The sequence below is a fragment of the Sceloporus occidentalis genome, unplaced genomic scaffold (assembly GCF_023333645.1).
Source record: "Sceloporus occidentalis isolate IW3139 unplaced genomic scaffold, rSceOcc1.0.p SCAF_1, whole genome shotgun sequence".
Taxonomy (NCBI): domain Eukaryota; kingdom Metazoa; phylum Chordata; class Lepidosauria; order Squamata; family Phrynosomatidae; genus Sceloporus; species Sceloporus occidentalis.
In genome coordinates, this window is record NW_028316981.1 from 160,711,626 (window position 1) to 160,855,804 (window position 144,179).

General features: G+C 42.9%; 3 protein-coding genes across 5 annotated transcripts in view; 1 reads left to right on the forward strand and 2 right to left on the reverse strand.

Moving 5' to 3' along the window:
• Positions 1-4,212: 4,212 nt before the first annotated feature.
• Positions 4,213-86,026, reverse strand: ANKRD52 (ankyrin repeat domain 52). The gene is made up of 28 exons (XM_089479330.1): positions 85,956-86,026; positions 79,501-79,584; positions 65,374-65,452; positions 64,850-64,920; positions 62,277-62,477; positions 61,761-61,848; positions 57,937-58,079; positions 54,809-55,021; positions 54,585-54,663; positions 53,746-53,860; positions 53,338-53,420; positions 52,959-53,076; positions 50,124-50,192; positions 48,171-48,311; positions 47,099-47,176; positions 46,171-46,282; positions 42,452-42,523; positions 42,060-42,261; positions 41,809-41,896; positions 37,340-37,457; positions 30,429-30,648; positions 29,495-29,582; positions 25,482-25,565; positions 21,844-21,989; positions 19,329-19,411; positions 18,238-18,320; positions 12,243-12,334; positions 4,213-10,797 (listed from the first exon to the last, which is right to left on the reverse strand). Exons 1-28 carry the CDS (start codon positions 85,980-85,982, stop codon positions 10,553-10,555), a joined length of 3,222 nt encoding a protein of 1,073 aa, XP_089335456.1. The 5' UTR covers positions 85,983-86,026; the 3' UTR covers positions 4,213-10,552.
• A 21,731-nt stretch (positions 86,027-107,757) lies between these two features.
• On the forward strand, positions 107,758-126,732 carry COQ10A (coenzyme Q10A). Of its 2 annotated transcripts, none has more exons than XM_089479343.1 (5): positions 107,758-107,954; positions 118,965-119,126; positions 121,967-122,159; positions 122,553-122,654; positions 125,945-126,732. In XM_089479343.1, exons 1-5 carry the CDS (start codon positions 107,875-107,877, stop codon positions 126,110-126,112), a joined length of 705 nt encoding a protein of 234 aa, XP_089335469.1. In that variant the 5' UTR covers positions 107,758-107,874; the 3' UTR covers positions 126,113-126,732. The 2 variants fall into 2 exon arrangements, with proteins under 2 accessions (XP_089335469.1, XP_089335478.1); XM_089479352.1 differs by lacking the exon at positions 107,758-107,954 and adding an exon at positions 108,591-109,290.
• A 7,869-nt stretch (positions 126,733-134,601) lies between these two features.
• CS (citrate synthase) overlaps positions 134,602-144,179 on the reverse strand; it is a 47,839-nt gene continuing 38,261 nt past the window's right edge. For both annotated transcript variants that reach the window (XM_089479365.1, XM_089479374.1), the window contains 4 exons: positions 140,466-140,595; positions 140,251-140,352; positions 138,514-138,723; positions 134,602-136,056 (listed from right to left, as the gene is read on the reverse strand). In XM_089479365.1, coding sequence (XP_089335491.1) covers positions 135,886-136,056; positions 138,514-138,723; positions 140,251-140,352; positions 140,466-140,595 — 613 coding nt within the window. In that variant the 3' untranslated portion in view covers positions 134,602-135,885. The remainder of the gene's footprint in view (positions 136,057-138,513; positions 138,724-140,250; positions 140,353-140,465; positions 140,596-144,179) is intronic.

Consider the following 144,179-nt stretch of genomic DNA (forward strand, 5'->3'; position numbering starts at 1 on the left):
AACACCACTGAAGTCACTGGAAATACCTACATATTCACTGACCATTCAGTAATTGATTCCATGAACCTACTCTAGTCAGGACTAACCAACAGGACTCCAGCCTCTGAAGGATCATACCTAGGTCGTCAGACACCTGCAAATATTAGCAATGCAAACAGATTACCACCATTCACACTGAGATGACGAAATTTTATTACAGTGAAAGATGGGCACAGGTTCTGCAACTAAAAAGGTCTATTACTTTGCTAGTACTATTTTCTGTGTAAAAGGAGGGGAGAAATTAAATGTTAGAGAACAGAAAAAACAATCACTATACTTATTCCATCCTCCAGGAACAAAAGAATTGTTTTTGGTGTGAAAAAGGAGGACAAAGACCAAACAAAGAAAATACCACTAACTGACACCTAACCAAACTGTTAGTCTGAGTCTGAGTCTACAAAACACAACCATGGCATCATCTTACTGCAGGGTGAGAATAGGGACAGAAGAGCCACACTAGCTAAAAATTAGCAGACTTTTTTTGAAGCACAGACAATGTAGAAGACCCCCCCTCCTGCTCTTCTTCTTCCAAAAGATGTGAAAATTCAGAGTTTGCAAGGCAGGAAGGTTACAGAGTTCCTCAGGTAACGAATAAAGGAAATAGAATGACTTGGGAAAGGAGGTCCTTAAAACATCTACAACTAGCACAAATAAACTATTAACTCAGTGCAAAGCATACAGCATACTCTTTCTATTGCCTGGGGGGGGGGGGGGGAGATGGGCCAAACCTTGGGTTTCCATCATAATTTCAGAAGGAAAAATTCCTGTGCTGCAGGCACTCCTGATTTCAATGTTATTTAAATCCACATGAAAAACAGCTAACCACAAATTCTACTCACAATGCTCCCTAAACAGCAGAAGAAGCAAATTTTTTCTGCCCTGAAGACAGCAGGGCAGGTAAGAGACAAGGGTGGTGTCAAGAACCAGTGAAAATAAGCATCACTGTTCTACATCCTTGAGCTAGCACAGAAGAGGAAGATAAACTAAAAGCATTAAGAACGAGAAGCCTTTATGACCATAGTGTTTTCTAAATATTGGGATAGTATGTACAGGTTCTGGGGTCAGAACCGAAGTTTAGAACATAAGAAACCAGATTGTTAGCCGTATCTCTCCATTACACCTGAGATGCAATACACTCAAATCGTTATGTTGATTCCAATCATACATACTTTATAAGGCTTTACAAATAAGGGTAGTTCACTTTAGGAAGGGCACATCAGTCAGTTACCTTCTGTGCAAGATAAAGAACTTTGCATGTCCTGCAAGTATGTGTTTGGGCAGGAGATGAAATAATAATTTAAAACAGGAGGAGGGAATAAGGAAGGTCAATTTATTTTGGCCTACAGCTAGGTAGGGGAGTTATACATCTGCTCTGAGATGGTAGGCAGAATATGTGAGGAAATGTTGGTAATATATTCCTTTTCTTGAATACCTCACCTAACAAGGACACACCTGCCACCTATCCTTGGGCAAAGGTCATCATTCATTTTTTAGCCTTTTTTGGCTACAGGATGAACAATCTGTACAATTTGTTTTATCTCCCCACAAGATGCTCCTTGTAAATAAAGAAGCTACATGCACTCTATATCTCTCAAGCTTCTGGAATGTTTAATATGCTTTGTTTTTAAAAAGAGTAAACCTGCAACACAATATTCATGTTTGATCTGAAGCCTGTATTTTCGCATGGCACTGCAAAATTCTGAAGGAAGCAGAAATCAATGGGAGCAATAAGGTATACACTCCTGGGTGAAGCTATGGGGGAGGAGATAAATAAAAGCACCTTGGAGACATACCAACAAAATTCCTTTAAACACATTTTCACTTGTCAACTACATAAATTTTGACAAGCAGCAGATGCCAACACCACCTGGACCACTGCAACACATCCAAGACATCACAGGAAGCTTCTCTCAACTACAATTTTCAAGAAAGCTCAGTTCAACATACAAATACTGAAATATGAGCAGCCATTTTGGAAAGCACCTTCAAGTGGACCCATGAAACAGACCTTTCAAAATACTAACAGTTGGCAGCTAACACTGGTTGCCATTATGCCCTATTCTCTTTTCAGTCTTTCTAGCTTCCCTTCCTTTCATTGCTTTCACACAGGCCAAAGTTTTTGGATTTCTGCACATTGAAAACTAGCTCCAAGCAGGGATGTCACTGAATTTGCTTCTGCTAGCAGTGGGAAAGGTTTTTAATTTTGCATCTTAACCACTAGAGTTTTCTAAAAGGTGCACCAAGACCTTTGTGTTTCAAATATACAAACATGCTGCTCACTCAACAGAGCAAAGGGGTACTGTCTCCACCTGTCACCTGACGTTGGGTACAAGGCTACATGTGTTCATTCTACCACATACAGAAAGACTGGTTTTGGTCACTTGACAACACTTGTCTCCTTCCCTCCCACATCAAAGTATGCATGATTCATCCCTTCATTTCCCCCTCCCCACACCCACTCCCATTTGCTTAAGAAATCCCCCAACTGGCCAGACAACACATCAGTGCAAAATTCAGGAATTAAGGCAATGCCCAGAGAATGAGAGCCCAAACTTCTTTCCTGACACAAGTAACAAATGCTGCAAAATCAACTTTTCAGAGGAGATCTCCTTACATCTACTCCATTTTCTCTTGGCATACTGGTTCTGTGTTAATCAAAAGGGAACCATTGGGGAGGATTGTTTTAATGCATTTAACAAAAGCAAGTATGGTTCAAGGTGATAGCCAGGCAGATACTGGCAGACGTACAAAATACATGTGTGTTTGCATCTGTGTGTTACAACACACACACATCTATCTGGAAGGGCACATTATGGAACTAGTTTTCCTAACCCCTATAATCAATCTGACCAATCCAGTGTGGATGTACTGGGCTGTGACGATGATTGGGGCCAAATACAAATCCTCCTATATCCATAGAGAAAAACAACACATACACATGCTGGTCCAAGACCCACACCAAAAGACGAAGTCACAAGCCATTTCCAGAGCTCAGGACAATTCATGCTTTCTCCTGAGGTAGTTGCCACTGCTGACAAAGCACTTATATAAGGGGGTGCAATTTGCAAGTCTATCCAATATGCAGCCAATGACTTATGCAGATCAGATAACATTAAACACTCAAATATCTTGAGATAACAGAATAGCTAATCTGAACTAAAAGACACTATCGCCTGATGTTTTGCAAAATGTTTGGTCTTCGGTAACTTCACAACTCCTGTGAGCAAAGGATATTCTTCTCATTTCCAGTTATTCCTACAAGCAGCAGTGCTTTTTTTCTCTCTACCAATTTGAAAACTAGCTCTGATCACAAACATCTGTGACTTTTTTGCTACAGCTTTTATATTAACATTTGCACCCTTTAGAGCTCTATAAGGGTGGCAATGTCTTCAATATATTATCCCTCTACACCATCTGTTCAGGTGATGTTTAAACAAAATTTTAAAGTCTCACTTTCCGAAAATGCTGGTCTTATTTTAAAAAATACAATTAGAGGTTACTCATGCAGTGCTAAACAGGTCTTTCTTATTGTCAATATATGTGGGGGAAACCACTTCCCAAGGTTTTGAGAAGGGAAGGCAGGCACAAGCTGGCATAGTCAACCCACCCTGCATCATTCTTTAAAGAAAACAAAGCAGGAATTTTGGAAAGAACCAAGTGCAGCTGAAATTGCATACTAATTTTTTGTTTAGAAAAAAGTTTACTGCCATCCACCTTGCATACAAGGCTCAGCTAGTTTCAAAGACTTTCATGCAACTTTGCTTTATTATATTCAAGTTGACAAATTAATAAGACAAGGTTGGAGTTAAAAGTAAGGCTATTTTTCTTTTCCTTTTTTAAAATCCCTTTTATTTTTGCACCGAAAGTGAATTTGAAAAGATGCTCATCGCACAGATAACACATACGCACATGTGTGCGCACACACACACACACACATACGCACACACACAAACTGGAAAACTGACACACAGAAGAGGAAGAATAGTTTATACCTGACTGGTGATGAGGTCTGTCCTATCTTATTCAGAAGAAATGTTTTATGTGCATAATATACATAGGTGCAGCATTTACACATAGGATATTGAAGGAAAGACACCAAGAACTTGCTACAGATGCCTTAAAAGAGTCCTTAAAGATTCAACCCCCTCCCGCCCCACCCTGATATATCTTCTATATAATGTTACCTCAAGGACTTTTCTTTGACCCAATGTTAATTATTCAAATGAAGCCACCATTCCGTAGTTCACTATCATCATCTATGTCCTTTCTTCCGGTAGGAAATTTCTATGCATATCTTAATTTCTCTTTCTTTTTCCACCAACACTGATAGTTTTTTAAGGAATTAAATGGCACTGAAGCCAAATTTGCTTTTACAACACTCCACGTTCACCAGTAAATCCCCCAGAACTGAGCCCAGAGAAGAGACTTTAAATAAATCCAACTGCAGAGGTTTTCTCCCCTGCTATTTTCCTGTATTTCAAAACAAAAGTCAACCCCAGGTTAAGGTAAATTGGGCTTGCAGTGTGAATGCACTGCAAATGAAGTTCGCATTTGCAACTAACAGATTGCCCCCCCCCCTTTTTCTTTTCTTTTACTTTGTGGTCCCTTTGGCACTAATGGATGCGGGGGGGGGGGATATGTGATCAGATTTGAGTTACACAAAATGTCTGTATGGAAGTATTTTATTTGGGAAAAACAAGGGGCAAGGAGAGACAAAGGTGGAAATTGTGGAAATACACTTTCTATTAATAGGTGCAGAGGGGAAAGGGGAAGTGAGTATTTGGCTGCTTCTGTTAAATGCTGAACAGAACCACATACGCACACACCAAGGCCTTCAGATGCTCTGGTGCATCTTAAACCAATTGGGACTTCAACATTCCTACCCACAAGAGGAATCTTTCCACATCAGTTTGTCTGCCAAGTATCCCTTGCCTCATTGGCCATAGAACCACTGCATGAGACAAGGGACTCTGGGCTAGGTCCTTGGATTTACTCTCAGTTACATCAAGAGCCAGCCAGGTATGTTGTCCTGCATAAACTGAGGGTTGGCCCCAAGGGGCACCCAAGCTTTCTCTGTAACTAAGCAACACATAAGTTTGACAGTGGTAGCCCATGCAACTTTGTACACCATCTTGGCAACCACTACAGAACTTTTCCTCCAGGAGCCTTGATAAATGTCCCCACAGGCTCCACAGAATCCAGTTTGAAAACTACTGCCACCAACAAACAAAGAGGCTATAATGGACAGCATGCAGGTATTCTGGAGTCTAATTTACATAATACTTTTCTAGGACTCTGGTACTCATCCACTCATAATTCATCTCTTACCTTAGAGCTGTGTGTGTAAAGCAGAGGAGAGGAAGGTATTTCATGATTTTCCCACTCCAGGGGGGCAAAAGAAGTTTTAAAATGATAGTAGTAGTAGTAGTAGTAGCAGTAATAAAAAATAATGAAAATTTTCTTATTCTCCAGAAACTTGGGAACAAAAAAAAAAGCAAAATAAAGAAAGAAAAGAGAGAACAGCATCATCTTAACAGGACTGGTTATTTCAAAATTGCTGAAGTGCCCATTTAGGAATATAAGATCAATTTATAGCTTCCCAGTACTTGTCCTCTACAAGGACATTTACATTCAGTGTTTGTCAATAGTTATATGGCTCAGCTGGGCTCCCAGTGGGTGGCCCATTTATCTAACAATGGCAGTGCAAATACACTTGTCAAGCTGAAATGTATTTGTGCTGTTTTTTTCCCAAACACAACTTCCCTTTGTTCATTAATTCTCTAAAGACATGAAGTTAATTAAAAGAATTGCCCACATCCCACCCCACTAAAAACAAACAAATGAAAATAAAGCAAAACCAAACACCTCCTGATCCCATTTCCCCTTGCTGGCCTTTCTCCTATGGGTTGCTATAAAAAGGGGGAACTAGACCCTCATGCTTTTAAACAAAAGTGCTTATTTTACTTGTAAAGCAAGTGCTTTGAAGAAAGGTGGCTAGAGAGAAACTTCCTTATTTGGTTAAGGAGGGAAGCTCAATGATTGCTTTTGAAACAGATTATTTAGGGGAGGGGACTGAAAGATCTGAAAGTGTTTATTGAGGTCAAAAAGATGTTATGTTCAAAATCCTGTTCCTAAAGAGGGTGGCAATAGGAACAAACAGTAAGTGAGATATCTGCAAAAAGAAAACAACATTCCACTTTCCCCAACCCTGCAAAAAAATAAAATAAAATACTGCACATCCTTAGGCCAAATGTGCTTTCACAATACTGGGCAGAAGGGCAGAGGAACAGAAGAAAAGACAAGATAGGAAGTAAAAAGGAAGTTTGCCTCCAGCCCTCTTTTACAATGCACTAGGGAAACCAACTCTCATCTTAGCACAAAAATGCAAGTTATTACCACCAGACACTTTGATTATTACTTAAATTGTCAAGCTGTGCTGTCAAAATGTACACATTAACAACATTAAAGGAGAACAAGACTGGAAACTACAACAAAACTGGCCACATTTCTCCACCATCCACCTAATTTATGCCTCCGCCTCTTTATTTTATTGATTTATTTACTGAAATATTTTTAATTCAGGTATGCGTTGCTGTAATTTTCCCCACTCCATTTTCTTCTTCTTCATCATCATCATCATTTTGAAAAAGGGAAAAAAATAAGGGCAAAATTGAGCATAAAAATATTAATGCATGATACTACAGAGCTAAGAACACTGGAGCCCTTAAAGAGATCACATTGATTGTCTTATATTGAATTTTTATGTTGACATATGAGAAGAGGAACACATTACCAGCAAGAATATACTAAAAAAATGATCAAGTGTCAGGTTATTATTTTTCCCTGTTAATAAAAAGAAAACATGTGTAACAATCTGCTACAATCTTAATAAAAGAAAAGGAAATGCAAGCATATCTCAAGGGTTAAGAGATTCCCTTGTTTTGAAATGATCTTGGAAAGCCTATTCCCATTTCACTCACCCACTCACTCACTCACACCACTCCCTCCCCCAATGCCTTTTGGTTTTTAAAACAGAGATAAAAACTGAGAGGGCCATACCTGCTGTTCAAAGAATTGTGCTACTCAGACAGTTAGATCTCCTTGGCTCTCCACCTCTGTTAACACTCCACAACCAACAACTGTAGGTCTCCATCACAGATGACTGATATAAATCATGAGGAGCACTAACCTCAACTCTACACACAGGAGCACAAATGTTTCCATTCTGAAGTAAAGCTATACCTCTGCTATGCTTTTTTTTTTTGGACAGGAATACATATTCCACTGAGTAACAAAAATTGGTTTCTATTAACTGGTACAGGTGAGAGTGCAAAGTCAAGAATGCTCAAGAACATCCAAGGAATGATACGTATTTCCAAATTGTAGCACAACCATTAGCATATAGTATCCCCTCCCTTGCCACTTTTTTCTAAACGTCTCAGTCCAAAGCCTTTCCATAGAGGTTTCTGGCTCTTAGAAAAGGATTAAACTTTAGCCCTTAAAAGGGAAGGGGGGGTTTAAAGGTGTGGCTTCAGACTTAGTTCCCTACAACCTGTCCTCCCCTCCCCTCTTGGGTGGCAGGGCAAGGGAAATGTGCTTAAAAGGCAAAAATAAAATTAGGCAATTTGTTAAGTTGCAAATTGCTAGTACCTTAAAAAAACAATGTAAACAAGGGTTTTAAATTATTTTCAACTCTCCCACTCAACAGTGAGGGAAAGGACCTTTCTGTATTAAAAAGAGGGGGTGGGGGAGGAAAGTGGATGCTTAATTCAAGTTTTGTTCATTTCTATTCCAACGTGAGGTATTTGGTGTAGAAAGGTTAATACTTTCTTTCAAGGTAGAAAACTTGAAGCAACTGAGGGCACAGAAAACTAACCTGATCATAGTGCAGCAAGGAAACTCACAGCCAACTTGCAACAGGCTGTTGCTGTGCTTTTTGGCAAGTGCATTAAAACCTTAATACGTTCATATCTAGTAGCTGCAAAGTGAAAAGATCTCTAAAGATTCCTTGGGCATCAAAGAAAGAAAAACAGCTAAGCTAGTAGCGCCCTAGTCTTTGTGGAAGGCTTATTTGAAGGAAATGGCTGGGTTTGTTAGAAGACTAGAACTTGCTACCTTAAGGCCCCCAGTTTTTGCAAACTATCCAATATACAGCAAACGAACAAAATGTTCAGCTAATGCTTAAACAGCTGATTCAGAATGATATGCAAATGTCTGTGGGGAAGACAGAGTCCATTTGGTCGTGGTGGGGGGTAAATAAAAGGAAAATAAAATGAAAACTGGGAATCTCTCTTTAAAACGCACTGCTTGCCAAATGACAAGATTGTGGCTTCTATATTTGGCTCTAGGAATTTGGCTTTGGTAAATTAAACAGTGCCAAAAGGAGGAGAAACCTTATTTTGTCTTTTGTGTATCTGGATTAAGTTCCTTTTTTAAAAAAAAAGAAAGCTGACTAATTTCTGATTTTCTGAATTTCTTGAGAAGCTAATCAGTGCCCAAGTAAACAAGGCTAAGGAAATGGCAAGTTGTGTCGATGTCATTTCACAAGATCAGTATAAAACTGGGGCAGGGGAAGATTGGCTTTCCATGTAAATTTTTGGTTAAAGAAACTGTAATTAATATTTTTATATATATATTTACATTTTTAAAGTGTAAAAATGCACCATGAAGCAGGATGGTTCAAGCATGAAGCTGGCTCATATTTTCTCCTTAACAGTCTTGCTAATTCCATAAGAGGAAGTGGTTGGGGACTATGAAAACTAGTTGTTTCACGGAGATACTTATCCCTAACAGCTCACTGGTACAGATGTCCAACATTCTCAAACAATTCATTCTGCAAATCTCCTAGACTTTGCCAACCGCTGGTCCAAGAACCAGCACAATACTGCAGAACTGGGAAAGAGGAGGGAAAGATTGTTGGATCAAAAGCATTTGCCCTGGGAACCCTCAACCAATTGCTACATCCCAATCTTTGGCTTTGAATGTACTTGTGATATGATATTTTTTTTGTAAGTTTCTATGCATGATACAATTTACAGTACAAAAAGGGGGGGAAACAGTGCATACACTTAAATGTGTAATAAATACAAATTTTAAAATAGAAAGAAACACACACACTAATCCTATCCATGGAAATATCTACATACATAAAACACAGATAAGCCCCAATGAAACCTGCTGGAGGGCATCCTAGAGGGACAAATTATAAATACAAATGGAGGATTGTTAAGGTTCTGAAGTGCATTGTTTTCCTTGCAAAAGCTCTTTTTGTTGCTTTTAAAAGGATAAATGCCTCTTTTTTCTTTATAAATAATTTCTTTCTTTTAAAAAAAAGCAACACTGACTTGCCTAAAGTGGGAACACTGCACAACACAAAGAAGGGAAGGAGCCATGAAGGAAATTCTCTTTGGGGATCCAACATTTTATAATTCCTCCTTCCCATTCCACCCACAAAAAACAAAGATCAGCCTCCAAAAAGAGAAAATCCCTAAAGTGCCTGATATGGTGGTGGGGATAATTCTGGCAGCGCATACATGAACTATCAGAGAGGACCGCAGTCAGCTGGGCAACAGCACCCATTTTGCATACAAGGGAATACGAGCTGCCTAAGGTATCCTAGTGTCCCAGGTACAGTAGTTCTCAATTCAAGTGTTTTCACTGGAATCAAAAAGGGCAAGCATCACACACATGTGAGCGAACACACACACACACACACACACACACACACACACACACACACACAATTACTAGAAAGGAAGGAGCAGTTATAGTGGCACTTTGCCAGGAGCTGCTGCCCTTCTTGGCGGTCCTTTGTTTACCACAACACTCATGCCAAATAAAAACATGGAGAAATTCAGGCTTCTGTTCCCCACCTAGACCTCACAGCCTAACAAAAAGAATGTTTTCAGCTGTAAAGCATGTAGACATATATTACAAAATGAGTGGGAACTAGTTAAATGGGAAGCCTGGGATGGGTCGATTTTAAAAGGTTCACACTTTCAAATCCCACCAATTAAGAGTTGGGCCTTGCAACTCAGCAAGCACCACATGAAACTAGTTTGGGTTTGCTCTTTAGCTCTTGAACGCGCCAAAGCCAGAGGAACTGGGAATTTAAAAAACTGGCCATTTTGAAGTTAACCAAGTGGCAGACTCAGAACCAACAGACAAAACCATTTGGCTGAAGGATAGGGAACAGCAGATATCAAATAGATTATTTTAGGCTTCATGGGCTGTTTTTTTATACCCGAATTAATAAAGCAGAATTATTTAATAAGATCAAACAACTATCAATTAGTTTATGAGCCACATGGCTATCTTATTAATTTTGACAGTAAGGGATGCTAGTGGTCAAACCAGGAGTCTAGATAGGAAGCAGAAGCTGAGATCCTCCACCACTCTTTTCCAGCCATTTTGGATGGCCTATCCCAGTCTTGTTCTCCTTTAAAGTGTCCTATATTTATATAATTCCTAAATAAATAGAAGATATCAGATCACCCATCATGGTTTTTTTAAGCTACTCGGAGTAACAGCCATCTAAGCCGATGGCATTGTGTCTATCCTTGGTGTAGGGGCAGCTGTTCCCATTGGGCAGGGCACTGCAAGCTGCTGTCTTGGCAGCAATGCCGCAGTTCTTGAGGAGGTTGAAGCTGAAAGGGCTGATGGCGTCTTTAGGTGGAAAAGGCTTCATGGTGGAAAGGATAAGTGCCAGGCAGTCGGCAACGTCTTTGTTAGGGGCGCAAGCCAAGGCTGGGGTATGGCCTGTAAAAACAGACAGACAGGCAAGGTCAACCCTAGCTATACACATACTTAAACCCCGTCCACCCAAAGAGTAGTAGTGCTGTGTTTTCCAAGAGAGGGACCAACTACTGCACACTCTGCAGAACACCTCTGCAGTACCTCATGAACTGCGGTGGTAGTGAACAGTGATAGTCAGCACTGGGAGAAAGGTCTCTCTGGGAGCACTGGAGCAATCATATTATGCCTGGAGAGACTTAGGTTTTCTCCTTTTCCTTGAAGGAAGTAACTAATCAGGTGGCAGTCTGGGTTTCCCATATTAGCCAACCTTTACTAACGCTACTGACATAGTCCTAAACTGGCATACCCTTATTTAGACATAGCAAAAAGCTGTTACACCGTTGGGGTCCATTTGTACCTAAAGAGCAGTATACATGTTTATAATATATATTACCAATGCATCTGCTACAAATTCCATTCTCATTACTGCTCTCTTTCCCAAGCCTGCAAGTATATTTTCAGGCTCTCCTACAGGTTACACATTTCCTGCTTGAGAGATGCCTGCCCAGCCCAGACACCTACACATAAGCACCACCCCTCCTACATTCTAAGGGAAACCAGAGCAGAGAGGACTGCAGAACATCAGCACCCCCAGTAGCTGCCACAACTTGGGGGGGGGGGAGCAGTGCTGTGGCCTCCAGAAGGTTTATTTAGGATCCTGTACAACTGCTGGACAAGCAGGAAAGCACCCTTTCTTACTTGCCTTGTAGCTGTGTCAGTCCTTCCAGGTGTACTGCCCCACCAGGTGAAACCCCCCTCTGGGGTGTCAGCCGGTGTGGTCAGCATACCTCTAGTGACACCACTGCAGCTGATATTCACTGTTCCTATTCCATTACCACTTTCTGCAACAAAGCAGGAATGTCAAGACATTCTTTTGGTCTTAAGAAACAAGAAATTAAGGACAATGAAATCCAGAAGATGTCATGCCTTACCCAGCTGTAACCAACACTGCCTCTTATTCGCTCTTATATCCCTCATACAATTAGAAACTCCTTGGCTCTGCTCTCTCAATTATTCCCCATTCCCCTCTATGCCAGAAATGGAGAATCATCTGATTCTCTAGATGTTATTCAGCTGCAACCATCATTAGCCAGCACAATGGAGAAAAATGATGGGAGTTGCTGTCCAACATCTGGAGGGATTTATGTTCCTCATTCATGTTTCTGCCCACTAGTGCTGGAAGTGTGTAGTGAGAAGCTTCCAGTGCTGTCTCAGGCTGAAGTGGAGGATGAGCCAACAGTCACTAATAATAAACCAAAAAATTACTGGCATGTGATCCCTGCCTTACTACTTAACCGGAGCACCTAAATGCATCCTGTTGGAAGTCCCCTTCCCCCTAGGGAAGAAAATATGCCATTGTACCTGACCCCACTCATCTAGAAGAGTATCCAGGCATGAAAAATACGCACCTTCTTCATCAACAGCAAGTACAGTGGCACCTCTGCTCAGCAGAGCTTGAACAACAGAGGCCAATCCATTTCGGGCTGCAATATGGAGTGGCCTGTGCACAGCAGGAAGAGAAAGGAGTGTTACTGGACAAACCTTGGTAGAGGGGACAGGACCTGTCTCTTGGAATTGAGGGCAGCCATAAGCTATTGGACTCATATTGCAAGACAAGAATATCACATAGTAAAAGAGAACATCATTTTACACAGCTCTTTGAACTATGAGTTAAAAGAGCTGAGTCTTTCCTCCAATGAATTTTGTAAAACTTGGAAAGAATATTTAGCTTTTATTCCACAACAAATGTTTACTATGTGTTTTCAGAAGCAAATGGCAGATCTTCAAAAATTTAAGAGACTGCAATCAGTAATAGGCTGCTGTACAGGAAAAAAGCTGGTATTTTAAGGTAATATTACTAAAGTCAGTCCTTTATATATAAATGTATATATAAATGTATTATATATAAAAGTACTGACATTGGTGTTGTTGTAGCAAATGTTCATTGTTTAATAAACAGATAGCTCTTAGCCAAGAGTATTTCTTCAGACTGTAGCTGAAATAGGTGACTGATTAGAAGAAAACTTAGGAAGCATAACAATAATTCAACAACCTTAAACTTTGGAAATGTAGACTATATGCTTTACATGCAAAAGGTACCAGATTAAAACCCTGGTATGCTAATTAAAAAAAACCTAGAAAAGTTCTTTGCCACTTCAAAGGTCTAAAAGAAGTCAGGGCAGATGATATTGAGATTGAAAGACAAATGGCTAGAGCTGGCAAAAAGTTTCCCATGAAAAGGTACAGATGGGAAAGCAAAATTAAATGAACATTAGATGCTTCTTCAATTATGACTGTAAGAGAGCTTTAAAAAAAAAGATTCTGTTGATTTGAAAACACTGTCTCATAGGACTTAACAAACATCCTTAATTTTATCCATGCTTGGCAGCCACAAGGATGTGCTTTAATTTGCCATACCTGTGTTCCCAATCTTCCTTTGTTCTTTAAATTCTCACTGTTAGTATGTATAATGCTTTTTAACAGCCATAAAACTGAGGAAGGTGAGAAGGGAAGAATGCTACATGGGCACTTAACATAAAAGTGCATTCTGCATTGTTGAGAGGAGAAATCGACACAACCTGGGTTTCTCCCATCATTCCCCATAGACAGACATAAAGAACAAAAAGTTTTGCGACAGCTGATGAAAAAACTAAGTTGACTCCCTCCCTCCCCATCCAGCCATTTTATGGATCAGTTCACTCACTAGCCAAGTCTAAACACAGAGCACTCAAAAGAATAGCAAAACAGGAAAAGATAAACAAATCCATTGCACCCCAGAAATAAAACTTTGAGCAGTTATGACAGAAAGTGGGAAAATTCCTCCTCTCAACAACCCAGAGTGCACCTTCACAGTACGTATTCATTCTCTGGGTTGGTGAGAGGACATACCAAGCCCTCAATCTGAAAAACTATAAGGGAGAGTAGTGACTGCATCCTAGTCCCTAATCAACTCCTGCAGTATCCACGTTCTTGAAGGCGGCATCTGCTGACCTAAACTTGTCAAGCCTGTAACGATGAATGAAAGAAGGAGTACTTCAGGTGGCAGTCCTACCAATTTTGCTAACTGGAGCAATTGAAGAAAAAACTGCAGAAGAGTGAGCCATCAAGTTACCAGGGTAAGGTAGTTCAGTCAAGTTGTATGCTACCAGGATGTATGGTTTGATCTAAGGGGCCATTCAGACTACAGAAAAAAACGGGTTTGAAAGCGATTCTTGCATGTGAAGTTCATATTGGATCCGAATCCGTCACAATCCATGTCGGGGCTTGCACAAGGAAATGCCCCATACACCGAGGTATCCAGATTAGGGCTAAAATCCGTCTTTTCCCAAAAGACTCGGGTTGCACCAAATTAGAACTTGCCCTCGATCATGATCGGGGCAAATTAGGGAAGGATTAGGGGCAGGGGCAGGCAGAGGTCAGAGCATTCCCTCCCATCATCAGAAGGGAGGGGGGAGGAGGAGGAGGAGGAAAGAGCCGAAAAAAGGGGACTCTGGATGCAAAGGGTGACAGGAGGAAAGGGGGAAATCAGGGGTGACTTTTGAGCTGCAGAGGGCTGTCAGAGAGAGGTGGGGGGTGGAGGAGGAGGAGAAAGGGGCCGTGGGAGGAAGGGAGCCATGGAGGGGATTCTAAAACGGAGCAGGAGGAGGAAGAGGATGAAGGAGCTGGGGGAAAGGGTCAATGGGCATCCCTGAGGAAGGAGAAGGTCTGAAGGAAGGAGGAGGAGGAGGAGGATTTCCAGGGGGAATTGGGTTGCAGGGCTACGCTGGGGCATGTAGGGAAATCAGGCTGCTTGTTCTACTTTCACTTCTTCTTGCTCCTGGATTATTATTATTATTATTATTAGTGTCATATGAGGATGCTACAGGAATGCCTGCGCTTCATTTCCATTTTATTCCCAATTGATTCCATGGGTCTACTTTAGTTGGAACTGACAGGTCCTACTCTCTCAGCCTCAGTGGAAGGCAATGGCAAAGCTCCTCTAGCAGGAGGAAATGGGTCAGGTCAGGTCAGGTCAAAGGCAGGGCATGAACGGAGCTCACATCAGGGCCCCCCCCTTTTCATATTTTTTTAATTATTTTTGACCAAATATGATTTGTTTTCTTGAGGCAGATAGAGCAGCACTAGCAGCTTGTGCACTTTCCCTTTCATCTGCTCGCTTCCAGCAAAGGGGAAATGTTACAAATGTTGCAAAGGGCTAGACTTACAATTGGAATGTTACATTTTTTGCTCTTGTCAATTAGACAAAATGATACATGCTTTTGCTACTGAATTCAGAGGCAGCCCTGAATTGCTTTTAAAAGCAAAAAAAAAAGCATGGCAATTGCATCCTTTACTGGCATTTCTGAGGTGAGGAATTTATCATCATCATCATCATCATCATCATCATCATCATCATCATCATTTCATGTGTAAGAGGCATTCTGGGGGGCAAGGAGTGGGAGATGCATTAGCTTGCATGGGATTGAAAATGGGGACAGGGGCAGATCTGACCCAAATGCCCACATTTTGGCGGGATACAAACAGCCATATAGTATGTATAGGATACGTACTAGGGTTAGAAAGGGGCGGTGCTTCCGCACCCCCCTAACCCTAGTACGTATCCTATACGTACAAGATGGCGGCGCCCCTTCCACATAGGCGCCGCCATCTTTACGTACTGGACACATAGCGTCCAGACGTGTCGCAGCGCCTATGACGTCGCGAATGCGCCAGCGGCGCTTCGCGACGTCATCAGTGCGCCGCAAGAAGAAGCTCCGAAATGGAGCTTCTTTTTTGCTCCGCGCGGTTTGGCTGCTGCAGCTCCCGCGCGGAGCAAATGGCAGCGGCGGGGAAGTGCCGCAAAGCGGCGGTTTGTATCCCGCCATACACACAAAAAAGAGGTTTTTAAAAAATTGACACTTTGGGGCATTTTGTGCATGGCTCTTTTAAAAAAAAGGAGGGGGGAGGACACTTCCGATGCCCCTGCATAAATGTCACCATGACGATTGCTTGATTGACAGCAGGCACCTTCACAGCAGGCACAGAATGCATTCGATTTAAAATGCCCCTCTTTTTGTAGTGGGCACTTGCTAACGGAGAGATTCGGGGGAGGGGCATCCGAATCAGCCCAGTTCCTTCCAGATTTTTGATGCCAGTCTGAATGGGGCCAGAGTGGTCATTGTGGAACAAGACATCTTGCATCCCACTGAGTTTGGATTGAAGAACACAAATAAGCAAAATTAGTTGTTTTAATTTTTAGTGCCTCATGCACGTCAAGGTTGTGCATAATGTCTCCTATGAGTGCAAGTGATTAAGATGGAAAGAAGCAAAGATGAGTTCCTCAGACATATGAAAGGGAGAGAGCACCTCAGGTTTAAAGGGAAGATCTGGATATGGAGAAACATAGGGCCAGTACAGACAGGCTTGATGCTGTGGAGGTGCGGCAATTGCATGCCGCAGCCCTGAAGTGTTTTCCTGGCCAAAAAAGCAAAACGCTGCTTCTTTTTGGGGTGGAAAACAGCCAACCATTCCACTGCGGTGGCGGCTTTTCTGCTCTCCTGCAGCATGCAGCGTCTGAATGCCACACAGCCAGAATGCCACAACTCTGCCCACAGTATGGAGTGATGAGTATTACTTGGCCTTTCTCCTTCCTCACCTTCCTGATCACCCTGGCGATGAGAGGAAGGGTAAGGAAAAGATACAGGAGACATAGGGGCAAAATAGACGAACAGAAGAGGAGGCTTGAAGCCACCCCTTCTGAAGCCAGATTGGAGCCACAGCAACCACATGCCACAGCCCCAATCTGTCTTGAAGCCTCTCCTTTTTCTGGTGACAAAAAGCCGGCTTTTCCACCCACACTGCGGCCAGAAGCCAGCTTCATGCTGTTCTGGAAGTGTGCCAGCCTTGTGTAAACAGCTGGGTGGCTTCCCGGTGGCTTGGGAATGTGCGGCATGTAAACACCGTGCTCCCAGGCTGTCCAGAAGGCAGTGCAAAGGAGCAGTCTGTTTTGTCCTACAGAGGCCACCAGCACTGCAGTGCATCTGTTCCCTCCACTTGCAGATGAGAGAACCTGGTGCAAAATCTAGGGAATTTGTGATTTATTAGAGATGCAAACATGTTCATAGTAAAGGTTTTGAACATGTTTTCCAGTTGGAAAAACACCTCAAGGTTTAGGCTCCATTCTCAAGGAAGTAAGGTGTGTCTGTTCAGGAAATTTGTCTGGAGATTGGCGATTGCCTGGACATGCTGGGCTGAAATGGACAGGATTGTCCTCTCTGCCAAATGGCCTTATGCTTTGAAGGGTGGTAGTGGGTGGGAGGAATTAGATAACTATTAAAGGCGTAATAGATTATAACTGAATCACATAATCCCACTGGGGGGGCACTAAGGAAGAATAGTGCTGCTCCTAACAGATAAGGGGACTGCCTAATTCTCTTAGATTTATTTGAGAGTATGCTGTAAGTGCTACTTTCTGCACTTGACTGTTTAATTGAGATTCAGATACACACGAAGGGGTGACTGCTTGGGGGACTCAAAATCACACCCAAAATGACTGCCATTATCACCACTCTGCTCCAAGGCAAAAGGGTAGGGAAACTGAGATGTGCTAAGGGCAGTCAGGATCTGTGGTGTTGTGCATGACCTATAAGTGTATGCATGGGGGGAATTGGAACCCCTTGGAAGTTAGTAAGACCCCCAAGGGGAAGGGAAAGAAACCTGAATTTGTTCATCTTCTTGGAAGAGACACAGCGAGCTACAAGGTGTGGCTGCAGTTGCTGCTTCCCTCTCTGGCACTTCCTCTTCCTCCAATATCACCTCCATGTCCCCCTCGGGTGCTGACGTGGCCATACAAGGTAAGGAGTTGGGTGCAGCTTGCCTCATCATCTGCTGAAGAGGTTTGAGCAGCAGAGGAGCCCTCTCCAAAGCAGAGCCTGATGCCCCATCAGAGTGCTCTAGGCCAGCATGATCAATAGATGTGCCTCCACAATCCATAGTAGTGACATTTGAAACATGCTTCTTCTTCTTTTTGATAACAACATCAACCTTCTTGCTTGATGAAGCCATCACAGAGGGGGAAAGAAGATAAAGTACAGAAGAAAAAGAGAAAAGGTTTCTCTCCCCCCTCCCCCAAGTAAATAAGGGCAAAAAGAAGAGAAGACAGATCTAACCCAAGAGCAATTGAAAACTTAAGTCAAAAAAGAAATGAACAAAAAACAGACAGAGCTCTGGGATGTGAGAAGAACTGGTCTCTAAGGTGGCCAAATGGGGAGGAGTCAACATAGTTTTTTCTTTGGCTATCATAAGATCTTTTGCTCTTCCTGTCTGTCTCTGGGTGGTGATGAGAGAAACTCAAGTTGTGTGGATTTCTCCTCTCACCAGCGTAGAGAAGCATTCCTCATTTCTACCAGCTGTGCAAATACTCACATCTGCAGAGCACTGTTAGTTGCATTGATAAGGCCAAGGTCTTGGGTTTCCCCCAGAATCAACAAGGCACACTTTTCATGACCCTGGAAAGATAAGATAAAATGATTAAAAAGTATGTTTTATTTTGAAAACAGGCTCTTAAGCTGAACCCAGGTTTTCTCTACATAGTGTTTGCAATATTGAGCAACTATGGTTGTCATAATAAACTATAATTAGAGGAAACCTGGGAATGGAGGAGCGAACTGGTCAGGATAAGGATGGAGGAGCACATATATGAACCCCATGTCACAGATCTAATCCTTGAAAGAAGTGGGGCTATGCAAGAAAACATGTTTGACAAGTAAAGTTTCTGTTTCAAATTGTTGCAGTGTCCCCTTGTGGGGGAAACCGAAATTACATTTTCCTAATTCACTAAATATTGCATCAGTGGAAAAACAGAAGAAATGGCAGCTGTCACTAATGCCTTTCAGCTCTTCTGCATCTTGTATCTACTAAGTATTAGCAGTAAAATTTATGAAGCCAGATGCATGTTCTTCAAACAAACTCTAACCTAACCTACCAACAGCAGCAGTGTATGTTTGACTCTGACATTAAGAAAAAAACAGTAATAACTGTGAATTGATTCAGTCCTCTACAACATTAAGGCAAGATGGAAAATCCCAAGGCTAGTGAAAAATATAAAGCGAGATAGAAAAGGTCCATGCTCTCTGAAAAATGTCTGAAATGCATTTTTATTTGGCATAAATAATGGATTCAGAGAGCTTCAACTTTCAGTTTCCTCATGGTTGTGTTTCCTCATGGTTTCTACACCTATTTCATCTCCTATTTATATACATCTACTGTTTGCAAACAAAAAATCCACATTTTGCAGAAATCCAAGTGTTTTTTGAGGGAGAGGGAATTGATCAAACAGCAACTATCTTTATTTGGAAGAAATAATCTTTTGCTTTGGGTACAAGATATGGAAGTCTGCCTAAAGACTGTTTCTTAGTCTGAACAGTAAAGGGGCATTCCCACCAGTAAACCCAGAAGATATACCAAAAGATAGCCAGTGGATTTGTCTCCTGCAGGTCCATCCATAAGTACTATACCTTACTGCAGGCCAGGTGAAGAGCTGTGTTCTTGTTGACATCCAGCACAGTTAGGTCAGCTTTTGCTCTGTACAGCAGAAACTCTGAAAACAGGTGGAAAAGCAAAGTAAGGGGCAGTACAAACTACTACCTATTTTATTTATTTTTAACCATTAAAATCCTGCCTTAAAAGGACCCTTTAAAGAAATTAACAAGCTAAGGAAAAAGTCAAAATGCAGCAGGAAACCCGTCCAAAATGGGAGAAGAGTAAGTGAAAACAGTCTCCCTTCTATACACACACACGGGATATGGTTCTGTCTTCCAAAAGAACATAGCTTCTGTTATTGAAAGATCAAAAGCAAATTGATGGAAATTTCAGAGTTCTAGCACCATAGTAGAACAGGTCTTATTTAGATTGACAGGGTAACCTAAATGTTCTAGGCACTTCTTTTGTGTTTTCATTAAGTGACTTTCTTTCAAGAACACAGAATGCCACTGCCTTCTAGTAAGTCCCTCCTGTCTATATTTTTAAGCAATGGGGATTCACATTTAAATTGGCTTAGACCACCTATGGATGACTTGTACAACCAGGCCACTGATAACTGCTTTGAAAAGAAGCATATTTATAGAGATACAATGATGGGACTGTTTGAATATTGCTCAAGAGATATATTAGGATCAGATTTTTGCATTTCTTCTCTCTCACCAATCTCCTAGATTCATATTATTTATTGATTTTATATGCCACCTTTCTCCCAAATTGGACTCAAGGCAGCTCACAAAAGATGCTTAAACACAACAATAAAACAGTACAATTTTAAAACACAATTAAAACACCCCATTAATATATCAAGTCAAAAATGTGAAATCCTTAAAAATGAATTCTACATTCAAGAAGTCAGAGAGCCTCTCAGTTTGGCCGTTCACTTTACCACAGAGTAAGGTCAGACTAAAACCTACAATAAGGCAAGACAACAGAATCCATGCTGAATGTTTGGGGTACCAATGGAAGCAAAAGAAGTAAAATTATAATTTTGATACTCAGTGGCATCTTTAGGGTTGGTGTCACCAAGTGCAGCAACTCATGGTGTCACCCCCTCATTGACCTCTTCCCATGCCACACCATACAGAATCCTTAGTAATGTTTTCTGTATTAATGTTACTCATAAATCGTAATTCCCATATACACTGAATGTAATGATTATAGTTGTGACATAAACAATTAAAATTATACATTTAAATTACATATACACAACCTAAATGTATTTACGTATACATAGATCCATGTGATTAAAATTAAAATTTGATAAAATGTTTTTAAAGAAAAACGTAAAAAAACTTTTAAAATCTTTTGAAAATTAAAAACATTTTTAATTTAAAATTAAAATTAAAATTTTAATTTTTGCCTCTCCTTTTTCTTCTCACTGAGCCTCACCCTAAAAGTAAAGGTAAAGGTAGTCCCTTGACATGAATGTCTAGTCGTAATTGACATTAGGGGGCGGTGCTAATATCAGTTTCTAAGCCTAAAAGCCAGCGTTGTCCAAGGACTGCTCTGATGGTCATGTGGCCAGCATGACTGCACTGAACGCTGTTACCTTCCCACCGAAGTGGTACCTATTTATCTACTTGCATTTGCATGCTTTCAAACTGCTAGACTGGCAGAAGCTGGGACTAGTGTCAGGAGCTCACCCCATCATGTGGCACTCGGGCCTTGAACTGCCAACCTTCTGATCTTCTGATTATCAGAACTGGCATCTTAACTCACCCTACCCACCCCATTTCAGCCACAGTCCATTTCTGCCCAAACACAGATGTTTGAGGAGTAGTGGTGTCACAACCCCCCCTTTCAGGGTGTCACTTGGTGCAGTCCACACACCCCAGTGATGCCACTGTTGATGCTACAGGGATGGGAGACAGTATTTAGATCTTCTGCCTCAGGTACCATACTACACTGAGTAATTCTTGGATGGGAGGAGAGGACACAGAGTGCATGAGCCAAAGCATTAATCTCAAATTCTTTCTAGGACATATCCCCAGAAGTATTTCTTTTGGGGGTAAAGAAGTAAATATCTCAGCTAGGGAATGGAAACTGTGTCTTTCTAGACATTTTTGGACTGGGACTCCCACAATCCCTCACCATTTTCAGTGACAGCTTGATCTGACTATTGGGGAGGTCACAGTGGCCACTGTTGACTTAAACAGAACCCAAGGACTTATTTCAACATTGTCTTTTATGATATTCTTGCCATGAAATTTTAAACTGCCATTTTAAAATTGGCCATTGATTAAAGATGTATACTTTTGCCATGCAAACAGCCAAATACCAATCAGAAATGAGCTTGGGAGGAAGCTTAGCCAGTTATAAGTCACAGGTTTCTGCCTGACCCTTTGGAAAAATCAGAGTTATGTATGATAGTTCCCAGGTTTCTAAACCTTACGATATTTTTTAAAAATCGTTATTCTGTAAGCAGACCTCAGGAAAGAAGAGAATGGTAGGGGGGCAGGGAGGAAGGTAAATAGAAGATTCATCACATACCAACTGCTGCTGTCTGGCCATTCTCAGCAGCCATCATAAGAGAGGTCCTTCCCAGTTGGTCAGTTGCATCTACCTCAGCCTGGTGGTGCAAAAGCAGTTGTAAACCATGGATGTTGTCTGCAAAGGCAGCAGCGTGAAGGGGGGTCCTGGAGAAAAAAAATAATGGAATACTATAGTCCTTCCACATTTGCTAGGGTTAGGGGTGAAGGAGCCCCATGAATGTGGGAAACTGCAGATTTTACCTAAGTGTAACTCTTGGTCAACATCTGTCAGAAGTTGAGCATAGATGCTGAGGAACCTACAAATACCTAGAGCAGTGTTTTCTCTATGAACATCTAGGTTCTCCATCACAACTCTATGGTTAACTTCTGGCAGAGTTGCGCTGGAGAACCTAGCTATTCCTAGAGAGAATATATTAATCAAATCCACAAATAATCAAATACGCAAAAGTCAAAGAAATAAATATGGAAGGCCAACTGTACTGTCTATGTTTTCAAAAGTGCAGCTGTAAGGGACCCTGACATCTTTCTTCAAGGAAATTCCATCAGAAAGATGTCAAAGTTTTCCAGTTTTCAAATAGTAACTTTCTGACTGTAGGAAGGCATAATTCACACCCCACTCCAAAATAATAAATCTATTAATGCTGCAGAAACCTCATGAAGATGTACAGCAAGATATGTCATATCGTAATTGACCAATAATATAACACTTCCCATCAGCCACTACTTCTGGAAATTTCTAGGCATCTTTTCACTTCTTTACAAGCAGAGTATTTATCACTGTCTAATCATCCAACTAAACAAGTCCTTAAGAGGAATCTTTTTCTTATAAGCATTTTAAAGAAATAAACAAGAAGGGAAAATATTACAGAAAAGGTGTGGGGACAAACCAGCAGAAACAAACCTTTTAGTTTAGGCTTAGTAAGATTTAATGAATACCTAATTTAACACCTTCATTCTCTCAAGTTTCCCCTCTCTCATTCTACTGAAGTAACAATATATACATGGACACCATCCACCATCACTCTAGTAACAACCCTCCCTGAGGTAAAATGCTAGTGACTACTCTAGCAAAGGCCTTCCGTCTCCCTCTGGGGCCACAAAGGACCCAGCCCCCTGCAGCCTGAGTGACTGTTCAGACTGGCAGCATCCTACAAGACTTTACAGCACTTGTTGACTATCTTTTGATGGCACTTCATGTTTAAATGCCTAATCATTATGGCTCACAGTAACCCTGTAATGCCTGGTTACTATTAAAACCCACATTGTACATTTTCCTTGTGACTCTATATCCCGACAGTGACTATTGATTAAAGGGGCTGAAAAATGAGAAGTGTAACAATGGGATATTTTACTAGTATGTTTGGTAAAACAACAGTATGTTGTACTACATGTTATTGGAGTCATTAGGAGGAAATGAAGAGCTACTATTCTCAGGTGTTTTGTGTGTGGTGTGTTTGTGTTGTGGATTGTCTAATTGTAGCTTACATAATTGCTAATAAAACAGGAAATTGAACCCCAAGCCTTGTACACTAAATAGGCTTTGCATTTAGGACCATTTGACACTGTAAGAAAAGCCTGGTGGAATGATGCAAAGGTCCATCTAAACCAGCTTCATCTTTTCTGCAGTGGCCAATCAGATGGCTGATGTAAGTCCAGAAACACCAACTTTCCACTTCCATGACTACCAAGAGGCACATTACTTTTGGGGATTTGGGGTTACACACAGCCAGAGTTAATTAGTAAACATTGTTACCCTAAATGCACAAAACAGCGATATCATTATTGGGAAAACCAAAATGCACAAAATACATGTTGTAAGCTTTGAAGCTCCACTGGCTTCTTCATCAGGCAAAGGTATTAAAAATCGTACAGGAGAAAAAAATTATGACAATTTTAGTCACAGGAATGCATTTTGTCAAGATGTTACAGCTATTCTCAGTTCAGGTGTTATGGAGTGGATATTCAGGCAGCCAGGCCCCTACTACTTCTGACCATGTGGGTAATTCAGAAAATAAAATTTAAATTCCATTAGCAATACAAAAATATATATCTCCTGAAGCTCTCTCTCTTTAGGATTCCCCTGATGTGGCTAAAATGTTGTATGTTACATAAGAAAATAAAACATATCCAGAAGTAGTAGATTTGGACATGTAGCAAAGTATAATAACATCCACTCTGGATCCAGAACAACATTTTGGATGAAAGATACCACATTTTAATCACATCAGATGAATCCCAAAGAAAGGGCCAATGGACTGGGATTTTACCATTTGAGGTTTCTACCTCCAGCAAAGGTAAAACATTTTTCTTAAAAAAAAAAACCGGACTACATTTGGCATGTTTTACCAGAACAGCACCTATATGTTTCCTAAACCAAAAGTATGGAGGTTTCACAAGGCACTTGTAGTTTTACAAAGAATGGAGGCATCTTGGCTCTCAAGAGAAGTATCTTTTTGTTTTGCTAATGGAACTTAAATTTTATTCCCTGGAGTACTCACATCATCAGGAGGAAGGGTTTGCCTGCATGAATATCCTTCCCTAAGATCTGAACCAAGAACAGCTACAACTTAACAAAATACAGGCCTGTGACAAATACTGTTATATTTTTTTCCTCCTGTGTGATTGTTAACACCTTTGCCTGATGAAAAATACAGTGGAGCTTCAAGAGCTTACAGTATGTACCGTATATACTCGACCAGAACTCAAGAAATTTATACCCAAAAACTGACCCTAAAATCTGGGGTCAAATTATTTACAGGTCAATACAGTCACCATGGGTTGAAATCGACTGGAGAACAGTTAACAACAACAGTAATATCACTCATAAAGCTCCTTTAAAAAGCAGCCCTGAAGCCCCAATCTTCATGCCTTGGCAGTAATCGCTGAAACAGCTGCAAGGCACCAGTGTGAGTGTGCGTGTAGTGATTCCCTTCTCAATCCTATCTCCAAACTTTTCCTCCTCCTCTTTGCATTTCCCCATTTCCCCTTCACTTTCAAGCCGATCTCCAGACCTTTCCTCCTCTTTACATTTCCCCATTTCCCCTCCACTTTCAAGCCAATCTCCAGACCTTTGCTTTTCATCCTCCTCCTCTTCACATTTCCTCTAAAACCAAGCTTCTTTTTTCCCCCCTCCACTCCCACTTTGAAGCCAATCTTAAAACTGTCTCCTAAATTCTATCTTTGACCTATCCACGGGCTATAGCAAAACCTATGATTTTGGCCCTAAAACTTTCCCTTGATTCATACATGAAGTCGACTTGTATACGAGTATATACAGTATTTGTGCATTTTGGTTGGCCCAAAAAAGGTATCACTGATACCCCTATTATCCCTTAACTACTTTATTCCCCTCCTACAGCCACCAATATATCTTGTGCTAGCTAATTCCATTGTTTAATTATGCATTCTCTGAATAAGTAAATTTTGCCTTTCCTGAACTTCCCACCATTTGCCTTCTCAAGATTTTTCCAAGTTATAAAGTTAGTGTTCCAACCTCTATTCTGCACTGGTATCCATGTCACTTTTTGAGGTGAAGCTTCCTATCAAATAATGGCCTGGGCAGTGATAGCTGAGGAGCATCTGGAGAGATAGGAATTGTCCATCACAGGCAATCAAGAGGATTGGATCCTCACTCACCTTCCTTTGGCATCTCTGCTATTAACAATCTTGGCACCCAATGCTTCCACAAGCATTTCAGCAGTGCCATCTTGGTTGTTAATTCTGCAAAAGGAAGAAAGTGTGAGAAGCAAATGAGTTATCAAGGCTTAGTTTTATTTTCATTTGTAGGATGTCAAAATGAGGAGAGAGCAGTGAATGAGACATATCATACACATAAGAATATATGGCTCAATGTCAGAGCACATGCTTTGCATGCAGAAGATACAAAGTTCAATCTTTGGCATCCCTACTTAAAAGGAACTCAGGCAACAAGACAATCTTGAGACTGTAGAGCAGGGGTCGGCAACCTCCAGCCCGCGGGCTGGATGCAGCCCGCGGAGGCCTTTGAGCCGGCCACTGGCTCCTCCTGCCGCCGCCGCCGCCGCCACCGGTTGCGGCTTTCCCCCGCTCTGGGCGCCACCATTTTGGGGGGGGGAAATGGCAGCGAAATCTCGCGCAACCTTCCCTGAGGTCACGTGAGATTTCGCCATCATTTTTTTGCCCAAAATGGTGGCAAAATCTCGCGTGACCTTCCAGAGCAAAAAATGGCGGCGAAATCTTGCGCGACCTCAGGGAAGGTCACGCGAGATTTCGCCGCCATTTCCCCCCCTAAATGGTGGCGCCCAGGGCTCTGACGGCGGCAGCCAGCCTCTGGGAGGCCCGTTGCCGTCACTGGGGCCCTCCAGGAGGGCTGCGACGGCGGCAGCAGGCCCCTGGGAGGCCCGCTGCCTTCGCTGGGGCCCTCCAGAAGGGCTGCGACGGCGGCAGCGGGCCCCTGGGAGGCCCATTGCCATCGCTGGGGCCCTCCAGAAGGGCTGCGACGGCGGCAGCGGGCCCCTGGGAGGCCCATTGCCTTCGCTGGGGTCCTCCAGGAGGGCTCCGGTGGCGGCAGCGGGCCCCTGGGAGGCCAGTTGCCGTCGCTGGGGCCCTCCAGGAGGGCTCCGGCGGCGGCAACGGGCCTCTGGCGTCATGGGCCGGCAAAGATGGGGAGGCCTCCAGCGCTGGCGGTCCCTGCCGGCTCTTTCCCGGCCTCTGACAGGGCCTGGGGCCCTGTCAGGGGCCGGCAAAGAGGTGGCCTGGCCCCTGTGGGTGGAAGCTCCGCCCCGGATGGTGGAAGCTCTGCCCCGGCACACGGCCCCGCCCCCGGGGATGGAAGCTCCACCCCCCCAGCTTCGGCCCCCCAGTTGTCTGAGGGACAGAAATCCGGCCCCTGGCTTAAAAAGGTTGCCTACCCCTGCTGTAGAGCAGCTCTACCCAGGCGGCTGCCCTTCAAATGTAAACTCACTCTCCCATCATCCTTAGCCACCATGGCCATCCAGGCTGTGGAATGCTTCCCCAAAAAGCAAAGGCTAGTTAGAACAGATAGAAAAGAGCAGGGATAGGCAACCTTTTTGAGCCGGGGGCCGGGTTGCTGTCCCTCAGACAACTGGGGGGCCCGAAGCCAAAAAATAAATAATTAAATAATTTTGTTTTTTAAATAAATAAATAAATAAATAAATAAATAAATAAGCAAGCAAGCAAGCAAGCAAGCAAGCCGGGACAAATGTAGGACAAAAATTTCAAATGGAGGACACCATTTATTTTTAAAAATGGAGGGCACACTAAAAAATTTGCTGATTTTTAAAAAAATGTTAATATAAATGCATGTTTCGGAGGCTTCTATAGACAATTCCCCCCCTTGCCCGCCGCTTGCCCCCCCTTGCCCGCCTCCTCCTGATAGGCCAAAGGCCCCACGCCCTCACGCGAGAGGCCAAAGGCTCCGGCAGCAATCGGCGGCAGGACCGGGCTGGGGACAGTCCCAAGGCCTTGCCGGGCCGCATCCAGCCCGCGGGCCGCAGGTTGCCTATCTCTGGAAAAGAGTGTGACTAATTCAGGGTAAGGCAGCTTCATAAATTAGCTTACTTGCTGTTCACCGCTATGATCTTTGGAATAGCGGTATATAAATAAAACAAATTATTATTATTATAAAGTCAGCCTTGAAAATTCATGAGACTGAAAGACAAGATAAACTATACCAGTGATGGTGAACCTTTTCGAGGCCGAGTGCCCAAACTGCAACCCAAAACCCACATATTAATTGCAAAGTGCCATGTTCCTCTGGCTTTCTAGTAAAAATCTCTGTGCTGAGGCGACGGCGCATGTGCCCACAGAGAGGGCTCTGAATGCCACCTCTGGCACGCGTGCCATAGGTTCGCCATCACTGAACTATACAAACACACGCACGCGCTCACACACATGCACACACACACACATATATATATTTGGTGATTTCCCCCAGCCATGGACTTTCCTCTCCCTTGAACCTTTTTTAGTCCAAATTTGAAAATCGTTCAAAACTCATCTGTAGGGGCTATTTTTAAAGGGCAAACTTAAGCCAGCAAAGAACAGTACATTAATATAATCAAATGTCATTATTGATTCTTCAGATAAATGCAAGCTAGGAATAAATCCATAGAGACAACACTGCTACCCAAGTGAGGTTCACCCCTACCAAAGTAAGGGATATGACTTTGCTATCATGACCCACTTCAGCCAATACAACCGAAAGTATAAGCTAGGTCACTAGAACAGTCTGCTATTCAGTTCTGCCACCCATATTTTGCAGGAAGAAAACTTAAATCGAGATAAATGACCCACCATGTCAATGAAAAGAGACAAGTGCTTCATAGTTGAAAAGCACCCTTTAATGTAGTCATTTCCAGCTATTGGATTACAACTCCTATCATCTCCTAGTCACTGGCCACACTGATGGCAAGACTGCAAATTTACACCAGGTTGACCTGTAGTGATTTCAAGTTAGCAATTCCTAAGAGCTGCAGTTAGAAAGAACTAAGGATATCTATCAAATGAAATGTTCAGTATGTCATGAAGCTATGATTTTTCATGATCCTATGGGCAGAGGCTACACCAAATGGCAGTTCTATATGTTCATCTGTGGCATAATGTTAATTTATTCAGCATGAATAGTATGATGTATGCTACTATGTGGTTGAGAGGCCATGCTGTAACTAATTTATGAAATATGTAATATAAACAATACAGAATATAACAATTACTTCAAAACTTAATTTAATTTAATTTGCACAAGCAGACGTATGCATGAGTGCTCCCCAGGCTCATACCTACTACTTCCAAAGAGGTCCATGAGGCCTCCTGTGTTCCTGTTCCCCTCCCTCCTTTACCTTAGGAATCACATCAGCAGTATCTAAGGGAGTCCTCTCCTATTTTACCATTTTTTTAAACTTTGGGTATGTAAAAGCAGTGCTACAGAGAGTCCTCTTTTGTTTTCTAGTTGAACTATGCCCACCACTTTCTAGGTCTGTACCTAATGCTCCAAAAGGGACCTATGGGTCCTACTGTTTTCCCACCCACCCTCAGGAATTTTCCCATGTGTACGCGCCTATTTTCCATTCCCTTTTTAATACTCAGGAATCCTAATGGCAATATGTTAGCCCTCTGGTGTCCTTCCAGTTTTTATTTCTGAAATAGCACCTCAGAGATCCCCTTTGTTTTCCAGACTAAAAAAACCAGATGAGTTTTGTTACTAGGAAAATACAGTTGAAATTTCAGCTTGAAATGGGCACTTCAATTAATGTGACAATCAAAACCATACTTCACATGATGTCCCAATTAATTATGGCAGGCCATTGTTTTGCTTATAGGAAATTCCATATTTGGAATATTGACTTGAAAATGGGTGTTGCAAACTGGACAATAAGCAAAAACATACTGTCAGATTTTGAAATGTCTACCACAACTTCCTGATGAGTTAAAGCTGCCCCCAATTTTTCTTCTAGTGAGCACTCTCACATGGAATTTTAACTTGAAATGCAGCACTATAACATGGATAACAACTAAAAACAGTCCAATTCTGAGGCATCCAACATAATATCTCTGTAAGTTATGTCTGGCACAAACATGCAGACATTCTCTTTTATTATTATAGATATGTACATATAGACACCGTATCTTAATGGTCCCAAGGGACTTACACTGCACAGTGCAATGGAGTAAAGGGGTTTCCTTCTAGGTATGCAAATGGATTGTGTTCAAGTAACAATTCAAGACAATCTTCATGCCCTAGAAAAAGGAAGAAAACAGAGAAGAGAAATTATCAGATCACCTTCTACTCCCCAGGAAAATTGTACATCAGAATCAAAAGATCCCTTTGCCTAACCAGACCATTTTTCAAATTCTTCAGGTTCTCTATAAAAACATTAAAAATCTAAGCAACCAATAATCATATATCTTCCAGTTTGCATTAATCAGTCAGGCTACCAGAGAAAGTGTTTTTACATGTCATGAAAAGGTACGAGCCCCATTTTGTCCCCCTCTGTTTGCTGCCTGCAAGCGAGTGAGGGACACAGACTTCAAGTCCGCGAAATCAGAGGGGTGACTGTATATTTGCCTTCTGAATTCTTCAGGGCTAAAGTGCGGGAACAGAAACCAAATTTAAATCCTTTAATGTTATCTTCTTTTAAGTTACGTTTCAGGGATCCCTATAGTTCCTCAGATGAATATCAAGTGATTCTCAATGAGAAATTCAATAATATCAGATGAGCTTTCCTGAAAAGCAACATGTTCATCACAACTGAACTCCCTTTCAATATGGAGTTATAAGAGATAGCTGAGTCTGAGTGAAAATAAACAAGAATAAAGAAGTGCATACATATCAGAAGAGTTCTTAGAACCCTCTGCAAGGTGCTAGGATTCACAGATAGATGAAGCCATGTGAAAAGGATTGCTTGGGCACAAAAACTTTAAAAATTGACATCCGACATGGCAAGTGTCTTATATATTTCTCATACTGTAGCTGTCATCTAACTTTATAGCAAGGTTGTACTGTTAATTGCCTTATTGAATAAACACCTATTTAGATGGCTCTCTTCTGCCAAAGGAATTGTGTAGAAATCGCAGGATTCTTACCACTGTAAGAAGCCCAGTGCATTGGTGAATAGCCACTGTAGTCCACCACAGAGTCCAGAGGGTCAGTAGAGAGCGCTGCCTGCAGCAAGGTCCTCAGGATTTCGGAATGCCCACACACCGAGGCAAAATGGATCGGGGTCCGGCCCTTGAAATCCCGACACAATACAAAGGCATCATGGTCCAGCAGTGCTGCAAGGCAGTCTTCACAGCCAGTCACAGCCTACGACCACAGAACAGGAGGAAGCAAATGGGATAATGTAATATTAAACCCAAGCTCTGTAAAGTAACATGGCAAGCCTAGGATGAGAGTGAAGTATACACCTTTGGTTGCATCTTTAAGTCCACAAAAGAGGTTCAAGTAAGAATTTTTGTTTCAAACATACGGAAAAGACAGAAACAATTGCTGTCAAAGAAATCCCACCTGCAAATATTTATTGGGAGTTGTGGAGAAGATTCTCTACTATTGACCAATAAGCCATATGGACAGGTTGCTTACCTGTAACAGTATTTCTTCGAGTGGTCATCTGCGAATACATACAAATGGGTTTTACTGCGCCTGTGCAGTGCTGTTTGGAAACTTCTGGAATCACTAGGCAAAGTTTACTTTGCAACATATAGAAACTTTTTGGCGGTAACTCCACCCACCCGTTATAAGGCCCCTGCCTTCCCGCTCTTTTTCCCAGTTCCGCAATTTTTCCGCCAAGAAGGCGATGGAAAGAGCCAATAAGAGCAGGACACTGAGGGGAGGACGGGTGGGATTTGTATGTATTTGCAGATGACCACTCGAAGAAATACTGTTACAGGTAAGCAACCTGTCCTTCTTCTTCGTGGTCTCTGCGAATCATACAAATGGGTTTAGACTGACAAGCTTAGGTAAGCAGCGGAGGGAGTGTTCTGAAACCAAAGCTATGGTAAACCAAAGGCATATTTATTGTAACAATAAAACCTTGAACCATAAAAAGAGTCAGTGTTTTGTATGTGCACAAAACTCAACACAGCAATAACATTGCAAAACCTGAGAAGGGGATGTAAGGTCATGCAAGACCAATCCCATCGGAATCGTGCAAACCAACATTCAACAGAATGTAAAAACAGTGGCATTATTTACATAAACCTTGTAAACAATAAACACCAGTAGTGCAATCAATGCAACCCTGAGACCAACACAGCCCTCCCGAAAGCTGCGTCTCGGATGGCCCTGGTGTCCAGCCTATAATGCTTTATGAAAGTCAGAGGTTGAGACCAGACAGCAGCCTTGCAAACATCGTCCAAGGGGATCCCCGACAGGAATGCTGAGGATGCTGAAACAGCCCTTGTGGAATGGGACCGAACCCTGTCAGGGAGAGGTTTACCCAAAAGCTCACAGCAGAGGTGGATGGTACCAGCCACCCATTTGGAGAACCTCTGCGGAGACACAGGCAACCCCTTCTTCGGTCCCAAGTAGCACTGGAAGAGTCTTTCGGACCGACTGGAGGCAGCAGTTCTGTCCAGGTAAAAAGCCAGCGCTCTCCTGACATCGAGCGAGTGCAGGCTTCACTCCGCATCCGAAGTCGGATTGGACGCCAGAGTAGGCAACACAATGTCCTGGCACATGTGGAAAGCAGACACAACCTTGGGCAAGAAAGTAATGTCTGTCCGGAGGACTGACTACCTTGTCCTTGTGAAATCTTAGGAAGGGCTGGTCCCTCCACAAGGCACAGAGTTCGCTCGCACGGCGGGCAGAGGTGATGGCCACAAAAAAGGCGGTTTTCAAAGTCAATAGTCTCAAGTCCGCTGTGGCCATCGGTTCAAAGGGCTTGGATTGGAGGGCGGCCAGCACCGCCTCCAAGCTCCAAGCCAGCGCCGGTACCGACACAGGTGGGTGCAGGTTGGCACATCCCTTAAGGAACTCCTTCACCAAGGGGTCCCTAAAGAAGGAAGCCCTACCCTCAAATTGGTACCTGGAACAAATTGCAGATAAATAGCACTTGATGGATGTGAGGCATAACCCCTCATCCAAAAGCGCCATCAAAAACTCCAGCACCACCTGAGCAGGGGACAAACCCTTTCAATCAAGGAAGAGGCTAAACCTCCTCCACTTCAGGGCATAGGACCGCTGGGTGGAAGGTTTCTGCGCAGCCAGGATCACAGTCCTCACCGCATCCAGCAGTGAGGCTAGGGCTGGATTCTCCAGGCCACCAACAGCAGGTTCTCGATGTCCGGGTGAAGAATCCGGCCGTCCTGGATCGATAGTAGGCCCGGACGGAAGTCGAGGCGGAGGAAGCATCTCTTGGAGAGGTGGAGAAGGGATGCGAACCAGGGCTGCCTCGGCCACCACGGGGTGATCAGGATCGCATCCGATCGGTCCGTTGTCATCTTGGACACCACTCTGATGATGAGGGAAGGGAGGAAAGGCGTAGAGCAGCTCTCCTGTCCAAAGGAAGGCGAACGCGTCTCCGAGGAATCTGTCCATCCACCTTCTGGAGCAGAACTGGGGACAGTGGCTGTTCCATTCGGTTGCGAAGAGGTCAACATGGGGGGTTCCCCACCGATCGAACAGGTCGCTGACTGTCTCCAGATGGAGCCTCCACTCGTGGCACACCAAGGGAGATCTGCTTAGGCGATCCACCAACTCGTTGTCCTCTCCTGGAATGTGAATCGCCTGGAGGAGCACCTGTCTGTGGATGCACCAGTCCCAAATGCGGAGAGTGATCTCGAGCAGAGTCCTGGATCTGGTGCCTTCCTGTTTGTTGATGTAATACAGCACGGTGGTGTTGTCCGTTCTCAGGAGGGCCACCTTGCCTGCGACCGAAGATTCGAATGCCCTCAATGCCTTTTCGACTGCCAGCATCTCCAATGCGTTGATGTGGAAATGCTTGTCCTGGGCGGACCACTTGTCCTTGACAACCAGGTCGAGCAGGTGGGCGCCCCAGCCTTCCAGGGAAGCATCGGTTGTCAAAGTCAATTGAGGCTGAGGTTGGTGGAAGGGCATCCCGATACAGACGATGTGGCAGTCCAGCCACCACCTCAGGGAAGCGGCCACCGGTCTCGGTACCGTGAGCCACTTGGACGGAGGGTCCTCCATCGGAGAGAAGACTGAGAGGAACCAGGACTGCAGGAGTCAGAGGCGAAGCCTTGCCCACGGCGTCACGAACGTTGTGGATACCATGTGGCCCAGGGCTACCTGGACGTCCCTGGCCCTCACCCTCCTGTGGGAGATGCAAGACCTCAGCGATGCTGTCAACGCCTGGAAACGGTCCCAAGGGAGAAAGGCAGAGCATCTTTCGGAGTCGAGGATGGCTCCGATGAACTGGCTGGTCGGTGTAGTGGTACGCGATGGAGCCGACGGCGAAGGCGAGGAATCTCCGGTGGGACTCCCGAATTCCGATGTGGAAGTAGGCATCCTTTAAGTCGACCGTCGCGAACCACAGGTCCTGGTGGAGCAGAGGCAGAATAGAAGCCAAGGTTACCATACGGAACCGGCAGTATTCAAGAAAATAGTTCAGATCTCTCAAGTCCAAGATGGGTCTGATGCCACCATCTGCCTTTGGTACCGTAAAGTACCTGGAAACGAAAGCCCTGGAGTAATGTTCAGGCGATAAAGGGGAAATTGCCCCCTTGTCTAGCAAGGTGCGCACTTCGTCGAGAAGGGTGTCTGAGGGGAGAGTGGACATGAAGGCTCCGGTTGGGGGGAGCTCTTGGAACTCGAGGGCATAACCCCTACGGACGATGTTTAGGACCCACGAGTCCATTGTAATGGAGGCCCAAGTGGTGGCAAAGGGCCTCAGAATGTCCAAAAAGAAAAGGGTGGAAGAGACGAAGCGCGCTGGAACCCTTCAGGCTCTCTTCTTCCCCTGGTCGGTATCCTGCCGGCGGGACTTTCGGTACCGGGGAGGAAAGTTGCGACGGCTAGAGGAGGAGGAAGACTGAGAGGGGTAACGGCGTCTCTGGGAGCCTTGCTGCTGAGACTGCCGGTCCTGCTGGAAGGGCCCCTGTGACTGACTTTAGGGCTGCCACGGACGCTGCCTCTTCCTGAAGGGCGAGATGGAAGCCGACGACATCCCGTGCTTCTTGGCCGCCGCCTTCATCCTCAACTTTCTATTCAGGCATTCATCGGTCTCGGCATGGAAGAGGCCGGTCCCGTCGAGTGGCATGTCCTCAATAGCTGACTTCACGTTGGAGTTGAGGTCCGACTCCCTCAGCCACGCATGTCGGCACAGAGCCATCAATGCCGACATGGCCCATCCCGCACAGTCAGCCACATTCCTGGAGGCAGTGATGAGCCAGCTGCCGATGGAGTGGGCCTCATCACGGATCTCTACCAGGCGCCTCTGGACTTCATCCGGGACGTCCGGTATGAGTGGCGAGATCCCCTCCATTAGGGTCTGGATATAGGCCCCCATGCAGGCGTTATAATTGATGGCCTTGACCGCGAGGGCTGCCGCTGAATAGGCCTTCTTGGCTAGACCATCAACCTTTTTTGCTTCTCAGTCGACTGGCGAAGTAGCCTGCTTGGGGACAAAGCCCTGCTGAGCCCCCTCCACTATCGCCAAGTTCTGTTTGGGGTGGTCGGCCAACCAAGAGCAACTCGACGGGGAGATGCGGTAGAGGGACACGATCCTCTGGGACGATCCTACCAAGGAGGCTGGCGCATCCCACGACCTCCAGATGATGGACTCCAAGGACGGCAGCAGCGGGATGGAGGGCGGTGTGAGCACCCGGCCATGCACCCGACGTTCCACTGGGTCCCGAGCCTCCTCCTCGGGGAAGGAGAGCTCAATGTCCAGGGCCCTTGCCATCTTGATGATGTGGTCGTTGAACGAACGCACATCATCGGTTGGAGAAGATGGCTCAGGATGGTGCATCCGTTGCGGGGACGCCTAGACGGAGGTGTCGTCGTCCGAAGGGTCCCCCGATGGTGACAAGGGCTCCTCCTCCGAGTCGGTGTCCGATGTCAGCGGGCTATCCCGGACCCGGACTCGAGTAGCGGGATGCGTCGGGATCTGTAAGGCCAGTGGCTCCGTCGCAGGATGCTGCGGGGCAGATGTTGAAGCCGTCGGATGCAATGACGGGGGCTTCTCTCCCTGAGGGGCCACAGGACGCAGGTTCAGCCTGGTGAACTCTCGGAAGGCAGCCTCCCTCGGCACTGCCATGTAGTATCTCCCCGTCTCCGAGTCGAAGAACATGTCAGTGTTCTCATCCACTGGTTCGTCGTCATCCGAGTGGAGAGAGAGAGAAGGAGACTGCCTCCGGCCAACTGTCCCTGCATCGGCACGGGCGAAGTCCATCGTCGAAGGCAGCGATGTGTCCAGGACAGGAGCCACATGCAAGGCGGAGGAGTCCTCTGGATGCAATGAGGCTGGCGTGCGAACCTTCTTGGATGGGGAGCGTGGCTTATGGGAAGCGCGCTCGTTCCCCTTGGAGGACATCGCCGACCCACTCTGGTGGGCTTGGACTTCTTGGGCGCGGAGTCCTCAGTCTCCTCCTTGGAGTGCCTCCTCTTTGATGATCGTGGCGTCTCAACCCGATCCTCGGGAAAGAAGGGGTTGTCCGGCAGATCTGAGAGGACAACGGCTCCCACGGACTGCAGCTTAGATGTCTTGCCCCTGTCCTCCGGTGCAGCCTTCCTCGATGTCATCGAGGATGCCCCCGTCTCGGGCAGCTTGGAGGCGTGTCGAGATGCCTTCGACGACGCCTTGGAGGATTGGACCGGCATGGTCAGGACCTCTGCCTCCGCTCGATCCTGCGAGCGCGAGACCTCTGGGGATGGCTTCCTCCCGGACTTCGCCCTGGGCACGGAACCCTCAGTCCCCGATGTTTTGTGGGGGCGCTTGGAGGGCTTGTCGGTGGCACTGGGTTTCTGCGAACCACGGGCCACATCAGTGGTGGTGGACGACTCTGCCATCGGCGGGGCAGACACCATGCTGGACACGCTGGCCCAGGAAGAGAAGGCAGCTGGTGCAGCCGAGGGAGCCGAGGATGGACGCGGATGCCCCTCTTGGACTTTTCCCTGAGTGATGGCCGAAGTCAGCCGGGACTCACGATTCTTCCGAGCCTGGGAAGAGAGGGACTTGCAGAGTGGACAAGCCTTCGGGTCGTGGTCCTTCCCTAGGCGCAGGAGGAGTGCAGATCTTGAATGGGCACCTTGCCTCCGCAAACATCGCACTTCTTGAATGGTGCAGGCATTCTTCTGAAGTCGACAAAGTGAAAGGGAGAGTCCAAAAACGAGGTCAACAAGCCGAAAGTCCGAAGTTACCAGGGGCGGGAGAAAGAGAATGGTCAAGAGACAGTCTGAGGTCAAAAGTGAAAGTGATTCCAATTGCAAGCTAAAGAGAGCGAAGTTCCCTGAAGCAGCTAATGCGGCGGAAAAAAGGAACTGGAGAAAAGAGTGGGAAGGCAGGGGCCTTATAACGGGTGGGCGGAGTTACCGCCAAAAAGTTTCTATATGTTGCAAAGTAAACTTTGCCTAGTGATTCCAGAAGTTTCCGAACAGCACTGCGCAGGCGCAGTAAAACCCATTTGTATGATTCGCAGAGACCACGAAGAAGAAAGTATATGAACCAAAATAGTAAGCTCTGAGACTACAAGCAATTGCAGAGTCTTCCCATAACCTTTTTCTCTTTCCATTTACTGTACGTAATCACTCTCCTCACACAGATTCTGCCTTGGAATGGTCCTGTTTACTGTGTGCAGGTCCCTCACACATTCAAACACAACAATGAAAGTCCATCGTTTGGAATATCTTGGCCAGGGAAGGCAAAGATCTGGAATATACAGTGATTGACCAACTATACCTGAAAATTTGGAATGTTTTAAGCATCTACTTTTTTCCCCAAAAGAAGAGAACTAAAGGACTACTTAAGATATGCCTGACTACCAGAAGGTGTAGCTCTGTATGCCACATGTAAATGTAGAAGCATTTTCCCACTCACCCCCCGGTGCAGTGCAGTCCTGCCTCTCTTATCTGCTGCATCCACCGTGGATCCTTTCTCCAGTAAGAGGTGGACACAATCTACATGGCCGTTCATGATTGCCAACATCAACGGAGTTCTGCAAGGAAAGCAAAAACAGCTCAAGCATCATACAATACAGATGTGATTAAACTCACTCATTCCCATTTTAGAGAGCTTCAGTACATCCAGTGCTATGTTTACTGAAGGAGAGTGTGAAAAGATAGCATCCTGATGATTAGTAAAAGGAGAAGAATGAAAACTAGGACTGAATCTAAGCATTGCTTTAGAAATAAGTTAGAGGTTTTATGGCCAGAATAGGAGTGGCTACACAAGCAGAGTTGAGGTAACAGCCCAGGTTCTAAATATTGTCTAATATATCTGTTGTAACTGAAAGAACAACAGGATTACAGACCCTTACTTGTTATCCTCACTTATATATCATGGCTTTTTATAAAGAACAAATACAATCATCCAAATGTTACTGGATGGCAACTCCCATAATTCCTAACAACTGTCTAGATGTGATCAGTTCAACAGAATGTCTGGGCAGAACGACACAAACCAGGTATAAAGAACAGCAATCCTCTTTATTTTTGTGTGCTTCTTTTCATGTAAAGGAACAAGCTCTCTCTTCTGGGAACCTACATCACAGACTGGCGTTCCACAGCTCAATACATTACAGCACCTAAGTCCAAACTTTGAGTCCAACTAGAGCAGAACCACTAAATCAATTTCTGAATGGTAAGTAAATGCTTATGAAAATCTAACTGATTCAATTAGTCATCTCTATTCTGGGACAAATAAATGGATTTAAACCTGCATATGATGGACCCAATCACCTCTCCTATGGCCATGTAGAAGGCATCAAGCTATTTATGGAAAGTTGTTACAGATTATAAGGATATGTGCTCTGCTCTCCATATTTTATTCAAAAAGGAAGGTATGCTTACATAATCTGAATTGCACAAACTTTACAAACATTCAGATCAAGCAAACGTTGTTGTTAAATGTTATCAACTTCAATTTATGGTGATCCCATGAATGAGAGCCCACCAAATCATCATCAATAGTTCTGCTCAGGTCTTGCAGCCTCAGGGATATGGATTCCTTGATTGTGCCTATCCATCTGGAATGTAGTCTTCTTTTCCTACTACCTTACCAAGCATTGTCTTTTCTAGTTAGTTATATCTTCTCATGTCAAAGTACAACAGTCTCACTTTAGTCCTCTTGGCTTCTAGATAGAATTCAGACTTGATTTGCTCTGCGACACATGTATTTGTCTTTTTTGAAGTGCACAGTATCTGTAGAATTATTATCCAGCAGCACATTTCAAATGAGTTCATTTTCTTCCTATCAGCTTTCTTCACTGTCCAGCTTTCACAACCATTCACAGAAAGTGGAAATACAATGCATTGGACAATCCTAATTTTAGTTTTTGTTGTTGTGCATCTCCAATTCATTTTTGTCTTACGGTGACCCTAAGGCAAACCTATCGTAGGGTTTTCATGGCAAGTTTCTTCAGAGGGAGTTTGCCACTGTCATCTTTTGAGAGTGAGAGAATGTGACTTGCCCAAGGTCATCCAGTAGGTTTTTATGCTTGAGCCACAATTGAACCCTGATCTCCAGAGTCATGGTCAAACTCAATGCTATATCTTTAGACTTCAGGATCTTGTCTAGTTCCTTCATAGCTGCCCTTCCAAGTCCTAGTCTTTTGATTTCTTGATTGCAGTCTCCATTCTGATTAATGACTGAGCCAAGATATGGAAAATCGTGAACTATTTCAGTGTCTTCATTGTCTACTTTAAAGTTACATAACTCATCTGTGGTCATTATTTTTGTTTTGTTTTGTTTTTTAATGTTCAACTATTACCCTATCGTCTTTGAACATTCTGCTTTCACTTCTTCAGTATTCTTTCCAAATGTTTACTGTCTTCTGCTAGTAGCATGCAACAGCAATAGCAGCTTCATTTATATACCACTTCATAGCACACTAAGAAGTCTCTAAGCAGTTTACAACTGTAAGGTAATTGCTCCCGACAAGCTAGGTACTCATTTTAGCGACCTAGGAAAGATGCCAGGGTGAGTTGACCCTGAGCCCCTGGCTGCGATTGAACTCACAGCCTTGTGCCTTGTGAGTGAGTGGCTGCAGTACTGGCTTTTAACCACTGCACCACCAGGGGTCTATAGCATGGTGTTGTCTGCATATCTTAAGTTGTTTTCATGCCTTCTTACTCCAAATCTAATCCTACTTTACATAATCCTGCTTTATGCATGGTGTATTCAGCATACAATTTAAACAGAGTGCTAATAGGCAAGCTTGCCTGACACCCTTGCCAGTTGGAAACCACTCTGCTTGTCTATATGTATTCTGTTCTAACAGTTGCCTTTTCTCCTGAGCACAGATTATGTATTAGAAGAATCAAATGGTGTGGCACATCCATTTCTTTAAGAGTGATCCATAGTTTTTCATGATCTGTACAATCAAGGCTTTGTTGTAATTTATAAATTACAGGCTGATTTTCTTTTGAAATTCTTTGGTGAACTTCATTATCCAACATACATTTGCAATATGTTCCCTGGTGCCTTTTCCTTTCCTGCACCCAGCTTTGTCATCCGGCATTTCTTGCTCCATGTATAGCAGCAGTCCCCAACCTTTGTTGGGCTGCGACCCCCCATTGCGAACGAAAGTCCCGTCCGGTGGCCACCCTGATTGGTTGGGAGGCCAGGAAAGGGCGGGGACTTCTAGCCGCCTACAACCCTTTGCGGCTGGAGGTCCCGCCCCTTCCCGGCCTCCGAACCAATCAGGAAGGCCACTGGCTGGAAGAAGGGGTGGGACTTCCGGCTGCAAAGGCTGATGGAAGCCCCTCCGCCGCCACCTCCTTCTCCTCCTCCATGCCGGCCAGGCCTGCTCTGGCCTGCCATGGCCGCCATCAGAGGAGGTGGGGGAGTCAGCCCCATCCCTGTCCGGCACCCGCAGGAAAAAAGGAAGGAGGCAGCCCCGTCCCTGTGCGGTGCCAGCGCCAGCGCCGGCACCCACAAAAAAAGGAAGAGAAGGCAGCCTCGTCCCCATCTACTTCCCTGTGAGGTTCCTGCACCAGTGCCAGCACCAACAGGGAAGAGGAGGAGGAGGCAGCCCCATCCCCACGTGGTTCCGGTGCCAGCGCCGGCACCCACAGAAAAGAGAAGGAGGATGCAGCCCCGTCCCCTTCCTCGCAGGGTTCCGGCAGCAGTGCCAGCCCCCATGGGAAAAAGGAGGAGGAGGCATCTCCGTCCCCAGTGCCAGCACCCACGGGCACAGGGGGACGCAGGGAGAATCCCAACCTGGCGACCACTGAGAAAGGGTTGATCGACCCCTGAAGGGGTCGCGATGGAACCCCTGATATATAGCAAAAGTCTTTGTTGTAGAACTGTGAGCATCTTTTTACTTGTATGGAAAATTCATGCAATGGTCTTGTAGTTATTGCATTCCTGGTGCCCCCTTTCTTGGGTGATGGAATGTACTCTATATTGAGTGTTTGCAATCTGCTGGCCATTGGTTTGTCTTCCATATTTGCTGACAGAATTTAATTAGAACTACAGTAGATTTTGTATAATGATAGCTATTGTAGCACCTCTGAGACTAACTGAAAGAAAAAAGTTGGCAGCATGAGCTTTTGTAGACTTCAGTCTACTTCCTCAGATTCTGTTTCTGTATACTGAAGCAGTTGTATTGGTAAATTTCTAAAATCAAAGGTTCATCTTCATACGGTTCATCCTCAAATGAATCTGTCACATTTTCATCTTTTATATACAGTAGTTCTTCTGCATATTGTCTCCACCGTCTTTTTAATTCTACTTGGTCATGTAATGTGTTCCCCTGTGAACTGTAGAGCATCCCCACTCTTGGTTTAAATTTCCCTTTGATTTCGCATATCTTGTGGGAGAAGTCTCATTTTTCCTTTTTTTTGTTGTAACCTCCTATTTCTCTGCATTGATTATTATAGTAGTTCGCCTTGTACCTGTGCACAAGTCACTGAATAGCTGCAATCAGGGTTCAGCAAGTGTGCATATTCTTTATCCCTCCTCCCTCCAGTTAGCACACTATATTGTTTTTGCTAGGGTAAGAGGTATAACACCCATCTACCTCAAGCTGAAATCTTGCTCAGTCACTACTTTCTAAGACTTCAGCAAAAGTCTGTGGTTTTTTTAAATCATATTGACTAGAACCATGATCTTCCTTTAAAATGAAAAGAGAGTCTTTGGGGAGCTGAACTCAATACTATAGTATTTACATTCAATAGGGGCTGGGGGTGTTTTTTTATTTGGGCATGTTTGCCCTTCTATTGGTTCATAGCACAAACACAGTCTTGCGTGTGATTATTGGTACTACAATTTAGGATTCCTCCACATAAGGACCTTAGCCCCAAACAAGTTGAAGGATTGGTTTATATAAACCAGTGGAAACTCACTGTCCATGGACATCCATGACATCTGTGATGTCGACTCTCTCCCCACTGTCAATGAGAAGATGTAGGGAATCTGTGTTCCCATAGGCAGCTGAAATAAATTGAAGAGAAACAAAGGGGCAAGTTTAGGCACAAGGTTTCCTCTCAAGCAGTTTCTCAAATAGCTTTTCATATGCAAAAATCCAGTGCATGCACCATATCTGTTTTCAAGAGAAGGAAAGCAAGCATCCCTGAGGAGAGAATGTCATGCTCACCTGCAGCATGTAGGGGTGTCCACTTCTTCTTTTTCTCCTTCACCAGAGCAGAAGCACCATGGCTAGTAAGCACTTCCACACACTCCGTGGAGCCCCTCTCCGTGGCAAGATACAAAGCTGTCCTCCCTTTGTGGTCCCGCACATCCAGGTTCACCAAGGTTTCGGCAAGTGTCTTCAGGGCTTCACAGTGACCGTTATAGGCCTAGAAGCAACACCAACGTTTAGACAGTTTTGCATGTCTTGCTTCCATTTGGCTATAGTGCCAAACATGCTTACTGAAATGTGAAGACCACCAAATTCAATGGGACTTATTTTAGAGTTTTTCCCATCAAACACTACACCAGCACTGCGAAGAAAATAGTTAGATCCAAGTTTATGACAGGTATACTTACAGCTAAGTGCAAAGGGCTGACAGGAATGGTGCTTTCCACATCGTCCAGGCAGTTAAATGACATTTCCAGGAGCTGTAATTAAGAGGAACAACTATACAAAAGCTTCAGCTCTCCTATGTTTCAGATCTCTCAACAGCAAGAAGGCCAGAAAACAATACAGCTTTCCTGTGTAGGAAAGCAATGTTTCACCAAATCACAAATACATTATGGAAGTATCAATCACCTGGTACGTTATGAGTCTGGAAGTGCAGCAGACTATTTCTGACAATCATAACCTTGTGCACATATTCTTGATATGAAATTATCACCTTCCAGGGCATTTTCCCATTATAGCTCAGAGGCACCCTAGAGATGTATTGCTCTGCCATCTCTTTAAAGGCACCTTTAAGCCCAAATGAATTGAAAGACATGATATCATAGAATCATAGAGTTGGAAGAGACCGCACGGGCCATCCAGTCCAACCCCCTGCCATGCTGGAAATCCAATCAAAGCATCCCCAGCAGAGGCCATCTAGCCTCTGCTTAAAGACCTCCAAGGAAGGAGACTCCATTGCACTCCAAGGGAGTTTGTTCCACTGTTGAACAGCGCTTACTGTCAGGAAGTTCTTCCTAATGTTGAGGTGGAATCTCTTTTCCTGTAGCTTGCATCCATTGTTCCGGGTCCTGTTCTCTGGAGCAGCAGAAAACAAGCTTGCTCCCTCCTCAATATGACATCCTTTCAAATATTTAAACAGGGCTATCATATCACCTCTTAACCTTCTCTTCTCCAGGCTAAACATCCCCAGCTCCCTGAGTCGTTCCTCATAGGGCAAGGTTTCCAGACCTTTCACCATTTTAGTCGCCCTCCTTTGGACACGCTCGTTTCTCAATGTCCTGTTTGAATTGTGGTGCCCAGAACTGGACACACTATTCCAGGTGGGGCCTGACCAGAGCAGAATACAGTGGCACTATTACTTCTCTTGATCTAGACACTATACTTTTATTGATGCAGCCTAAAATTGCATTGGCCTTTTTAGCTGCCACATCGCACTGTTGACTCATGTTCAACTTGTGGTCTACTTGGACTCCCAGATCCCTTTCACATATAGTTTCATTCAGCCAGGTGTCCCCCATCCTATATCTGTGTGTGTCATTTTTCTGCCCTAAGTGCAGTACCTTACATTTCTCTGTGTTGAATTTCATTTTGTTAGCTTTGGCCCAGCTTTCTAGTCTATTCAGATCATTTTGAATGTTGATCCTGTCCTCTGGAGTATTAGCTATTCCTCCTAATTTGGTGTCATCTGCAAATTTGATAAGTATGCTCCCAATTCTGTCATCCAGGTCATTGATAAAGATGTTGAATAACACTGGGCCCAGGACAGAGCCCTGTGTGACCCCACTGGTCACTTCTCTCCAGGATGAAAAACAGCCATTGTTGAGTACCCTTTGGGTTCGGCCGGTCAACCAATTACAGATCCATTTAACAGTTACTTTGTCTAGCGCACATTTTACAAGCTTGTTGCAAGAATGTCATGGGAAACCTTGTCAAAGGCCTTACTGAAATCAATATTACCTATTAGAAGTAATGAACCAGTCAATTTTACATATACAGTACCAGATTAATCCCCATGTAGCTTTTAAGACCACTGTTATATCTGTCTCTTCTCCATAGTAAGGCATGTGTTAGTTTCTTGTTTCCTCTATGAACATTTTTGTTACTATGCTATTTGATTGTGTGCTCTGCTCTCCAATTTGTTATTATGTTTACTGTTACTTGTAGTTAGTTTGTTTTAAATATAGTTGTATGTTATTATGGGGAACATTTGCCTTTAAAATGCTCCCAATATTGGAGAAGACTGTTAATTAATATTACTTTGTCTTTTTAAAAGTCCACTTCAGACGTTAAAATGATATACACATACAAAAGTAAACTTCTTTCAAATACAGTTCGAGCCCTTTATGTGTGGGATTGATAACTGTGGTTTCAATTATTCACATCTGTGGGGGGAGTGGGAGGTCTAGGCATCTTGAGGTAATCCATGATGGCTCTATGGTCAACTTCAGTCAGAGATTGACCACAGAGCCAGACTGAAAGACCTCCAGAAGCTTAGAGAAATCTCTCTATGTATCTGGAGGTCCTCCAGGGCGATTCCACGGTCAACCTCTGGCAGAAATACTGCATTTGCCATTATCCATGGTTGTCATTATCCATGGTAAATCTAGGAGGGTATTCCCCACAGATACATTATGGGGGTTGTACTGTATTCAGAAAAAATAACCTTGCAAAGCAAATTTGATATGCACTTAAACATGAAACTGTTTACATGAAACAATGTAAACTTTGTTGACTCATCAGAAAAATGTGAAATGGACCCAAAACATGGGACACACAATTCAGCTAGAACACTGGGAAAAAGCATGGCACAAAAGTCTTAAATTCACAAGTAGCTATAATCTAAAAGGAAAAAAAAACATTATAAGATGTTTACAAGTGGTATTTGGCTCCAGAAAGAATGGCAAAATTCTCAAAAAATACTAATAATCAGTGTTAGAAATGCAAAGAAATTAAAGGTACATTTGATCATATGTAGTGGCTCTGTCCAATAGTTAAAAAAATTGGAGATTGATACATATCTCATAACCCAAACTCTCAGAATTAACTATCACATGACATGATCCCAGGACTATATCTATTAAACATGCTGCATGATTTAGATAAACAAATTAAAAATATATGGGAAAACTATATTATACAGAATAACGGTAGCTTGCTTAGTATTTGCCCAAAAATGGAAAACCGAGGAGACTCTGACAAAAGAGGAATGGCTTATTAAATTATATGAAATGGCATTAATGGATATCTTAACAAATATGATAAATGACAGATTGACCAGCCAATGTATAAAAGAATGGAAAGAATTCAGTCCCTTATGGAAAAACAATATGTAAAAGAATGAGAAGATAGCTTTACTTTTAGTTAGATGAAATAAGAATGCCAGTTCATCATCAGAAAGAAAGGAAGGAAGGAAGGAAGGAAGGAAGGAAGGAAGGGAAGGATAAAAGGTAAGGGAAAAAAGGAGGGGTGTCTCAAAGATTTTGGAAATATGACTATGGATTAACCAAATTGAAAAATAGAAGCAAAATAATTTTTAGAACTAAAAAAAGAAATATTAAGTTACAAGGAAAATAGTACAATTTAATAAGATTTGGAAGGTGGAGAAATCAACTTTATTGATAAAAATTCCCTGAAACCCAAGCATAGAAGTCATATCAATTTTTCTTTTTAAAGAATATAGGAAAATAATTAAAATATAAGGAAGAGAAAGAGAAAGAAACACGAAAAGAGGGATAAAAAAAAGAAGTGTAAGGAAGAAGAAGGAACAGGGGGTGGGATTTTCCCCAAGGATTTAAGTTATATAAGATATTATTAATATTATTATTAGTTAATATTATATAATTATTTTGTAACTGAAATTGGTTTTGATTTTTGTATTTTCAACTTTCCATTACCACAAAAATGGAATATTGTATATATCTGATAAAGAACTTTATATATATATATTGTGCACAATAAAAAGAAGTACCAAAAAATGCTAAAGTATATTCCAAACTAGGAAAAAAAGTGTTTATATGAAAAAATACAACTTTTGTTGACCCATCAGAAAAGTGTTGCATCTTTCACTGCTCAGTTTCCCTTCCAAAACCATGACCCAGTGTTTCCAAAATCAGTTCAAGCTTACCAACTCAAGGTTCTGTCTGTTGCCATAGGCAGCTGCGTAATGGACAGCAGTATATCCCTGCTTGTCCCGGAGAGATGGGTCAGCACCATTATCCAATAAGAACTCTAAACAACTGGAAGAAAGGTGATTAGATTAGACCAGAACCTGAATCCTACATATGCAAGGAGCCTAAAAGCTTCTGCACAAACTCAGTCTTTGCCATGGTTTTGCTATAAAAATGTCCCACAAACATTTGTCGCTGAAAAAAAAAAGCCCTGCCGCTGCCACCACTATGTAACAATACAAAAACACACCACCTGACAGAGTAAGAACAGCTGTAGTCCAAGGCCAGCTCATAATAAAACACTGCTTTCAACCCAAAGAAGACACTACAGCTGGGATAAGAGTAACTCCTGTGTTTTCCCTGCACCAGCCGTGTAAGTCAGTGAAAGGACAACACACATGATATGTAGAAATAGCAATTCTATTTCACTGTCCATGTCAAACTGACATTTGGTCACTTATAAAACGTCCATTCAATAGTCATCAGTCATGAGTAAGAAAAATAAAGAGCAACTCAATTCCAAACACATCATTTAAAGAAAAGGTTTTCTTTTTTATAAAGGTTTTCAAAGTTGAAACAGGAAGAGTAATGAATACCTAATCAGATTAAAGTTCTACAATAGTTTGGCAAAAGCTTGGTGGCTGAATGGTTTCAGGAACAATAACAGGATCCCTGAACCGTGGGTGCTACCCAAGCATAGACATCTACCAGGAAGGTAAAAATTCTTAAAGCATATCCAAACCATGTTAAAAATTCCAAATACTAACTGTGCTATGTTAAATCTAACTTGCCACTAGCTGTTAAAAGTAATTGGGGGGGGGGGGAAGAGGTGACAGATGAGCTCCTGAAGACAGAGGCCAAGCAGAGTTAAGATGAGCTACTCACAAGATTGCCTCCTTCAGTCGTGACTCCTTCAGTGGCTCCTCGTCAGTGTCATGGCTGTTTCCTGAATGAGTCTCAGCTCTGCAAGAGCAGAAACTTAGATCAGTTTTGCCAGGATGCAGAAGGGAGGTTAAAAGCAGATCATGTAACAACCTGCATGCCTTCCAAAGGGTCTTACACTAGGGGACAACAAATTCTATGAAAACAAATTATGAGCGTCTGGAATTCAGAACAAGTTACAACAACATATAGAGCCAAGCCTAATAACACTAATGCATTCTATGCACTTTAGCTACAGATTCACACTAGTGTGATCTGCAAACAAATCCTATATGTCGTGCCAGAAGTCAGGGCTCTCTTTTAGGTTGCATCTGCACTGAAGAATTAATGCAGTTTGACTTCACTTTAACTGCCATGACTCAATGGAATTCTAGGAACTGTAGTTTTGTGAGGCAGTTAAACTTCACTGTCAGGGAGCTCTAGTGCCACAATAAACTACAATTCCCAGAATTTGATAGCACTGATCTATGACAGTTAAACTGGTATGAAACTAGATACAGCCCTAGACTTCATTATTTGTATGCCCTACATCAGTAAGAATAACAAGAAAAAGCCTATAGATATTGAGATTATTTTCTTGACTTGAAAACGTATCATAGTCATACATCAGCTTTAATTTTGGGGAAGTTTCTAGTCTTAGTGAACAAGAAGAAAGTAAAATCATTAGAACCCTGAGCTGATTATAATTTTCAGATCTGTTACAAATTTTTTATTATTATTTTGGCTTCATTTTTAATTTCTAAACATATGAGCTAAGTAGAGCTATAATTCTTACCACTTTATAGTTAGTTTGAGATCATTCTATAGAGGTAAGCGAGAATATGGAAACCAATTACTTCTAACTGCCAATATTCCCAGTTTAGTGCTAAACTGATTCTCTGTCCTAAAATTTAGATGACAGAAAGACTGAGAGTGAGAGAGAAAGAGAGAGAAAATTTCTATTGCAGGTTTTTCTGGTGAGAAAAAGCCCTTACCTGCTGCCGTGCTTGGAAAAATCTGAAAGCCCTTTTCTTACCTCCTGTATGTATCTGAAGCAGCAGCATAATGTAAGGGGGTGCAGCCTTTGCAGTCAGCTTCATTAATACTGGCTCCGGCAGTGACTAGCGTCACCGTACACTGATAGCTGCCATTTGCGGCTGCATAGTGCAAAGGAGTCCTGGTGCAAAAAAGAAGAAAAGGAGGGATAAGGCACTGCTGCTTATTTAACAGATGGTGTACAAAAGACAGCAGCACCAAATTACAAACAACTGTAGCCCATTCAGCAAAGTGGCCAAAAATAAGACTAAAGTAGGGCCAAAAGAAGGCATTCACTCAACAAAAGCCAGTTTGTTAGCAGAATGAAGGAATGGAAGTCTGAACCACACTTATTGTTTATAAAGCAATCCCTATGTAATAAAAATGTTTTTAGTTCTTATGCATTTCATCAGCAAGCAGAAGAAAAAAGTATAATTTATTTCCTTCTTAACTGCACAGCTCCAAAAAGAGCAGCACATGTGTTTGGTAGGGCAAAATAATAATAATAATAAGAAGAAGAAGAAGAAGAAGAAGAAATTTATTTATATCCCGCCTCTCTACAAAATGCAATCGAGGCGGCTTACAAGATTAAAATATACAGTCCAAACCCTCAACACACCCACCCCTTAAAATACAATTAAACAATGTAGAATTTAAAACATAAAACATTTAAAAACAATACAATAACTGTGGTGAAGTCAGAGGTCAGCAATTAGATTTTCCTTCTGATAGCCGGAGAACTATTCAGGAAAGGCTTGCTGGAAAAGTTCCGTCTTTATAGCTTTTTAAAAGCTGTTTAGAGTGGTAATGTGATGGATCTCGTCCAGCAGGCCATTCCACAATCTGGGTGCAATAGCTGAGAAGGTCCTCTGGGAGGTCGTAGACAGCCTTGTTTTACAAGGCTGTAACAAATTTTTTCCCTGAGGAACTAAGTGTGCGGGGTGGATTATATGGAAGGAGGCGGTCCCGAAGATAGGTTGGACCCAAGCCACTGAGGGCTTTAAAGGTGATCACCAACACCTTGTACTGGACCCAGATACTAATGGGCAGCCAGTGGAGTGATCTTAAGATCGGTGTTATATGGTCTCTTCTGGAGACCATATCTGGCTGCCATGTTCTGAACTAACTGAAATTTCCTACCAAGCAGGAGGGTAGCCCCATGTAGAGTGCATTGCAGAAATCAAGGCATGAGGTTACCAGCGCATGTACTACAGTCTCAAGGTCCCTGACTTCCAGAAAAGGGCACAGCTGGCGTATCAGCTGGCGATCCGGAGACCAATCTGGCTGCCATGTTCTGAACTAATTGAAGTTTCCTACCAAGCACAAGGGTAGCCCCATGTAGAGTGGATTGCAGAAATCAAGGCGTGAAGTTACTAACACATGTACTACAGTCTCAAGGTCCCTGAGTTCCAGGAAAGGGCGCAGCTGGCGTATCAGACGAAGCTGATAACAGGCACTCCTGACCATCGCATTCACCTGATTTGTCATGTGAAGTGTCTAATCTAGGAGCACCCCAGACTGTGAACACAGTCCTTTGAGGAGAGTGTGACCCCTTCTAGGACTGGAGGTTGTATCCCGATGCCTGGGTTCGGAGCAGATACCGTAAGTACCTCCGTTTTGTCTGGATTCAGCTTCAATTTGTTTTCCCTCATCCAATCCATTACTGCTTTAAGACAGTCATTGACAGGCAAGATGCCATCTGAAGTCAAAGCTGAAGACCGATACATGGAGAAATATATCTGGGTGTCACCAGCATACTGATAACACCCCGCCCCATGCCTCCAGATACATGTCAATAAGCAACTTAATTTTATCAGCAGCTTCATAATCTTCAATCACAATTCTAATCTGAACTCAAAGTAAAGCCTTCAGCCTTTCCATAACATAACATTCACTAATGTTCACAATTCCCCTCCTCACCCATGGGCGAAAAAATACTGTGTTCTAATTTTACCTTCCAAACTTATCTCTCCTCCTCAAGTCAGCTCCGCTGCTCAACAGCAAATTAAGACATTCAACATTCCTACAGAGAAAACAAAGGAAGCAGAGAATACACTTGAATGATATCAAAGTCACTGAGGAACAATGCCACTGAATTGTTTAATGCAACTGAACAATGTCGCTGAAGAAACGGTGACCAACCAAGAGCACCAGATCTGTCTGAAAGCAGACTGTTTTAGTTGATTGTCATACTCAGAACAAAACAGCTGTAAATGAAACCATTAGCACATTTTCTAGCATAAATTTTCATGGACAATAGCACACTTCTGATGCATCTGAGGCAGTGGACTGAAGTCCACAAAAGATTATGCTAGAAAAATTAAGTCTTCCCAATTAGTCTCTCAAAGGTACTACCACAGTCCTTCTTATAAGCCTGAAGAAAGAGGCTCCTCCCTCCCCAACTGTCATCGTTCGGCCTCTGAAGGACAGAGAAGGCTGGCCCAGTACCATCGGGGGCTAGCCTGAAGAAAGAGGCTCCTCCCTCCCCAACTGTCATCGTTCGGCCTCTGAGGGAGAGAGAAGGCTGGCCCAGTACCATCGGGGGCTAGCCTGAAGAGAGAGGCTCCTCCCTCCCCAACTGTCATCGTTCGGCCTCTGAGGGAGAGAGAAGGCTGGCCCAGTACCATCGGGGGCTAGCCTGAAGAGAGAGGCTCCTCCCTCCCCAACTGTCATCGTTCGGCCTCTGAGGGAGAGAGAAGGCTGGCCCAGTACCATCGGGGGCTAGCCTGAAGAGAGAGGCTCCTCCCTCCCCAACTGTCATCGTCCGGCCTCTGAGGGAGAGAGAAGGCTGGCCCAGTACCATCGGGGGCTAGCCTGAAGAGAGAGGCTCCTCCCTCCCCAACTGTCATCGTCCGGCCTCTGAGGGAGAGAGAAGGCTGGCCCAGTACCATCGGGGGCTAGCCTGAAGAGAGAGGCTCCTCCCTCCCCAACTGTCATTGTCCGGCCTCTGAGGGAGAGAGAAGGCTGGCCCAGTACCATCGGGGGCTAGCCTGAAGAAAGAGGCTCCTCCCTCCCCAACTGTCATCGTTCGGCCTCTGAGGGAGAGAGAAGGCTGGCCCAGTACCATCGGGGGCTAGCCTGAAGAAAGAGGCTCCTCCCTCCCCAACTGTCATCGTTCGGCCTCTGAGGGAGAGAGAAGGCTGGCCCAGTACCATCAGGGGCTAGCCTGAAGAAGAAGTGCCCTCCCTCCGGTCCATCTGCCTTGGTCCAGGCCTCAGAGGGAGAGAAGAATGCTGGACCTGATTCCCTCCCCCCCTCACCATTCCCTTCTCCTTTTGTGTCGTGTCTTTTAGATTGTAAGCCTGTGGGCAGGGAACTGTCTGTTATCCCCTCTATTGTAAACCGCTCAGATTCCCAGTGATTGGGCGGTATATAAATAAAACCTATTATTATTATTATTATTATTATTATTATTATTATTATTATGTTAAGATGGACTATTTTGTCAAGACAATAGCACTGGAGTACACAACAGATGTCATCCTACTGAATTTAGTGTCAAAAGTGATTCTTTGGCTGGCATCCTGTCAGTCCCTAACTAGAGTGAAACTATTCAAACAACTATTGAATGGTGAGTCAACATGTAGGTAAACCCCACTGACTGAATGGGTTTATTTTAGTCAGGACTATGAACAGAATTTATGTTAGCATTATTTGCTCCCTCCAGAATTTATCAACTGTATTTCTGTACAATTTGCAAGCTTCACAAATCCACCTCTGTTGGTAAAAATTTAATGCTACTATTACAGATCCATGTACCCTATAGGAAAGGTGCCTGCCTGAGAGCATATCTGTCAAGAGCACTATGCTCTTATCCATTATCTTCCAAAAGAGAGAGAATTTCTGGCTGGAGTGAATGAGATAGATGACTGCGCAAACAGGAAATCCTATTAGTTGTACTGATATTTGAGGATCAAATTACCCCACTACCATGCCTGTCTGGTCTGAAAAGCAATGAAGAATTATTTTTTACGATATTAAGAAATTCCCAAATACATCTGGTCAGTGTACACTAGGAACAGGTAGAACCTCAAGTTCATTACAACACTGCTTCTGTACTGGAAGCAATGGGTATCCTCTGAACCTTAGGATTCCATTCTAACACAGCTAGCATGGTGTAGTGATCTGAGTGCTGGACTACAACTTCAGAGACCAAGGTTCAAATTCCCACTCAGCCATGTATACCCACTGGGTCACTTGGGCAAGTCACTCTCTCTCAGCCTCAGAAGAAGGCAAAGGCAGACCTCCTCTGAACAAATCTTGCCAAGAAAACACTGTGATAGATTTACCTTAGGGTCATCATAGGTCAAAAATGACTTGATGACACACAATAGCAGCAACAGCAACAACAATGTTTATTTTTAACATTCTTTCCACCAAAGGGCCGAACATCAAACATATATAAGCAAAAACATACAATACACAAACAATAAAAATGCTACAATGCTAAAATAACATGCTAATATACTAAACTCATTATCAGTCACTGTGCATCTTGGCAACCTTAGGCACACTCAGCAATCCAGAGAATTGAAGAAGGTGGTCTTCAACTCTTTGTGAAAGTGGGCAAGATCCTCCTCCAACCAAAGGTTCAAAGGAAGACTGTTCTACAAATGTGGAGCCAGAGCTTGAAAGGCTTGCAGCCTTGACAAAGGTTCCTTGGTGGAACTAACAACACTAACTGAACAGAAATAGCCAACCTCCTAACTTTCCTTCTTCTTTACCTAAAGGAAACAGATCAATCCTGAGCTACACCTTGTAAAAATAACATTCTGTACTTATTACTCACCCTCCAGAAGCAGCAGCATGGAGGCAGGTCCTCCCGAGGTTATCTGGCGTATTGATATCAAAGCCTGCAGACAGCACATGCTCATTGCTGAGTGAAGAGACAATGCTGTACAACTGACCTATGAATCAAGAGACAGCAAGGTAAGTGGAGAGTAGATAGGCTTCCTAGAATATTGTGATCCTGTCCCCAGATTCATGGAAAGTCTGGTTTCTGAAGCAGAATTAGATTCCTTAGAATCACATTAAGCTCTTAAACAAAGATGATTGGTTGGATGCAGGTACAGCAATTCAGGGACAGGAAAGGACTGGCTTATATAATGATCTCACATCAAACAACCGATCTGAGTTGAAGGGAGCATCCAAGTTAAGAGTCTACATACCTGAGGAAAGTAGCTTACGACAACAGTCTGAGAATCCGAAGAGAACAGCTAAGTGCAAGGGGAACATGTCATGGATCCCACGCCTGGCAGAACAAAAGATTGTGTTTTTCCCAAATACACGGAACACACCAGAGTAATAAACATGGCCAAAAACAAACACAAAGTGGATTTCCTGCCACAACTAACAGTGATTCCCATTTACACCTTTTCATGCTAACTTTAACAGTTTCAACCAGTCATACACCTGCACTGTGAATTTGCAATACACAATGAAGATCAGTGGCTTCTCGGATCTATCTACCGCTATTCATCCCAACTGTATGGACAGAGGAGTGGTCCATGCCAACTTAAACAGGCAATCTTTATCAACTTATCTGCCAAAGATGCCACCTAGAGTAAAGTCCTCACCTTGCAGTATCAGCACCATTCGTCATCAAAGTACTAATTAGCAGCTCGTGGCCGTATCTAGCAGCAACATGAAGGGGGGTATTGCCATATTTGTCAGCGCAGTCAATCTCACTGCCTATAAAAGTAAGCATTATTCAGTATTTTCTTCAAAAATACAGCACTGTTAGTCTGTAGAATCAGTATGTAGAGATCTTGTAACACCTTTGAGACTAACTGAAATAAAGAGGTTGGCAGCATGAGCTTTCATAGACTTCAGTCTACTTCCTCAGATGCGTATAGACTACAAGATCTCTCTACATCAGTCTTTCCTTGGCTTGCCATTTACTTCAGACTGACCAGAAGCAATGGGCAACTGTGGCTCAGCAGGATGCAGTGTGGCATGTACTAAATATCATAACTATGAATGATTTTTTGCTAGCAGTTCTTTCAAATAGATCATTTATCTTTGTCTCTAGCATTCAAAAAGTGAGGATATGAACTGACACAGGGCCGATTGAGATTTCTGAATTCAGGTGATTAATACTGTGAAAAGAATTCAGAAGTCCAAATTGTTAAATCTGATACTTACTGAATAAAGCAACTGGTTTATCTGTATATTTTTATTTTAAAAAAAGCTATTCACAGAAAGTGAAGATTTGTGTTTGACTCAAAATAAAAGACTTAATTCGCTTAAAATATAAGTAATTTAACAGATACAAATTGATTAAAATACAAATAGGTTATCAGAACTATTTAAATACAGAAAACTATTAGATGTGCTAAAAGGAAGAGCTGCAAGAAAATAGTCAAATTAACACCATAAAACGTAAGCAAAAGCTAGAGAACAGCTGACAGCTTACCATTCTGTATGAGAATCTGAGAGCGTGTAAACCGTCCATGAATGGCAGCCATGTGCAAAGGACTTTTCCCTTCTTTACTCTGCAAACATTAAAGCAAGTTAGCAAAGAGTTCTATCCCGGTTCCTAGAATACAAAAGTTTTTAATCCTATTAAAACAGTGAGTAGTTTTCACTTCCCACCCATTCCACGCAAAGTCTTGGTGAATCCAACTTGATTAGTAATACCTGGAAGTTTACGTCCGCTCCATTATTGACGAGAAGTTCCAGGCACAGGGCTCCGTTGGTGGAGACGGCAGCAAAGTGCAGGGGGGTGAAGCCCTTCTCATTGGGCTGATTGACATTGGCGCCATAGTTGACCAGTTCATTGGCCACAGCGTCCTGGCCCATGTAACAGGCGATGTGAAGTGCAGTGTTGCCAAAGGAATTTGGTTCATCAATCTAGAAGATCATGCAAATGAAGACAGCATTTGAATACTGTTAAAGCTGTTAATACAGTTAATACTGTGCAGGGGACTTGGTGAGAAAACAACTCCAGTGGCTGTTTTGCTACAAATCTTTTAACTACTGTTATCTGATAGTCCAACTTCAACTTTTATCCAAGCCTCTACTCTCTCCAATAAGTGCTCACATTCACCTATTTTATCTTCATCTCTTCAGTGTTTTTATACTCCACGTTTTCAGATGCAAATCTTTGCAAGGCAGTCTACAAAACAAGCACTAAACACAAAATAACATAAAAATTAAAACAGCAGTAGCTAAAACCTGAAGCCAGTATAAACCAATGAGATTCATTCAAAAAAATGTAGAGAAACCATTTTTCCTGCTTATATCATTAGCTTCGGTAAGAATCTGCAAGGCCTTCAGTGAAAAAAATAATATTTTTACTACTACTATGGGGTTCGAGAACCAGTGCCCCTGATATGTAGCTGGGATTCCAATATCCCTCAACACTGGTCATGGTGTCTGCTGTAGGTTATAAGAGTTGGGGGTGAGAGAGAGAGAGAGAACAGGCATGACTATTTCATGGCTCATGTCCCTACCCACTGTTCCCTCATGCCTCTTTTTCTCCTACTTATTGTGTATGCAACTCTTAGCATTTAGATGGAAAATCTGTTGGGGCAAAGACCTATCTTTTAAAAAAAGACCAAAGTACATAAAAGCTTATTTGTTTGATAAGATTGAGGGCCCATTTGCAAGGTGACCAGCAGGAAACCTGCAGGAACTTAATGTTATCAGCCTTCTCTTGTTCTTGGTTCACAACACCTGGTATTAAGATACATGCTGCTCAAATGCTGGTGTTCCATTTAGTAGTTATAGCCAACAGCTTAAAAACCTATCCTCTCCCATGGATCTACTGCACCTTCTTTTTAAATCCTCCTAAAAGCTTTTAGTAAAGTTACTCTGTCAAGTGCCTTGTACAATAGCAGCTCTATACATGTAAGAACCAGGTCTGGTTCCAAATGCTGTTGAAAGCCCCAATAAATGACAATTACTTCCCTAGATACTTGGGATCTGTCATGTCTGCATGGCTCAGTAGTTAGAAGCATACAATGCACTCCTATACATGGCTACTCAGAAGTAAGAACAACTCAGTTCAATGACATAGGCCCAAAACAAACAGGAAAAAAAGGCTTCTGGCCGCTTCGGAAGTGTGGCATTCAGATGACACGCAGCCTGAAGCTGCTGCAAGGCCTCCAAAGGCGGCCTAAATCCACTGGAAAATGAAGCAGATTTAATCCACTCCTAGCGGCAGTCCATTTGGGATTACAGTAGCGGCCTCCTTTGAGAGCAGGCTGTGCACTCACCACAATCCCAGGGTGATCGCGGCCAGAGGCCACTCCTTCCCACCCATCTGCTTCGAGCCATAGGCTCCCAGGACTGCAGATTCAGATTCCCAATGCAACACAACAGTATCTGTTGCATCTGCCTCTCACAATATCTACCAGATAATATCTAGTTGATCTCTAATGGTTATGCTCATGATTTTTCTGTTTTCATTTTAAGACTAAGCATGTGTATATACATATAGGGGTGTGCACACATACATTCATACACACACAGCTCATGGGAGAGTTCCATTTAATATTTTATACCTCCATCCAGAAACTGATGCCTTCTACTCTAGACATGTACCACAAGAATGAAAGAACTCTCCCCCAGTATTCTTCACCACAGAATCTACTGCTTAGGATGCATGAGAAATATGTGTGTGTTGTGTTAACTGTTCTCAAGTCAGCACTAACTCATGGCGATCCTATGGATAAGACATCTCTAAGACCCACTGTCTTCCACTGCTTTGCTTAGGTCCTATAAATTCAGGCTGGTGACGTCCCTGATTGAGTACAGCCATCTGGCATGCAGTCTTTCTCTCTTTCTATTGCCTCCTACCTTTCCTAGCATTATTGTCTTTTCCAGTGAGTCATGCCTTCGCATGATGTTGCCAAAGTACCACAGGTTCAATTTTGTCATCTTGGCTTTCAGGGAGTATTTAGGCTTGATCTGATCAACGACCAATTTGCTCCCCATTCTAACTGCAATGGACTGCTTTGTAACAGGCCTTTAGTTTGTGGTGGCATTTCTTCCAGAGGATGGCACTTATTTCCAAGCTGTACCTAGGATAATGTAAATCAGTAATTTCTAGTGCAATCTAACATGCCCTCCTTGCTGGAAAAGAACACTCCACTGTATCCACACATGTCTGGTGCATTATTTTGATTCCTCTCACATGTAATCCCATGCTTTAATCAGCAAATAACTTCAAAGACTGAAGGAAATGGGTTTTAAAGTTAATTTGTAACAGGAAAATTGAACCTGAACCCCAGGAATATATGTTTTTGAGCTCAAGATGCCTAATCTTTTAGCAGAGCAAGTTAACTACCACATCCCATTGAAGGGGCCTGCTCAGACCAACAGATATTTCACGACTTCAAGCAATGATTCTTTCAACATAAAAATATCCATTTTCTGCTGGCAAACATTTGTAGCTTTGACACCAGCTGTCAAATAACTGTTCTATATCCATACCACCCTGCCAGCCATGGTTAATACCTGTATGCACTTACTTCCAAAATTTATTTTTAAACATACGCAGCTTATGACTTTTAATATAAGGAGTCTATATAATTAACGGTGTGTGTGTGTTACATGTATGTATTTCCTTATGAAGTTTTGAATGAAAAAGTTGTTCTTATGTTTGTCATAATCCCACAATAAATTTAAATAATCTGAAACTATGTGTGCATGGGCTTCCAGGTACAGGGCTGAATGTGAGCGCTCAAAAAGAAGGTGAACACAGCAAAGAGAAATCCAGCCACACCATATTGCTCACTGAACTAGGGCTTCACAGTACTTGCCTCAACTCCAAGCCTCAGCAGGTGCTTCACCACTTCAATCTGTCCACTGGCTGCTGCTGTGTGCAACAGGGTATAACCCTTCTTGTCTTTGCATGTGACATCAGCACCTCGAGCCACAAGCAGCTTCAAGACTTCCAAATGCCCTGAGAGGAGACAATGTATAAAAAACAGAAAAGTAAGGCAATTTGAAAAGGATTACCATTTCCTATACAACTCTGCATCCTGCTTCCATTGCTATAGCAGATAGGGTATTTCTCACTCACACTGTTCCATACTGAAAAGCCATCTTCGAAAACTGTCCAGGCTACAGCCTCTAAACACCACTCTTGCACTGGAGGCCCATACATGATTTATTCTTGCAACATTTTGATACATGGTGATCATTGAAACATTCTGCTACTTTGTCCTGCCAGGCACTTATTTCAGTCAGTTATCTTCAGCCCTCCTCCTTCTATGTTCAGGATGACCCGACCGGGGGGGAGGGGGTCCAATAGAAGGATACATTCAACATTTGGCTGCCTAGTGCTCTTAGGGCTGGAGTAAAAGTAAATCATTTAACTTGGGCTAGGAGGCACAAGATGGTCCATTTTCCCCAGAGCTTTCGTTTCCGAGTGTGATTTCTTGCACTTCTGTTAATCATAGTGCAACATTGCCTCCCATGCAATATAAACCATGCTGAAGGTCCAATTAGTCTTAACTGCAGCAACATCTATACTATACCAAACAGTTGTGTGTGTGGAGGGTGCGATTCATGCTAAAGAAGGGAGTCAGCATGTTATCTACCAACTCACTTCCATTCTCTTAACCATATCAAACAGGCCAAGCATCACTCAACCTATCTGGGATACAACCCTAAACTATATTTTAGCATTATGTGTAAAAGTCTTAGTTTGTATGCTTCTCTTTTCCTTCTTCTCTACTAGCATAACTGAGAGGAAACAGGAAGCTTTTAATTTCACTTTTAAACTTTCCCCCTTCATATCAGACATAACTGAGAACTCTGGTCCATTTAGAATTGGAAATACACATTTCTAATGTCCTCCTTGACTCCTGACCAAGAAGAGGGGAAGGGAGAGGGAGCATACAAATGGAATGCTCTTACATGTAGTAGTAGTAATAATAATAAGAAGAAGAATAATGTTTATTTATATTTCCCACCTCTCCCAAGGATCGAGGCAGGATTACATCAGTAAAAATAATACAATAATACAAAATACGGTCAATGTAACACTAATACTGGATTAACCGACATTCCTATTAGTGCTCTAAATTAACAATTCATCAATAGCCAAAAATCATAGTCAGCATTAAACCACAATTCAGCATTACATCTAAAACTAGAAAGCCAGTCCCTGTTTGGACTGAAGAACCAGGAAATAGATCTCCCAATGGCAGAGTGGATCACTACTCAAATTGGCTGTATTAAGCAAAAGTCCATTATACCTGCTCCAAAAATATAACCATAGGAGGCAGCAATAGAAAAGGACAATTTTTAATCAAAAGTACTAGCAACTGCAGTAGTAACAGCAATCATTGCTGTCATTTTTAAAATGATGATCATTTTTAAGAACACCCCCCCCCCCACTTAGTGACAGATACAAACTGGTGGCCAGGGTTACTTCACACACTTTTAAAACTGGCACAGAGAAGATACACTACTGAAGCACTCGTAGCTGGGTATAAGTGTTAATTCTTATTGTGTGAGGATAGTCACATGGGGCTTCTGCCCAGGAATAAAGCTCTGATTTCTCTGTGGCTCTGCACTGGGCCTGCTCCTGCCTATTAATGCAAATGCTACCTCCTTTCCTATCTCTGTTCTTCAGACAGGAATTCTAGCATGTTACTTGGCTTTATTTACCCTGATTAGGCCAACCATACTGTGATGCTAGAAGGCCTGAATGGTTTTATACAAAGGTTCTAAGAACTCAATGCATTTACTTATAAACTCTGAAACAGCCACATGAGGCTAGTCAGACAGAAATGAACAGGTTGCTTACTTGTGACTACGGTTCTTCAAGTGATCATCTGTGCAGGTTTTGGTGCCTGCACAGTAATCCCCACAGAACATTCTTGAGTTAAGAAATTTTGCAGGAACCTCACCCCCATTACCTCAAAATACGTCACAGCACACCTATCCCAAATCTCCTCTGTACTGTGTCCCGCGCAAACAGACAGACATAGAAAGAGGGGAGGGGAGAGCAGTTGTGTGAATTCACAGATGAGCACTTCAAGAACCACAGATTCAGGTGTATCTGAGGAAGCAGACTCAAGTCTACAAAAACTCATGCTACCAACTTCTTTCTTTCAGTTAGTGTCAAAGGTGCTACAAGATCCCACTGCACACAATTACAGGTAAGCAACTTCTTCTTGCTTATGGTCTCTATGAAATCATATAATGGGTGACTGGTTAGCTAATACACCAGGACATGGGGATCTATGTCAAGCAAAAATAGAAGATAATAAAGCTTGACCAAAGGAAGCATCAGCTCTTGCTCACACATCAAATCTATAATGAGAAAGCAAAGTGAGAGAGTGTGACCATATAGCTTCTCTGCAGTTCTAGAAGCAGAACCCCTCTAAGGAAGGCTGTAGAGGCATCCACAGCACAAGTTCAATGAGACTCAAAAGCCTATAAAACAGCACCTGTGAAAACCTAAATGGGTGGAGGGACCTCTGGAACTACTTTCTTTTGTAAGAGGATTGTAGTTTCTTCTCTATAGATGGTTTTGTAGTCTGAATGCATTCTGAGGAAGGGAGGGTGTCAAATTCTATGGTGTACTCCAATTCGAGGGTGGTAAGTACTCACTGATTGTTGGTAATGGCACACAAAATGTCATAATGGCATGATAAGCTGATGACATGGGTGGAGACAAAGAGTAGAAATGGCCAAACAGTCAGATAAGTGTTAAGTCAAATATGGCATTAACTTTGTCTTTTTTGAAACCTCGCTTTGAAAACCCAAAGCAAATGGCACAGGATTGAACTTTATGCCCTTCTCTCAGACAGGTAACACAGGTACTCAGTGTGACTGTCTGAAGGGGCCATAGGAAGTATAGAGCTTAAACAATGTTCTCAAGGCCATCCAAGAAGCCTCAGAGAGGAACACCTTGCATGGATTCTGAAGTATGCCTTTTTTCTCCTTTTCTTCTTTTTTCTTTTGGCAGTGGCCAAAATGACAAAGAGAAAGGAAGACAGCAAGAGATAGGTTTAAAGGCAAAGTAAAGCAATTCAAAGAAATCTGAAGCTCAGAGAACATACCTAGAAGTTGCTAATGTAGTGGACAAAAAACAACTGAGGAGATTAGGGGCAGGCACACTGTGACATGCGTTTTGAGATAGTGGGGGTGTGGCCCCCACCAAAGCTCAGCTCAAGAATGTTCCAGGTTGCTTACTGCACAAGTGCAAAAACCCATTGTGTGATTTCATAAGCCAGGAAGAACTACACATTGCTTTAAACATCCCAGTGCAACAAGAATGTTCTTTTCATCCATTTCTTCATCTTGTCCTATTCTCTACTACTTGGCATCACTAGCTTTGCAGCACATCTATATCCACCATCAATGTGCCAGTTGAGAAAGGGGCAGATGACAAAAGCAGAGAAAGGACAGGTAGAATGAGTCACTACATCCCTACTGATCTGTATTTATGAACTAGAGATATCCTGGCTCACCGTTCATTCTCTTGTTCATTACACTACAGCAGTACACTGATATTCCCAGCCCTGTGTAGGAGATGTATCTACAATATTCTGTTCTTTTGCACAACACACATAGAGAACTAGAAAACAAGCCAACCAGAATGACTGCAAAAACAGCAAAGACCTACCAAGGAAGGCCGCCCAGTGTATTGGCTGTCTCTCCTTCTTGTCACATGTGCTCAGATTGGCCCCTTTATTTAAGAGTAGGTTTACCATCTAGAAAAAAGTAGAGAAAAAAGGGCCACAGAAGTTAAAAACCAAATGTTATACAAAATCAAAACACAAAGTAATTTATTTGGTGCTCCCTGACCTCATAAGTGTTGTGGAATTGACAGTTCTACGTTTGCAACATAGCAGCTTGTGTTATACAGCACAGTGGGCACGCATGAGCAGAAAGAGATTTCTGACTATTCAACCCTTTGGCCGTGGAGGGCAAGAGAACAGAATAGCAGTGTGAGGAGGTTAAGAGTAGCAGAAAAAAAGGAGGAAAGGATTAAGCATTGTCTTTTCCCTATCCTTTACCTGTTTCGTATACCTCCTCTACAAGCTGCTTTTCCCCTAACAACAACTGTCCTTCACTACTCAGCCATGTTTGACAGTGGTACAATGCAGAAAGACCCTGGAAGTAGGATGTTACAACTTACCTCAATGTGCCCACTGTGTACGGCATGATGTAGTGCTGTGCGGCCAGTGCGGTCTGCCACATTGACGCTACTAAGCAGGGAGATGATGACCTCAGCACACTTGGTGGCTCTGTTGGCAGCAGCAACGTGCAGTGGTGTTTGCCAATACTTGTCACGAGCGTTGACGTCTGCCGAGTGCTTTAGAAGGAGGTTAAGTGCCTTCTGCCAGGGACAGAAGAGAAAGACAGCTGAGCAGACAAGGGATCTTTGTAGGAACAATGACACTTTAAGGAGCAATACAATAGTGTAATGCTGTGAGACAACAGACGTGGGATGCTCAAAGAAAGTTAGTGTCATGGCCTGAAGAATTTGGAGAGAAGGAGGCGTGCCAGATGCCCAGCTATACAGATATGGACAGAGTGAGCCTTTGCAAGAGAGGAGGAACTAAAATTTGAAGTGATCTAGCACCTTGAGAGAAGACAGAGGACAAACTTTGGGCTTTAAGTATAGCTCAAAGCAATAATAGGAAACCGCCAACCAAGAGGTCTCGCTTTCTCCAGGTTCCAAACCAGCCCTCTGTGGTTCCCCAGACAGCCAAACTCCCATCCTGTGACACCACTGTTTCAAGGATTCCCAGCATTTGTATGGATTTCTCCAAATGTTGATATACTTCCCCTAAAGCTTAGTAATTGTCATTGAGGGCTTTAAGCTAAATATGCTGGTAATTTTGGTCCCAACTCTGTTGTTTTTGGCCTCACCCACAACTGGATGCAACATCCGAGAATTTATCTGAAACTAAATTTAATCCTTAATCTGAAAGAGGTTCCCCCTCCTTGGACTAACATAGCGACACAATCAGATTTCAGTTTTACATGGCACAGAGGTTTGGTAGAAGTTGACCATAGTCTTGCTGGAGGACCTACAGATGCCTAGAAAAGTGTTCTCTCAGGTTAAAAAAAAGTTAGGCCTATATTTGAGATTTTTTTCTGTGAAAGCTAAGGGCAGACTGTACATGGTAACAACAAAGAAAACTTGCTCAAGACCAAACGTCCAAGGTGTCACATAGCTTTAAAAGTCAAGGCTCTGCACTCAAATGAGATTAGTCTGACTTGTAAGGAAGAAAGCTCTCTCAAAGCAGCTTACTGTCAGGTCAAAGCTTCAACACCCAGACAGCCAGAATAAGAACACTGAAGGCTACCACAAAAAGGAGTACAGGCAGCAACAAGATTTGGCAGCACATTTAAGGAGACAGGTGCAGAAAATACAAGTAGCCAAGGTTTTCACACTTTCAAAGCTTCACAAATGCATGATCAGGAGTGATTTCAGTTATACCAACATGCTGCTAATACATAGTTTACCAAAACTAGCATAAAAATTTGGATCAGTATTGGGTAAGAGGTAGCACTGCAAAGAAATCTATCATAATCTGTCTGTCTGGGGAATTCTGATGCTGTCGCCACGGCTAAGGAATGCTCTTTGGTGACTAGTGAAGTATAAGCAGCTTGGCATTAGGCAAAAGTGGCCTAATGCCCTATATTTTGATACTGCTTGCCCATTCGTTAAGGTAAGATGATATACCACTGCCCCTTTACTATCTCACAAACTCTGCCTGAGATGAGGCCCCTTCCCGCCCCACTGGAAGCCAGCCATCAGTAAAATCGCTGACACTGTTTTAGAGCAAAGAGGCAAATTAATCGAGCCAGCTTAAGTGGTGCTTCTCAGATGTTGAGAATGGCCTGAAGCCGTGAGGCCAGCAGGAAAAAGCAATTATACAAGTTAACAGAATCAGGTGAAGGACGGAAGCTTTTCCAGGAGGATACTCTCTAGAGAGCTCAGTCTTTGTGCAGTTAATGGCAGAAACTTACTCTATAATCGTCTTTACAAGAAACCTACTTGCTGCTTTTACAGAAATGTCCAGCAAGATCTTACAACAGCACATTTACTATCCAGACCTCCTATATTATCAATTTATGGGTGTTATCATATTAAGGGCAATGCACCCTTCTTGCTCACTGAATTAATATAAGAGTGCTAGAGGTCAGTGTCAATCAGGAGATGTTATACAATTCTATGCCAAGGGCAGACTATGAGAGAAATTAACGGCAATTTACTGGACTATTTTTTCTATCATGTAGCCATGCACCTGTAGGCATATTTTTTTAAAAATGAAGGATGAGAATGAACAGAACCCCAAAGAACTTGTCTCTTGACGCTGGAGTCCTATGTATAAAGTATGAATGTGAACATGAAATAAGGCTGATAGTCACATAGCTTAGCCCATGCTTGACTACAACTATAAACTTTATCATTGATGGTAAGCAAAAAGGTGGTCAGGAAACCTTATTAAAGTATTTTTCCTTTCTCCCTCTGTAGATGGAACCCACAGAGAAAACCTTCTGTACCAACCTACCCTCCCCAATCTGGACTGCTTTGCCAGTTTCTCAGACCTGATGGTTTTCAGCATGCCCATGGGTGAGTAGTGTGAACATGAGAGACAAATGAATTTGTTCAAAATGTTGCTGCAGGAGAGTCCAGAACATCAAGTCTCTTTTGTCATGTTAACAATGGGCCAAAGCCAACAGTACGGCACCTACCTCATTGCGAGAAGCTGCAGCACGGTGTAACGGGGTTAGCCAAAGGGTATCCTTTGCATTAACGTTAGCACCTGAGGAACAAAGAAAGTACAGACAATTGACCAACAGAAAGTCAGCATGCTTGCCCTTGCACCTTAATACCAGGATTCCTTGATCCTCTTAATCGCAGTGTATATCTCCAGAGTTGGTGCTTGTTTTCTAACTGCATACAAATTAAAAGGTCATTTCCATTTCCAATTACCTTTTACAATTTGGTTAAATGATATCAAAATATGTTTTTAAAAATGCAGCTGGCTACCACAGGATAGGAAATCCATGCATTCATCTTCCATTCCAGCAAATGCCCAGCAACTGCTCAGCCGCACCTGAGGGCTTCCCACTAACATTATTCCTTAATTGCAGGCTACTGTTTCTTACATGAGAATTAAAGATATGCTTCTTTCTCTTCCTCAATTTGCTGCTTTCTGCTGTCAGAACACATCAGACATCTTGCCAACTAAAAGTCATAAACATATACTACTCACCTGATAGAATAAGGAGTTCAACAATAGGGGCGTCCCCCAAATATGCAGCTGCATGCAAAGGGGTTCGTCTCTCTTGGTCCTGATTTTGGGAAACGAGGCAAAAATAATTAGTACATATTTAAGCAGAAACCAAAAGGCAAACCTTTCATAATCGTGGTCGCCTTCCATGTAAAGATTAACACCCTACTGTGCTTGATCTATAGTAAAATGTTTAAGTTTTTAGCTACACAGAGATATACGGTACTATATTGATGCCTAAGACTTGTACAGCATGGGTGAACAATTGCATCTAAACACAAAGCAGCAGACATTTAAAATCTATTATCATTATTATTATTATTTGTATCTTGCTCTTTTCCCAGAACTGGGACTCAGAGCGGCTTCACAGCATTAAAAACAGTACAATTAAAATAATAGAAAAAAGGACATTAAAAAGGAATTAAATTATTACAGTATTAAAACAGATTAGTTATTAAAAGAATAAAACACATTTTAAAAAGACAGAACTATATATAGAGGAGGAAAAAACTATATCAAATTTTTAAAATGTTACAACATCCCAGTCTCTGTATGTATTTTTACAGAGCCAGTACTCCAAATCCCAGCTCTTCCCTGACATGCACATACAGAATTTATCTGCTGTGTACCAAGAATGTTCTGTTGGACAATGAATTTTCCTCAAAGACTTGCTTACTCTGGAATACCTGTTTTCATTTATATATTAAAATACTTATGTCTTGAGCATAAAATCTCAAGGTAGCACAGAAATAAAATCAATTTAAAACAATAAGGGGTAATTTAAACAGTATAAAAGCACATTCAGCCCTTTAAAACAGCCATGTGCCTATACATATTTGGACGAAGTTATTAGGGGTCCAATGATTTTGATAAAAAGCTATGCTGTATCTTAGCACAAAAATAAGGCAGTTGTTAGTGCCCGCTGGCCTCCAAGGGAAGGGCACTCTGTAATGGGATGTCACAGTGGAGAAGATCCTCTCCCACAGTAGGTCCCTTCACAAGACCTCAGTCTCTACTGATGCTTCTTCCAGTATTGAGGTCCCAGATCATTTAGGACTTGAAATGTTATCAGTATCTCAGACTGGAAGAGTACTTACAGCCAGAGCAATTCCTTTAAAACTGGTGTCATGTGGCTTCTATAAAATGTTCTCATCAGCCACTGAGCTGCTGTATGTTGCATTAGCTACAGCTTCTGGGCCACACTCTAGGTCAGACGAATGTAAAAATATTGCAAGTAGACTAATCTGGAAGATATCAGTACATGAACTACTGTGGTCAGCTTATCCCTGTCTAGGGAAGATCATAGCTGGGACTCCAATGACAGAATTAGAGTACAAGAGGAACCAGAAGTACATTCATCTTATGCACCTACTACTTCTGTACATCTTACAGAATGTCAGTACATGTCCTGTTCTATTTGCCTTTCCTAATGAAATAGAAGATATTTTGCTTGATCTCATTATTTGGTCATACTGACATGTCATTTTGACCCAAGTATAACACTGGCTCACAAAGCTTACATCACTTTGTAATCTGATTGGCTGCACTTCACTACATCCAAGTTAAATTAACACTGTAAGACTATCTTGTCAGAGAATCTGCTCATCTTCCATCCTGACATGCAGCCTTATTTTACTCTGATGCTGTTCTTTCTAATTAATTTCAGTGATAATTCAACTATAAAGGTCTCAGAATAACAGTGCCAAAAGGCTTTTTAAACTGTTCCTGTGAGATACTAATGGGTTCCTCAGAAGCTCATCAGTGGGTCTCAGTGAAAAGATCCATAATGGCAAATAAATTTTCCTGAGTGACAGCTGCCCAAAACCATTGATTCTCCTGTGCAATTACTGGTATACTGGGGGTGATGTAGGAGGTGACATTTAGATGGCGCAAAGATAAGGTCTAAAAGACATGGCCAGCGTCCAGCATTAAGCAAGTGTGTGCTCCAAAATCTTTTGCAACACAGCGAGGTTCTACAGATGTGTTTTGAGTTCCTCAAAAGATGAGTTCACATAGAAAATATATCCCTAATGGTACAGCACATGTACAGAAACTCAGATAGCAAAACAGGTTAATCCTACATGCCCTCCACAAAGCTAGCAGAAAATACAAAAACAGCTAGACTACCAGAAAGAAGTGACAGGACACAGACACTCTAGTTCAGTCAGTGCACAGCTGTAATAATCAAAATGGCTGGATAAACTCAAAACTCTAGCCTCATCCATTTTTGTAACTTAGGCTTTATCAGAAGCATATGCTCATCTTTAGAAGAAGAGTATATTCAATACCTGAAAACACAACCACATCATGCTAATTCAAATACTGGATATTTTCATTATAGATGCTGCAAGTTTGGAAGTTGGGGATCTATTTATCAAGCACCCTAAAAGTATACAACTCTAGAGCCATCTTCACAAATTAAAAGGAATATAGATGTGCCACATCTGCCCTGGGATTGTCACAAGATCTGGACTTCTGGATTTCCCAGTTCACTTATCAGAGCTTAGAAATGCTGCTTTTGTGAATTACAGCTCCCAAAATCCTCCAGCCAGTAAGAGAAGTGAAGTGTACTTACAGGTTATCTAGTTTTTTTTAATGGTTTAATTTGATGTTGAAAGAGTAATTTAATTTCAATTAAGTTAAATTTTCCTATGTTTGAAGCCTGTAGCAATATCTCCAGTACAGAGTTTGCGTTCAATGCAGTTTTACTTCACGAAAACACAGTTTGAGGAACAAAGAAAGCTAACCAATGGAATGGGAGATTTTCAGCTATTCCCACACACCAGCTACTTCCACCAACCAAAGGATTAGGATTATAACAAACATATTTGTGATTCCTCTCGTCAGCATCTAGACTAGATCTAGAATCAACCCAATGAGCTGATCTGTTAAGAAGATGCAAAGCTTCTTTTTTTAAACTTAGATGTAAAATTACAAGGAACACTATACAATATTGCTAGACAACTAGTTGAACATCAAGAAAACACTGGATATATATATGAAGAGCCCTGTGTCTATTGCCAATTTGCATAATTTGTTACAAATAATTACCTTAATCTGAACATAATGTTCCTGAACAGGGAACACACTGAGCAAATGCCCACAGGCATACTGCATACTACACTTTTTTTCCTGCAATGTTCTTCCCATGGAATTGTCTGTTCCAAATGAGAAAAACCTCAGCTCAGCCTCTCAGAATGCTGGTATGGACTTTGAAATCATGAAATAAATTGGAACAGTGTTTATGAATCAATTATTGCCATCAAGTTTTCCAAAGCGAACCAAAAAGGATGAATAGGAATATGGAGAGCCTACTAATAACAGTAATAATAATAATTAATAGTATAATGAATTTAAAATTTTGATAATTCACAAAAACAAAAACAAAAAAAGTACCTTGCTCCCTTCCAGAGTCTTGAAAAAACAAATACATGAAAGGATATGTTAAACAAAATCCTCTTACAGTATCTTTTCTTTAAAAATGATGAGCAAAAGCAGTGGTGTAACGGCTAGATAGTAAATTCGCCCTGCTGCAAATATTCCAGTTCCAAGACTCAAAGCTTCCAATGTATGGCTTGAGAGCACATGATGCAACCATCCACTCTGAAATCAATGCAAGTCCAGGGGTGGTAAGTGCCAGAATAGGAAATTACAACATTGCAGAAAACAAAACCTTCTTGTTTGCATTTGGCAAGTATGCCAATCTTATTACTCCTAAAACATAATGGCAATGGGCTTTATACACCAAACTTCCATCTCTTCAGCATCAAAAATGGAGAGCAGTAATAACTATGGGGGGGGGGGGGGGAGTTCACATTGCTAAGAAAAAATTCAGTATGTTATAAAAAGAGCAGAAAAGAGTTTATAGTGAAAGTTCAGAACAATTCAGACAACAGTCCAGATTAAAGAAATAAAGATGAGTTTATATTATTTTAAATTACAGTTTGCTGGGAGATACATACATACATACATACATACATACACACACACACGTGCATCTTAAAATAATCATAGTTAATATGTATCTTCAGTTACTATAAAATATACTTTTCAAAGAAGTAGCCATGTTAGTCTCTTGCAGCATAAAGAGGAGGAAGGGAGGGGGGAAAGAATGTAGCAGCACTTTAAGACAAAATGGTTTTTATTTCTGCATGAGTCTGCGTGGCTATAAACCATTTCTTTGCATGTTTACAGAGCATTCAAAGAAGTATGCTGTAAGCATCCAAAACTCTGTGAACGTTCAAAGAATTGGGTTTATATCCACAAAAGTTCAGACAAATTTTTTTTAAAAAGTTATCCTTAAAAGTCCTGCTACATTCCTTTTTTTACCACCATTCTCTTCCTCCTTTCTATAATATACTGAACACTGTATATGGTGATGAAACAGTGAACTCCTCAATAGCACCATGAATGTGTAACTCAATATCCATTTTCCTTTCCTTTCAGTTACGTATGTTATGTGAGATTGTATGCCCTCTAAAATATGAGACTAGAAACCTAATATATAAATTAGGTTTCTAGGTGATGAGATTTGCCAGATAATAAAACTTTTTTTTACTACTATAATGTGTCTGTTTCATCTTTTCATCGGTCCAACTAAGGAACATTAAGATCTTTATAGTACATATAAGATCTTAATAGTAAGATAACACATCTGAAAGTAAGACCCACTGATACTCCTGGGACTTCCTTCTGAGCACACGTTCACAGCTGCACTGAGCAGATGTGTACAACTTAGGACAGTGCAGCTTGCTGCAATAGAAACCAAAGGTGATCCTATGCCATCATAGTGACCTAAATCCTATTGGTTACTCCCCATTACAGGAGATTCATTAAATCAATTGATGAACAGTGAATCAAGACATAGGTAAATTCCATAATAATCAGGACTAACAATAAGAGTCAGGCCACTGTGCAATAATTTTTCTCCGTAACTTCATACCCTCCAAAAATATTACATTACAGAAATTGGGGCTAGAAGCTTAAGTATTTTCCACAGAAAACAAAATGCTAGATTTCTAAATGACAGCCCACAAGCTATCCCAAATTATTCTGAAAGCCACTGACCCTCTGGATCAAAGTGTTTACAGCAAAGCAGATAAGCACCAAGAACCAGGCTGAAAGGTTAAATGAGCACTGACAAAGCATTCAAGACACTTAAAAGAAAGGACATTCTGAAAAACAAATGCTGTGTGATGTTGCTCTGGAAGCATTACATGGATCTTGCCATTCAGCTTGCTTTTAAACTTCATGCCAGCAACAATCAAAACCTAAGAGCAATCTAAGTAACTCTGGTAAGGCATGAAAACTGAACTCATTGCTGAAGGCTATTAAGAGCCAGAAAGCACCACTTACAACTTGAATTGGATTAACCAATATAATCGACCCTCTATATCCATAGATTCTGCATCCACAGACTCAACCATCCACATCTTGATTTTTGATTTTGAGTGTTGATTTTGCCATTTTACATAAGGGACATAATTTTACTATGTCACTGTATATAATGGGACTTGAGCATCCATGGATTTTGGTATCCCCGAAGGGTCCTTGAACCAAACCACAGCAGATACTAGGCCCACTGTATCTGGCTTTTGGGTTCGGTGCCAAGTCTGTGACACTCAGTGCTGAGAGGAATAACAATGCTCTGCAATCAGACAACAAAACTGGTAAAATGGTAAAGAGAAGTGGACTAAAGATTACTGAGACACAGATTATTTGTTGAAAAATACAAGTCAGTGAAGAAGAACAAGAAAGCTGAATTCAAAGCAATCAGACTGAACTTAGTTTCATTTTTAAGACTCACAACAATCTATTCAGAATAACATGAATCACCACAGACAAATCAATCCATTCTTCGCCATTTACTTTGCTAATTATTTTCTTAGGCATTAGCTTTTCTCCGGTGCACACACAAACACTCTCAATCTCTCAGTCTCTCTCTCGCTCACACACACAGTGAAAATGCAAGACCAGAGGATAGCTTTTAAAATTCAACCTGAAGTATTCTTGCTGTAACAACACCTGTGCTACAGACGGACAGGTTTTTTTACCTCTAACCGTAGTTCTTCAAGTGTTCATCTGCAAAATCACACAAATGGGTTATTCTGCAACTGCGCAGTAAAGCTCGAAAACTTCTGGAGTTACTAGGCAAAACTCAATTTGCAACTCTTTGGCGGTAGCTCCACCTACCCTTATAAAGCCCCTAGCATTCCCATTCTTTCCCCAGTTCCATAAAGTACGCCACATAGCAGTGATAGGAAGAATAAGAGCAGGACACAACTGAGGGGAAGGATGGGCAAGATTTGTGTGAATCTGCTGATGGCCACTCGAAGAACTAGTTATAGATAAACAACATGTCCTCCTTCTTTGTGGTCTCTGCAAATCACACAAATGGATTAGACTGACAAGCTTCAGTCAGTGGAGGAGGGAGTGTCATGAACCCATAAAAAAATATGCAGAGAGTGTATATGTACACAACCACAAAGCTTTTACTGCAAACTCTCAATCATAAGTATGAAAATAAATCTGTAATCTCAATAAACGTTCAATAAACTGTACATTGAGTTCAATTAAATGTGAATCTGTCTTTCTTAAAACTATCATAACAGTGAGTAGAGTTTACATAATAATAACTTCAACGGAAACCAGAAAGCAACACTGCCCTTCCAAAGCTGCGTCCTGCCTGGCTCTGGTGTCCAACCATTAATAATTAATAAAAGTCAATGGCTGGTACCAGACAGCAGCTCTACAGACATCCTCTAGAGGCAGTCCACTCAGAAAATCAGAGGATATCACTACCGCCCTAGTGGAGTGGGCCCATACCTGAGCTAGAAGAGTCTTTCCAGACAATCCATAGCACAAGTGGATAGTGGCAGGTATCCATTTCAAAAATCTCTGGGTGGAAACAGGGAGATCTTTCTTTGGGTCCGAATAGTAGACAAACAGTCTTTCACAATGTCTTGAACCCAAAGTCCTATCCTCATAAAAAGCCAAAGCCCAGTGAACATCAAGGGTGTGCAGTTGGTGTTCAGTGTCAGTAGTCGGGTTCGGGGCCAGAGAGGGCAACACAATGTCATGATTGAGATGGAAAGACGATACCACTTTAGGTAGAAAGGTAATACCAGGACGGAGCACTACCTTGTCCTTGTGAAAGCAAAGGTAAAGTTGGTCAACCTGAGGGCACAAAGTTCACTTGCATGCCGAACCGATGTAATAGCCACTAAGAATATGGTTTTCCAAGTCAGCAATCTCATATCTGTAGTGGCCATGGGTTTGAAAGGCTTTGTGGAAAGGAAAATAAGCATGTTATCAAGGCTCCATGACGGGGTCAGTACTGAAGATGGTGGGTGCAAGTTATTAAAGCCTTTATGGAACTTCTTAACAATAGGATCCTTGAAAAAGGAGGGTCAACCATCAAATTGGTAGTGAGAGCATATGGCGGCAGGGAAGCACTTCAAAAAAGAGAGGCAGAGGCCAGAGTCCGCCAGAGTCATTAGGAATTGCAAGACCTCAGGGACCCGGGCTCAGGATGGAGAAAGGTCCTTGGAAGTCAAGAAGTCCAAAAATTTGCTCCATTTAAGTAGATAGGATTTCATAGTGGAAGGCTTGTGGACCGCCATGATCATGGTCTGTACCAAGTCAGGCAAAGACTCTAGGGATGGATTCTCCTAGCCACCAGGGGATGAGAATCGATGTCTGGATGTCAAACCCGGCCGTCCTGGAGAGTCAGGAGATCAGGGAGGAGAGGAGCGAACCAAGGCTGTCTCGGCCACCACAGAGTGATGAGGATGGCGTTGGGAGTGGTCCATTCTCATCTTTGCAATGACTTTGGAGATGAATGGGAATGGAGGAAAGGCATACAGCATCTTTTCTGACCACTCGAACAGGAATGCATCCCCTCGGAAGCATGGGGATCGGGTCTTGGAACAGAACAGTTGACAATGAGCATTGAGATGAGTGGCAAACAAGTCGATAGTGGGGGTGTTCCACTTTAGAAACAAGTCCTGCACCATTTTGTGGCATGAATGGGAGGCTCTGCTCAGTTCACCTGCTAGGTTGTTTCCTCTCCAGGGAGGTGGACGGCTTGCAGGGTAATCCTCTTCAGGATGCACTAGTCCCAGATAAAGAGGGTGATGTCAAGGAGCGTCCGGGATCGTGTCCCTCTTTGTTTGTTGAGGTAGTGCATGCCAGTGATGTCTGTCAAAAGAAGTACCATCTTGTTCTGAAGGAGGATTTCGAAGGCCCGAAGAGCTTTCTCTACAGCAAGCGTTTTGAGGGCATTGATGTGTAAGCCTTTCTCCTGAGCAGACCCACTTGTCCTTAACCATGAGGCTAGAAGCATGGGCGCCCCACTCCTCCAGGGAAGTATCCGTCATCAGAGTACAGTGGCGCCTCCGCATACGCGGTCTTTTTATAGGCGGTCTTGAGCATAGGCGCTCAAAGCCGCCAGCGCACGCGGGGCAGAAGGGGCGGCGTGTCCCATTCAATTGAACGGAAACAATGGGGCTCGAGCATAGGCGGATTTTTTTATACGCAGAGGGATCCAGAACGGATCCCCCGCGTATAATAAGGTTCCACTGTAATTTGGGTCTGAGGAGTGAGAAAAGTGGTTGGTGTCTCGAACTGTGCCTTTTGGGCCCTTTCGGGGTTGGAACCAAGGGCTGCAGAAGGCGTTTTTGAGGACTTAGCTGGCCTGCTTGCTTAATCCCGTGAGGGCAGATGGAATGAGCTTGCTTAGAGGCTGAGCAGTTGGGAGTTTCTCCCACATGGAGCTTTCTCCCACATGAGAGAAGAACCCTTGTCCTCAGCATGCTTGCGCTTGGAGGCTTTTTTAGATCTGTCAGGGCTTCGGTCTCAATTAGACCTAGCGGCCTTTCTAGACTTCTCTTTTTATCCTTGGAAGCCTTTCTGTGCCTTGTCCCTTTTCCTTGGGTTTATCAGAAGCCAAAAGTAGAGAAGTCACGGCAGCTGGAGAAACTGAAGTAGTAGCAGGGACCAGGACCTGTTGATAAAGGACGACCTCAAACCTGGAGTCTTGATTTTACAGGCTTGGGAAGTCAAAGGTTTAAAGAGAACACAAGACTGGATTTTGTGACCCTCTCCAAGGCAGAAGACATGTATTGTGGGGTCCTGCCCAGGGATCTTGCCCCCACATTTAACACGTTTCTTTAAAGAGACTGAGAAGCCATTTCAAATCGCGTTGGAGGTCTATCAGACTGTACAGCAAAATCAAAGTCAAGTAATCCAAGTCAGGTGATGAGCAAACAATCTTCCAAATCAAAATACATTAAGAACGGCCAGACAATGTGTGGTCAAAAGACTTTAGTTAGTATGTGAACGATTCCACAAGAGACGTTCCTTCAAAGCTGCTAGCTCGGTGGATAAAAGGAACTGGGGAAAGAGGGGGAACACTAGTTTTATTTCACAAATCAGCCCAATAAATTTCAGCCACAAAATCTTTGTTATAAGAAAACAGGATAATACGAATCATTTAATAATGATAAGGGAAGAGAGTGAATGGGGTGTAGTGGTTTCAGCATTGACTATGACTCTGAAAACCAGGGTTCAAACCCCAGCTTGGCCATGCAAACCCACAGGGTGACTTTGGCAAATCATACCCTCTCAAGCTCAGGGATGCCAATGGCAAACTCCCTCTGAAGAAATCTTGCCAAGAAGGGTCATCATGAGTTGGAACAACAATAACAATGATAAACATGTAAGTTTAAGAGGTACAAAAAATGTATTTGTAATAATAATAATAATTATTATTATTATTATTTATTTATATCCTGCCTCTCCCTAGAGATCAAGACAGGTTGCAATATCTCAAAGTAACAATGAGTACATAATACATAAAAACCAAATCTACATAATCCCCTACCCCTAACCTCCCTCCCTACCTTAAAACATATAAAAATAGAAACAACAACACTATAAAATCTGGTTAAATTAATTAAAAATAGAAGTACTTGTGGCAAGATATCTTTTGTAGGGAAGATAGGAACTATCAATATCAGTGGATGGGGAGGTTAATCTGGAATTTGTACATAGTGAGCATGAGACAGTCTCTCACTACATTTGATTAATGCATTTTCCATTTTTTCTGCTTTTCATCTTATGCTGAATTGTATATAATTTGTTACAAAATATTGTTCAGTGTACAAATTAAAATTCATTTTTCAAATACTTTTTCCCATGCTCCTATAGCATAATTTAGTGGTTTGAGTGCTGGATTACAAATTCGAATGCCCACTCAACCATGGTCTTCAAACCCCCGCTCAGCCATGGAAACGTACTAAGTGACCTTGGAAAAGTCGCACTCTCTCAGTCTCAGAGGAAGCAAAAATAAATCCCCTCTAAACAAATCTTGCCAAGAAAACTCCATGGTACAGTTAACCTAGGTCAAAATTAACTTAAAAGTACACAGCAACAACAACAACCAAGTCACCCACGACGCTGCTCTTCCAAAATCATATTCCCACCCAACTAACCTCTGGTTCCACACAACACCTAACTGAGTGGTTCTCAACCTTTGGTCCTCTAGATTTTTGAGACTTCAACTCCCAGAATTCCTGAACAAGGAGCATACTGACTGGGACTTCTGGGAATTGAAGTCCAAAACATCTGGTGGCCCAAACGTTGAGAACCACTGACCTAACTGCCTGTGTTATTTCACCTGCCCACCCACCTATAAATAATTTTAACTTTTATAAGTAACAGGTGAGTAACAGGCATGTACCTCTGAAATTCTGTCATTTATCTCTGGAGACAAGCACTACAAAGCTTTAAAGCCTGGCTTCACTTTCACCATCACAGTCAACTTCAACAAAAAAAATATGATCTTATTCAAAATGTATGGAACACTTTACTATCATTGGAAGCAAGTAGGTTGGTTCCTCTGCTCATATGTTTAATTACCTGGGTATATCTGCTTGGCTGACTGTGTCATACGGTGAATCTACTATCTGGATGTGGCACACTGTGACCTGCAGGGGAAAGCTGATTTGCCCCTTTACAACTAAGAATTGGACGAGAAAATCTTACCCTTGTAAATCACTGGCTTCTATTTTAATAAGCAGCAGTCTGTTCCATGACTATTAGAGACATGCCTTAAAAAAGGTTGTTCTCATTAGCCTGCAAGGTTTAACAGGTGCCAATTTTTTCACTTGGTTGCTTACACTTCAGGAGTTAAACCCTGTAGTTCCTAGTGCAACCACCTTTTTTCAAAGGTTTACACCCATCTGCTAACGTATTTGTCCCTAACAAAAGGCAATCATATGCCCACAAAAAACTATGTATCCGTTCTTCTAAACATCCTTTATCATAAAAGCCGCTGGGCGAGATCATCTGGAGACATGGGACGTGGTGTTATCAGTGTGCCGATTACACCCAGATCTACTTCTCTATGTCTCTGACTGCTACAGTAACTAAGGATGGCACCTCCCCTCTAGATGCCTGTCTTGGGTCAATAATGGGCTAGATGAGGGAAAGCAAGCTCAAGTTGAATCCAGAGAAAACGGAGGTACAGTGCACCTGCGTCATACGCGGACACACTATACGCAGCTTTCAGCATATGCTGAAAGCCGCGCGGGAGCACGCAGGGCACAAGGGGCACCATGTCCCATTGAAAGCAATGGGTCACGCGCCCACGCACACCGCTGCGCCATGCACAAGCCTCATTACCTTCAATGGGGCTCAAGCATACACGGGGGGGTGGAACGGATCCCCCACGTAAAAAAAGGGCGCACTGTACTTGCAAGTCCGGGGAAGGAGATTTGTCAATCTGTCCTGGACAGGGTCACACTCCTGGACTCATCACTACAGTTGTCATCTCAAGTAGATGCGATGGCCAGGAATGCTTGGTACCAACTTCGGTTGATATGCCAACTGCGCCCCTACCTGGACCAAAAGGACTTTGAAGCAGTGGTACATGCAGTGGTAATCTCTCATTTAGATTTCTGTAATGCGCTCTACTTGGGGCTACCCTTGTACCAAGTTCAGAAGCTTCAACTGATTCAAAATGCAGCAGCCAGATTAATCACCGGTACATCTAGGTGTAACTACATAACACCAGTGCTGAAATCTCTTCACTGGCTGCCAATTAGTTTCCGGGCGCAATACAAGATGTTGGTTACTACCTTTAAAGCCCTACATGGCTTGGGCCCGAGTTACTTGTGGGAACGCCTCTCCCTACATAATCTGCCCCACACACTTAGAACATCTGGGAAGAATTTGTTGGAATACTGTAATACTCGATTAACCACAACTTCCCATAGAGCATTTACTGCCGCAGCCCCTAAATTACGGAGTGGCCTATCAGAAAAGATCTGTCTTATTACCACCTTAGATGTCTTTAAGAAGGCACTTAAGACGGATCTCTTCCGGCGGGCTTATCCATCGGATTTTGTATAGAGACGATGTTTAAGGCTCCACCCTAATTATGATAGTATATGATTGGACAATTGGATATGTTAAAGAACTAATATGAATATGTAATTCAGTATTAGTATTTTATTGATTGCTTGTACTGTATTGTATTATTTTAATGATGTAATCCTGCTTTGATCCTTGGAATAAGCGGGATATATATATATATATATTATTATTATTATTATTATTATTATTATTATTATTATTAAAATGACACTATTGCAAATACTTTGGTCCACCTTTTTGTAATGGCAAAATACCTGAATATCTTTTCCAAAGAGATTCTCTCCAAATGTCAGAACGTTTTCAAACGCTGATGTCCCAAACGGAACTGAATCAGTGCAGAGGAAGTCTTTGTGATGGTTTTGCTGTTATTGTGTCCCTTTAAATCAAAGACATTAACTATCTCCATACTCTACTGGAGATATTCTACAAATATATGTATGAGAGCTGCTCATGTGATCAACCACATTCCAAGCTGTTGGATTGACCACTTTTCTATGTTTAGGCTTCCTTCTTGTTGCTGTGTGCCTTCAAGTCATTTCCAACTTGGCAAATTTCTTCACAGGGTGTTTGCCATTGCCATCTTCTGAGGCTGAGAGGGTGTGACTTGCCCAAGGTCACCCAGTGTATTTACATGGCCAAGCTAGGATTCAAACCCTGGTCTCCAGAGCCATAATCCAACACTCAAAACACTACACCATGCTGGCTCCAAAGATTTGGCTGCTACCAACAAATTCTCCTGTCAGGGAGACAGCTCACATTCATTTTTAAGTGTCAGAGCTTCTGGTTCATTCCAAGCATTGAAAGGTTCTTCTGCCCCTCCCCAACTCTCATACCAAATGAGTTCATAATAGCATTAAGCCTTACCACTAAGTGTGCAACTTAGGGGATGTACAAGGCATACTGTACATATGCCTATCCTGAATGAACAAAAATGAAACAAACAGCCTATTACTGACTTGTGGGTGATACAATAACAAGATTTTCTTTTTTTAAAGCCACTGTTAACACATTCTGTTCTCACTCAAAGACCACAAACGTAATCCAGAACATACTCAGTTTCAAAGACAACAGCTGATGCCAGTGCCACCCACTGATCTGTACAGCAAGACCACCACATATGGTACAGTCAAGTCCCAACAAAGTCAACATTTTTTAATGATATTGTATATATCAATTCTGGACATGCAAAGTAGTTCATGAACTTCATTCTCCTTCTAGAACAACATTATGTCTACTAGCATTCCCATTCCACAAATTGGGAGAAGAGGACAAAAGATCAAACCACACTGAAAGAAGCCAACTAAAAGCATGTCAAAGCTGAATTCTGAAGTCAGGTTTATCCAAAACCAATACTCAAGTTCTGTACCATAATGGTCAGATACAAATAGAGAAATAGTTAAACAAACATTTGAGTTTGCAAGTGTTTTTACTTTCATTTTTTAAGGAGAGACACTAAAAGTAACATACTGCAAGTGGATGTTGACCATATAACAAATAAATGTCAAAAGACCTAATGCCAGCCTTTCCTGTTCTACTCACACTGTGGGGAGAGACCACCCCACATGGCCAGAAGCTAGGAAAGCAGTGTAACGTTTTGGGAAATGCAGCCTTCATGCAAGGCCAAGAGAAACAGAATTGCAGGAGGAAGAAAAATTATTACTCAATACTTACCAATACATTGATATTCTCCTTCTGACTCAGCAGTGACCGTACCTCCTCTATATCACGGTTAAAGATGGCTTGGACCAGAGGAGGCTATAGAGAAGAAAAGGAAAAATCACTGTAAATAAGCAGAAAGCAGTGAGCTACAGATACTGTACCATAATGCAGTATGCTTTGACCTACAACTTTCATAATCCCTGACCACTGACTATATTGGCTGGGTCTCATGAAAGTTGTAGTCCAAAACATCTGGAAGGATCAGGGTTGCAGAAGATAGACAAGGTACAGAGAACCACCTTACTCCAGGTAGATAATCTGGAGAGACTCTTATTCTGTGTCGCAGAATGTGACAAAGACGGTGTACAGACCGCCCCTTTGGGGAGGCCTGCACCTGCCCCTTTCCCTGACAGATCGGGGCCTCAGCTGCCACAGCGGCAGCCCTGAGGCCCCGATCTGCTGCTTTTCCAGGCCACGGGGAAGCGGCAAAAGGCCGCTTCCCCGTGACCTGGAAAGGGGTGTCTTTGGGGCTTCAAGCCCCTTGGCCCCATTCTCCTTTGTGTCCCTGGCGCAGCTGTGTAAAGGCTGCGCCAGCAACACAAACCTAGGAAGGAGCTCCAAAACAGAGCTCCTTCTGGCGCCGTGGAAAGGGCGCCACAGGCACCTTCCGCGGCACCAGGACATCATGTCCACGCTGCGTCATTTGGAGGCGGCGCGGCCATGATGTCGTAATGGCGGCACCCATGTAGAATGGGCGCCGCCATTACAACGTACTAGAGTTGTGGGGTGTCTGGAAAGGACACCCCAAGGCAACCGTAGTATGCGTGCAGGCTGGCGCAAAGCGCCGGTCTGTACAGCGCCAAAGTCATGTTTCCAAGATTTCAAGAAATCTTATTCTAAATCATGAACCCAAAATGTAAGGTCTGAAGGACTCTACTTATTTTATGTATGTCAAGCTTGGCAGAGACCTTCACAAAGGTTCTTACATGCACAACATTTGTAGAACCACTTCTGTACATCCCTGTAAGCCCATTCAACCTTCCCAAAGCCCTCTGCACTACTTTTGATACATAAACTACTGGAGGGACTTACCATAATGTACCATAGACGAGAAAGCAAGGCCTTCCAATCAGTGCACTGGTCGGCATTCCCAACTTGGGAAGATCAGCAGGTGGCAGAGTTATACAGGTGCAGAAGAATACACAGCTATATATGTGCAACACCTGAATCTCCCATAAGACTCTCTTTATGGTGGAAGGGAGAAAAAGCACCCACCAGCCTCAGGCCCAAAGTTAACTCTCACTTTCTTTTTTAGAGACAATCCATTGAGAATGTCTTTAGAGGCCTGGGTGTCACATATTGAGGTTCAGGTGATTCTTAATGGGAAAAGTTACCTATAACAGTGGGTATGTATTTTAAATATAGACTGAACAATCAAAACACTTCTGGAAACAGTCAGAAGCCATACTCACATTTATTCACATTTAAACAAGTTGCTTCCTAGAACATAACTCAAATATATTATACTACACGGAAATGTTTTATATTAACTAGATCTGATCAACATACCCAAGAAAGGAAAGCCTCTATATTCCATAGATAGATAGATAGATAGATAGATAGATAGAGATATATATATTATTTTATTTCATTTATATTACTGTCTATTGTTTGGCAGAAACAAATCAAGATAGTAAATGGCTTCTTTTTTCTCTCTCATGCTTGCTCTTGACAATGCAGCAAGACAAATAGATAATGACTAGACTGATTCTATAAAGGTGTAAAAGAGGCTAAAGAGTCACATCTGGTCTAAGTTCACACAGAGATCCTATGGCTGAGATGCAGCTTGAACCCAGACTCAAATCTTATGTACTACCATTAGACTACCCGCTTGCCCTCAGGCAAAAGAGCATCAGGGAACAACCACCAAAATTGTAAGTCTGCCACAGCAGTACTTCAAAGAATCCTTTTCTTCACACCTAAGCCTGGAAAATTGACAGAGATGGCTTAGATTAAAAGATGACTAAAATACTCAGTTATTTGGGAATGAAGCACAGTACCATAGGAATACAATGTCCATTTGGTTAATTCATCAGTAGCTACATCTTTTACCACCAACCAGCACCACAACAACACATATCACAATCCTGCTGTTTATTTATGTGTACAATGATCAGAAAGCAAATTCATTTTGACTGCATAGCTCTACCAAGCCTTTCTTGATACAAGCACAATACTCAACACATAAGACTTGTAAGACTTAAGAGTTATTGTTGAGAGCTCTAGAGTTCGAGGCATATATTTAACAGGAATAAAACAGCAAGACAGACCCCTTATCCTTTTGGCACAGCTCTAAACTGCAGTCCCATGAGAGAAAAGAAAATACAGCAGAGGGTAGTACCCACTGCCCTTATGAGTCTTCCTGCATACATGAATATAGACTAGTACCAGGCAGAACTAAGGCCGACAGCATCTGCTCAGCTCATCTTTTGCAAGAAAGCTGTCTGTCTCTGCTTCTCTTTCCACAGAAGCCTTTTGGTCCAGCTAACCCCTGATTTGGAAACAGAATGATGTAGTGGTCTGAGTGTTGGACTTGGACTCTGAAGATCAGAGCTTGAATCTCCACTCAGCCATGGAATCCTCTTTGGTGACCTTGGATAAGTCACACTCTCTCAGCCTTTGAGGAAGACAGTGGCAAACCTCCTCTGATCAAATTTTGCCAAGAAAACCCCATGATAGGGGTTCTAGGGTTCCTATAAGTCAGAAACAACTTGAAGAGAGCAACAGTGCACAACCACTGGTTTACTTAAGTTCTTGGATAAAGCAGCAGAAGGAAAGAAACACGAAGGGGGAGGAATGAATCATCCCCATGGAATAAAGTAGGCATCCCTTCCTTAAAGAGAGGATCTTCCTAGAAGATCACCATACCCTTACAATCTAGTGTTGCCTAGCTCCTTAAAAAATTAGTAGGACACACCCACACAATGTTCACAAGATGCTCTGATTACAAAAGCCCACATCAAATCTGTGTGTCTCATGAATATCTAAGTACTGGACACTGAAAATCTAACAGCCTTCCCTGTAAATGAACAGGCAGATTATGGAGGCTTGAAAAATGCTAAAAGTTCTAAAGAGCCAGTTTCAAATTTGATCAACCAGCCAAAATGGCCTGAATAGGGAAAAATAATTCCAGCCATATAAAATTTCATGCCCAGACTATCAGAAAGTTGGGATTTTTCCAGCCCTGAGCAATAATAATTTATCTCATAGAACTGACATAAATGAGATTTATTTCTACATACTCAGCAATTAAATATGCTATACAGCTGATTATTACTCTCTCCTACACTTCGATTTCTTCCTTCCACCTGCAAGAGATGGAGGCAACAATGCACCTGTTTATGCATTTGCACAGGTTTCTAACAATTGCTCTATAAAAATGGCTGGTGTGAGGAAAAGAGCCATCTCTATGGGCCACCATCCAAGCAAGTGTGGTCAAAAACAAACCAAAGGCAAGCCAGGAAAAACCTGGATGATGATGCTGATGATGGGTCATCACAATCCTGAGAGACATTATATCAACAAAAATAATGTAGTCTAGCTGAACTAAACAATTTCAAATTCAGACACTGAAATGAAACTGCATTGGTCAAGTACCAAAAGCCTGTAAACAAAGAGGTGAGAATAGTGAATTCTTACAGGTGTATATGATATTAAAAGAATAAACACATGTATGGTACTTGGAAGAACGGAAAACTGGGCACCCATCCATGAGTTTATTCACCCAAACTGTAACTACCTTCTACAGTAAGAAAGACAAGCTATGTTACAGGAACATCCAGTCACAACCTCAGAGTATCACTTCCATCCTATAAATTACATCGTAGATTGCATTTAATGCAGCAGTATAATCAAGACCAAGGGGATGAAAACAGGCCGAAGAACTATTTTTAGTCTTCGAAAAAAGAGTATAAAATTAAATTAAAAAAACAATTCCAGCTAAATGCACAGAACGGGAACCAATGAGGAACAGCCCAAACCTTAATAAGCTCACAGGAAATAAGCAAAAAGCCAGAAAATGTAAGCAGGCTATGAAAAAGTCACACAAAAGACCAACCAGCACTACTAGAACAGAGATCAGAATTGTGCAACCCTCCAGCTGTAGATGGGCTGCAATTCCCATCATTCCTCAACCAATGGCACTGCAGGCTGGGTCTACTGGAGTTGTAGTCCAATGACTTCTGAAAGGCCACACTTTTCCCACCCTTGTACTTTGCTGTTGTTATGCGCCTTCAAGTAGTTTCCAACTAGAAGGATGCAAAATGGATAGTGAAGTGCTGCTCAATGTGGTGGTACATGGAGTGGTGCCAGTCCATAAGCCAGTGGCTGCCAGTTCCTGCTAAGTTACCAGGAAAAAAAACCTGAACAACTGCAGCCAGTGTACACAAATAGGAGACCAGTCCTTGGCATGTTAGGGGGGCCAATTACTAGTCCCCAGATTAAATAGCTTGAAATGAATGGGTATGATACACACACAAACAAAGGTTGTGGAGAGACCAGGATATAAGCCACTCCCTTGCCAATTTTAATATTCTGTTTGTAAACAAAAACAGAATAGGCTATGCAAAATTTTACTTGCCCATTGGCATGAATCCAACCTGACATGTCACATACATCTGACAACACACTTGGCCATGAAAAAAATTGCCTCTAAAAGGTTCTTATTTTGAGAACTGTATTTTGGGGAAATGCCAGGCTTGGTCCATCTGCACATATTTTGGTATGTGTAAATAATGAGGATGCAGAGAAGACAAACAAATGGGTCTTAGAACAGGGCTATCCTACAACTATCCCTTCTCTGACTCTCCCTTAAACCGCCTCATTGCAGGGGGGATTACACTTTATTGTAATTTTTATTGCCATTTTAATAACTGGTTTTTATGCTGTTGTATTTTAAATTGTGGATTAGGAGTTGTGTTATTATTTTACTATGTTTTATTTTTATTGTAACCTGCCCCGATCCTCCGGGGAGAGGTGGGCTATTAATAAATATTGTTGTTATTATTATCAAGCCTGAACTCTCTCTCTGGAATAATAATAGTAATTAATATTATTATTATCATTTCTTTCCCACCTGTCCTTAGGGCTCAAGGCAAGGTAATCAGTTACTAGGACTTGGTTCCTAACCACTAGATAGAGGGCAGTGGAAAGCGAGGGAAACCACTCAGTCCGAGAGGACCCAGGCCTTGCCCTGCAGACTGAGCAGGGATTCAAGGCAGGGGGCCTTGGAAAGGCCTCCTCATCCCCAGGGTCGCCATGGGCTGGGGTCAGTTTGAGGGCACTCATCTCCAACAAGAGGGGGAAAGGAGGTAGCAATCTGGGGGCCAGGCAGCCTCAGCAGCAGATCAGGAGCAGAGGAGGCCCAAGAAATAAGGATCCAAAACACTGCAGAGACCATCCAGTTTGAGACCGCCTTAGCCGCCCTGGCTCCATGCTAGGGAGACCCAGCCCAGGGGCTGGACTTTGGGGAGGCAGGGAGCCTTCCTTCTCGGTTCCAGAGCTCTGGGGCCACAATAGCAATGCCCAGGATTCCCGAGCCCCGAGCCAAGGCAGTGAAAGCAGCCTCAACCTGGATTATTTCTGCAGTGCGTTTGGAACAAGTGTTGCTTAAAAGGTTCTTTAACGGGATCTGCCTTTGCCTGGAGGGAGAGACTTTTACCAAGTGCAATTTCTCCTGTTTCAATGGTGTTGGTGGAAAAGAAGCCCCCTCTGACCCTATATCTATATCTATATATATAGACACACACACATATAAATAAGCATTCAAAAAGGAGAAAGTGCACTTGGTAAAAATCATATATACATATCCCCCAAGCCAAGCCAAGCCAAGCCAAGCCAAGCCCCCTGCTCTGCTCCTGCTCCAGGCTGCCTCCGCACCGCAGGAACCCCCCAGTTGCCCGGCGCCGCTCGACCCTCGCTCCGGGGCCCGCGCCACGGACTCCTCCCCTGGCTCTGGAGTTCTGTAAGGCGTCTCGCCTCCCCATCCATCCCAGGATTCCACAGCAGCCGTCTCAAGCGCGGGGCCATTCCTGCCGCGTGGAGCGAGGCCGGGTCTCCCCGAGAGGAAGGGAACCAGGGCCGGGCTGGAAGGCAAGGCGGGGAAGAGGCGGCTGCGTTGAAGCAGGGCCTCCTGGGGAGCGCCTTCATTAACGGAGGCCTCCTCCTTCCTCCTCTGGGCGCGGGGTCTGCGGGGGAAAGCTCCCAGGCGTTTCCCGCCGAGCGAAGTGGGCGGCTCCGCACTAGGCCGCGCATCCCCGGTCTGGCGTGGCGGGCGCGGCCGGGCGGAGGGAAGGGCAGGCGGCAGGGGCAGGAGGAGGAGGAGCGCCTGCCCGCCTGCCTGCCTGCCTGCCTGCCTGCCTGCCTTCCTTCTTTCCCTCCTTCCCTCCTTCCTTCCTTCCCTGGCGTACCTGGTCCGTGATACTGAGGATCCCCATCTCCGGGCGGGGCGCCCCCTTCGCTCAGCAGCAGCAGCACCAGCGCCGCCGCCTCCTCCCAGCTCCCGGCATCGAGCGCGCTTCGGCGGCGGCACCCCAGGCTCCTGCGGCGGGGATCAAGAGGAGGAGGAGGGCTGGAGGAAGGAGAGGAAGAGGAGGAGGAGGGAGAATAGGAATAGGAGGCCCTGATCCCGCCCAACGCAGCCAAGGAGCAGCGCCAGCAGCAGCGGCGGCGGCAGCGGCACCGGCGGAGGGAGGGAGGGAGGGAGGAACAGCGGCCCCTGCTGGGCCGCCCTCGCACCCACACCCTCCGCCAGGCCCTCAGAGGAAGAGGAGGAGGAGGCCTCTCTCAGGCGCCACTCCTCAGCACTCTGCCAGGCCCAAACCACACACACTGCAGAAATAAGCCCACTCAGCCCTTTAACGGGATTTTGGACTCCAGCTCCCAGAATCCCGGGCTGTTGGCCAACATGGCCCAGGCTTCTGGGAGATGGAGTCCAAAAAGATCTCTTTTTTAGCCTTCTCAGAGAGAGAGAGAGAGAGAGGTAGCTGTGGTGCTACAAGAAACTACAGGGCTCCTGAGCACTGAGCCAGGACAGTTCAAGCGGTCTCAAACTGGATTGTTGAATCTGCAGTGTGTTTTGGACCTTACTTAGGTACAAAACACGCTTCAGGAACAACCCACTTTGAGACCGCTGGAACTGCCCTGGCTCAGTGCTCAGGAACCCTGAGGGCTGTAGTTTGTTGTGGCGCCACAGCTCGCTCTCCCTCTCTGGCAGACAAGGCTCAATGTCCCATCACAAAACTACACTATCTAGGCCAGTGATCCCCAAACTGGGGGTCCTTTAAGAGAGATTTTTTTGGACTTCAGTTCCCAGAAGCCTGGGCCATGTTGGCCAACAGTCAAGCATTCGGGGAGCTGGAGTCCAAAATCCCCTTAAAGGGCACAGTTTGGGGACTGCTTGTATAGCGAGAGAAATCTTCTTGTAGCATCTTTGAGACTTTAGCTAGATTACCGCACTACGCTCTTATAGCGCTGCTATTCCACTTTTACAGCAGGAGCAGTAAAAGTGGAATAGCAGTCCTACAAAGACTACTTTCTTTCACAAAACAGATCACCGCACTACCCTCTTATAGTACTGCTATTCCACTTTTACTGCCCTGGCTGCCTCCTGTTGCATTCTGGGGCTTGTAGTTCAGTGAGGCCTAAAAGCTCTCTGGCTGAGGATTCTACATGCCTCCTCCTCCCTCAACTGCAAATCCCAAAATGCAACAGGAGGAGGCAGCCAGAGCAGTTAAAGTGGAATAACAGCACTATAACAGTGTAGTGCGGCAATCTATCAAAAGTCTCAAAGGTGCTACAAGATCTCTCTACACACTGATTCTACAGACTAACGCTATAGCTTTGAATTCTGTCACAAAACTACAGCTCCCAGAATTCCATAGCATTGAGCTAGGGGCAGATAAATGGTCTCAGACTGTATTATTTTTGCAGTGTGTTTTGGAGCATAGAGGAGGGCTGAGTATTTCTCCAAAGAAGTAACCTTAACGCAGCAAATTCTGGACCTTCAGCCCCTTATCACGAAACTTCTCTGATTCTGAGAGGGCCTCATTTCCTCATCCACACTGCAGAATTAATGCCATTTGACACCACTTTAACTGCCAGCGTGCCACACTGTGGAATCCTGGGATTTGGAGTTTGTTTTTGACCCCAGAGCTCTCTCTACAGGGAAAGCTAAATATCTCACAAAACTGCAAAGCCCAGGATTCCCCAGCATTGAGCCCAGGACTGTTAAAGCAGTCTCAAACTGGATTATTTCTGCTCTGTGTTTTGGATCTGTGTGTGTGTATAGGCTGACCACATGTACTGTTTTAAATGGTACAGTTTCCCCATCGTTTTAATATCGGTGTCAATTTTGGCCTGTTTTCAAAGGAAAATTCCCTGTTATTTTGCAAAAAGGGTTTGAAAATTCTTGTTTAAAATTGTGGCTTTCAAAACAAAAATAAATTGTGTCATGGAGTGTGAGAAGTCTTGTGATAAGGTGCTGAAAGACCGGAATTTGCTGTGTAAGTTTACTTCATGGGAGGAATATCCAGGGTACCATATTGGTGAAATCCAGTCCCCTCTCTATGGTCTAATCCACACTGCTGAAATAATCCAGGTTGAGACTGCTTTAACTGCCCTGGCTCAATGCTAGGAAATTCTGGGAACTGTAGTTCTGTGAGACATTTAGCCTTTTCTGTCAGAGAGGTCTGGTGCCACAATAAACTACAATTCCCAGGATTCTGTAGCATTGACCCAGGGCAGTTAAAACAGTCTTAAACTGGTGTGAAGTCGAAGGCTTTCACGGCCGGCATCTATACTTTTTGTGGTTTTTTTCAGGCTCTGAGGCCATGTTCTAGAAGAGTTTATTCTTGACGTTTTGCCAGCCATTGTGGCTGGCATCTTCAAAGAATGCTGGCATGGAAGAGAGTGGGGTATATGTACTGTTGGCTGAAAGGAAGCCATTTACATGTTAATCTGTGTATTGTTCTGTTGTTGAATGGCAAGGCCTCAGGGTGGTCTATTTAATTAATGATCCATTGTCTGCTGGGAAGCCCCCCTCACCCTAGGTGGTTATCATATGGACCTAATCTGAATTAACCAATGCACACTGAATATCACACTACACTTTTATAGCACTCTAATTCCACTTTAATTACTATGGCCACCTCCTGTGGAATCCTGGGATTTGCTGTTTAGGGAGGGGCATTTAGAAGCCTCAACCAAAAGAGCTCTTATGCTTCCCTGAACTACAAACCCCAGAATTCCACAGGAGGCAGCCATAGTAGTTAAAGTGGAATCATAGTGCTACAAAAGTGTAATGCAATATTGACAGTGTCAACAATACCATACATTAGGAATTGCTAAAGACATGCCACCCACTTCTCTTTTGCCTCCATTCTCCAACTGTGTAGTGATGGCTCCAAAGGGGTTTTGAAAACTGCTCAGAGGGAGCTCCAAGGAGCCCGCTCTCCTCCAATATCAGCATGAATGAACCCAATAATGGAAAAATAAGTGACAGCAGCACCTAAGTGTGAAAGAAGTCTTTCCTCATGGGATGTGTGTGTGAGTGAGTGCCATTCTGCCACTCTGTGTGTGTCTATATATGTATATATGTATATGTTTGTATGTGTGTGTATATATATTATATATGTCTGTATACAGAGACAGACATACATATGGGTATGTATGTGTGTGTATGTATATATAGATGTATATGTATGTATACACAGATACACATACATATATAACACCCACCCACACACATATATACACATACACACCCATCCACCTCCATCTCCACATATATACAGCGAAACATACACACAAGCACACACATATATGCATACACATATATATACACAAATATATATATATACACACACATACATATATACATACACAGATACACATACATATTTGTTGTTGTTGTTGTTACCTTCCTTCAAGTCAACCTCAAGTCGTGACAACGCTGTGGATGAGACATCTCCAAGATTCCCTGGCCTCCACTGCCCTGATCAGTTCCTGCAAATGCATACCTGTGACCTCTTTTATAGAGTTCATCCATCTAGCATGAGGCCTTCCTCTCTTTCTGCTTCCCTCCACCTTCCCTAGCATTATTGCTTTTTCCAATCAGTTGTGCCTTCTGGTGATTTATTCAAAGTATGACAGCCTTAGGCCCAAAACACACTGCAGAAATAATCCTGTTTGAGACTGCTTTAACTGTGTTGGCTTAGTGCTGGGGAATACTGGGAACTGTAATTTTGGGAAACATTTAGTCTTCTCTGTCAGAGAGCTCTAGTGCCACAATAAACTACAGTTCCCAGAATTCCCTAGCACTGAGCAGTGCAGTTAAAGTGGTCTCAAACTGGATTATTTCTGCATTGTATTTTGGACCTATGTATTCCTAAATATTTGTATGAGTTCTGTCACTCAATAATAATTGTTAGCTCAAAAGGCTCATGTAGTAAAACTTTTGTTATCATCTTACTTTTTCATTAGTATGGAATATTACACATCCCTGTTCTGTTTTTGTCATCCCAATGTCCCCTTTTTCTCTCAAAGAAATATGGACAGCCTATGTATGTATAAGTGTGTGTGTGTATAGAATTCAAAGACAGCATCTGAGGAAAGAGACTGAAGTCTACATTAACTCAAGCTACCACCTTCTTTCTTCCAGTTAGTCTCAAAGGCACTACAAGATCATTTTACATATATACGTGTGTGTGTGTGTGTGTGAGAGAGAGAGAGAGAGAGAGAGACCACATGGCATAGTGAGAGACCAAGCTTCAAATGCCAATTCAACCATATAAATCCACTGGGTGACCCTGGGAGAGTCACACTCTCTCAGCCTGAGAGGCAATGACAAACCCCCTCTGAAGGAACTTGCTAAGGAAACCCCATTATAGGATCTCCATAAGTCGGAATCAACTTGAAGGTACACAACAACCATGTATGTCTCTGTGTGTGTGTGTGTATATGGATGTGTGTATATGTGCATGTGGAATATGTATGAAGAAACAGAAATAGTAAAAGTGTGCTCATACATAGGATCAAACATAGATTGGAGCAGTGACTGCAGTCAAGAAATCAGAAGAAGGTTAGGAACGAGGAGGGCAGCTATGAAAGAACTAGAAAAGATCCTAAAATGCAAAGATTTTTAACTGAACACAAAAGTCATAATCATACAAGTGGGTATGCATGTCTTTAGCAGTTCTTGAAGTATGGTATTGTTGACATTGCCAATATCACACCACACTTTTATAGCGCTATGATTCCACTAACTGCTACAGCTGCCTCCTGTAGAATTCTGGGGTTTGTAGTTCAGGGAAGCCTAAGAGCTCTTTTAGTTGAGGCTTCTAAATGCCCCTTCCTAAACAGCCAATTCCAGGTTTCCCCCAGGAGGTGGCCATAGCAATTAAAGTGGAATTATAGTGCTATAAAAGTGTAGTGTGATATTCAGTGTGCATTGGTTAATTCTGATTAGGCACTTGTGTTACCTGTGTATGGTATCAGAGCAGAAATTGTCCCAAAAGCTCAGCAGACAGCAGTGAAACTAAGCAATGTTCAAAGCCTGAGGTTTTGTGTGTCTACTCAGATGAAGAAGCCCTGTTGTGTTCAGTTCAGATATGATCACTTGAAGTGTAGGCCTGAAAGCAATAAATAACCATGTAGGCCTATTAATATGTTCTTTTATTGCCTATTGTTAAAGACAAACTTTGAACAAACATGCACCGAATTAGGCTGCATAGGTTCTACTGCTAAACTCTTTACAACTAGAAAGCTGGGCATCACAGTCATATTTGGGTAATAGCGGACAGGGTGAGTCTCACTTATCCAAAATGCTTGGGACCAGATTTTTGAATATTTGCATATACTTAATGAGATCTTGGAGACTGGACCCAAGTCTAAACACAACAAATTTCTTATCTGCCTCGTATACACCTTATGCACAGAGCCTGGGGTGCCTTATATCAAATGCCAAAATCAAGGCTTGCTTTTTGGAATTTATATCTTTATAATGCTGGTATTTTCATATTATATTTATAATATTTTCATATATAGCAATAATATAATTTAGTGGCAGCTTTAGGCTGCGCTGAAAACAACTGCAGTTCCAAAGACAGTTTATTAGCAAGTAGCTGCAAAATTCATAACACGGTGCTTTACCTGAAATAAATACTGCTGGATTCTATGGGGTGTACTCTTGGGTAAGTGGTGAAGGACTGTCATGTCATTCCTTCTCCTTTTTTGGCCAAATGCAAAGTGCAAAGCTCTTACCTTCATCTCCCACTCAGACAGACAGTGCCATCCATTCAAGGCCATTAAGTGAGCACCCTCAGCTCTCTCTAGCTGTAGATGAAATTAGAAAGAGAATATCATGTTGAATGTCCAAAGAGTATATAAAGTGAGGGATGCTGTAAACACATAGCAGTACAGTGGACCCTTCTTATACGCTGGGGTTTGGTTCCAAGATCCCCCATGTATAACAAAATCCGTGTATGCTCAAGTCCCATTAAATATAATGACATAGCAAAATGGTGTCCCTTATAAAAAATGGAAAATCAAGGTAAATTTATACTTTTTTGAAATATTTTCAAACCGTGTATGCTTGAATCCGTGTATAAAAAATCAGTGTATATGAAGGGCCGACTGTAGTAGGTAACAATTTGATTCTGCCAATCTATTAACACAGTAGTTATGGCCAAGAGAGAGCGTTCCCTCATAGATCATGATGTGGCAGTTCAATGAGGAGGCACCCACAGAAGTAATCATTGAAGACCAGGCCCATTCTCATTATTGGAAGAAGAGAACTACAAAGTCCATACCTGAATATCTTCCAAGAAAATGTACTTGCAACAACATTTTATTGTGGGAAAAATACTGCTCTTTATTTTCTGGCATATTTATCATTTATGTATTTTATATGGAGAGAGAACATGTTGTATAAACATTAGTAAAGACAGCCCCCCACCCCCACCGCCCAACAAACCAAGATGTTTTAAGAGTACATCTTTGACCCTCTGTCCATGTTTTTTTGCTGGGTGGGCAACTGTGGAAGGTTATAGGGATATACTTGCCTCTAGGAGGCCTTGGAAGGCTTAACATGCTCCCACAATAAATAAATAAATAAATAAATTTTGTAACTGTTTTGACCCCCCCCCCCCCAAAATTCTGTATGTATGGAGGCATTTTCTCATGTTTTTGGTGAGTTTTTCTTAAGGCCTCTTCTTAAAGGCCTTCTTAATAGCCCAGAGGGGCTGAAAAACATGGTGGAAATTCACCCCATAGCCCCAGTGGACATTTTGGAGCATTTGGGAACAATTTTTAATTAATTAATTAAAAAATTAAAAATAATTAATTTTAAATAATTACCCACAGGGACACGAAACAGGATGGAAATGCCCCCAACGCCCCTACAGTGCATTTGGGGCCATTCATTCTGGAACAAAACACTATTTTGCAAACTCACCATATATTCTTGACTATGAATTGACCTTATGTATAAGTCAAGGGCAAGTTTGGGGGCCAAAATTATGGATTTTGATAATACCCAAGGATAAGTTGAGGGTAAAACTGAGGGGCATGTAACAAAGGATATAAAGAGCAAAGCAAAGGAAAACAGTGCAAAAGAACTTACAAAATTCCATGCTTTCTTTTTTAGCCCAGGCTCAAACCTACAAAATCATACATGTGTTTTATTTCAACAACTCTATGATGCTATGATTCTATGATTCACACAAAAGCACTATGTCTAATATGTGTGTCCCCTGTACAAGATTGGAAGCCTATGTTCCTGAAGTGCATGGAATTTTTGAGACCCAGTAGAGGGCACTATCCCTCTCAATGTACTCTGATATGCCCTGGTTAGAACTCCATCATGCTGTAATCATTAGATTTATGGTTGCCAGCTTTCAAGTTAATTAGTGTGAAAGTTCATGCTGCCAACTAACTTCTTTGACACTTGAGTTAGTCTCAAAGGTGCTACAAGATCTCTCTACATACCAGCTCATACAGCAGATGCTGTCGGCCGTCCCAACACCGTCCTTCACTGCAGGACAGATCTGTTTATTTCACATGGCCTGTCCCCTCATTTCTTCTATGCCATGAGGTATAAAATTCTGTTACTCAATGTTGAAGTACACTCCAGCTGCCAGACTAACTGGTGTTTCTATGTGAAATGGGTATATCACACGTGCACCTGGTCCTTTGTCTCAGGCAATGAATAGGCTATAACAGAAGTAAAGAGGTCTGATCTTAACATTTTATAATTATAATGGTGATCCCCCCTTCTCCTTCTTCTTCTTCTTTTTTAATTTCTCCATTTCATCTGAAATGTTGAAGGGTATAGTCCTGGTTTAGACTGGGTTCTTCCTGACCCTGATTTACCAAATTTTTGTTGTTGTTGTTGTTGTTTTGCCATTACTGCCCCATCTTGCCGAATATACTATTTGAGAAAGTATAGACAAAGGAAAATACAACACTTTAACTATTAAATATTAATTATTAAAAATTCTGTTTTGCAATTATATGGTAAGAACAAGGATTTGTTCCTCTGTTCTCTGGTGGAATATAAGAACAGAAGGTATAAAGCAGTGTGTCACTTGTAAATCCTCATCCATGTAGGAACAGTACTAATGTTTGAGGTGGGAAGAAGGAAATGCCTTTATTTGTTTTATATGCTTGCAAATTATACTGAAACATTTGGCCTCCTCTTGAATACCACTGGAATGTTTTCCCCAGAAAAGGACATGTTAAAATAAATTCATTATTTCAGCTATGCACTTCAGTGTTTCCTGTTGTGTGTTTGCTTCTTTTGATTTAAAAACAGGAATGGGGAATATGTGCATTTTCAGATGTTGTTGGATTTTAGCTCCCATCAGCCCCAGTTACTTGTGAGGAATGATGAGAGTTACAGTACAACGATACTGGGAGCTTTCCAAGTTCTCCATCCCTTATTATAGGATTATATATGCACTTTTAGCACCTGATGGCTATAACATCTAACAGTGGTGTGCATGTGTGAAAGCACCATCACAGAAAAAAATTCCATAAACACACATTCCCACATATAATATTCTTCAAACAACAGTGAGCTGTTTCATGGAGTTCTGTTACTCAAGACCAATATGAAAATTATAATAAATCCCTATTGCATTAATGGGTGCCCCCACATAGGGACTATACACATTCCACAACACCATAGACTGTGATGATTGATGTCATTCGTCATCACAGCCCATAGTGTTTGGGAACATATACAGCCCTTAAGTGGAGGCACCCATTAATGCAAAAGAAATTGTTCTAAATCTCATATTACACTTTAGTAGCATTACATCATCAGTTCATGCTGCAGTATGTTTTGGGGAGTTCCTATGTGACGTATTTTGTTTTAAAAGCTTTTCCCTGGCAAAGGAAAAAAGAGTTATACCGCACTACCTTCTTCCCAGTCTCTATTGCAACATGTAGCTAACATTAATGGAAATTGAGGCTTGTTTGCAACTTATTTTATGCTGATTAATAGAAATGACGGGAAAAATGTTGGTCCACATTTTAAAATTTGTGGATTCCTTTCTTGTGGATATTGTGAAGATGAGAAAAATTAAAACTGCAAGGTTAACAGTAGCGCTGGTGCTATAGGTGCTATAACACAAATCCCCATCCCAACACTCTATGATATGACAGTGCCAGTAATAGGGGAATATTTCTATTACTTTTCCCCTTAAAATTAAAAAATAGTGTGCAGAGAAAGAAGTAGGACTAAATAACACAGTTATGTGGATGATCTGATCCTATGCAGTGAAGACAAAGCACATAGTGAAGAGGTAATCCACAAGAAATCTCAAGAAAGAGATTGATATCAAGAATTTGGGAGACATCTTACACTAGAGTGCAAATACAAAGAGACAGTGATGGAAGTTTCTTCCTGAATCAAAAACAGAAGATACTGGATCTTCTAGACTGTCTTGGTCTGCAAGATGCAAATGCTATGCCAACTCCAATGGTAGTAGAATTCTTAAAGGACATTAAGTTATCTGAAACTTAGCAAAATGGAGACAAGTATAGGACTGCAGTTGGTAAACTCCTATACATTGCCAGCTTCACCAGACCTGACATAGCAAATGCTGTTGGCTTCTTATGTAGAATGGTCAACTCTCCTACTGAAAGAGATTTCATTGCAGATAAGAGAGTTGACAGATATTTAAAAGGAACAGCAAATCACAAGTTAATGCTGCCAGCCTGTCACAAACCACATCTGATCGTTTACGTGAATGCAGACTGGGCTGCAGATCTGGCAGACAGAAAATCAACCACCGGCAACTTGATCTTCTATGGTGGAGGAGCTGTAAGTTGGACAAGTAAGAAGCAATCTACAATTACAAACTCTTTTACTGCTTGCAGAGTGTGTTTCAGCAAAAGCAGCATGTGACAAAATCAAATGGCTGGACTTTGAGATCACAGAACCCAAAGCAACAATCTTGATGCAAGATAATCAAAACTGCGTCAAGAATTCTCAGAGTTAAAAGCCACTCAAGAAGAAAATTGACATTGCTTTTCATAAAGTAAAAGAAATGTGTAAGAATGGACTTGTCCAACTGGAATTGTGCAACACTGAAGAGATGATTGCCAACACCCTCACTAAACCTCTGCCAAAAGATTGATTCTGGAGACTATTTAGGTCTCTTTCTCTCTTTAAGACTAACTCTCTGTCTCTCAAGATTCTAAACTGTTAGTCTTAGGCGGGTTACAGACCGCCGAAAAGCGGCGGTCTGCTGCCGCCGCTGGTTGCAACATCCGGGAACCGCAGTAGCCAAATGGCGCGGTTCCTGGACACTGCAAAGAAGGAGCGTGAAAATCATGCTCCTTCTTGCACCCTGGAAGAGACGCCACAAGTGCCGAAGCGCGCACTCGCAGCGTCATTTCTGGGGCGCGACGTGCGGACACAGTGCATCCGCTACATCAAGATGGCGGCGGCCATGTGGAACGGCCGCCACCATTTTGTACAGACTGGGCCTGTATTAGGGTTAGGGGCGTCAGGAAGTGATGCCCCTTTCTAACCCTAATACGGACCCAGTCTGTATTTTCAGGCCCGTCTGTAACGGGCCTTAGTTAGTCTCTCTAGTCTGACAGTTAGTCTAACAGCCTCTTCTCTGTCTTCCTGCTATATTAACACCAGTAAAGGTAGGATTTAGTTTGTTATGCGTTTATTTATTAAAGCCATTATTATTAGTTTTTAAAACTAGAAATGATTATTTAGAAAGACAGATTCAAAATAATAGTCTGACCCACACTTTCGTTGTCCTGCTGATGAAAGTTGAACTCTAACAAGTTTAATTTTCATACCTGCATATTTTAGTTTCTCTTTAAAAAGGTTAACACCCTGGGAAACTCAAATTGCACCCCACATGTGGCCCTGCAGATGTTGTTGTGTTGCAAATCCCAGCATTTCTAGCCTCCATAGTCAATAGTGAGGAATGCTGAGAGTTGCAGTCCAACAATATATGGAGGGCCACATCATCCCCACCCCTGCCATAGGTCTGCTTGCCTTGTAGAGAACTTGCTATAGGAAATCTGACTTCAGAAACAGGTTAGAGGACATTTCAACTAACCAGAACTTTTTGCTACAGGTGTTGAGGTGACCACTGTTGAACAAAATAATTTCAGAGTAAGCTCCACCATTAAACTACTGAATTACAGTTAATCTAAAAAATATTTTTAAAATTATTTGGGTCTGAGTAGAAAATACATTTTTGTCCCATTATAAGGAACTCAGCATTGTTAATATGACTGTATTAGCACCAGTTTTCATGGGTTAAGGATACGAGAATCTAAGTGACCTTTAAAAATTACTAACTACAATTTGTTCTTGTGTGCCTTCAAGTAATTTCTGATTTACGGCGAACCTAAGGCAAAACTATCATGGGGTTTTCTTGGCAAGATTTCTTCAGAGGGAGTTGGCCATTGCCATCCTCTGAGGCAGAGAGAGTGTGAGCTGAGATTTGAATCCATATCTCCAGAGTCATAATCTTCACACTCAAACCATTACACCACACTGGCTCTCTACTAACTGCAATACACCTGTGTGATTTTAGAAAAAGGAGTATAATCCTAGACCAAAGCCAACATGCAAATGAAATGCCCCTCCATTTCCAAGTAGTTCTCTAGAGAAAGTGTTCAGTAGTGAATGAAAATGTCATCTACTGATCTTTGTGCCTCTGTCATTTCACCTTGATTTCACTATTAGGTAACATGGCTAATTTCAGGTTCAATAACATAAGTAAAAATAGCCTTAGCAGCACACTCCCTTGATCTCTCCCTCATGAACTCACTTGAACCAATTTAAAAGCTGGAAGCCTTGGAGACGGCTGTCTCATGCCAAGTCACACTACAAGGTTACCGTAACCAACCACCTCGCCTTCCCTTGCCTACAGGAAGCATGCAGCTTGATGCTTCAGGATTTTACAGCAATTCAGAGAAACAAACATTTCCTTCTTTCTCTTTCATTCTCTATGACTTCCCCAGCACAGTATGTGCTACTCAACTTTTTAAGGTGCTTTTTCTGAGTCCCTTATTTAGAAAATAATATTTGGGCAGGGCTCACTTCTTCAGCTGTTTTTGGCTGCAGAATTAGTGCAGTTTAACACTGCTTGAACTAACATGGTTCCATGCTATGGAATTCTGGGATGTGTCATTTTGCGAGCTCTTTAGCCTTGTCTATCAGAAAATTCTGGTTCCACAACAAACTACAAATTCCTGGATTCCACAGCATGGAGTCATGACAGTTAAAGTGGTGTCAAACTGCATTAATTCTGTAGTGTTGTTGCACCAGACTTTGCCTCTGAAATCAAAGCAACACATACCGGAGCATCCCTCTTTTGGACTGGAGCTTGTATTTGTAGTGACAGACGGAAATGAAAAATGGAAGGAGGAAAACAGTACCCTTTCTGAATTTAATACCGTGGAACTGTTTTGCTTTGCTTCAGAGAAGTTATGGTCATGTGTACTGTGAATTTGCTCTCTGTGAGGTAGCTCAAGTTTATCTGAAATCAAATCTCATTGTGTTAACTGCTGTTTATTCCATGGTGACTATATATAAGAATGCAGATGTGTACTGAAGATAATAATGGTATTAATCACCCACTACCTTCTTTTAACCACAGCATCCCTAGTAATGGTAAAGACTGTGAATGAATATGAAGCCAATTTCACAGCTGGTATCCACAGTTTTTTGTGGGTTTTTTGGCCTATGAGGCTGTGTTCTAGAAGAGTTTATTTATTCTTGACATTTCGCCAGCAGCTGTGGCTGGCATCTTCAGAGAAAGGAGAAGATGCCAGCCACAGCTGATGGCGAAATGTCAGGAATGAACTCTTCTAGAACACAGCCTCATAGCCCGAAAAAACACAAAAACCTATTGTGAATTAATGTTTTTTCCCCCTCTCCTTTCAGTACATGCTTTTAGATGGAGGAATCCCAATGCTATGCATTTCATTAGTAAGCTATGACATTTGTTCTCCATCCTTTGATCTGTAGCTCTCCAGGTTAGCTAACAAAATATTACAATGGCAAGGCATGCTAAACATGCAAGAAATATAACCAATAAACCCAGCCATAATACAAATGTTCAATGAACCTCAAAGATTATTTGAGAAGTAAAGATGGCAATTTACAGCGCTGTATCATTAAAGTTTAATAACAAAATAATAATAAAAATAGCCACAGCCTCATATTCAGCTGAGGATGAGGGGAACCACTAACTAAACTCAATACTTGTTGGCAGTCCACACACAGACACAATTAGTAGGTTACTACCAAATATATCTCATTACTGGAGAAAAATCACACAGTCGTCGAGTTGATAGGTTGGAGAACTAAAACTGATTCTCTGCCTCTGTATAAAAATCAAAAACTTGGTTTATTAGGAAGATCAGAAATTTTACTTATTTAAAGTATGGTGGACACAAAATGAAACAACAACAACAACAACAACAACAAAATGTTCCAAAATTCACACAGCAAAATTAATTCACACTTTGGCTCCCTCTCCCCAGTCAGCTGGCACACAGGATACCGGTTACAGATAAAAGAGTACAGTTGTCCCTCCATATTTGCTAGGGTTAGGGGAACAAGACCCCCGTGAATATGAAAAAACCGCAAATAACAAAAACACTGTTTTTACCTGAGAGGACACCTCTCTAGGAATCTTTAGGTCCTCCAGTGCAACTCTGTGGTCAATGTCCAACATACACTGACCATAGAATGGCACTGGAGTAGCTACAAATGGTCTTTCAGTGGAACTTTTAGTTAAAGTTGACCACAGAGTTGCACTGGAGGACCTAGACAGTCCTAGAGAGAACATATTAATGAAATCCGTGAATAATCAAAGCCGCAAATATGGAGGGATGACTGTACTCATAATTCCTAAGGCATCTTGAAAACATAAAGGGTACTAGCCCTGGCTTGCTAACAGACACTATCAGGGTAATAGGAAAATGTTGACTCTCCCTTTTCCTAAAGCCATTTCCACTAGCCCTTATCTTCTGCCTTTCCAAGGGCAGAACTGAGTAGGATGAGCCACTGTGCTCCAGATATTGTGAAACAAGAAAGCAGAAAAAGGGATATCATTTGATGCAAAGTGTTGGCTATCAGCAGTTGACACAGGAAGACAAACACTGATTGTGTAATATCAGAAATATGGGGAAACCCATGCCGGGGTACTTAACAAATACTTAACCTGTACGTAGAGAGAACCTGTAGCACCTTTGAGACTAACTGAAAGAAAGAAATTGGCAGCATGAGCTTTCATGGACTTCAGTCCACTTCTTCAGATGCATCTGACAGTCCACTTCCTCAAATTGATTAGAAGGAGTAGACTAAGGCCGCCGCCGCTGTTTGCTCCGTAAGGGAGCCGCTGCAGCCAAACTGCGCGGCTCTGTTACGGAGCAAAAAAGAAGCTCCAAAATGGAACTTCTTTAAGCGGCGCCTCTATGACATCGCGAGGCGCCAGGGGCGGACTCGCGACGTCATAGACGCAGCGACACGTGCGGACGCACAGCGTCCGATACGTAAATATGGTGGCGGCCGTGTGGAACGGCCGCCGCCATATTGTACGTACAGAATACGTACTAGGGTTAGGGGGGTGCAGAAGCACCACCCCTTCCTAACCCTAGTACGCATTCATTACGTACTAAATGGCAGTCTGTAACCCGCCTAAGTCTACAAAAGCTCATGCTGCCAACTTCGTTATTTCACTGAGTCTCAAAGGTACTACAATATCTCTCTACGTATTTAGGGACGCCATATCCTGCCTGCAGGCGGGACAGTCCCAGTTTTGGTGGTCCCAGCCCAGTCCCGGCCCGGTTACCGCCGATTCATGGTTTTGGGCCCGGGCCCTGGGCCAGGCCCACTCATCTGGCCTTCACTGTGAGCATGCGGCCGCTCATGCAGCTGGCCACCTGACTGGCCGTCCAGCCAGCCAGCCACCTCCGTCTCCGCCTCCGCGTGCTCCCGTGGCGGCCACCCGCCACCTCTTCCTTTTCTGCGCGGCCATGTGACCGTGCTGCCCGCCCTCTTCCTCCTCCTCCTTTTCCTCTGTGCTGCCCACCTACCTCCTCCTCCTCCTCCTCCTCCACCTCAATCACACGGCCGCGCTGCCCGCAGCACTTGCTTGGGCTGCTGCCGGCACCAGCTCACGCTCACCCTGCTTGCACACCTGCGTGCAGGGCTATAAAGGGAGCGCTCGTCCCCTGCCTTGAGGCTCGCTGGCCAATGGCAGAAGAGTGAGGGCGGGGCTGTTTCCAGCCCCAGCCTGCCATTGGCCAGCCTCAAGGAGGAGGTGGAGCCTTGGAGGAGGAGGAGTGAGCCTCTGGGCCAGGAGGAGGGAAAAGCGCCCTTTCTTGGTGCATGGCACCAAGGAGGAAGAGGAGGGTGCCCATTTTCAAAGGTTTTTCCCCCCTCAAAAGTGTCTTTTTGTGTGTTTTGGGTGCTTTAATGCTAACAGGTCTGCCTTGTTTAAACAATGATAGTGATGATGATGATTATGATGATATCAGTCAGCTTCTGAGGCATGCACTCACTCTTTCTGAAGTTGAGACAGTGTGACTTTCCAAAGTGCCTTTTCTGTTTGTTTTGGGTGCTTTTAATGCTAACAGGTCTGCCTTGTTTAAACAATGATAGTGGTGATGATGATATTGATATCAGTCAGCTTCTGAGGCCTGCGCTCACTGTTTCTGAAGGTAAGAGAGTGTGAATTTCAAACATCTGAAATATGCAAGAGGCCATGTTAAATAAAGCCATGTTCAATGCCCTTATGTGCTTCGTCTGTGTTTTGGAATGGAGGGGGGGTGTTTGGCCAGAAAGGGAAGTACATTTCTGCCATCTGTCTAGGAATAATGCCAAAATATCCTCTATTTTGAGCATGCCTAAGAAACATGCATTTATATTAATGCTTTTTTAAATTATTAATTCTTTTTTAGTTGTTCACGTGTCCTCCATTCTAAAAATATGTTCTACATTTGGGGCTAAATTTTGTCCTACATTTGTCCTACTGGAGGTTGACAGTTATGGCAACCCTATACGTATTGATTCTACAGACTAACACGGCTATATCTTTAAATACTTAATCTGACAAAGAGCAAAGGATAGGTTTGGGGAAAGGGGCTTGAGCGGGTTTGCTCATTATGTAACAAAAGCTACACAACTTCTCAATTAGAAATGAGGCCTAAAGCTTTGGAAAACAGAGCCTTAACCAAAATCAAGAAAAATAAAACTTGAGATTTTACATGATAAGTGTTCAGTGGATACCGTGGACTGCTAAAAAGAACAATAACTGGGTCGTAGCACAAATCAAGCCTGAACTCTTCCTAGAAGCCAGGATGGTTAAACTGAGACTGCTGTACTTTGGTCATATCATGATAAGAAATATGCCAAAGTGTGGCCCTCCAGATGCTGTTGAACTGCCACTCCCAACAGTCTTCGTTATTTAAGGTATATCCCACGGTATCCACGGATTTTTTATTCACAGATTCAAGGATCCATGGTTTGCAGATATTTTAAAAAAAATCCAAAAGCATTTTACCAAATCTCAGCGGATACCAAGGGCCCATTATACTAATAAGGACAGTTTCAAACTTCTGTTAAATGAAACAATTTAATTGGAAGACAATGGGAATTTTAATGTCATTTTACTGATACATGCCTGAAAGCAGTAAAGCATAAAGTCATCAGTACTTGCAGAAGTGCAATATGTTAGAATTTTGTTTACTTTTTCTTTTTCATAATTGCTCATTTAAAAATCGAAATTGACCGGTCCACACCCAAGTGACTCTCCAAACAAGTATAATGAGTGAATGGTAGTCATTATAGCAGTACAGTATTACCACTTTATTTGGTTGGGGGGGAAATGTTGTTATGCTCCCATTACTATGCCAAATAAAGTGTTACCGATAATGTCATTTCTTATGTCACTTCCAAATTCTAGGAGACACATGTGGCCTTATCATACATAAAACAGGAGTCCCAATTCGAAGCACTTCCATAGCGAGGGTGAAGCAGGGCCACTTTGAATCCAAGGCAATTCACGTGATGAATTATCACACGTGAAGAACTTAATTGTGATGATTCCTGAGTGAAAGCAGAGTGAGAGCACTTTGAATTACCACACTGGTACATACCATGCGAATTCAACTATTCAAATTGGCACCCTTGCGCATGCTATGTGAGACCTTTTATGCTTCCGGGATGAAGAAGGGGGCCACTTCCTGGTTCCACTTCCATGTGAATGCAACCCTCACGTGAATTGTTCCTGTCATTTCTCCCCCCCAGCCTCCGATGGCCCCCTCCTTTGCTCCCATCTTGAGGCCATGGAATTCTGGGAGTTGGAGTTTGTTGTGGGGTCTTTGGCTTGAGGCTATGGAATTCTGGGAGTTGGAGCCTCTGCCTCAGCCTCCGGTGGACCCCTTCTTTGCACTCATCTCTCCCTCCAGCCTCCCTGTTTCATTCCCTTCACCTCTGACATCTACATCTAAATGTACCCTTCCAAGCACTGGAAGAAAATGGAGCAAAATTGCAGCGCAGCATGATGGGAAATGTGGGACCTTGGAGGTTTGGTGGGTGTAGGGTTGCCATAACCCGGCGGCCCCCATGACAATCACGCTTTTGGGGGGCCCCTCCTGGTCCCGGTCCAGTTTGGGCCCCCACCCGTGCCTTGTTCCCGGTTTGGGGGCCCGCTCTGGCCATTGCTGCTGCTGCTAATGCGGCTGCTGCAGCGCCAACCCACCTCCTCCTCCGGCTCCACCTTCCTCCTCCTCGGCGGCAGAAGCGCCGCTGCCACCGCGCCTCCAGTGTGAGGGCTTGCGCGCGCCACCCAGGCCTCAGCAGAGGCCAGTGTCAGCACGCGCACCTGCCCCGCTTCCCTCCGCACGCACCTGCCCGCTTCCCTCCGCGCACGTGTGCCAGCCATCATAAGGAGGAGGAGGGGGGAGAGGAGGAGGAGGAGGAGGAGGAAGAAGCCGGAGGAAGGGTGCCTGAAGGCCAGGGCAGAATTGGGCCAGAGGAGGAGGAGGGGTAGGAAAGCTGAGTCAGTGGCCATTAGGTTTGCCTTGGTATTTTGGGGTTTTTTAATTATATTTAAAAATATAAAATACTTATTTTATTTATTTTTTTTAATTTTTATTATTGCTTTTTATTTTATTTTATTAATTTTTATTATTGCTTGTTTTTGTTTTATTTTATTAATTTTTATTATCAAATATATACACCCCTGCCTTGTTTTTTATTTATTTTTTCATTATTTTTTATTATTAAGTATATGCAAGTGCATTTTCTGTGTATTTATGGTGCTTTGAATGCTAACAAGTCTGCCTTTCTTGGCCAATGATGATGATGATGATGATGATGGTGATGGTGATATTGATATCAACAAGCCTCTGAGGCACGGCCAATGTAACTTGCTGTGCTTTTTACAAACTCATGCGCAGTGAAGAAAAACCGCAGTCCCTTGACCAAGTACACACTTCTGAGAAGTACAGTTGAACCCGAGGGCAAGTACATTCCTGCCATCTGTCTAGGAATAATGCCAAAATGTCCTCCATTTTGATCATGCCTAAAAACATGCATTTATATTAACATTTTTTTAAAAACCTCAATTTTTGCACATCCTCCATTTTTATAAAAATGTGTCCTACATTTGAAAATGTTGCCCTACATTTGTCCTATATTTGTCCCGGTTTGGAGGTCCTCACTTATGGCAACCCTAGGTGGGTGTACCAGACAGAAGCAAAGTTGCATTCCACACCAGACCAATTCGGAGTGAAATCAAAGTGAGCTTGGAAGCAACTTCTGTGAATTCGTTTATTACCAAATTCACCGAAATGAGGAGTCACTTAGGATTCACTGCAGAAGCGTCACGGAACAACCCCCGTAGAAAGCAATCACGTGATATAATACATCGTGTGAATTCGCATTGTTGGACCTGCAGTCACATCAGATCAGAGCTGCAAAAAAAAAACGTGTGATAAAGCCCATGCACCCTATAACTGGTCCTAAGTCAATAGTATTACCATAGCATTCTGGAGTAGCCAAAATTTCTGCAAAATTGTCAAATTTTTGTTTTCAAATGCAGCTTCTCATAAAACACATTAGAGCTAGCAAAATGGGATGTAACTAAAGCATGACCAGAGCTTCTAGAGATAGGTGTACTTTATTAGTTGTGCAAATGTTCTCCTGACCACTGCCCAAACCTGGGCTAACAGGTCCATACCTGAATCTAACATTACACACAAATTGTAAACCTGAACCTTCAAAGGAAATATAAATAACCCCATCAAGTAGAAAGCACAGTCTCTGTTTTGTGTGGATTAAACTCCATTTTGATGACCATTATTCCCTCCATTACTGACATCAGATATTGTTTTGGAAGCAGAACAGCTTTTGGAGATTTTTAATGTAAAAAAAGAGCTACAGCTAAATTCTTCCTAGCAATCTAAAAGTTCTAGATCATTTCATTAATTTCTGATAATGAACCCACCCTTTCATTTTAAGAAACTATGATCGTCAGAGGGGATGTAAATCCTTCTGCTTGTCCCAAAGAGAATCAACTGATTGAATGAATTACTGAAAGGTAAATTAACATATATGTAAATCCCATTGATTCAATGGGTCTACTGAAGGACTAGCAGCTGGATTTAGGCCTGTGAAGAAAGTAGCTAGGCTAACCTGCTGACGTTTATATTTCTATATCCATGTCTGCTAAAATGGGAGGGAAGAGATTCAGGTTCAAAGCAACTGCTCAGGATTTTATAATTATTTCAAGGCCAGAGTCCTGTGAAACAGTGATAATAGTTTTTATATATTGTGTTACCCTTACTTACTTGCGTCTGATAAACTCTAATATCAATGTCTTTTATTTTAATATCTTCCTAAACCTGGAGGGAAAAGCTGTCTGTTCAGCCACTAGCACCATACTTTCTTTAGAAGAACAGAATCACAGATTTGGAAAGGGCCCCATAGCATAGACTATCCATCCAACCTTCCCACCCCAATGCAGGATCCCCGGCTAGAGCAAGCAAGACATTTGGAAAACATTCAGAAAAAGAGACCACGGGGCTGTGCAGGCTGTGGCCTACAGCTGCCTCCATCTTCCCCAGATCAAGGCTGCAGCAACCGCATGCCGCGGCCCCAATCTGGCCTTTGCGTAATAGCCACAGCGCTGCGGCTTTAAGGCTCTCCTTTGGCACTGCGTCATGTAACCATAGCGCCAGAGCAACGTGACACTACGCGCCATGTGGAGTGGTATGTGGCATCACACCACCATGAGGGCAGAGTCGGGGCACGCGTTGTATGTATGCCATGCCCAACTCCACCTCCAGGATAGCCTTAATGGCCGCTCTGCACAGCTCCCACAACGCCTCATGGGATTCTGGGAAGTTCTGCCAATATATAAAGAGAAACCCCCCATTTGGTTATGAGTTATACTGATATTTTTTTTCCTTCCCTTTATAGCATAATCCTGTCCATATTGACTTGAAAGTAATCCTCACTGCATGGAAATAATTCTATTGTGTTAAGTAAGTGTCTAATGGGTCACATTCCTAGTTTTTACCTGTATATAGTGTCGTACCAACTTTCCCCCAAGTTCTCTCAATGAGTCTTATGAAGCATGCTATTTTCTAAGAATGTTTATTAACAGAATCATAGAACTGGAAGAGGCCACAGGGGCCACCCAGTCCAGCCCGCGTCTGCCATGCGGGAGCTCTCTCCAACAGAGCACCCCCTGAGACAGACGCCATCCAGCCTCTGTTTAAAAACCTCCAAAGACGGAGACCCCACCACTCTCTCAGGAAGGAGCGTGTCCCACTGTCTAACAGCAGCTCCCATGGGATTATCACACTGGCAAAGAAGACGGGAGGGGAGCGGTATGCTCCCATCAATGTCGTGCGATAATGCAATGATCGTCGCACAATGTCATGGTTATTCCACAATTATCCCAGGAATAAAGAGGAATTCTAGCACCACTTTTTATTCACAGAAAATAATTGGGGGATAATTGCGGCGTCACATGACATCGTGAGATCGCATTATGGCATGATATTGACAGGAGCATACCGCCAGGCTCCCATCTTTTTGGCTGGTGTGATCATCTCCTCATCACTCTCAGGAGGTTCCTCCTAATGTTGAGCTGGAATCTCTGTTCCTGGGAGCTTGCATCCATTACTCTGAGTCCTAGTCTCTGGAGCAGCAGAGAACAAGCTTGCTCCCTCCTCAATATGACATCCCTTCAAGCATTTAAACAGGGCTATCATACCACCTCTTAACCTCCTCTTCTCCGCTCTGGGCCCCACAACAAACTCCAACTCCCAGAATTCCATAGCCTTGAGCCACGTAGAGTTAAAGCGGGGCCAAACCGGGTTATTTCTCCAGTATGGATAGCCCCAGTGGGTTTCTATGGCCGAGCTGGGATCCGAGCCCTGGCCTCCAGGGGGTCGTAGTCCAACCCTCAAACCACGATTTTATTGATTGATTGATTGATTTTACAATGGCTCCTTGAAGGGAAACCTTCCCTCATAACAAAGCAGCACTTTGGTCGCCCCCCCAAAAGACTACAACTCCCAGGATGCATTGCGCCAGCTCCCGCTCCTTCGTCCCCCCTTTCTTCCCCCTCCCCCGCGGTGAGGATGACGTCGAGAGGAGGCGCCGCGGCCGGTGGCGCGTCCGCTTTGACGTCTTGTGACGTCGCCGGGGTGAGAGGTCAGGGAGGCCGGAGGAGCCGGCGTCTGTCTTGGCGGCTGGCAGCCAGTCAGTCGGGAGGGAAAGAGAGGAGGGCTGGACGCTTCCGCCAGGCTCCCCCCTTCATGGCGGCCCGCCGGCTCCGGGAAGTCTGGCAAGCGGGAGCGCGGGGGGCGCTGAGAGCCAGGGCGGCCCCGGCTGGAGGGTGAGGACCGGAGGGAGAAGGGGAGGAAGGAGGAGGAGGAGGGAGGGCAACAGGTGGGTGGGGAGCAGCCGCGTCCTCCTCCTCCTCCTCGGATTCCAAAACGTCCTCCATTTTGAGCCTTAGAAGCATGGACTTCGATTCCTATGAGTCTTAACTGAACCCTTTAAGGGGATTTTGGACTCCAGCTCCCAGAATCCCAGGCTATTGGCCAACGTGGCCGAGGATTCTGGGAGCTGGAGTCCAAAATCTCTCAAAGTTTGAGGACCACTCTTCTAAAATGTCCTCCATTCTGCGGTGCCCCATCTTCCTTTACGATTATGAGGACCTCTGGTCCCCTTTCCAGGGAAGGGCCTCAGAGGCAGGGAGACCAGAGGAGTCAACCACTCGAGGCCTCTCTGTGGTGGCTGGCCAGAGCAGGAACATGGCCCACTGTTTAAATAATTCACTTGGATAGATAGTCCTCTCTTCCCAAGGTGACCAGGCAGGCCCTCCTTTTCTACATTCCAACCTTCTGCCCAGGAGGAATTCCAAAGCATCCTCCATTCTGAGCAAGATTGAGAAGCATGATTTTACATCTTGATATGGGTGTTTTTAGGTTTTGATTTTTTCTTGAGTGTCCTACATTTTGTGGGGCATTGTCCTCCTTGGTCACCCAGGCAGGGAGGGGTAGGATGGCCAGAGAAGAGTAGAGCTCTCCAGCAAAAGGGTGTGATTAGGATTGTTACTTTTAGTGCTCTGAGTGTTGGACTGCCACTCTGGAGGCCAGGGTTCAAATCCCAACTCAGCCATGGAACCCACTGGGTGACCTTGGGCAAGTTACACTCTCTCAGCCTCAGAGGATGGCAATGGCAAGCCTCCTCTGTACAAATCTTTCCAAGAAAACCCCATGATAGGGTCTCCTTGGGGGTCACCATAAGTTGGAAACAACTTGAAGGCACACAAAAGCTTAGGAGAAAGAAGGTTCAGTTGCCAATCTGGAGGGGAGCATTATCTTGTTCTTTGCCTCAGGCAGCAAAATGTCTTGAGCTGGCTCTTCAGACAGCATGAGGACAAAGTTGGTTTGGTTAAAAGGTTTGAGTATTGGACTATGACTTTGGAGGCCAGGGTTGGAGTCCCAGCTCAGCCATGGAACCCACTGGGTGACCTTGGGCAAATCATACTTTCTCAGCCCCAGGGGAAGGCAGTGGCAACTTGGCAAGCCCCCTCTGAACAAACATTGCCAGGAAAACCCCATCTACCTTAAGGTCATCTTAGGTCACCATAAATCAGAAATGACGTGAAGGCACACAATAACAGCAATGACCACCTTTCTGTCCTTTCTACAGAAATTCAACAGGTGAAGGTTCCCCCTCCCTACCTTTATGTTAGGAAAAGACTGACCTGTTGAACCTCTGTTCTCCAGGCAGCTGTTTTTTGAAGCACAGGAGGAGGATAGGGATTAAAAAAGTGGGTGGTGGTGGTTGTCAACTGCCCTGGAGTCTCCCCCAATTCATGGCACCCTGTGAATGAGACATCTCCAAGGAAGGAGAAATCAGACTTAGTAAAAAAAAACAAAACTGCAAGTGGGGAGAAGCATGTTCTCCCACCCCCCCTTTGGATATGTTGTTACTTGCCATCAGGTTGATTTATGGCAACCTTGTGAATGAGACATCCCCACAGTATCCTGTCCTCAATTGCTCTGCTCAGGTCCTGCAGCCCCAGGTCTGACCTCCTTGACTTAGGTACCAAACATACTGCAGAAATAATCCAGTTTGAGGCTGCTTGAACTGGCTTGGCTCAGTGCTAGGGAATTGTGGGAACTAGTTTTGTGAGACATGTAGCCTTCTCTGTCAGAGAGCTTTGGTGCCACAATACACTACACCTCTCAGGATTCTCTAGCAATGAGCCAGGGCAGTTAAAGAAGTCTCAAACTGGATTATATCTGCAGTGCATTTTAGACCTTGGTCTATCCATTCAGCATGTGGTTTCTCTCTCCTGCTCTCTACCATCTCCAGCATTATTGCCTTTTCCAATGATTCCTGCGTTCTTATGATGTGGCCAAAGTATGACAGCCTCAATTTAGTAATCTTGGCTTCCAGGGAGACTGTAGTTTTGTGAGACATTTAGCCTTCTCTAAGTATTATGCTCCTGTAATAAAGAGGAGATGCATGGAAAGAGGTTGTACACATACACCTCATATCTGGTGAGTTTTTTTTAAAAAAACCAGTCAGGCCAGCAGGTGTTCTGTATGTTGTGTTTACCTAGGTAGAAATTCCTCTCTTTCGAGCTTCTTCTAAAGCTGTCCCCAGCACATGATACTGCCTGGTCCTATTTTGAAAGAGGCTACTTTTCCTCTTGCTGTTACAGGCAGTGTTTTACAAATGTGTTGTAGCTGTAGTAGAGGAATAGGGATCATGTTCTCCAGTTGTTGGTGGACTGCCTTGAATCCCCAAGGCCTGATGGAAGTTGTGGTCCTGCTGCCTCTTCACCAGAGTTAAACAGAATTGTCACCAGAATTAAATATTCTCATTATTTCTGGTCATTCTGTGTAATGTGTCCTTTGGGATTTTGTTCTTACAATTAAGATGAATTTGTCCACTCCAGTGGGTGCATAAGAGAACAGTAAAGTTTATATTGATGGATAGTAAATATAAGCCTATACCATTCTATAGGACCTACTGCTTAGGTGGTAACTTGGGCCTGGTACATACCGCCAAGAAGCGACATCCAGGTGGCGATTCTGGAGTTAGGGACCGCACACCAACCATATGGTCGCTAACTCCAGTAGGTCACGGCGTCGTCATAATGGAAGCCCCCATATAGACGGGATGCCGCCATTGTGATGTAAGCGACACATAGCATATAGAGGTTGCTGCATATAGAAGTCGCCGATGGCACACTCGTGACGTCCATGCAGCATCCAAAGAAGAAGCCGCTTTTTCTGTGTTCCTTTTGAGGCAGAGGGACATCGTGCAGTTTGACTGCTGTGGCATCCCTCTGGAGGAAAAATGGCCACCTCCAGCCCACCTTTTCGGGGTGGTTTGTTTCACGCCGTAGAGATGTTCTTTGGACCAGTTCTTATTTGCAGTTGTGTAAATTTTAGTGATGTTGAAAATTATGGAAGGTTTCTCTTTAACTTATGTAGTGACCTATTGGAGATGGAAGCAGGGGGAAAACACAAAATTTGAACAGTTAACTTTTTGAGATGTGTAGCTTTTTTAAAAAAATTGATAGTCTTTAGTTACTAGAGTTCAGTAGGTTTGTGCTAGCTTTAGCAAGGATGAAGCAGACACTTCTCCAAATTTAGCATGTAACGCTGGCTGCTCAATGCAGAATTGTCCTTGTTTCCTCCTTTCTGCTAAGGATGATGGTTAGTGACTACTTCTTTAGTAAACAGCAGTGGCATCTTGTGGAGGTTCAGAGCTGAGGAAGAGATGATGATACCAACTCTGTTTAGAGCTGGGTAAAAAAAAAATACTTTTAGTGCTACAGGTTGTACATGTACCTAACGTTTTGAAATCTGAAATATTCCAAAAACCAAACTTTTTTTCATGGGTGGCTAAGATAGTGACACTTTTGGTTTCTGATGTTTCAGTGTACACAAACTTTGTTTCATGCACAACATTATTTAAAAATACTGTATAAAATTAGCTTCAGGCTATGTGTATAGGCTGTATTTGAAATATAAATGAGTTTTCTGTTTGGACTTGGGGCCCATCTCCAAAATATCTCATCATGTACATATATACAAATACAGGTATTAATAAATAAATAAATAAACCTGAAATCCAAAGCACCTCTGGTCCCAAGCATTTTGAATAAGGAAGACTCAACCTGTACAACTCTTGGAATCCCCAGTCAGCTTGGTCAGGGTCATGGCCGTCCATGCTATGGGATTCTGAGAGTTATTTATTTGTCATACAAAAATTATTTGATTCGTTTCCCACACTCAAGACATGGGTGGTTTTTTAATGTATTCCCATAAGACTGATTTTTTAAAAATTAACATCTATATTAAACAAACATCTAAACAGAAAGATTACAATGTGAATGCTTATAAAATGCACAGGAAATTGCAAATGGACACACAGCCATGTTTTCTCTAACTATGCTAATAGACCAGCCTGTGGAAAATGCTGTAAGCATGTGAGAAACACTGCCCTGGATCAGACCAAAGGCTTGTTTAGCCCAGCATTCTGTACTCACAGTGGCCAGACAGATATCTACACCATGAAGGCAATAGTGCTGACCCATTCATGTTCCCCAACAACTGGTAATCCCGAAGCATGTAATCCAGAAGATATCTGCGCCTATCATGAATAGTCTAGCCCTGCTTGATTGAAGCAAAGGCCAGAGACCCATGAAACATAAAATGCAAGACATGGTGTAATAGAACCCTCCCAGAACCGTATGTTGGCATAGTGCAATGTCTGATTTTTCAAGGAATGGAAAAATTGAGGTTTCAGATCTGTGGCATTAGCTATGACAGTGTAATGTCTTTTGGTGGAAGATCCTGTTTGTATTTGTATGAAATGCTAGAATATGGAGGTTGCAACCACAGTGAGTGGCAGCTGTATTCTTCCAGGCAGGATTAGGAGGAATTGGGATGGTATTTAGCGTGTGGATGCTCTCCAGTGAGTTACATCATCCAAGCGAATCATTTGATCCTTTAGCATTTGAACAGAGTTGTATGCTGCAAGAAGAAAAACACTGTAGTGTCCTTCCTCAACTTAGTGGAATCAGGTACTGTAGTAGTGGGAACATGACCTAGAAGCTGGAAGTCCTTAGTTCACATCTTTTATATGTGAGCTCACTGGTTTATTTCAGGACCAAGTTATAGTTTCAGAGTTTGTCTCTGCTCTCATCTGGCTTGGAGCAAAACTTCATAGACTTTTTGTAAAGGCTATTGAACTGCAATATTGGTTTTCCCTCTAAAGGAAATATTTAATTCATTTTGTGCTCTGAAGACTTTCCTTTTGGGAAAGGGGGATGTCTTATTTTGATGAATATCTTCTACTTGGAGCATCCTTCCCCAGCATAGTGCTTTCAACACATTTTGGCCAACAGTGCCCATCATTGGCCATGTTGCCTGGGTAATGGCAGTTGAATTCCAAAACAAATGAAGGGTGAAATATGGCAGCCATTGATAGTTTGACACTAGAGAAAGTAGACTGTTAATACTCCAGTCACTCATTTGAACAAATAGAAAGACACAATGAAAACTCCTTTTTTCTTATTATAAAATACAAAATATGGATCAATGCTTTCAGTGTAATTGATGTCATTTGGTGTGTTTATTGTTGACCTTGATTGGCTTTCTTTGGAATAAATTGTTAGTAAACATACAGAACCAATTAATACTATTTTAAAATGGAAACATCTGAAGGACTCCCCACTGGAGGCTTCTCTGCTTCAAATCTAATGCTTGTTAGTAAAGAAGGGAAATTATTTTACACCCAACACCCTTTTTCCAATGCAGAACAGTATCTCTACTCATTTTTCAGAAATTAGAGTGTGAGTGTCGAGTAGCATTCATCAGTTTAATGTTACTTTCTGATTGTGTTGCATGGAAGTTGCTAAGATGCTGGCTGAGGTTTTCCAATCCTGTGTGTGTTTGGAAGGCTTTGAGTTGTGCTTGAACATCTAGCAGGCTGCAAGAACCCCTAGTTGGGTCAGCTGCCGTGGGTCCCACTTTGGGAGAAAGGCAAGATAAATAAAAATAAAGAAATAAATGTTGTTCTGCACATTTTGATAATAAAATGGTAATAAATAAATACATAATAAAATGGAGGCATTTAGAATACAGCAGGCTTGTGAAGATCACTTTGCAAACACATTGTATAACATTCTCAATAGATAAAGATGCCTGTCTTTCAAGAGGTATGGCAGAGCTGTCAAAGTTGTGTTGATTTTGTGATTCATTTTTAAAGTTGTGGATTTAAATTGGACTGGTTTTAAAGGTGTGGATTTAAATTTGACCTATTGTGAGAACCTGTTGAATTAAAAAGCTGGGTTGAAATGTAGTTGGCAAATATTAGGGAATCTTACAAAGGAAGTGATAGAGCAAGAAGTAGACAAAACGTGGGGCTGTATGCAACCCCCAGGGCTATTTTTGTGGCCCTTCAGCACTCTATGTTCCCTTGTCTGTTCTTGCCCTTCCCTATCCTCAAAAGTGAACTGTTTTTCCTGGAAGCTTCCCATATTCTGTTTAATTAAAACAAAAAAACACTCCCGCCCCAACTAGAAGTGGACATTTCCATGTTTGTTGTTTTTGCTTTTTAACAGTCTATGGGACTGCCTGTCCCAGGGACAAGAAAATGCCCCTTGAACGCACCACAGGTGCTCAGCGCTGTGGTAAAGAATAGGCTGTTGTTTTATGGAAGATTACAGCGTCTGGTTTGGTGTGGTGTTGATGGTAAATTCCATACATTTCATGTGAGAGCTCTGCAGAGCTATTACTCAATCTTCGAAGCTGGAAATCCTGCTTAGGCTTAGTTGATTTCCCACATAAAGGCCTCTGAGACTTTTGGAAATGATCAAACCATTTGTCAATAAAGACAGAAAGGGTCTATGCATACAATATCTGCTGATGATATCTGGGGCACTTGAATTGCGTGTCTTGCAGTGTTTGTTGGGTAGGTAAACGGTGGCTTTGCAGTGTGTGTGTGTCTTTCCTTGTATGTGTTTGCTGTGCCAGTCTCTTGAAGCCTGGGCCACTATAGGCACCACCAGCCTGAGATTTTGTAACTAAGGCCAAGGTCCAGGGAAAACTCTCCTGAGCTCTGAGGGATGGCTTGAGAGCAGAAATTAAAAGGTCGTGCACCCATGTATGAAGGGATGGGGAACCTGAACCCCATTGCTTCATGGATTCTTGGCTGATGGGTTTGGAGAGTTTCAATCTGGAGAGGGCTAGAACCTGTTTCATCCAGCTTGAGAACACCAGGTTTCAGCAGTGCTGTGTTGGATTTCCTTGGCTTTAACCTCTTTATGTAATAGTGCTGTTCACAAGCACTTCCTTGGCGGAGCTCCAGACTCTGCATCCCAGCTAACCTGCTAGGCAGCTATTACTGTTAACTTTCTTACTAGAGCCTCTTTATCCCTGATTATGCCAATCTTCTTCTTGCAGTTTGAATGGGCACTTCTTTAGGGGATGAGTCACATTGGCAAATAGACCCTGGTTGACCTCTACTCCTTTTGTTGGGTCATTCTCTTGCTCTCTCTACCATCAGGTTTTGCTCTATGTAGTTGCCCTGGAAGTGCTTCTTTTGCTGCATACAAATAAGCTAAAGGACCAGTAGATGCAGTACAACAGCAATGCCTTGATTCTTTTCTCTCATTTCTGGAAAAGACTTTTAAGGTCAGAGGGTTGTACAACCTGTGGCTTAGGGGTGCATGTGGCTTGCTTGTTCCGTTTGCAAGCTCCAGAGCTGATGGGACCCTACCTACATTCTCCCATAACTGGAGACCCTTTCATGCTACAGAATGATGGTGCTATAATTCCACTTTAACTGTCATGGTTCTATCATATGGATCCCTGGGGTTCGCAGTTCAGGGAGGTGCACTTGAAAGCCAAGAAGCTCCTCTGATGCCTCCAACCAAATTGCAAACCCCAGGATTCCATAGGATACATCCACTGCACTTGAAGTGGAATCATAGTGTATAATTGTGTGTTGTGAAAAGGCTCTGGATTGTGGTGGGGCAGATGGAGAACTGCTGTTCTTTGGTTTCAGAGTTTGCTGTTTACCTGCTGCTAGTAGCCAGTAAGACAAACATGTGGGTCCTTGAGCAGATAAAATCAGAAATTTCCCTGAAGGCCAAGATGATTAAACTGAGGCTGTTGTACTTGGCCACATCATGAGAAGGCATGGCTCATTGAAAAAGGCTATAATGCTAGGAAAGGAGGGGGGAAGCAAAAGAGGAATATCACATGCCAGATAGACTCAATCAGGGAGGTTGCAGGCATGAATCTACAAGATTTAAGCAGAGCAGTGGACGCTGGGTGCGGGGGCTTGGAGATATCTCATCCACAGGGTCACCATGAGTCAGGGACAGCTTGAGGGCAGTTAACAAGAACAGGTAGTAGTGGTTAAATGGGGGCCTCCAAACATTATGTATGAGGCAGTATTTATGTATGCATTCCCATACAGGGAAAAAGGAGCACCAGTGGTGCAGTGGTTAAATGCCTGTACTGCAGCCATTCACTCACAAACCGCAAGGTTGTGAGTTCAGATTTCAATACCATCCAGGGGCTCCGGGTTGACTCGGCCTGGCATCCTTCCGTAGGTCACTAAAATGATTACCCAACTTGTTGGGGGCAGTTAGCTTACACATTGTATACCACTTAGGGTGTGCTTAAGTGCATGGATAAGTGGTATAGAAATGTACTTGCTGTTGCTATACATGTGTATCTGTTTTTGTGTGCCTGCTCACATACACATGCACACATTTTTCTGTGCCTGCACCCCAGCCAAAGCTAAAGGCGCCTCTTGGGGTGGAAAAAGTTGAGCACCCTTTCTTGGAAGCTCTAGTACAACTAACTTTGAGAGGCAGAGCATGATGGGTCTGAGGTGAGGTGGCAGTGATCATCTAGGGCTGTGGCAGGAAGAAGCAAATATGTAGGGTTTTTCATTTCCCTGATCTTCCAGATAGGATGATGGTATGCCTCCTCTATCTTTGGTTCATTAATTCAGATAATCTTATTCCTCCAGTACAAAAACAAAACAAAAACCCAAACCCTAAATTTCTCCTTCTGTGGTTACAACTTTTCTTGTTGGAGAGTCGAGCTTAGATAGGTTGACAGGGCAGCTCAGCTGACCCAGTGGGAGGGCTTAGTTGTGACCATTGTATAATCGGGAGAGAGAAGCTGATCAAAGCAGAAGGAAGTGTGGTCCTGGCATACCGTGTCTGATGTTTTTTTTTTTTCCTTTGACATTTTGAACAAGGCTTGGGAGATGTGGAAGAGGAAATCACCACCTCCTGGTTAATGGGAGTAGCTAATGGTTCCAACTAGGGCTCGAAGTTTGTACAGACGTGTTCTCTGCCTGATCCCAAAGAAAGATGAGTTAAGGGCCAGCCTATGTAAATCCCAATGTTTGCTGCCTTTTCCCCTTGCTGACCACTGGGAAGTTGTGCTGTGAAACCCCCACAGTGGGTGGACAGGAGCTGTACAAAGGTGCCAGGATTGCTCCAGAGCAGGCTATGCCTAATAGTAACCAAACCATATCACCTGAGCAGCACTCCTGCCTTGCCTCATAGTCTGGCTATTTCTGGGATCATACTCTCAGGAGGAAAACAAATAAATCCCTGCTTGTGTGTTTTATGATCACTTTGGTACTGGAGGAGGTCCTGAGCATCACTCATGCAAGCCCCTTGTTCAGGGTTGGTGGGGGAACAGTTTAAAAAATACACACACCAAAAAGCCCATTGTTTTTTGTTGTGTTTCTTTTTAAACCAGCTTTTTTTGTTTAAGCCAGTTGTTTGTTTGTTTTTTGCATTAATGTTTTAATGAAAAAAATTGAATCCTGCTGAGTGTACTGTGAAGCATTATTTCATGTATTAGACAGCTTGATCAACCATGTTTTAATGCTTTCTAACATTAACAATTCAAATGTATTAGGCTTTGATATGGTTTACATCTTTCATTAAAACACCAGTTTTTAACTATGGTTGGCCCTCCGTTTTGTGCGGAACCCGTTCCAGACACACACACCCCACGAAAACGGAAACTTGCCGCTATTCAAACCCCATAGGTTTGAGTGGGGCATGTGCCTGCAATTCATCTGAGACTTTACTCACTGAGAAGCTACAAGGAAGACTGACCTACCAGAGTCTTCTGGATTTTACTTCTCTACATGTATCAGTAAGAGGAAATCCAAACACCCCTAACATGATCACCTCCATGATCAGGAACATCAACCAACTTCCACAGAGGCACACCCCATTGAAATTAACGGAGGTCTCATCTCCGTGAATATTCAAGACTGCAGATCTCAAGTCCATGAGAATGGAGGGGTGACTATACATATTATGCCTATTAAATCTGAATATATATAGACTATACTTAATAAAACATACAAAGTATTTTCAGAGTTGTTTTGGTTGAACATATATTAATTGAAGAATTTGTTTCTGAAAGGCATTTCTTGCACTTTGAAATAAAGTGATTACAAAGAAGTAATAGACACTGGATACTGGTCTAACAATGAACAACTGCCTATAAACTGTTAAAGTTAAAATGTTTAAATTCAATGTCATTTTTGTTCAGTAAGAGGGTTGGAAAATAGTAAAAATAGCCAGACTGTGTGTATGTGTGTGTAGATGAATACCGTAATCAATTAAAAAAACGAGTGAGTTTTTTAAAAAGTCATTTGATTTAAATCACTGGTTTAAACAAATCAAAGCTGCAGTCCAAAAATATCTGATGAATCAAGCATACCCCACTTCTAACCTGTTGAATAGTCTGCACTGCTTGCCAGGTGGGTAATATAAATCCACAGCAGTAAAGACTCATTCTTAGAAATTATTCTGGGAGTGGGGGGATGTGCATGCATGTTGTTTTGTCTGTCTGTAGGGATTATGTAAGACCTTCAAAATCAAGGATAGGAAACTGTGGCCTTCTTGATGTTTTTCAACTTTCACTTTCATAATCCCTCACCATTATCTGTGCTTGCTTGTGCTGCTGTGAACTGTAGCCCAAAAATGTTGGGAAGGCCACAGTCATCCTTAGAAATCCATTTCCTCATAGGTGAGGTTTTAGTACTGTGGAAGTTGGTTGATGTTCCTGATCATGGAGGTGATCATGTTAGGGGTGTTTGGATTTCCTCTTACTGATACATGTAGAGAAGTAAAATCCAGAAGACTCTGGTAGGTCAGTCTTCCTTGTAGCTTCTCAGTGAGTAAAGTCTCAGATGAATTATCCTGTTTCGGTTTTAGTTAGATGGTCAGGAATTGGTGCCTTTGAAATTAATCTCTCTGGGCAGGTGCATTGAATTTCCTAACCACTGAGTCAAACTGACTGCAGTAAACTTTCAGTTTCAGGTACATGCCATCCTGTGGGATTTTGATGATCCGAGCTCCCCGGGTTGCTAGCAGTCTTGATTTGGATCGTACTACTCAGCACAGCCGGAGTTTTATCAACTTCACAGCACCGTTCACCAACAAACGAAAGGAATACTCAGAAAGGCGAATCATTGGGTGAGCAGATGTGCCTCACATAAAGAATTGTAGTTATATTAATTGTTTAGATAGTCTATAGGATTAGCCCTATAGGATATCTTTCACCTGCTTTGCTAGCAGATATAGTGAATAAAGACATAAGAAGGTCCTTCCTGCTGTATCAGATCAAAGCCCTATTAAGACCAGTCTTCTGCTTCCCACAGTGGCCAACCAAATTCCTAATGGGAAGTCACAAATAGGATATGAACATAATAGCACCTCCTCTCACAGGTACACAGAGGTACAATATTTCCGTTACTGGAAGCAACATACAGTCATCATGAGTAGTGCTAGTGATAGCCTTATTTTCTGTGAAGTGGTCTAATCTGCTTTTAAAAGCATCTAACTAGATTACCATCACCACACCCTGTAGTGGGGAATTCCAGTTTATACGATGTGATGGATGTCCTGTTAGTAGCTTTTTAGAGTTTTGGACTATGACTCCGGAGACCGGGGTTCGATTTCCAGCTCGGCCATGAAACCCACTGCATGACCTTGGACAAGTCACATGCTCTCTGCCTCAGGGGAAGGCAATGGCAAACCTCCTCTGAACAAATCTTGCCAAGAAAACTCCATGGTAAGTTTGCCTTGTTGGGGTTTGCTTCCATGGATACCAAAAGCTATGGATCCTCGTGTCTCATTAAATACAGTGGCACAGTAAAATGGTGACCCTTATATAAAATGTCAAAAAAAAAAAAGCTTTGCTTTTTGGAAATTCATAGACTCATAGGATTCTAGAGCTGGAAGAGACCATAAGAACATCTGGCTTATGATCTACCAGGATCTTCAACATTTTCAGGACTGCAAACTATTATTCAAATTCCAGTTTAAATATAGGTAACATCACTCACTTCATTACCCAACCCCCTGCCAAGCAGAATTATATTTTACATTTTAAAATTATATTTAAAAAATATTTTCAAGCCATGGATGGTTAATTCTGTGGACATGGAGGGCCCACTCTTGAGAGATGATAAAAATTTACTGAACGAAACTGAAAAACAATACTTTTTAAAATTACATGCCAAGCTTTGTCTCATTTATGTCCCTCTGCCATATACTGTTTGAAGCCTTTGTATCCTGTTCTACATTGCTGTAAGTTGGACACACCCACTCACACATACAGCAAAGAATGATGTATTTGGCTATCCTGATGATGATGGGCAGAGAGGTCCATCTGATAAGAATTCTGTGTTAAGGAAAATGCAACATGAGACATACAGTGAAAGAAATAAAACATGTATGTGAGAGTCAGGATGACTCAGCAAAAGCAATTAGAAGCCACACAGGTGTAAAAGGTAATGCAATTAGCAAGTCCTAAATGCCAAGGACAGAAATGCAAAGTGGATAATTGAACACACCTGAGAATTGTTAAAGTGGACAAGGTGAAATGATGAAATCATCAATTGTGGGATGAACCAAGAGAACCAATGAAAATGGATGTACATGCCCACTGGGTGGAAACTGACAAGAGTGGGTGGTGTTTTCCAAGGGCTATAATAATTGCTATGAATCCCAATGTATTTTGTGGGTAGTAGTGAGGAGTATTGTTGGAGAAGTATTGGATAGTTTTGGAGCTGTATATAGTAGAATAAAGTAGATCTTTTATATAAGACTATTGAGTTGTCTGGTGTCTTGGGTGAAGATACAAGAGCCAGCTGGATCCTGAAGAAGTGAGAAGACTTCTGTGGAAGCAAGAGTGAGAAGGCTTGGAGAGTTTGTCAGGGTCTTCAGCCTATTCTCTGTAACTCTGCTGCTTTAGAGCAAAGCTTTAACCACTGGCCAAAACTGGTCAGCGCCGGTGCGTAACAAGGTGGTGAGTTCGAGCCAGAGGTGAAGTGCTACAACTCCCATCATCCCTGACATTCTGTACACAGGCTTCTCATCTATTCTGTCAGGACACTCATTTCCAGCAATTATAGAGGGGCTTCTGAAAAGTTCTCATGCAAGAGACATGACATGATAATTGTCCTTGAAGAGTTATATTAGACTGGCTTATCTGGTGGCCATAACAACACTTCTGGAGGGTTTCAAGAATATGTAAAATACAGCACTTTTAGAGGTTTGCCTCATTTTGAACTTTTGTAACTCCTTCTGCAGCAAAGCTCCCAACATGGGGAAAGATTACACCCACACACACACACTTTTATAAGTGGCATCCCAAATGATTCTTATCTTTTAATTATTTCTCAGATTTCTCTGCGTAGTATATATAAGTATGGTTGGTTTTTTTGTTTTTGTTTTTTTGTGTTTTGCTAGTAATACCTGAGGTTGCCAGAAAAGGTGTGAACCCACCATAAATCTAGATTTTTACACTTCATGGGCAGGCTAGGTATAGGAAAGATGGTATGTTGCCTTAAAGAGTGTTCTTCGTCTCTCGTTATAATTCCTTTGCTTCTGTTGTCTTCCCAATTCTTCCTCTCCAGCAATTTGATACTTCCAGTCCATCTCTGATGCATTGCTTCACTCTCCTGAAACTGCATCTTTGAGTGAATATAAAATATGCATCTTCTTGTCTTTTCCTTCTCTAAGAGGCAAGGTGACATATTGGAAGACAACACCATATCTTTCTGTCTTGAATGTTCTGAGAATGATAATATGAAGTTTGAAAAAAGAAGAGTTTCCGTATCCTGTGATATACATACATATACATTTAGACCTGTGATTGCACCCATACTGTGTTTGCATACTTTCTTGTGAATACATTAATTCAGTTAGATAATGGTTGATTTTCCCCCCTGCAATGAACACACCACACTGTTGTCTTCAAATTATTGATGTTAATGTGGCTTCTGAATTCCCTCTCCCCTTACTTGCAGTTACTCTATGCAGGAGATGTATGATGTTGTGTCCAATGTGGACGAATACAAGGATTTTGTTCCATGGTGCAAGAAGTCAGTGGTGGTTTCTAAGCGCACAGGCCATGTGAAAGCCCAGCTGGAAGTCGGATTCCCTCCGGTTATGGAACGTTATACATCCATTGTGACACTGGTGCGGCCCCATTTGGTGAAGGTGAGCTGCACGTTGATATGCTATCCCGACTGTAATCTCCTCCTTTTGGGGAGGAGTCTTTGGCATTAAGAGAAGCAGTTGGCAACAAGAGGCACCTTATAAAGCACTAGCCCTCAGTGGCTGTGAGAATCTGCAGGGTGGATCTGCTTGGAGGCCCAGTATTCAAGAACTCACCTTGCAAAAATCTGAAAGATTAAGGTGCTAAGGAGCCTCACCTGCTTCCTGCTCAGGTATAATGTGAAAGAAGGGTGCATCCCTTCTATAGGCAGTTGCCTGTGACCACAGAGTTGCAATTGGAACTAGGAGGACAGGAGGTTGGACATTGGTTAGCATTTGAGTGCGGGCATAGTAAGGAGCATCTCTGATATTGCCTCTGTACTTCCCCCCATCCAGGCTGTCTGCACTGATGGAAAACTCTTCAACCACCTAGAGACAAACTGGCGTTTCAGCCCAGGCATTCCAGGTTACCCTCGCACATGCACAGTGGACTTCTCAGTAAGCGCACATGGACTTTGGTGGGGGTAGAATTCAGACACAGTCATATTAGTCCTGAATATCAGTAAGCAGAGGGATTTTGCAGCACCTTTAAGACTGAGTTGAGAAGGATCATGTCTGTAGCTGGGTAAGCGTCCTGAAGAGGCTGATGGATTTCCACTCCATTTGTCTGAACAGTTAGTCTTAAAGGTGCAGCAAGATCACTTTGCATAAAGGGACTCTAATGTTTCCTAACATGCTCAGCTCTTCTTGCATGTAGGGTCCTTCAGCCTTTGGTGTTGGGAGCAGGCTTGCCCCTGTAAAGCAGGGCAGGGAAGGTTGCTTCATAATGGGAAAAAAAAAAGAAGATTTGCACTATGGTTCCCAAAAGCCCCCTTGCCAACATTGACACTGGCCATATTGGCTGTAGGATTTGGAGAGTTAAAGTTTTAAAAAGCATCTTATCTGCTTATCTTGCCAAAACAGTGCTCAGCCAAGGCCTAAACAGTCAAAGAAGCAAATGTTTTTCCTCCTGTGCCCAAGTAGTCTAGAGAACAAGAGCTTGTGCAAGAGGCAGGACTCGTGAGCCTCTTGGATTCACTCCCTGGCTAATAGCAAGTGAGGCTAAGAGCCCTGACTTGGCTTCATGGGTGTGACCTTGAGCAGTCTGCTCCCTGAGGTGTGAATACTTGCTATGGGACACTTGCTTCTTCCAGCCCCTGCAACCTTCATGTATAAATATTGAGTGTTGATGGGCCTGTGTTTCCTCCCCTGGCCAGAAATGATCCAAATATGTGGGGTGCCTCTCCTCTATTAATTTTTAACACTCCAGGGTTCATGAAACAACACCTTGTTTTTGAATAGAGCCAATCTCATCACGAGACAAGGCATAGTTGCTGCTTCATATATAAAAGTGTGACTCTCACACTTCTTCCCCATCCCCAAAGCACCATAGTCTCCTTCTTCCTCTTGTGTTTGTTGGGTAAGAGTTTCTAAGATGGTGCCATTGTTTGGGGACACTCACTAAGAGGATGGTACCATCTTAGTCATCGGAGGGTGAGAAAAACTAGGGAGAAAGGAATTTTCTTGCCCACTTGCTTGCCCATCTTTTCTAGGATGGTATCTCCAAGGTTATATTGGCATGCTAGAGAAATTGGTTGGATTTCTCTAGGGTGAAACAAGATAGTGCCAATACATGGAAAACCTTATCAGTTACTCTAGGATTTTGGTATTATCTTTTTTTTTTAATATAGTCTTTATTGAGTTTTTTTAAAAAGAAAAACATAGACATATAATAAAACCAAAAGTAATTATTCAATTTCCAAGCTTAAGATGCTTGATGCATTAAAGATATACATACCTTCCTCCTTCATTACTTCCTAGCTAGCAGTCCATTTTTAATCATACACTTTTTAAATCATACATTATCTTTTAAACAAATAAGGAAAAATAAGGGTTTATAACCATGCTTAACATCTAGCAAGTTCTGTACAGCTTTTGTTTTTGGGTACACCAGGCCAGAAGATCCCACTTAAAAATTAAACATAAATGACGTCGGGGTTAGTCTAATTTTTGTTCAAATCTGACAATGATTAATTAACAGAGATATCAAAATACAGTCAATGCTTACAGGGGTTCTATTCCCACCACTACATCTCTCCCCCACTCCTTTTTAAGGAAGTTGATGACATCAATCCAGTCTTCTTTAAATATGTTGTATTTTTCATTTTTAAGACCTCTTGAAAGCTTGTCCATCTCCATCATATCTAGGAGTTTATAAATCCATTCTTCTTTGGCTGGGATTATCTTCGATTTCCAGTTCTGGGCATATATTATTCTTGCAGCTGATAGCATATAAAAAAGTATTTTACCACATTTTTTTTCCAACTCAAAGTCTATTACATTAAGTAGAAATACATCAGGAAAGAACTTGAGCTTGATGTTCACGATTTTTTTGATTTCAAAATATATCATCTTCCAAAATTGTATTGCCTTTTCCCATGTCCACCACATGTGGAAAAGCGAACCCTGAACTTCTTCGCATTTCCAACATAAGTTATTACCATTATTAAACATTTTACTAATTTTCTCCGGAGTCAGATACCAGCGAAAGAAGATCTTATAGAAATTTTCTTTAATACTCTGACTACAGGTGTATTTTAGTCTTTTTTTCCAGGTGAATTCCCACTGATCTAGTGTAATTACAAATCCAAAATTTCTAGACCATTTAATCATGTTGTCTTTATTGTCTCTTCCTCCATCTGGTTTCGGAGAATACATTTATACAGTCTCGAGATAGGGGCCTCTTTATCTGATAGTAATTCTTGTTCTAATACAGAATCTGTTTTACCTATACCGCAATGTTTTTTATCCATAAGGAAGCGTTCCCGTAATTGTCTATTTTGGTATTATCTGACAGACTGTTCCTCAGCTAGCAGAGGAAAGAGAACTGATCAGGCACAACTTTTGCTATAAGTAGAAATGAAGTGGTCACTCTTTTTGTTGGACACTTGGCTTAAGAATATACTGTACTGGAGAATTTATTATAGGAAAAATGTTAGCCTTGCTCTTGTCATTATCCATTAGATCTGCTTTGATCTGTGAGAGGGGATTGGTCAGCCTAGTCTCTTGCACTTAGACAGTTGCAAACCCTTTGTAAATATCAGCCACAAATAGCTGTACAAGGCAGGTGTTTGTCAAGTCTGCTCCAGAAAACCTTCCCAGTTCAAAAAATGAGACTTTGGCCTGTTACAGACTGCCAAAATAAAGCTGCTTCGGGTCTCTTTGGAGATATGCTGTTTAAATGATGAGTGCATCCTAAGAATCCAGAAGCTGCACCAAAGCTGCACTCCAGTGCTTAGGAATGGAGTGTGGCTTTGGTGCGACCTCCGGACTCTTAGGACCCATGCATCATTTAAATAGCATACCTCCAAAGAGACCCAAAGCAGCTTTATTTTGGCAGTCTGTAACAGGCCTTTGTGATTCTAGCCAGAATCCTCTAGGTGGCTTATATTGGTATAACCCCCAGTGTTGCCATCATAGGTACTTTTGAAGATGTTGTGAAAGGAGGAATCCTGAACATCCTTGCACAACACCTTTGCACTGCATACCGCTTTATCCTTCACCCAGATCTATCCTTCATAGCTGCACTTGGGAGCCATTGACTTCCCTTTTGCACCCAGAGAAGGAGCTTTTTCCCTCAAGACCACCAATGTTTTTCTAGCAGTGTGACTGCTGCATCCTGGACTCAGTATTAAAGCTTAACATGTGCCCAGTTTTCTTTCTTTGTCTTAAACTCTCTTTCTCCCTAGATTTCTTTTGAGTTTCGTTCCCTGCTGCACTCACAGCTGGCTACGGTCTTCTTCGATGAGGTGGTCAAGCAGATGGTGGCAGCCTTTGAACGGCGAGCGGCAAAAAACTTCGGTCCGGAGACTCGCATTCCCCGAGAGCTTATGTTCCACGAGGTCCATCAGACGTGAAGGCTTACCTCCATTACTTTGGTGGCTGCACTGACATTTAGTGCTGGGGAAGTGTGTGGCTTTCCCAGTCTTCCTGTTTTTATCTATTTATTTGGTTTCTCCTGGTTATCCTGTCTAATTTATCCACTGGGCTTGGTGTGATGAAAGAGACTTATTCCTAAAGAAGGGGCCAGGCTGTTGTGTTACCTCTGGAGCAATCTCTCCACCTGCTGTCTTGCCTGGCCATGCTCTTATGCTGGGTCATACATATACTATACATACATACATACATACATACATATATATATATATATTGTAGCACAGATTTATTTGAAGTCCTCTACTCTCTTGCCCCTTTTAAAATCTGAAGATTAGCCCTCCTTTCATCCTCCCCTGTCATGTATCCCAGTGTGGCTGCCTTAGGCTGCGGACAGTGCCAATCCTGCTTCTCAGATGAGAGAAGGCAGAAACTCTTGTGTGTTATCTGGATCTCTTTCTGTGCCTAGTGAAGGATCTGATGGAAACTGTGCCTCTTAAATCATGAGTTTAAAACAAAAAACAAGCACCTGGCCATGGGTGCTTTCTGGTAACAGAAGGAAGGATGTAGGGGTGAAGAGTCCGTACCTGTTGACTGACAGTCTCATTGGGGTTGGTTTTGTGGGCCTCTGATGGCTTCATCCTGCTCTGAACAGATTGGAGTCAAATGGAGGGAATGCAAAAGTAGCAGATGCCGGGCAAGATAACAGGGCAATGTCTGGCTTCTGTTACAGGAGATGGTGGAGAACCAAGGATGTTTAATAGTTGCTGCCTTGAGGCTGCAAACGTTTTACCAGGACAGCACCATCAGGCTTGGAGTCTTTTTCCTCATCCCATTAGGCTATGGGCAGGAGACTGGCACCTTGTCTGCCTTGCTGTGATTGCCTTTTTTGGCTGTTAAGTAGCTGAAGGCAAAAAAGCTTGGAAGATGAGTGCCAAATTAAGGCTAAGGAAGAGATGGCTCTTGGAGCCTAGATTATTTTAGAAATGAGAAAGTAGAAGTCCCCATTGGGAGTATTTTTTTTTATCACCGTGTGTGTGGAATAAATATTTTCTGTTGATATGCTACCAAAATGATCTCTAAAATCCAGGGTGGCATAACTTCCTAATTGATTTAAATTTATACTCGAATGCCACTTGGACCTCCAGTGCTGTGTGTCCTCTCTCAGGAACTTCTGTGACTAAGGCATCTTGGGAATTATCAAGAGTGAAATCAGATAAAGTTCAGTTGACGTTTTCCATTTTCCTGGTGCTTATCATCACTTGTTGCTATCAAATAAATAATAAATAAAACTTTTATTTATATACCGCCCTTCCATTGATCAGGGCGGTGAACAACATAATAAAACAATACACATATTATACAAATTATACAATTAAAAACAGCTTCAAAAAACCCCCGGTCAGGGCACTAAGGGTCTGGGCACTGGCACTATGTGGCTGCTGCTTCAGGAACTAGATGGCCACCTCCCCATAATCATGGTTCCTCTGCCATCAGTTTAGTCCTGTACCAAGAGAGAAGGCCATGTCTTCTGATGCTTAAGGAGGTGACGATCCCATTATGTAGACTGCTAGAGAAAAGTGATAGAGTACACCTTCTCCAGTTATGCTATGGATAAGGGCAATTGGAAAACTGCTGATCCAGGATGATGTTGTAAATCCTGTAGCATTCTAGTTCTAAGCTATTTTTAAAGTGAACTGTTACAAACCTGCTGCATGCCCTATAGTTCTCCCAGAAACCCCAAGCTCTTGAACATGCTGTGTAGCACTAAGTCCTTTTTTGCACTACAACTCTTGGAATTTCCCAGTATGTTTGCCACTGGCCACACTGGCTGACAGTTGTCGAAAAAGGCTTTCCTGAGCCCTGCAGAAACCATCTCCTTTTCTGTAGCCTTGTAGGCATCTCCTAATCCCATTTGAGAGAACCATTTATAATGCCCAACTTGTTTTTAAAGCCAGTTCCCTCTTCTTGGTTTGCAAAGAAGTTTTATCTATGTTAGATGCACATTTTGCACAAGCTGCATGCACGCACATGATAGCCAGGGTTGGGAACAAACTCTATCTCAGCTAAATGTCCAGAGAGAGGGGCCACCTGAACACACACACCCATGTCCCACAGGATTGGACCAAGGGCTGGCCTGTGCAGTGTGGTTTGGGGGGTAGTGTGCCTATGCATGTGTAATTGCTATTGCAGAGGTGTACAATTGGGCAGGTATGAGGGCAAATGAGCAATTGGTGTGTATCTTTCTATTAACTATCTGTTGACTCTAGCTTCTTGAGGCTTTCTGCCCAATGTTCAAGAAATGTGGAGCAACATTTTTCTGGAAAGATGTGGTATAAATGTCATCAATAAAGAATTAATAAACATTGTCACAGGGGAACAGAAGTAGATGGTCAAGGCCCCGCTCTTTGCGATCCTGTTCAGCAGTCGAGACCGTCCCACTTGCTTCAGTGTAATGCTGTAAAGCTCTCCGTGAAGTGGAGTGGGACACTTCTTGTGAGTGAATGGCTTGGCAGAGGTGACTAATCTTTTGAAACCAGAATTCCCAGGCTGGCCTAGACTGTAGATCAAAGCCAGCCATATTCAGGTAATAGAAGGTAAACAACAGCTGTAAAACTACTGAGAAGACCTGGTTTGTGCTCTGACCAAGCTATGTCATGAAAGATGAGGAGGAAAGAGGATGCCTGTTGTGGTATAGACAGTTGTTTCCTTTAGTCTTAAGGCAGAGTTGGGCCTATGCTTGGCGCTTTTGCCAAGTGGACCTGCTGGTTGTATGTCTGCCTCTGAATCTTTGGGTTTACAGTTGTGGTCCAGCTCTGGAAACATTGCCACTTGCTATGCTGAGCTTGCAACACAGCTGAGGCAGCTTCCACAAGTCAGACTTCTCTCCCCCTTCACCTGTGTTGAATATCATCTGCCAGCAGTGCAGAGTTGCATTGTGATCACACAGGCTTGCATGGATTTTGCCCTACGGTTAGTGTCCTTTGCTAAGATGTTCCTTTGGTTTTTCATATTCACTCATTTCATATTTACATGGATTCCCCTCCCTTCTGACTCTCAAATTGTACAAATGGAAAGAAGCATGGTTCCAATCCTGTCCTTTGGGGGCATTGAAACTATTGTTTCTGTAGTTCTATACAGAAAGACAAACATTTGAGGACAATACCCATTAGTGGTCTCATCTTAACCCTTTTGGGGAGGAAAGGATTTGCATTTTTGAGCTCATTGTTTCCCAGCATGCTTGTCTAAACAAGAGCTTATCTCATTGAAAAATGGGAAACATGCATGCTAGGTCGACAGCAGAAAGTTTCCTCATGTCAGCTCCTGTCCGGCTCTGCTTGGAATACCTAATCTGGTTTCATTGCCATTGTGATCCAGAGTGGGCCTCACAGAGAAAAGGGTGTAGCTAGCATGACCTGGGATGCATGTGGGTATGGGAAAGCATACAATGTAGCAATGAAACCATGCAGGAGGGAAGGAAAAGAAGCATTTCAAAACAGTAGTATATACATGAACAATGCAGGCAGAGGATGTTTGTGCCATTGCTTTTACTATCAGAAGCAATAATTTCTCCTGTCCTCTGGCAATACTAATGAAGGCTGTGATCTTAGTCATACTTACTTGGGAGCAAGATCCCTTGAACTTAGTTGCTTAGGGCTGTGCTTCTTCAGACTAGTTGCTTGTTGTGTCTGGGGGCTCTTAAGAGGAGGCCTGGAGTTTGCCAGAGACTAGTGGTTGCTTATGAGCAAGTCTTGACTTCAGGGGTCTTGCTTTTCCTTGGGATAATGTGATATACTAGTATGCTGCTGTTCCAGATACCAAATGTCCCTGCCAAGCCCCAGAATGTTTGTGTAGAATTCACCTTCTGGGAGAATCTTAGCTTTCTTCCTCTTAAAAAAAAGTTTGTAACTCTTACGAGCTATGACTTGCAACTTTAAAATGAGTAGGTAGTTTCTCATGAAATCCCAGAGGTAGTAAGGGCTGAAGTTTGCCTGTTCCTGTGATTTTCATAGCAGTAAGAGTTGCAGGATAGGCTGTGAAATTTTAAAAAGCACCACTATATCTTTTCAATTTGCATAATTTACACAAACCATGAAACTCAATTGTGTTTCCTTTGACCCAACACACCTGTGTGTGTGCACACTCTCTCCCCATGCCTTGAATTACTTATCTACAGGCAGCCCTTCACCACCTGTGGCTCCATGGCAATATTATCTGCATACTACATACATTTGGTTTCTCCATGGATGCCCTATATGCATATTGCTTTTGAAAGCAGATTCTTGAGAACCATGTTGTCATGACTGTGGATACTTTGGGGCAGATATCTGTCCTGAAAAATTGCTGGATGTCATTGTGCTATTGCCAAAGCAATATTTTTAACACTCTCTTTATGTTTCTTGGTTCCTGCGCCTACTAGCCAGTTGCACTTGAGCTTTCCTTCAAGCAAGGTGATCATCATCAATCTGGGAACTTAAAGTGCCACCTACTATCAAAAGGGAAGGGGAAATGTTGCATTTAGTCATTTATTGGGTGGGTATGAACCAAGCCCAGCTAACTATTAATGAAGATATAGCATGCTGTTTCTGGCCACTGGAAAAGATGGGCGGTAGACTAGATCTAAATACAGACAAGTATTTTTCTGTTACCAGAAGATACGCTAGTAGTTCTGCTGTTACTCCAAATTATGGTAATTTGATCCCTGAGTCATGGTTAATATTTTCCATCATCTACACTCAACCACCTTTTAAACTGCGAAAGTTAAATTGTTCATGCAGCTGATCTGACTGAAGTTAAGTTAGGCCTGATGAACTTCAGTTGCTGTAGGATACATAACTGATAGGGGTACACAACCAAGTGTGTCCAAGTTGAAGGCTTGTTTTTAAACTTGCATAAACTCAGCAATGCTTTATTTGTGGCTTGCTTGCACAGATATCTTTCCTTCCAGACCAGCTGGTTCTTAATACAGCTGCCCCCTGGCCCATCCAGTGAGGCTGGAGCTCTTAAACTTTTCATACACCACCTTGTTAAACTCCTGGTCTTGCTAGTTTCCCATGAGCAAAGCAGCTCAGTCCTAAATGTTGCAGTGCCTTCTGCTTCCATTTTCCTACCAGCCTCAGCTGCCTCTTGCTTGTTAGACTGGCATGTGCTACCTCAGCTTGTAAGAAAGGGGATGTTTCTAGGGGGGGGAAATGAAATGTGTTTATGAAATCATGCACAGTAGGAGGAAATCATAGGTTTTTCCCTACCCTTTAACTGTGAATCTTATTTGATAATTGCAAAAATCTCTGTGAGAATGTTCAAAGACTGAACCAATCCCACAACATTTTTATAGACCAATTAAAAAAAACTTGTTTGCAAAAGGATTCATGTGACTTGACTACTTCTTGGTTGAAGGTTTTTCTTGGGCTGCAATAAGGAAAGGTGCGTAGAGGTATACACCCTTTGGAAATGTCTCCAAGGTGCTGCAAATAAGACAGAATCTCTATCCTCACATAGCTTTTGAGCATTCACACACATTTCACAGCTGGATTTTCTTGTGTGGTTAGTAACCCATGTATCTGGAATGCCAGGATCCCGGGTACTATTCTACTGTTTATTTTTAACAGAGAACATTTGGCACCCTGGATATGGGAAGACTGCAGAGGTAACTGTAAAACTACCTGGAATACAAACATAATTACACCTGTATCCACATGTTGTTCAGGGCCCACTATCATAACATGATCCAAGGTGGCTTCCAGGTTTTAAATCTGAAAAGCCCAACTCCAGCTCTTAGCTGTCTTAAGGAATTGAGATTCTGTACCACAGGCAGACAGTGATGTGCAATAATCAGACACATTTAAATGAGTTAAAAATCTACTGTAACGCTGTGTAAACACTTTAGAGCAGTGGTTCTCAAACAGTGGTCTTCCAGGTGTTTTGGACTTCAGCTCCCAGAATCTCTGGCTATCGGCCAAGATTTCTGGGAGCTAAAGTCCAAAACACCTGGAAGACCACTGTTTGAGAACCACTGGTTTAGAGTAACACACAGCAAAACCTAATTTCCCATTCAGAATATACACTATGGTCCTTTTACTGGGATCATTTAAACTGCTGGTGACTTACCACATCTGAATACTTTCCAGATGGGATGGAAGAAAATCCAAATCACCTTCAGTGCAAACGAAAAGCTGCACTGCATACTTTTTAGATAAAGTTGTGTGATGCTGCTCCTGAGTTAACAGTGCAACAGGCCTGCTCTCAAAGGATAGCCTCTATTTCTTGGCACAACCACAAGGGAGCTGGGTTATTTATAGAATGCTTCTGGGAACTCCATTCCAGAGAGGCTTAGAACAGTGTCCTCTACAGGACCTGTGTCCTTAAGGGCTAAGGAAAGCTTGCCCAATATCAACTGGGAGAATAAGCCTGGGCTTGGATTTCTGATTTCAAACTCTACCACATGTTTTGCATGCAAAGTGTCTAGGTCAGGTTGGGCATGACTAGAGGCTGAAACTTTTTTGGGGGCCGGGGGGGTTGGTCTCAGACAGACTAGTCGTCTGACTCCAAACAAGGCAACTTGAATTGCAGCTCTCTCTAAATACTCAAGCTACTAATTACATACCGTATTTTCCGGCGTATAAGACGACCCCCAACTTTTCCAGTTAAAATATAGAGTTTGGGATATACTCGCCATATAAGACTACCCCTCTTCCAAAGCACACCACATAAAAATTAAAAAAAATCAGATTTGATTTCAATATGGTAATTTTAATTCAAATGCTTATGACATGCAGGTACTTGGCAGGAAAACTTGTTGTATACAAAGCCAGCTTGGATTGGTCAGCTCTCCCTGCCTGTCCAGCCCTCCCTGTCTCCAAGACTATCAGAGCAGTATTGCAAACACAGCTCTTTTTTCCATACCCCGGGCATCCCGGATGCCTGCAGCTTGCTCCACCCTTCAGTTACATATCTGGCGGCCGCAGATTCTCCAGTCTGGCTTGGAAGTTTCAACACCTGCCCTATAAGATGACACCCGGCATATAAAATGACCCCCGACTTTTGAGAAGATTTTCCTGAGTTAAAAAGTAGTCTTATATGCCAGAAAATACAGTACTTCCTATTTTCAAGGCAAGAGGTAAGTGGCAGCTCTCAGTACTTTGCCAATATGAAAGCAGGCTAATGAAACACATAGCAAGTGGATGCAATCTCTACTTCATGCACAGGTCACTGAAGTAATTTCAAGTGGCACATCCAAAGCAGCAGCAAGCGTTCTTAGCACATCAAGTGAAAACAATCTATTTACCTCCCCCACCCAAAATAGATCAGTGAAAAGGACCAACAGACTTTTTCACTGCTCTATGTTGAGGCATCTACTACCAGATGTACTTATAACACCTAAAACATGATGCATTTTCCCTTAAAAAAAATCTTGAGCAGGTGCCACCACACTGTGAAATGTTCTGGTACTTCTACAATGATCTTGCACAGTAAAGGAGCATAGCTGGTTTTCCTATCCACCATCACATAAAAGAGGGGCTTAGCAGAACCAAACCTTTTGTTGTTGTGTGCCTTCAAGTCATTTCCAACTTATGATGACCTATTGTGAGACTTTCTTGGTAAGAATTGTTCAGAGTTGGTTTGCCAATGTCTTCCCAAGGCCGAGAGAGAGCGACTCAGCCAAGGTCACCCAGAGGGCTTCCATGGCCAAGTGGGGAATTGAACCCTGTGTAGCAGTCCAACACTCAAACCACTGCCACACTTTGTAGATATAATTCCTTCATATCCTAAAGCTGTATTGGATAAACTACAGTCGGCCCTTCTTATACACAATTTTTTTTATACACCGATTCAAGCAGCCACGGTTTGAAAATGTTCCAAAAAAGTATAAATTTCAAATATCAAACCTTGATTTTCCATTTTTATAAGGGACACCATTTTGCTATGTCATTATATTTAATAGGACTTGAACATCCACGGATTTTGTTACCTTGGAATCAAACCCCAGCATATAACAAGGGTCCACTGTAATATTACTCCTAAAATGGAGCAGAAAGGAAATAGATATTGAGCAGAGAGTATCATATAGCCCATACAGGCACAGCCAGGGGAAAGGAATTTTAGGAGGTAAAGTCCAACAACATCTGGAGGGTCAAAATTCCCACCCTGGTCTAGATACTGAGGATTTTCCTACTATATTTGTGATGAATACCTGTGGTAGCCTCTTACCTTCCCAGACAGAAAACAAAAGCAGGAGCAGCAAATGAGGACATAAAACAATGTGGGCCAGCTCCTCCCATGGACCAGTCAGCCCAGAGGGACTCTGATCTTAAAGGTGCTTGTTGTTCTGCTGATGACTGTGTGCTTTCCATATTCGAAGTGGGATTAAAACTAAAGGATGCACAGATGTGCCTGAAGGTACTCTGAAAAGCATTGGGCAAACCCCTCAACCCAGTATCACTTGTGAGCAACATTAAGAAAGACTCCATTGCTGTAGCTTGTTAATAAAAACATTTATTTTGCAGTTTGTACAGAACCACCTGAAGTTTGCAACGGAACGCTGATGCTTACACAGCCATTTATACTGTGCCTTCAACTCAGATTGGGGTTTTCCTTTTTTTGTGTGTGTGGTTATAGGACAGAAGGTTTCACACAAACACACAGAGAGAAAAAAAACATTGGTAGGAGTGTATGAAGTCCTTTCTAGAGAGGAAAGGAGGCCAGGAGACAGATTTCATTCTTTGCTATCGCTGCTCTCAAAAATGTGGGTAGCCAACTTTAGTGGCCACATAGCAGTGTTACCACAACTGCCAATTTGGAAATGATACTGATACCTTCTTTAATTTTTAAGGATGGACGTACCCCACCTTTTAAATATCACAGCACTGACAAAGAAGTTTGAAGATTTTTTAAAGGAAGGATAGAAGAAAGCAAGTATCACAGGCTCTCTACTTTTATTCCCTTGGGTCAAATAGGAAAGGGACAAAAAGATGCTTGTTCATAGCAGAAGCAATCCCCTAGAACTCTGCCTTTGGGAACGAAGCACAACCGCACATAAGGGAAGGGGAGGGTTGTGTGCATTAAAGCAAATACAGTGGCAAGTTTGGGGTGCGGTGAGCAGAACAGCAGCACTGATACTTTGGTAGGTCTAGAGGTGAGCTATCCCTGCTCAGTACACAGCATACAAGTTGCAGTCCTGCCTGCTCTTGCTTTTAAGGACACAAATCCCCAGTTTTTACTGTAACAGAAAAACATACAAAGGGGAAAGGGGATTGAGCATTTCTCCACTCCTCTCTCCAACAGCAGCACTTCAAGCCAGCTGAAAAGGAGGGCATTGCTCTAATGCAGAAGCACAATTTATCTGCATGGAAATGAAAGGCAGTACCAAAAGAGCAGGTGATATGACATGATTGCAAAAGGGCGGGGGGGGGGGGAGACAAATTTCTTCTGCTCCTGGCCTGCAACAGGGGGCAACAGAGAAGAAGAGGCTGCACTGGAAAGCAACCCTCTCCCTCTAGAGCATCAGCTCAGGTTGCGTAGTTGCCCTGGGGCCCCGTATGCTCAGGAATCTAACTTTAGGTGGTATTTAAGGTAATGGGTGGGATGGGGAGTAAGTACCCTAGGCATATCTGAATTTATCCCATAAATAACCTGAAAAAATGCAATGGTCAGTGCCTCTAAGGAAGGTTCTTTTCAAGGCCCTTTGAACAAACACAAAACAATTTGTATTGTCTCTATCATTTCCTCAATAACTAACCCTTGCCACATTTCCCTTGCTCTAACCAGACTTGGCACCCACAAGCACCATCAGCCCATCTGTGCTCATGGACTTCGGTCTCTCCAGTGGGAAGCTCAGGGCTCGGCTCCAGATGAGCTGCGACAGAACACCAAGGGCCCGAGACACACCAAACAGCACTGTGTAGTAGTTCATCTCCTTCATGCCATAGTACTGCAGACAGAGAAAGAGACAGAAGGGAATTAGAGGTTAGAGGAACTGTCAAGGGAAGCAAGAAACCTTTCCATATACAGCCATGGGGAATATGCCTCTTCCAGGCCCACTCATACACATGTCCCCTAATTCCCTGTAGCTTCCCTAGACTATCTTTAGATACATGGGTGGAAAAATTGGTCAAGGTTATTTCACAAGAATCCAATTTTATTGGGACAGGCTAGCTCCCCTGGAGTCTCAAGGGAAAGTAATATGGCAACTTCTACTTCTTTGTCATTCAATACAAAACAAAATGTCTTCATGAATGATTTCTGGATCCTCGTTCTGAAATAACTGCAGAATTATGTAATTAGGTTGTTTTTATTTTAAATATCATTGGCTGAGTCTAGAGAAGATTATGTATGGATGTTATCAGTTCAGGCTATTTTAAAGGTTTTATTTGTCTCAAAGGCAAAAATATTAGCCAAAATAACTAAAAATCACTTACATCTATAGTAGGATTCCCCATTACACAAGCTATGTGCTCCCCAGGATGCTTTTGCTTCCGTTTATTAAAAAAATCGAGTCCCCTTCCACCCATGGTAACAAGTTGCAACACCCAAGCTGACAACGGGAAGATTTCATTTCCAAGTTTAATTTTTTTAAAAAGACATTTGCTTATTTATGTATCTAGACTGGCCCATGGAGGGTTCTGGAGGCCCCCAGACCTTCAGAAGTCACATAAACCTGATCTACAGGCAAATTATACATAATATATCCAAACTGTGAGGTTCTCAGAAAAATCTGGTTGGTCAGAGCTATAAATATAACACATATGGATTTCAATCTGATCCAGTGATACAATTTTTGTTTTACTCCAGCCACTACATAACACAGGTCCACAGGGAATCTAAAAAAATCTTCATATACAACATTATAATAAAAGCAAAGCTAAAACAATTAAGAACCCAGATTTTAAAACTAAGAGACCTAGAAGCAAAACGCACTGCAGAAATAATCCGGTTTGAGACCACTTTAACTGCCCTGGCTTAGTGCTACAGAATCCTGGGAATTGTAGTTTATTGTGGCACCAAAACTCTCTGACAGAGAAGGTTAAATGTCTCACAAAACTACAGTTTCCAGAATTCCCTGGCATTGAGCCATTGAGCAGTTAAAGCAGTTTCAAACTGGGTTACTTCTGCAGTGTGTTTTGGACCCTAGATTATGACTTACTGAAAACGTCTGAGTGAACAGTAAAGTCTTCTTCACATGATGCCAAGAGCCCACAAAACATGTTGTTCTATAACTAGATGATGTAATTATGTCTATATGACACAAAAAAAGATTCCTTGGGAGAGCCACAAAATGCTGGGGGTGGTTCAATTCTAGGAGGGGGAAGTAAGGAAAAGAAGCTGTTTTCAAGCCAAGATTATTCCTCGAAAGGCTTGCACACATATGTGCATAACAGAAGGTCCCATCTTGAGTTAAATCTGAAATATTCTTCCACTCTGAATGCTGAGTTTCTGAATGGTTTACCCGATTCTTGAGTGTAATAGTACAGAACCAGCATTGGTAGAACCTGACTGCCACCACTAGAGGGAGCCCCATACCACCACCAGCCTCAACCTGCCTGCCTTCTGGAAACTCACTTTCCAGACTCCCTTGCATATATTCTAGGGCTGCACAGCCAGACTAAAGTAAATTGTGAACAAGCTATGTCTCAGGTAGACTGTTCACATTTCCCCAAATTTCTCTACTTGTACAGAGGACACTTAAAGATATAGCCATGTTAGTCTGCAGAATCAGTATGTAGAGAGATCTTGTAGTGCCCATTTAGTTTGAGACTAAATGAAAGAAAGATGTTGATAGCATGAGCTACCCATACAGAGGACACTTAACAACAGGCAGACCTGAAGTGCCTTGAAGATTAGCAAATATATTTTGGTGTATACTTTTGTGAGCTACAGCCAGCCTACTTACCAGCTGGGCCTTCACTACCCACAAGCTGAGAGAATTCCCAAGAAGGGTGATACAGAACGGACCATGAAACAACCAGCATAGAACAGGTCTCCTTACAAAACAAGAGGTTTGACACCACCAGCATAAGTCACTGAAGAGCTGATTTACCCTCTCACTGATGGGAAATAAGATGGGCTTGGAACAGGCTCACAATCTGAGGTCTGTTACAGACTGCCAAAATAAAGCTGCTTGGGGTCTCCTTGGAGGTATGCTATTTAAATGATGCATGGGTGCAGAGGTTGCGCCAAAGCCACACTCCATTCCTAAGCACTGGAGTGCAGCTTTGGTGCACCTTCCAGAGTCTTAGGATGCACGCATCATTTAAACAGCATACCTCCAAAGAGACCCCAAGCAGCTTTATTTGGGCAGTCTGTAACAGGCCTGAGACTCAGATTCCAGCACACTCTTTAAGTCAGGGAAGCACAGGGTTTCTCAATCTTCTATACAGTAGCAGCTCACCTGTAACAGGACCCCACTATGTGCATCCACATTGGGCCAAGGATTCTTAGCTTTGCCTTGTTCCAGCAGTACGTTAGGGACAATCTTGTACAGTTGGGCCACCAGCTTGAACAAGGGATCTTTGGGAAGGTGCTTGAGGGCAAATTCTCTCTGGCAAGAGTAGCGGGGATCTGTCTTCCTCAGTACTGCATGGCCGTAGCCAGGAACCACCTGCAACACACGATGATGTCAGAAGCTTATAGGGAACATCTGGTATGATGCAAGAGAAGGTGAGAGACAGGCATGCTTTCCCTGTCTACTTACTGATGTGCATATCTTGCCGGGAGTCTTAAACACTATCAAATTACCACCTTTTATTTATGTTATTAGATCTGAGGGGTGGTTCGTTTTAGGTGCTTCCCACCAACTCTCAATCTTTTGGAATATTAAATGGATAGCAAACCTCAGAGATGACAAACTGGAACCATCATGTAGTGAAATAGTCATTGGAATAACTGCAAGAAAATAGTCTCTTAATGAGGAGGTTTTTGTACTTTTCCATTTTTTATTTTTTTTTCTGTCCCAGAGTTGTGTTTTTAAACTTGCACACAAAATATGGATGATGTCTAAACTACTATACTTGCCTTGTACGTTTACTTCATTGTGGTGTCTAGCAGAAGTTCCCCATTAGCCCGACAGCAAAGGTTGGCCTTGCACCCTTCGCTTTCTCTCTGCAAACACTGGGATTGTCTTTTTCATTCCCTATTATTAGGCCAACTGGAACCATGCCCCCAGTGGGACCACAAAGAAGCACCAACTCTTCTATGCTTGCTTTGTTTTTTAGTGGCCTTTGCAAAAGAACAGAGACCATTTAGAAATCACAATTCCATAAAATTAAAGGTAGTGAGCAGAGAGTAGATCTTTTTTTGTAACACGGGACTTAAAAGCGTGAGTTGGCATTCTAAGAATTCTATTTATAAGAGACTGGAGAAAAGGGGATGGGAAAACAAGCAATCAGGAATTTGCAATACTGTATTCTACAACCTCTCTCATTCTTAGATTATTTTTTTAAAACGGCTAAAAAGATATGCTTGAGAGAGTGTGCTGAGTGGGTGCTCCCTGAAATCCTAGAAGATGAAAACTGGAGATGGTAACAGTTTGTGTGGACATATGGGTTCCAGTGATACAAGTGGTTGGCGTTTCAGTGCCCTAGCCCTTCCTCATAATGAAAAACAGGTTATGCAAAAGAAAATAAATTATGCACAACCTCATAGTTTACACAGCATACAGGAGCATAGTTACCACAGCTTATTTTAGCCCAAAATGTTAGTTCTCCTTATATGAGAAGTCTTAATTCTCACTACCATCAGAGCTTGACAAGAACTACTTTTGGGGACTACAACTTCCAGAATCCCACAGCTAGCATGGCCAATGGTCATGCTAGCTAGGAAATTCTGGGAGTTGTAGGTCAAAAGGTAAGCTTTTCCAAACTCTGGCTACCATTAATCCAGGTTGGGAGGTTTTAATTTTTTCTATTCAATTTCTATCCCACTCACATAATTTCATTGTAGGCCCTTGCAACTAAGATTCTGTGATTCAATAAAACATAGCAGTTAGTGTTTTGCCACCAAACGTTAGTCCTTCCACATTTCAGAATGGACCTTACTTGGTAAAACCTGACAAACCATGTAGATATTTGTTTCTCCCCATCACGCATTTTGCTTCAATTGTTTTGGAGACCTGGATGCTACTACTCACCCTGCCAGAGTTCAAGGTGTTCCAGATGAAATCCCTCAACTTTTCATCAGATACGTCCTCACCCAGCTCCTTCTGCAGGTTGGTCAACCACACCAGCACTTCCTGCAAGAGGCCCATGAAATATGCTGATGATATGCAAGAACAAAGCAATACCCACCAAATTCTTTCTCCTCAACATAAAGTGCACTACCATTGCTGGGAAAAGAGGTCCCTACCTGATTTGCAAGACCATGGAGTGGCCCGGCCAGACCATTCATGGCTGCAGCAAAAGCCAGGTAAGGGTCAGAGAGGGCACTGCCCACTAGATGACTAGTGTGGGCACTGACGTTCCCACCCTCGTGGTCACTGTGGAAAAAAGAAGAAAAATGGGAAGAGGGAACAGCCCAGCCTGTAACTGTACACAGAGGTGCAAAGCATCTTGTCGACATTTTCTATTCTAGTTCGAACAAGAAAGAATGAGTGTTCAAGTATTACTCCAAAAGTACAATAGTAGTGCAATGAATTTATTCCATGAGAGACAGGCATGCAGTTTTGAACACTGGCAAACTATTTATTTATTTAGGCATATTTATAACCCTGCTCTTCAGCCAAAAAGGCTCTCAGAGTGGCTTACAAATTATTAATTAGTCAGTTCCCTGCCCTCAGGCTTACAATCTAAAAAGACATGACACAAAAAGAGAAGGGAATGGCAGGGAGGAAGGAGATCAAGTCCAGCAAATCATCTCTCCTTCTGAGGCCTGGACCATGGCAGATGGACTGGAAGGAGAGCCTTCCTCTTACTCTGGCTAGACCTGATGGAACTGGCCTGCCCCTCTCTCCCTCTGAGAGGGAGCTAGTCTGCATAGGCAGTGGGTGCGTCTACACTGCAGAAATAAAGTTGTCCCTCCACGTTTGCCGCTTTAACTTTTGTGGATTTGATTATTCCGGAAGGAAGAGACTCCTCCCTCCATAACTGTCATCCTCTGGCCTGCGAGGCAGTTGACCAGGCAAGCCCAGCTCCATCGGGGCTAGCCTTGAAGAAGAGACTCCTCCCTCCATAACTGTCATCTTCTGGCCTATGGGGAGCTAGTCTGAAGAAGAAGAGCCTTCCCTCCAGTCCATCTGCCTTGGTCCAGGCCTCAGAGGAAGAGAAGAATGCTGGACCTGATCCCCTCTCTCCCTCACCATTCCCTTCTCCTTTTGTGTCGTGTCTTTTAGATTGTAAGCCTGAGGGCAGGGAACCGTCTATTATCCCCTCTGTTGTAAGCCGCCCGGATTCCCAGTGATTGGGTGGCATATAAATAAATCCTATTATTATTATTATTATTATTATTATTATTATTATTATTTGCAGTTTTGATTAATACATCCTGCCTAGGAACCTCTAGGTCCAGTGCAACTCTGCCAGACATTGACCATAGAGTTATGTGGAGAACCTAGAGGTTCCTAGAGAAAACACCTCTCTAGGCACTTGCAGGTCCTCCAGCATGAGTCCATGATCAACGTCTGGCAAATGTTGACCATAGAGTAGCACTGGAGGACCCGGAGATTCCCAGAGAGGTGTTATCTCAGGCAAAAAGAATAGTGTTTTTTTATATGTGGTTTTTCCACATTCATGGGGATCCTTCACCTCTAACCGCAGCCAATGTGAAGGGACAACTGTAATGCAGATAGACACTGCCTTAAGTTCTGTAGCTCCATCCTATTTTGAGACTTGTAATTTTACCAGATCTTTAGCCTTCTCTGACAAAGAGTGTGGGTGCCTCTCCAAACTACAAATCCTTGTAGATTCTGTAGGATGGAGCCAGTTACAGCGGAGTCAAACCGCATAGTTTCTACAGAGCAGATGCATCCACTGGTTAAGTGTGCATCACACAATATTTGCTGTGAGTTACGTTGCTGGGTGCAGGAAACAGGGAACCCTAGACACGGCGTGCAGCGATATGACCCCCTGACAGGGTGACCAGGGATCCTCACCGCAAAGGAGGACAAGGCACTGCAAAATATAGGGCAGTCAAGGAAAATGGAGGACATGGCCAAAGAAAAGCTAAAAACATTCATGAAAATAGAAACTCATGCTTCTTAGGTTGCATCCTCACAGCAGAAACAATCCACCCTGACACCTTAACTGCCCTGGTTCAGTGCCAGAGAATCCTAGGAACTGTACTACCCTTTATGTTAGCAGTTCTGAGAGGTGTTTCATTTTATATGAAGGTGCTTTATCAACACTCTTATAGGACAGGACAGTAGGTCTAGTAGTCAAGGTCTGCTGTCCCAGCCTAGGATCTCCACTGTCCCGTCCCAAATTCGTCCCTTCTCACTTATTGCTCCTCACTCCTGGAGTTTTCTTCCCCCCGAACATGGGTCATTGCTTCTTTGACCACTTTTAAATCTGAGCTGAAGACTAACCTGTTCAGGGAAGTGTTCCCAGGCACTGTGTGATTATCTATCTGATTTTTGATTGGAAAGTTGATGTTGATGTTTTTAATAGTTGCCTGCTTATTTTAACTAATTCTATTTTATATGATTACCTATTGTTTTATATGTATTCTGTAGACTGTACGCCATTGGCATGTTTTATTTTTATTGATTTGATCATTTGTATGTATAGCGCTGTGTACATTTACAGTGCTATAGAAATAAACTATAATAATAAACCATAATAATAATAATAATAGGTCTGTGATTACATGAGGGATCCATTCCGGGGCCCTTGACGGATAATCTTATTTTTCTTAACTGAAACATGCAAAGTGTCCTCTCTAGGCATTTTCTAGGTCCTCCAGCATGATTCCATTGTATGCTTCCAACAGAGGTTGAACACAGAGTTGCAGTGGAGGACCTAGAAAATGCCTACACATAATTTATTTTTTCGGTCATGTATATGAATGCATGTAATACATAAACTTATTGCAAATCCTTTAGCCTGGTACAGCTTTCCAAGGTTCCAGGAAGGGAATGTTCTCAGCTCTGCTACTCAAGATCCTTTCACTGAGTATGTGGTGGCCTGAGTTTGGGACTTTATGGCTGCACAGATTACACTCACAGATTACTGAGTTGTGGTGCTTCTCTAAGCATCGCCAGTGTCTTCAAAAGGCTAGATGATACTAGATAGTTCCAGGCCTGTTAGCAAAACAGCCATCTCACCTCCCCAAGTATTGCTCAAAAAGGCTCTCTGTAGCCCTGTGCCCAAGCCTGGGCAGGTCACTGGAGAAACTGTACAAAAGCCACTCCTAAGCAGAAAGAAGAGCCAGAGCTCCAGGCCTTATGCTTCACATCATGGGCCAAAGGCTACCCCAGAGAGGCCCATCAGGAGATCTTGTACTGATGCCGCAACATCCATCAACTCCATCCAGCACTGCCCATGATAAAGGACTGTGTGAGATAAAAGTCCAAAATGCCTGGAGATCCCGAACAGTTCCCCACTTCTGGCTCAGTGGGACACATGTTGTGCAGACCCTATGTCTTTCTTTCAATGAGCAGGAAATCCTGCAATTCTCAAAGGCTCAACAAGGGTATCCATGCTTTAGACAGGAGGAAACAAAGATTCCCACATACAGAGGCATGCATTGCCTGCATCCCTGTCTCCATCCCCTACCTCCGGGGCAAGAGCACCTTCACTTCCTATGTTTCCCACAAGAGACCAAGGAACATGTGGGGGGAAATGCAAAAGCAGGGAGCAGAAATAATACACTCAGAGGCTCTGTTCTAAATAATTATATATGTACTTGCGGTTTTCATTATTTTGTATTCTATGTATGGTGTAATTGTATTGATGGCCTTGTGAACCACTTTAATCACTGTGGAAAAGCAGTATATAAATAAAGTTTTTATTATTATTTATTATTAAATTGCTCTATTTCTCTCCATGGCTAATTCTTCATCTGTAAAACAGACAGGGTTCTGTGCCAGCAGAAGATGGGAGCTGAGTCCAGTTAAGGTACCTGATG

Excerpts from the sequence above, each read along its gene's own strand:
- ANKRD52 (XM_089479330.1), bottom strand. The coding sequence starts at position 85,982 with ATGGGGATCCTCAGTATCACGGACCAG. Across the intron at positions 79,585-85,955 it reads TCCTCAGTATCACGGACCAG|CCTCCTCTGGTCCAAGCCAT; the intron begins GTACGCCAGGGA and ends TCTTCTCTATAG. Across the intron at positions 46,283-47,098 it reads CGACTGAAGGAGGCAATCTT|TTGTTTAGAGTTCTTATTGG; the intron begins GTGAGTAGCTCA and ends CCTTTCTTCCAG.
- COQ10A (XM_089479343.1), top strand. The coding sequence starts at position 107,875 with ATGGCGGCCCGCCGGCTCCGGGAAGTCTGGCAAGCGGGAGCGCGGGGG. Across the intron at positions 107,955-118,964 it reads AGGGCGGCCCCGGCTGGAGG|TTTCAGGTACATGCCATCCT; the intron begins GTGAGGACCGGA and ends GTAAACTTTCAG. Across the intron at positions 119,127-121,966 it reads TCAGAAAGGCGAATCATTGG|TTACTCTATGCAGGAGATGT; the intron begins GTGAGCAGATGT and ends CCTTACTTGCAG.